We start from the raw sequence: 119,116 nt of genomic DNA on the forward strand, positions 1-119,116 counted from the left end.
TCGACTTCTGATATCCTTTCTTCTGCTTGATCAATTTGACTCTTTAAACTTGTGCATGCTTTGCGAAGTTCTCGTGTTGTGTTTTTCAGCTCCATCAATTCACTTATATTCTTCTCTATCTTGTCCATTCTCGTTAACATTTCGTCAAACCTTTTTTCAAGGTTCTTAGTTTCTTTGCATTGGGTTAGAACAAGTTCTTTTAATTCGCAGAAGTTTCTTATCACCCACGTTTTGAAGCCTGCTTCTGTTATTGGAACACACGTGTAATCTATTAAGCCTTGTTCCGTTACTGATGGGGAATTGCAATCCCCTGTAGAGGGAGAGGCATTCTGATTTTGAGTGTTCTCTACCTTTTTACGCTGGTTTCTTCCCTTCATTATATATTTATCCGTCTGTCGTCTTTGTAATTGCCGACTTTCTAACTAGGTCTCTGACGTCCAACTTGTTGATTCCCAGCGCCGAAATCTGAGCAGTCCACCGTGCCGGCCAAAACAGCGGTGTTAAGATTGATGGTGCTTTTCTGTCCGGGAATCCCCGGACTCTGCACCTAGAGTTGGCGCACTGAGGCACCAGCAAAACCGCCACGCTGGCCACAAGAGTCGCCCTGGCGACCCGTGGGGCTCCTCCACTGGGAATCTCCTGGTCCGTGAGCAACAAATATTCGTCTGAAAGTGTGACGTCCTCTCGTTCTTTGTGCTTTCACTGGGAGGTACGTGCCCGAGCTGCTGGTCATCGGCCATCTTGGATCTCTCCCCCCAAAGGCTGCATTCTTGAGAGAAGCCTAGAAATGCAATGAGTGTGGAAGAGGCTTCAAACATCACACTTGATTGATCACCAAAGAATACACACTGGAGAGAAAACTTACATGTGTGTTATATGTGGGAGAGGCTTTATTCAGATGTCACACTTGATTCATCACCACAGAACACATTTCTGTAGAGAAGCCACATGCATGTAGTGAATGTGGGAAATGGTTCAACCAGAGCTCAACCCTTATTAGACATTAGGTTATTCACACTATGGATACCAAGTATAAGTTAAAGGAATCTGGGCAGGCTTTCATTGTGAGCTAGCTTCTCAGTCACTATCACAAATCCTACTCGAGAGGAACCCCTCAATTCATACAGGAGGGAAAAGCGTCCAAGAATGCAACAGAGGTGGGAAGCCTTTCATTGTAACTCATTATACAATGTCTGGAAGTTCCTATTGGAGAAAACCCCCATGGATGTAATGAATGTTGAAAAAGCATTTATTTGGAACTCACATTATTTACAATGAGATGATTCATACAGGATATAATGGATATAAGCGAGGCTTTGGTGTACTATGGGAAGTAAGTGGAAATGTGGGTTCCTGCTGTTGCCAGCTGCTCCCTTTTGAATAAAGTGCCCTAGCAGGTGCTTGCCTCAGGGTGGCCATGCTCTGTAGGGAATCTTGCTTTGTACCAGGATTGTGAGATGGAGACAAAGACAGCATTATTCCTGGCAGGGAATGTCATTGGAAATGCTAGTGGAGGTCAGTGGTCCATGTTGTGGTCTGATCCCAAATATGCAGAAGCCAGAAGCAGAGACCAGACCCAGAGAGAAGTAGATAAATGCAATCCCCAAAGTGAATGCACAGGAAAATGGAAAACTCCAAGAGTTAGTTTGGGTCCCAGAGCTGCCTTTTTATCCTGAACAATGAGCAATGACTCAAGGTCTTCGTGAAACCAGAGAATAGCTGAGGCAGCTTCCTAAACCTCTGCACTGTTTCTTAAATCTGAAAGCAAGTAGAAGGGGTGTCAGCTGCACCAACATGTAGGATCTGTATTTTCATCAGAAGGCAATCTAGTGTGGCTACTGGCTATAGTGAAAACTTCATTCTAAAGGATTTTAACATAAGCTGCTGAAGGCTTATGTTGAAATAATTTTTAAAATGAAATCAAGGCTGGACACGGTGGCTAATGCTTGTAATCTCAGCACTTTGGGAGGCTAAGATGGATCACTTGAGGCCAGGAGTTTGAGATCAGCTTGGCAAAATGGTGAGACCCCCATCTCTAAAAAGAAAATTAGCCAAGCATGGTGGTGGGCACCTGCCATCCCAGCTACTTGGGAGGCTGAGGTGGGAGGATCATTTGAACCTAGGAGGTTGAGGCTGGAGTAAGCCATGATTGTGTGACTATACTCTGTCCTGGGCAACAGAGTGAGACTCTGTCCCAAAAATATGTGTGTTAAAACATTGCTTAAGTCTAGTTCATACCTCCTAAAGGTAATTTGAATTAAAATAATGATGCATACAATAAGGTCATTAAAATAGAAAAAAAGTAAAGGATTATAAAGCCATTGATGGTAAGAACAATTGATTTTGTGAACTTCAAATCACAGGTATAACCGAATAGTTCATTGTTTATACAAAATAGCTGATGAAAAGTTTCTGACTGGGCACCGTGGCTTATGCCTGTTATCCCAGCACTTTTGGAGGCCAAGGCAGGCAGATCACTTGAGAACAGCCTAGCCAACATGGAGAAACCCTATCTCTACTCAAAATACAAAAATTTGCCAGGCGTGGTGGTGCATGCCTGTAATCCCAGCTACTCCAGTGAGGCAAGAGAATCGCTTGAGCCCAGGAGACAGAGGTTGCAGTAAGCTGAGATCAAACCACTGCACTCCAGCCTGGGTGATGGAGTAAAACTGTTTTCTCAAAAAAAAATTTTTTTTTTCCCTCTAGAGATGGGGTTTCACTGTGTTGGCCAGGCAGGGCTCAAACTCTTGAATTCATGATCCACCCACCTCGACCTCCCAAAGTGCTGGGATTACAGGCGTGAGCCCCCGTGCCTGGCCTCCTTCACATGAGATTTTATGGTAAAAACCCACCCAGGTCGTGGCTGAATGCTCTGGTCAAGGGCCTGGGCTATAACACACTTGTATTGGGGAGGTGAACAGGGAGGTTACTGAGAGGCAAACTCACCTGCCCAGAGTCTGGTCAGTGGCTCTGCAGGCTCTGATAACCCAATTCTTGCCTCATGCTGAGATGACCCCTACACTCCCGGAAGTGGACATAGAAGACCAGAAAGCCAGGGCACAAATTGAGCCGTGCTAGAGGCTGGATTCTTAATATGTGCCTGAAAGTCGTCAGCAACCCTGGTGTTGCCACTGGGATTGTACCCATTTGTGCATAGATCTTGAGGGAAGCTGGAGGAACAGGAACCAGAACATGGGGAGTGGACAATGCCTGGATAGGATCTGTATGTCTTTCCATTTTCTTTCCTGTAAGGCTTAGAGTCCAAGCTGATTGTTAGTTTTCTCTGTTTCTCTAATGAATGATTGTTTCTGCTTACAAAATTAAAATCTCATTCTATGCCCTTTGGGACAATAAATTTAGAGTTGATGGAAGTTTAGAATGACTCCAAATTATTCAGTAACACTTTTTTTTTTTTTTTTTTGAGACAGAGTTTCGCTCTTGTTACCCAGGCTGGAGTGCAATGGCGCGATCTCGGCTCACCGCAACCTCCGCCTCCTGGGTTCAGGCAGTTCTCCTGCCTCAGCCTCCTGAGTAGCTGGGATTACAGGCACGCACCACGGTGCCCAGCTAATTTTTTGTATTAGTAGAGACGGGGTTTCACCATGTTGACCAGAATGGTCTCGATCTCTTGACCTCGTGATCCACCCACTTCAGCCTCCCAAAGTGCTGGGATTACAGGCTTGAGCCACCGCGCCCGGCCCCTCAGTAACACATTTAAAGACAGTCTCTTGTCTGTCCCTACGATGGCCAACGACATCGAAAGTGAGAGTCTGGAGGGATTAGAGGAAGGGTTTTGAGCGCGAGGTGCGGTGGCTCACGCCTGTAATCCCAGCACTTTAGGAGGCCAAGGTAGGTGGATCACGAGATCAGGTGTTTTGAGACCAGCCTGACCAACATGGTGAAACCCCATCTCTACTAAAGATACAAAAATTAGCCGGGCGTGTTGGTGTGCGACTGTAATCCCAGCTGGGCTCCTGCTGTGGATATCATCAACCACAGCCACCTAGAAGCACTCCCAATATATCTATTTTTCCTATAGAGAAGTCAGATTCTTTTTCCTACCTTCAGTCCTTAATTCTCATTCTGCAAGGTACTTCCAACAGTCCTTTCCGCGATGGTGGCGGCGTGTGGCGGGGCCGTGCCCAGAAGCGCTGTCTCTCCCAGAAGGGGAGGCCGCCCCGCCCCGCCCCGGAGTCTGGGCGTTTGCTTTGCTGCCTCGTGGGCGAAGCGCGCCCGAGGGGGTTGTTAGCACGAAAGTGTGGGGAGGGGCCACGTCCCGGCTGCCCCAGCCATGCGTTTCTTGCCTCGCCTGGCCGTTCCTGTGCAGCGGAAACGCGAGGCGCCCGCAGGGGATGCCGCTTCTGAGTCCGCGGGGCACGCTGAGAATGAATGGCTCGAGGGGTCCCCGCAGGAGTCCCCGGCGCGCACCTCTTCCAGTGTTTTCCACCTCAGTTCTGGCCCGGTGCCTCGAATGCGTAGAGGGCGAGAAATCCTTGCATCCCCTAAATGGGTCGGAAAGATAAAAGATTTTCTGAGGGAAAGCCTGGCGCCATAGCGTCAGCCACATTTTCAGAGGGCGCGTTTTCCGCGGGGTGGGAGCTGCCGTCTGACCACAGGTTTCTCGAGGCCCTGGATTCTTCCACGCCTTAAACCTCGGGTTCTGGGACCTTTAGCGCCGCTTTCAGTCCGCCAGAAGCGCCTGCCACCTGGAGGTCGAACTCGGCTCTGACCCGCGGGACGTCCTTCTGTGGACGTTGAAGCCGGGTTTGTTGCAACGCCGACCAGGCGCGTCGGGGTAGCATCCCCAGACCCCGAGGTGAGGCTTCCTGTCATCTTGGTTTATTGGGAGGCGCAGGCTCGGCCGGTGAGGACTGGGAAGAGGCCGCCGCGGGGGGACGGGGACTCGAGCCCGCTTGAATCGGACCTCACCGCCGTCCTCGCGGGGTCGAGGGAGCTGGGCCTTTTCCGCCTCGGCGCTTTGGCTTTGCCCCGGGAAGATGTGGACAGCGGCAGCCCTCGACCCAGAGAGGCAGGGGCCGCAGGAACTGGGTGCGGGAAGGCGCTGAAGGGCCCGAAGGGTGCGCGCATGGCGGCCTCAAAAAGTGGCAGAAGAAAGCCTTAGTCTGAATTTGAGGTTTTCTCTAGATTTAACTTCTTGTGGGGGAGCTAAACTTTTCCAAAGCAGCTGCCCCATTGTCCATTCCCATTCTGCGTCCGTTCGTCCATACCGCGATACACGAGGGATTCAGTTTCTTCATATCCTCATCAACAGCTATCGGCCTTTTTCTTTTCTTATAGCCATAGCTGGTGGGTGTGAAGTGGTGTTGCTTTGTGGTTTTATTTGTATTTCCTTGATAACTAATGATGTTAAGCATAATCTCACATGCTTAATGGCCATTTATCTTTGAAGAAATACCTATTGAAATCTTTTGCCCATTTTAAAATTGTCTTTTTATTGAGTTGTAAGAGTCGTTTCTCTGTTCTGGATACAAGTTGTTCAGCAGATAGATGGTTTGTAGATATTTTCACCTGCCGTGGGTTGTCTTTTCAGTTGTTTGTTTGAGATGGAGTCTCCTCTGTTACCCAGGCTGGAGTGCAGTGGCGTGATCTCGGCTCACTGCAACCTCTGCTTCCCTGGTTCAAGTGATTCGCCTGCTCGGCTTCCCGAAGTAGCCGGGATTACAGACGCAAGCCACCGCGCCTGGATAGTTTTTGTACTTTTTTTTTTTTGACAAGCGTCTTGCTCTGTGGCCTAGAGTGCAGTGGTGCGATCGCGGCTCACCACAACCTCCGCCTCCCAGGTTTAAGCGATTCTCCTGCCTCAGCCTCCCAAGTAGCTGGGACTACAGGCCCATGCCACCACATCTGGCTAATTTTTGTATTTTTAGTAGAGACGGGGTTTCACCATGTTGGTCACGCTAGTCTTGAACTCCTGACCTCGTGATCTCCCCACCTCGGCCTCTCAAAGTGCTGGGATTACAGGCGTGAGCCACCAGGCCCAACTTTTGTCTTTTCACTTTTTTTATTTTTTGAGTCAGAGTCTCCCTCTGTCACCCGGGCTGGAGTGCAATGGCGTGGTCTCGGCTCACTGCAACCTCCGCCTCCCTCGGATTCAAGCAGTTCTCCTGCCTCAGCCTCCTGAGTAGCCAGAATTACAGGTACCCGCCACCACCCACAGCTAATTTTTGTATTTTTAATAGAGACAGGTTCACTATATTGGCCAGGCTGGTCTGGGACTCCTGACCTCATGATTTACCCGCCTCAGTCTCCCCAGGTGCTGGGATTACAGGCGTGAGCCACCACACCCGGCTCACTTTCTTGATGGTATTTGCAGCACCAAAGTTCTGAATTTTCGTGTGGTCAGTATTTTTATTTTGTCACTTGTGTTTTTGGTATCTCTTTCAAATAATCTGCTTTTGGTTTTCTTCATCCACTTTATTGTTTCCTTTTTTAAAAATTTCATTTTCTTCTTTATGTTTAATATTTTTTAACATCTTAAATTGAACATTTAACTACTTAACATATTATTATTATTTTTGTTTAGAGCAGGGTCTTGCTTAGTCACCTGGGTAGGAGTGCAGTGGTACAATCACAGCTCACTGCAGCCTCAGACTTCTGGGCTCAAGTAATCATTTCACCTCAGGCTCCAAGTAGCCAGGACCACAGGCTCAAGCCACCATGCCTGAGCAAGTTTTATGGTATTTATAGGGACAGAGTTTCAGTATGTTGCCCAGACTGGTCTGGAACTCCTGGCTTCAAGAAGTCCTGCCTCAGCCTCCCAATGTGCTGGGATTACATGTAGGTGTAAGCCACTATGTCCAGCCTAATTTTTGATTTGTAATTATGAAAGGGCAATAGATTATTTGGCAAAAGTTTATAAATTAATGAAGACTGGCCCTACTAATAGACGACTGATTTTTTTGTTTTTCAGACGGAGTCTCACTCTGTTGCCAGGCTGGAGTGCAGTGGCACAATCTCAGCTCACTGCAGCCTCTGTCTCCCGGGTTCAAGCGACTCTCCTGCCTCAGCCTCCCGAGTAGCTGGGACTATAGGTTCTCACCACCATGCTCAGCTAATTTTTGTATTTTTAGTAGAGACGGGGTTTCACCCTCGATCTCTTGACATCGTGATCCGCCTGCCTCAGCTTCCCAAAGTGCTGGGATTACAGGCATGAGCCACTGTGCCCCGCCAATAGGCTGATTTTTAAAGCTCTGAGTAACAGAAGTTGAAGGACAGTATTTTTAGTAGAGATGGGGTTTTGCAGTATTGGCCAGGCTAGTCTTTCCTGACCTCAGGTGATCTGCCTGCCTTAGCCTCCCAAAGTGCTGAGATTACAGGCATAAGCCACCATGCCCGACCTTAAGCTTAGAGTCTCCTGGCCTTAAGCTTTCTTAAACTTTAAATTTTTATTTAATTTTGAAACCAACAAAAGGAGGATGTATTTGGCTGGATGTGGTGGCTGTAATCCCTGAACTTTGGGAGGCCGAGGAGGGCGGATCACGAGGTCAGGAGATCAAGACCATCCCAGCTAACACGGTGAAACTCCATCTCTACTAAAAATACGAAAAAAATTAGCCAGGCCTGGTGGCAGGCGCCTGTAGTCCCAACTACTGGGGAGGCTGAGGCAGGAGAATTGCTTGAACTCGGGAGGCAGAGGTTGCAGTGAGCTGAGATTACGCCACTGCATTTCAGCCTGACAACAGAGCGAGACTCCATCTCAAAGTAAAAAAGGTATATATTTATTGTGTACAACATGTTTTGAAATATGTATACATTGTGAAATGGCTAAATTGATCTAATTAGCATATGCATACCTGACATACCTTTTTTTGTGGTGAGAAAAAAACCTACTCTAGGCAGTTTTCCAGAGTACAATACATTGTTATTAACGATAGTCACAAGTTGTACAATGGAGTTCTTGAACTTAGTCCTCCTATAACTTCCTCCAAAGGACACAAAGGAGATTTGGTTTCCTTTGACCAACATTTCCCTGAGCTTTTTACTTTGAAATAATTTCAAACTTAAAAGTTGCAATAATGCCAAGAACTCCCAAATAACCTTAACTCAGACTCATCAGTTCTTAACCCTTGCTATATTTATTATTTGTTTCATTTTTTTCTGAACCATGTAGAACTAGGCCTGAAAGAGTTGTTTTGTCTATAATTTCCTACCTATGTTCCATAGCTTCCTGTATTTCTTCCTGTTTCTTTTTGGGGGTGCAGAATGTAGGATGAGACACTTTTTTTAGTTTTAAAATATCTGATTCTAGATGTTTTTAGTATCTCCAGATACTTGCTTGAGGATATTTACTTCTGTTGTGTTACAGTTTTCTTCTGCTCCTTTGAATTCTAGTCACGTTGGGTCGGGCTCCCAGGACTCCAACTCCATCTCCTAAATTTATGGAGACGGCCCAGCATGTCCGTATGTGCAGGTGGATGTTTTTCTAGTCTATCTTTACACAGGGGTTTCAGCCCTTTGGGGCTCCAGCTTTAAACAGGGGCCGAGGTTCCAACCATCACCCTCCAGCCACCCAGGCCTCATTGTCTTCATTGGGGCTATAAACGGGTCCCAGAGCTGCCCTAGCATCAGTTTCCAGGTGTGAAGATCTGACTTTCATTTCTGTCTTCATTTTTAGCGCCTGAGGTGTTCCCTCACTCTCTTAGTGCTTAACCATGAATTTCCCTACTAACATCCTCAGTCCCAAGGTCCACAGCAAGTAAAAGGCAAATGTCAAAACAGCTGTTAGAGCCACGCACAAGCCCTCCCATGCCCCCATGCTTCCTTCCATTCTACATAAGCGTGAGACCTGTGGGTCTCTCAAGAGAGGCATCATTGTGGGACCCTCCAGTAGATCAGAGGAGAAAAACAGTTGTAATTTACCCAGTGTGCTCATGAGCAAAGCATAAGCACAGGTTCACATTTACACAAAGCACATTCTTGGCACTGTTTCCTCTCTCCCTCCTTCACCTCTCTTCCAAGAGCATCTTAAGCGCCTGTTCCATATCATGTGCTAGAGATAAAAAGGTGCATAAGACAACATCTCTGGCAGCAGAGAGTTCTCTGTAGAATGTGGGGGAACGTGGTAGAGTTGAAATGGTGGGGATATGAATGTTGTGCCATGTGATACAACAGTAGGAGACTTCTTTTTTTGGAAGTGGGAGAGGTGTTTTCTCCCCCACTTTAGAGATGGAGAAAAAGAGACCCAAGAAGATTCAGTGTTTTGCCTGAAGTGAGAGTGAATCCATTGTAGAGGGAGACAGGACCCTCCAGGCAAGCCTGTGCTATCCGCTCCCTCTTGTGTGGACCTTTCCACGTGGACCATACTGAGGCTGGCAATTCCCACACTTGCAAGAGGTTCTGCAATAAGAGTTTTAATAATAAAGTAGGGGAGACAGAACCTGAGCAGGGTAAATAGGCAGAGCAAATCACAGAATAGATATTAAATATAGCAGTGACCCCAAATTCCCTAAGAAAACAGGAGGACCAGGTGCTGTGGCTCAAGCTTGTAATCCCTGTTCTTTGGGAGGTCAAGGTAGGTGGATCTCTTGAACCCAAGAGTTCAAGACTAGCCTGGGCAACTTGGTGTCACACCATCTTTACAAAAAATAAAAAAATTATCTGGGTGTGGTGGTGTGTCCCTGTAGTCCCAGCTACTTGGGAGCTGAAGTCGGAGGATTGCTTGAGCCCAGGAAGTCAAGGTTGCAGTGGCCTGCGATCGCTTCATTGCAGCCTCGGTGACCTAGTGTGACACTGTCTCAAAAGAAAAAAAGAAAACAAAGATGGAATGAGACATTAACTAAGGAAGGCTCCTTGAAGGGGGGTAATATTTCAGTTAGACCTGGAGAGAATGAAGAGTAGATTTGAAAAAAGATTCTTGTAGGTAGAGTCTCAGAATTGAAAATCAGAATTTCAGAGGGTATCACATCCTGAGAGATTCACTACTGTAGCGTTATTCAAACTTCCCAGTGAAACTCTTTAAATAGATACTTATTGGTCAAAGCATGGTCAGTAGAGGAATACAAACTAAAACCATGGATGCTACTGTATCTCCACTAAAATGGCTAAAATATTTAAAAAGGGACAATACCAAGATCTGGTGAGGTTTCAAAGTAACTAAACTCACACTTCATCAGGGGAGATGTATAGCTGACTTTGTAAAACAGTTTGGCAGTTTCTTAAAACATTAACATAAGCTTACCAAGTGACCCAGCAGTCGCACTCCTGTTTACCCAACATAACTGAAAAGTTAGAGTCACAAAACAGCCTGTAGTTGATCCACAGTTATAGCAGGTTTGATCATAGTTGCCTGGCCAGGCACAGTGGCTCATGCCTGTAATCCCAGCACTTTGGGAGGCTGAGGCGGGCGGATCACCTGAGGTTGGGAGTTCGAGACCAGCTTGACCAACATGGAGAAACCCCATCTCTACTAAAAATACAAAATTAGCCAGGTGTGGTGGCAGGTGCCTGTACTCCCAGCTACTTGGGAGGCTGAGGCAGGAGAATCTCTTGAACCCGGGAAGTAGAGGTTGTGGTGAGCCAAAATCACGCCACTGCCCTCCGGCCTGGGTGACAAGATCGAAACTCACCTCAAAAAAATAAAAGAGACCAAATAATCATAGTTGCCCATACTGAAAATGTCCAAATACCCTTCCATGAGTGAATGGATAAACAACTGGTTCCATCCATACAATGGAATGCTACTCGGAGTAAAAAAGCACTCTACACAGGCAGTATGGATGACTCCAACACATCACGTTCAGTTAAAGAAGCCACATGCAAACAAGCTGCACACTGTAATTCTGGAAATGATCAGGCAGCGGAAGAAAACAAACCAGTGGTTTCCACGGACGGGTTGAGGAGGGGCTGACCACAAGAGTGCACAAAGGAATTCTGCTGGTGATGAAGATGTTCAATATCTGGAATGTGATGGTGGCACAATTGTATGTTTTTGTCAAAGCCCACAGAACTATATACTAAAAAGAGTAACTTTTATTGTTTATAAATTATGCTTCAACAAACCTGCCTTTTAACAAATTTTATCAGTAATTATAGTTGTCAAAAGTAGAGATGCTTGGCAGACAGCTACTTTATTGACCTCTAAGGCCCCTCTCTCTGCTAAACTGCAGCGCTCCTTAGGACCAAAACCAAACCAACTTTCATTTTACAAATGCAAAAACTGGGACTCCAAGCAAGAAGGAAACATCTACCTGCAGTTCCTCTGGGGGCTGGTGGGAAAGATGGTGGAGAGAATAAGGCTGAGTCCCCACAACAGGCCCAAGTTCTCTGTACCACATCTGGAGGCAGGTGTATGGGACTGAAAGTGGATGTTCTCAGCCACAAGCCTGGGCCTGGATAGGAAACAAGGGTAAGTCTGGAAGGATGTCAGGTAGGGTAGACCCAGAGAACCAGCTAGGCTCACTTCTCACACCCTCCATCCATTCATGATGAGCATCCAGATACGGAACCACACGGTTCAACTTCTGAGCATGGCAGTAACCTTTACAGTCTGATTTCCCAGAGTGAACTCTCTTGTGTTTATTTTCAGATTTAATGACTTTAATAGTCATCTGAACTATTTATGTTACTTTGCCAGTAATATTTAGACCTTATTTATCTTTCATTATGCCATCCTATCTAATGCAAAATGAACAGTTGCTAAATTGTCTTCTGCATTTGGTGAATGAGGCTGGAACTTTGAGTGAAGGCCTTCCCACAGTGACTGCATTCATGGGGCTTCTCTCCAGTGTGAATTCTCTGACGCTGAGTTAACTGGGGGCTCTGGCTAAAGGCCCTTCCACATTAAAATTAAAAGTGTCTTTCTTGGAAAATCTTTTTGATATGAATAAAGTATCTTTTAGATCCGTCATTTAAAGTAGGTTTCTCTCCAACATGAGTCTGCTGATGTGGCGTGAGTTGTGAACTCTGGCTGAAGGCTTTCCCACACATACTGCAATGACATGGTTTCCCACCAGTGTGAGTTGCCTGATACTGAATATGGGTTGAATTCCCACTGAAGGCTTTTCTACATTCTTGACATTTATAGGGCTTTTCCCCAGTATGCATTTTCTGATCTTCAGTGGGTTGTGAGGTGGGACTGAAAGCTTTTCCACATTCATTATATCCAAAGGATTTCTCACCAGTGTGAATTGTCCAGCGTAGAATGAGATTTGCACCATGATTAAAGGCTCTGCTCTGTTTCTCTCCAGTGGGAATCTGTCCATTTGGTGTAAGGCTGGAACCATGAACAAAGGCTGGACCACGTTTTCTGCACTTGCGAGTCTCTCCACTGTGAATTTTCTGATGCTGAGTGAGGGTTGACCTCCGGCTGAAGGCCTTCCCACAGGCACCACATTCATAGGGTTTCTCTCCAGTGTGAACTCGCTGGTGTAGGGTGAGTTGGGAGCTTTGGCTGAAAGCTTTCCCACATTCAATGCATTGGTAGGGCTTCTCCCCAGTGTGAACTCTTCGATGCTGAACAAGAGTGGAACTCCGACTAAAGGCTTTGCCACACTCATTACAAACATAGGGTTTTTCTCCTGTGTGAATCCTTACATGTTCAGTAAGGTGAGAGTTAAAACCAAAGGCTCTACCGCATTCATTACATACATAGGGTTTCTCTCCAGTATGAACCCTATGATGGAGAAAAAGGCTTGAGCTTTGACTGAAGGCCTTCCCACACTGATTGCATTTATGGGGCTTCTCTCCAGTGTGAATTCTCTCATGCTGAATAAGGCTGGAACTTCGACTGAAGGCCTTCCCACAGTGACTGCATTCATGGGGCTTCTCTCCAGTGTGAATTCTCTGATGCTGAGTTAACTGAGGGCTCTGGCTAAAGGCCCTTCCACATTCATTACATTTGTAGGGTTTCTCTCCGGTGTGAATTATCCGATGTTGAATAAGAGTTGAGCTTCGACTGAAAGCCTTCCCACACTCACCACACCCAAAGGGTTTTTCTCCAGTGTGAATTCTCCGATGAAGACGGAGGTGAGAATTGAGTCCAAACGTTTTCCCACATTCGTCACATTTAAATGGTTTATCTCCAGTGTGAATGTGATGGTGCAGAACAAGGTTTGAGCTGTGAGTAAAGGCTCGCCCACATCGGCCACATTCGTATGGCTTCTCCCCTGTGTGACTTCTCTGATGTCTGCTTAGGTCAGAATTATATTTGAAAGTTTTGCTGCATATATCACATTTAAAGACCCTCTCTCTTGTTTTATTTCTTTTAAGTCTAACAACATTTTGGTTCAGATTCAAGTTTCTATCAAATGCACTACACTCTTGGGTTCTTTCTCCCAAAGATCTTTCCCCATCCACGGTAGATTCTGTTAAAACTCCCTTGTGAATACTGGGTTTGTTCAAACTCTGCCAGGCAGAATTTCCCAGGTTGTCTTCCAGTTTGTCCCCAGGGCCCCATACTTCCTGACATTCAGCTGCCTGTGCATTATTCCTTAAGAGTCTTCCTGATACAAATTCTGGGGTTTTTACTTCTTCAGAAAATTTTTGGTTGAAAATAGATAGTTCCTTCTTGGTCCCAACCTCGGAATCTGTTAAAGAAAAACACAAAGAGTTACTTGAGAAAACCCTCCATCAGGGATAATGTCCATGACATGTTAGAAGCTCCTATCAACCATCATGCAGAAGGCAGATGCTCTGATAGGAAAACGTGAAAGGCAGAATTCAAAAGTAAAGATGGCCAATCAACAGAATAAAAATATTCAAGTTCATTAGTTATCAAAGTAGTCAAATCAAAACAAATTATGATTTTTCACCCATCAAATTGGCAAATTAATCTATTCAACAAATATTTAGAAGACCAGGCATGTTCTAGGTAAGGAATATACAGGAAGATAAATATAGTTTCTGATCTCATGAAGTTTATGTTCTACTCAGGTAGACAGCAAGTAAGTTCTTAAAAAATAACGATAAACTGGTCGGGTGCGGTGGCTCACGCCTGTAATCCCAGCACTTTGGGAGGCCGAGGCAGGTGGATCACGAGGTCAAGAGATCAAGACCATCCTGGTCAACATGGTAAAACCCCGTCTCTACTAAAAATACAAAAAATTAGCTGGGCATGGTGGCGCGTGCCTGTAATCCCAGCTACTCAGGAGGCTGAGGCAGGAGAATTGCCTGAACCCAGGAGGCGGAGGTTGTGGTGAGCTGAGATCACTCCATCGCACTCCAGCCTGGGTAACAAAAGCGAAACTCCGTCTCAAAAAAAAAAAAAAAAAACGATAAACCATATGATAGAAACTGTGTAAATGTGTTATTGGCCCCAACCCAGTCTACATGGTCAGAAAGAATTCCAGGAGTGAGGTTCAAGCTGAAACCTGACAAAGGAAATAAGTTAGCAGTGTCAGACAGGAAGGCCTGGGCCTGGTTGTGATGCACAAAAATATCAATCAAGCTCCTGATTTAAAGAATCTGGGCCAGACGCAGTGGCTCACATCTGTAATCTCAGTTGGGTGGGGCCAAGGCAGGAGGACTGCTTGAAGCCAGGAGTTCAAGACCAGCCTGGGCAACATAAGGAGACACTATCTCTACAAAAAGAAAAAAAACTTTTAATTAGCTGGGTATGGTGGTGCATGCCTATGTTCCCAGCTATTCAGAAGACTTGAGGTGTAAGGATTGCTTGAGCCTAGGAGGTCAAGGCTGTGGTGAGCCATGATGGTGCTACTGCACTCCAGTCTGGGCAACAGAATGATACCCTGTCTCAAAAAAAAAAAAAAAAAAAAAAAAAGAACCTACCTCACTGCTGAGTGCACTGGCTCACAACTATAATTTCAGCACTTTGGGAGTCTGAGGCGGAAGAGCGACTAAGGCCAGGAGTTCGAGACTGCAGTGAGCTAGAATTACGCCACTGTTCTCCAGCCTGGGTGACAGCATTAAACTGTCTCTATTTTTTTTTTAATCTCACCATGGCTAGAGCTAGAAGTATGAGGTAAGAGTGGGGCAAGATGAGGCAGGGTAAAGACACAGGAGGCAATGCAAAGAGGTTGAGAAGTTTGGGCTTTATGATACAGACTTAAAAAAAATGCTGAGCATTGGTAAGAATTAAAGCAACAAGCATGCCACTTACTGTTGGTGGGACTGTATCTAAACAACTTTTTTGAGACAGGGTCTTGCTCTGTTGCCCAGGTTGGAGTGCAGCACAGTTCACTGCAGCCTTGACTTCCCTGGCTCAAGCAATCTTCCTGCCTTAGTCTCCCAAGTAGCTGGGATTAGCCGTGCAAGCCACTGTGCCTGGCCAAAATATAACTTTTTTTAAAAGTTGGCAGTATTGAGCCAAAAAACTGGTATTTCACACACCCTTTGTCCTCCAAACTACTCCCCTAGGATTTATCCTAAGTGGACTGCCATATGTGTGTGGAAATGACTGACTGCAATGATGCTCACTGCATTTTGTAATTATGGGGAAACAAGGAAGCCCCCCAAATGTCCAAAAACAGGGGGCTTTTTTTTTTTTGAGATGGAGTCTCGCTCTGTCACCCAGGCTGGAGTGCAATGGCACAATCTCGGCTCACTGCAACCTCTGCCTCCTGGGTTCAAGTGATTGTCCTCAGTCTCCTGAGTAGCTGGGATTACAGGTGCTCACCACCATGCCAGGCTAATTTTTTGTATTTTTAGTGCAGATGGGGTTTCACCATGTTGATCAGGCTGGTCTTGAACTCCTGACCTTGTGATCCGCCCTCTTTGGCCTCCAAAAGTGATGGGATTACAGGCGTGAGCCACTGCACCCAGCCTGGGGGGCTGTTTAAACCAATTAAAGACCATTCACATAATGGAATAACATTCTACCATTATTATAATAGAAAGATATAATTAAATAAAAAGCTTGTATTACAAAGTGAAGAATCAGGTTCTAAAATTATATAAACAGCATAAACGAACTTTTATTAAACATATATATGTAAGATAGTTGCTATTTCTTCCTTTTTTTTTTTTTTCTTTTTTGAGACGGAGTTTCGCTCTTGTTACCCAGGCTGGAGTGCAATGGCGCGATCTCGGCTCACCGCAACCTCCGCCTCCTGGGTTCAGGCAATTCTCCTGCCTCAGCCTCCTGAGTAGCTGGGATTACAGGCACGCGCCACCACGCCCAGCTAATTTTTGTATTTTTTTAGTAGAGACGGGGTTTCACCTTGTTGACCTGGATGGTCTTGATCTCTTGACCTTGTGATCCACCTGCCTCGGCCTCCCAAAGTGCTGGGATTACAGGCGTGAGCCACCGCGCCCATCCCCCTATTTCTTCCTTAAGTGTTTAGTATAAGTTGATGAAGCCATCTGGGCTTCTCATTTTCTCTGAGGAAGGGTTTTAAATTATGAGTCAATGTATTAGCACTTAAAGAATTATGTATTAACCTTTTCTTCGTCAGTTTTGATAAATTTATTTTTCTAGGGTATTTATACATTTTATCTCAATGTTCAAAATATTTGGCATAATTGTGCTCAAAATATCTTCACCCCACCATTTTTCCTTATTTTGTTTATTTATTTTTCTTCTTAGGTCGGCATGTATTTTCTTTCTTTTTTTAAAAGACAGGGCTTGCTCTGTTGCCATGGTGGAGTACAGTGGTGTGATCATAGCTCACTGCAGCCTTGAACTCTTGAGACCAAGTGCTCCTCCCACTTCAGGCTCCCAAGTAGCTGGGACTACAGGTGTGCATCATTAGGAATGGCCCAGATCACTCCTAATTTTTTTTGTAGAGACAGGGTCTCACTATGTTGCCAGGCTTGTCTTCAACTCCTGATCTCAAGCAATCCTCCTGCTTCGGCCTCCCAAAGTACTGGGATTACAGGTGTAAGTCACTGCACCTGGCCCAAAATATCTTTTTATTATACTCTGAAGTATCTAGGTGGTGGCACCTTTTTCATTTTGGTTATTTGTTCACTCTCTGTTTTATTCTTCATCAGTTACATCCAGAAAACAGAAAGAGATGATACATGTTCCAACAGTGTATGTGAGGTTAATTCATCTTTGATACCAAAATTTGACAACAGTATGAGAAAACAAAATTGAAGGCTAACCTCACCCACAATTATGGATGTGAAATCCCTAAACAAAACATTAAGAAGCCAAATCTAGTAATATATGTAACGAGGATAACACATCATGAACAAGTAGGTTTATTCCAAGAATGCAAAGTTAGGCTGGGCATGGTGGCTCACACCTGTAATCCCAACACTTTGGGAAGCCGAGGTGGTCAGCTCTCTTGAGGCCAGGAGCTCGAGACCAGCCTGGCCAACATGGTGAAACTCCATCTCTACTTAAAAAAAAAAAAAAAAAGCCAGGTGTGGTGGCACGCTCCTGCAATCCCAGCTACTCAGAGGCTGAGGCAGGAAAATCGCTTGAACTGGGAGGTGGAGGTTGCAGTGAGCCAAGACTGGTTACTACACTCCACCCTGGGCAACAGACTCTGTCTCAATAATAATAATAATAAAGACTATTAAAAAACTTAGCCAGGGCCAGGCGCGGTGGCTCACACCTGTAATCCCAGCTCTTTGGGAGGCCGAGGTGGGTGGATCACGAGGTAAAGAGATCGAGACCATCCTGGTCAACATGGTGAAACCCTGCCTCTACTAAGACAAAAAATTAGCTGGGCATGGTGGTGCGTGCCTGTAATCCCAGCTACTCAGGAGGCTGAGGCAGGAGAATTGCCTGAGCCCAGGAGGCGGAGGTTGTGGTGAGCCGAGATCACGCCATTGCACTCCAGCCTGGGTAACAAGAGTGAAACTCCATCTCAAAAAAAAAAAAACTTAGCCAGGCATGGTGGTCACACCTGCCCATATACTCAGGAGGCTGAGGTGGGAGGATTACTTGATCCCCAGAGTTTGACATTCCAGTGAGCTATGATTGTGCCACTGCACTCTAGTATGGGCAATAGAGTGAGACCCTGCCTCTTAAAAAAATTATTTTTTTTAATGAAAGAGCCCAAACATAGAGTATATGCTGTAAAATTCTATTTATAAAAAGTTCAAAACGGAGAGAGATCCAAGATGGCTGATCACTAGCAGCTCGGGATTGTAGCTCCCAGTGAAAGTGCAGAGAACGAGAGGACGCCACACTTTCAGATGAATTTTTGTTGCTCACGGACCAGGAGATTCCCAGCAGAGGAGCCCCACGGGTCGCCAGCGTGACTCTTGTGGCCGGCGTGGCAGTTTTGCTTGTGCCTCAGTGTGGCAGTTCTTGGTGCAGAGTGAGCGGGACTGGGTCCCCTTTTGGCTGACGTTTGGAGCTCCGGGAAGACAGAGTCGCCTATTCAGCTAATTGAAGGACAGACTCAAGGAGGGAGCTAGACCGGAGATTCCCGGGCAGAAAAACACCATCAATCTTAACACCTCTGTTTTGGCCGGCGCAGTGGATTGCTCAGATTTCGGCGCTGGGAATCAACAAGTTGGACGTCTGCTCAGAGACCTAATTTGAAAGTCGGTAATCACAAAGACGACAGGTGGATAAATTTACAATGATGGGAAGAAACCAGCATAAAAAGGCTGAGAATACCCAAAGTCAGAATGCTTCTCCCTCTACAGGGGATCACAGTTCCTCATCAGCAACGGAACAAGCCCTGATGGAGAACGAGTGCATTCCATTAACAGAATTAGGCTTCAGAAGGTGGATGATAAGAAACTTCTGTGAATTAAAAGAACTTGTTCTAACCCAATGCAAAGAAACTAAGAACTTTGAAAAAAGGTTTGACGAAATGCTAAGGAGAATAGACAATTTAGAGAGGAATATAAGTGAATTAATGGAGCTGAAAAACAACACGAGAACTTTGCGAAGTATGCACAAGTTTTAACAGTCGAATTGATCAAGCAGAAGAAAGGATATCAGAGGTCGAAGACAAACTTAATGAAATAAAATCAGAAGTCAAGATTAGAGAAAAAAGGATAAAAAGAAATGAGCAAAGTCTCCAAGAAATATGGGACTACGTGAAAAGACCTAATCTACGTTTGATAGGTGTACCTGAATGTGACGAAGAGAATGAATCCAAGTTGGAAAATACTCTTCAGGATATTATTCAGGAAAACTTTCCCAACCTAGTAAGGCAGGACAATATTCAACTCTAGGTAATACAGAGAACACCACAAAGATATTCCTCAAGTAGAGCAACTCCAAGACACATAATCATCAGATTTATTAGGGTTGAAATGAAGGAGAAAATACTAAGAGTAGCCAGAGAGAAAGGCCAGGTTACCCACAAAGGGAAGCCTATCAGACTTACAGCAGATCTCTCAGCAGAAACCCTACAAGCCAGAAAAGAGTGGGGGCCAATATTCAACATCCTTAAAAGAACTTTCAACCCAGAATTTCATATCCAGCCAAACTAAGCTTCACAAGCGAAGGAAAAATAAAATCTTTTGCAAACAAGCAAGTACTTAGAGATTTCACCATCACCAGGCCTGCTTTACAAGAGCTTCTGAAAGAAGCAGTATACATATAAAAGAACAACCAGTATCAGCCTTTCCAAAAATATATCAAAAAGTAAAGACCATTAACATAATGAGGAACTTACATCAACTAATGAGCAAAACAGCCAGCTAGCATCAAATGGCAGTATTAAACTCATATATATTATTAACTGGATAAAAAGCCAAAACCCATCGGTATGCTGTATCCAGACCCATCTCACATGCAACAATACACAAAGACTCAAAACAAAGGGACGGAGGAAGATTTACCAACCAAACGGAGAGCAAAAATAAATAAATAAATAAAAAGCAGGAGCTGCAATTCTTACCTCTGATAAAATAGACTTTAAAGCAACAAAGATCAAAAGAGGCAAAGAAGGACATCACATAATGGTAAAAGGATCAATGCAACAAGAAGAGCTAACGATCCTATATATACACGTACCCAATACTGGAGCACCCAGATACATAAGACAAGTTCTTAATGACTTATAAAGAGACTTAGCCTCCCACACAATAATAGTGGGAGACTGTAACATCACATTGTCAATATTAGACAGATCAACGAGATAGAAAATTAACAAGGACATCCAGGACTTGAACTCAGACCCGGAACAAGTAAACTTAATAAACATTTATAGAACTCTCCACTTCAAATACACAAAACACACATTCTTATCAGTACTATATCACACCTATTCCAAAAGTGACTACATAATTGGAGGTAGGTCACTCCTCAATAATTGCATAGCATTTCATAGGTCTAGATGAGATGCTGCTTGGCTGCTTCTTTGTTATTTTCTTCCCTTATTCCTTCCTGTCTCCACTGTTGAGCACAACTATTGGCATGGAGGAGGTTTTCGGTTCACATTTTTAGACTGCATTCTCGCCTGGGCAATAGAGCAATACTCCCGTTCTCTCTCCCTCTTTCTCTTCCTTTTTCTTCCTCTTCTTCATTGTTTTTTTTTTTTCTTTCTCTCTTTCTTCTTTTTTTTTTTCTTCTTAAAAAAAAAAAAGTTCAACACTCAGTGATTATCCCCGGGGCAGTAGTGCCTTGGAGACACCCCGCCGGGCTTCTGTAGAGCTGATACTGTTTTGTTTCCTAATCTGTGCTGGCTACATGGCTGGGTCTGATTTGTGAACATTCAGTAAGCAACACAATTTGTGTGCATAGTCCCTAACAAGACAGGCACTGCCTGCTCCTCTCTAGCTATGGAAGTCCTAGCGGGCATCTTCTTGCAATAGAAGACGGATTGTCTACACTGAAAATCTATTACCAGTGCAGCCACCTTCATCAGTCACCGTAGCTGGTTCTGGACAACTTGCTGCAGCTTCTCCATCAGCAGCTGCTGCTTCACCTTGTACTTTCGTTATAGAGACGGTTTCTTTCGTTAACCCTGAATCGACCTCTGCCAGCTTCAAGGTTTTCTTCGGCAGTTTCCTTTTCCCCTCAGCTTTCGCAGAATTGAAGAGTTAGGGCCTTGCTCTAGAGGGGAAGCTTTGGCTTAAAGGAATGTGTCTGGTTTGATCTTCTAGCCAGACAGTTTGAGGGGGACTGAAACTGTCTCCATATCAGCAAGAAAGCTGCTGTACTTTCTTGTCATTCATGAGTTCACCAGAATAGCACTTGAAATTTCCTTCAAGAACTTTTCTTTTTTCTGAGATGATGTCTCGCTCTGTTGCCCAGGCTGGAGTGCAGTGATGCGATCTCGGCTCACTGCAACCTCCGCCTCCTGGGTTCAAGCAATTCTCCTGCCTCGGCCTCCCAAGTAACTGAGACTACGGGTGCGTGCCACCATGCCTGGCTGATTTTTTGTATTTTTAGTAAAGATGGGGTTTCACCATATTAGCCAGGATGGTCTCGATCTCCTAACCTCGTGATCTGTCTGCCTTGACCTCCCAAAGTGCTGGGATTAACAGGCGTGAGCCACTGCGCCTAGCCTAAGAACTTTTCTTTTTATTGTTAGTATCTTCTTGAGACAGGGTATCACTCTGTCACCCAGGCTGGAGTGCAGTGGTGTGATCATAGCTCATTGCAGCCTCTAAATTTCTGGGGTCAAGTGATTCTCCTGTCTCAGCCTTCTGAGCAGCTGAGACTACAGGCATGAGCCACCACACCAGAACTTTTGCTTTGTACTCACAACTTAGCTAACAGATGCAAGAGGCCTGGCTTTTGGCCTGTCTCAGCTTTCATCATGCCTTTCCACTAAGCTTGATAATTTCTAGCATTTGCAATAAAGCAAGAGATGTGTGACTCTTCCTTTCATTTGAATGCTTACAGGTCATTGCAGGGTTATTAATTGGCCTAGTTACAATATTGCTGAGTCTCAGGGAATACGGAGGCCCTTGGAGAGGGGGAGAGGGAGGGAATGGCTGCTTAGTGGGTCAGGACACTCAGCATTCGATTAAGTTCACTATCTCATGCGGGCAGGGTTCATGGTGCCCTTAAACAATTACAACAGCAACATTAAAGATCACTGATCATTGTAACAGATATAATAACAAGGTTTGAAATACTGCAAGAATCACTAGAATGTGACACAGAGACAGAAGTGAGCACATGCTATTCAAAATGGCACTGACAGACTTGCTCAACACAAGATTCACAAACCTTCAATTTGTAAAAAATGTTGGCTGGTTGCACTGGCTCACACCTGTAATCCCAGCACTTTGGGAGGCGGAGGTGGGCAGATCACCTGAGATCAGAAGTTTGAGACCAGCGTGACCAACATGGTGAAACCCTGTCTCTACTGAAAATACAAAATTAGCCGGGCATGGTGGTGTACGCCTATAATCTCAGCTACTTGGGAGGCCGAGGCAGGAGAATTACTTGAACCTGGGAGGCAGAGGGTGCACTGAGCTGTTATCATGCCATTGCACTCCAGCCTGGGTGACAAGAGTGAAACGCCATCTTAACAGAAAATGCAGTATCTGCAAAGTACAACAAAGCGAAGTGTGCCTGACCCGTATTCAAATTTAACATTAAAAATAAGAGTTTACTCCTAAAGCTCCTGGTTATAAAAGTTAAAAAAAAATTGGGGAAAAAATTTATTTAATACTGTTTTCACCACACATAGTGCCCTTTCAGCAAGCATATAAGATTCCTCTTAAATGCCAGGGTCCTCCCTGATGCCTCCTGTCAATGCAACTGCTCACTTAAAAACAGATCTCTTGGGCTGGGTGTGGTGGCTCGTGCCTGTAATCCTAGCACTTTGGGAGGCTGAATTGGGAGGAGAACTTATGCCCAGGAGGTGGAGGCTGCAGTGAGCTGAGATTGCACCTCTGCACTCCGGCCTGGGCAACAGAGTGAGACCCTGTCTCTGAAACCAAAACCAAAACAGATCTCTCATCATGCTATCAACATGTTACATGTGTTCTCTGTGACTGCTCGGATTAAAATGTCCAACTGTAACAGTTTCTCAACATTGCAGGCAGGGCTGAGCCCAACCAGGGCTGCCAGTGTGCTCGAGGCCGCTCACTCACTGTGCAGCTGTATGGCGGGCCCAGCGATGCCTCTTCCTTCGTACATCACCAGAATCGGCTGAAAAGGGCCAAAACAGAACTCAGAAAACAACTAAGTGGAGAGGCCATGTTTTATCCACCTGGCCTAAATGACCCTCCAGACGCTGAGCCCAGAGCACCAACCCCTGGACGGGAAGAGCAGCACAAGTGGGCTCTGCTGCCACCCAGAGGCCTCCCGTGGTAAGACAGCCACGGAGAGAGAGCACGTGATGCTGTGACGAGGCATCGCAGGGGTAGCGCCCTGACAAGAGACCCCCAACAAACACGACTGCAACTCAGCCTGGATACAAAGTCCCCATGGAGACACCGCCAGGAGCGCCTGCAGGGCCAGGTCAGACACTGCGGTGGGGAGGACGGGCATGGAGCCTCTGGCTCCCGGGGGCCCATCTCTAACCTCCCTGGGCACTCCCGACACACACTCGGAACTTTTAAGCAGGGCCCCTGTGCTCACCACTGCCCCTTCAAAGGCGAATCAGTAAAAACAGAATCACCTATTCCCATCTGGCTGACAAGACCTTACAGCCAGTGACCGTAGGGGAGACAGCAGTGCCTCGGGCACTGTGTCGTGTAGCCACAGGGGATTAAGACCAAGGACGTGCTCTCCGCCACCTGCCCCAAACGACCTAAATGCTTCAAGATGACGGCTCCTCCGGAGCTCCGAGGAAGCCCCACGATGTTAGTGGTTCACTACACTGACATCATCCGTGGGATGTCTGGGCCACAGAGCTAAGGCCACCTTGCTTCCTGGTCTAAGTGTGGCACTAATCACACACAGAAGCCTCGTTCCCCTGCGAGTTTAGACTATCCCAATCAACACTTTAGTCAAAATGACCACAAACAGCTGCTATCAGAAGCACAGTTTCACGAAACTACACAGTTCGTCTTCCTGCGGCTACAAAAATGTGTGTTCCCTTAATGTGTCCTGCGTACCAACGCAGCGTTCAGGGCAACAATAACATTCTGTATCTTGATGGAGGTTTGGTTTACACAAGTGTGTCTATTTGTTAAAGCTCAGCAAATTCACACAAGATTTGTGTATTCTATTTATGTAATTTTCACCTCGAAAGAAAAAACCATAAACAAACTCTGATCTCCAATTAATGACACATGTGTTTAAAGAAGTGTCCTGTTAGTGCTGCTACACGGTTATTTTATATTTATTCATTTATTTATTTAGAGACAGAGTCTCACTCTGTCGCCTAGGCTGGAGTGCAGTGGCTCAATTTCTGCTTATCATAACTTCTGCCTCCCAGGTTCAAGGTATTCTCCCGCCTCAGCCTCCTGAGTAGCCAGGATTACAGGTGTTAGCCATCACACCCTGCTAATTTGTGTGTGTGTGTGTGTGTATAGTTTTAAGACGGAGTCTCACTCTGTTGCACTCCCAGGCTGGAGTGCAATGGTGCAGTTTCAGCTCACTGCAACCACCGCCTCCTGGTTTCAAGTGATTCTCCTGCCTCAATCTCCCAAGTAGCTGGCATTACAGGCGCGTGCCACTACAGCCAGCTAATTTTTGTATTTTTAGTAGAGAAGAGGTTTTAGTTGGCCAGCCTGGTCTCAAACTCCTGATCTCATGACCTGCCCACTTCAGCCTCCAAAAATGCTGGGATTACAGGTGTGAGTCACTGTGCCCAGCAATTTTTGTATTTTTAGTAGAGACAGGATTTCACCATTTTGGCCAGACAGGTCTCAAACTTCTGACCTCAGGTGATCCGCCCACCTTGGCCTCCCAAAGTGCTGGGATTACAGGCTGAGTCACCATGCCTGGCCCAATAATTTTATTTTTAAAGTAAAAATTAAATTAAATTCAATAAAGGACGTGTCTTCACAGTTGCAACTGTTTTTTTGTTTTTTTTCTGAGTCTTTCTCTGTTGCCCAGGCTGGAGTGCAATGATGCGATCTCAACTCACTGCAACCTTTGCCTCCCAGGTTCAAGTGATTCTCCTGCCCCAGTATCCCGAGTAGCTGGGACTACAGGCATATGCCAACATGCCCAGCTAATTTTTGTATTTTTTAGTAGAGATGGGGTTTCACCATGTTGGCCAGGCTTGTGTCAAACTCTGGCCTCAAGTGATCCGCCCGCCTCAGCTTCCCAAAGTGTTGGGATTACAGGTGTGAGCCACTGTGCCCAGCCCTGCAATTTACTTTAAAAGCAAAAACAAAGTAGATGATGGGTCTAGTAGAGGGATGGTGGGATGGAAAAACATGATAAAATGTTAACACAGAACCTCGGTGGTGGGTGTATGAGTCTTCACTATAAAGTTCTTCCAAATTTGATGTATGTCTGGAATCTTCCATAAACGTGGGGGACAATGGCTGTACAGCAATTCTAGATCATCCAAAATCTATGCATGACTGACAGGCCGTAATAAAAAGACAAGTTGGCCAATTACATTAGACTGAGCGTTGGAACCTATCAGACTTCAAAAGCAAACCACAGCAGGTAACTTAATACTAGCAGTAGTCATAATTTGCTTGCATGTAATAAATTGTTGATAAAGGCTGGCTGCAGTGGCTCACGCCTGTAATCCCAGCACTTTGGGAGGCCAAGGCGGGTGGACTACCTAAGGTCAGGAGTTCAAGAGCAGCCTGGCCAACATGGTAAAACCCCTTCTCTACTAAAAAATAGACAAATTAGCCAGGCGTGGCGGCACGTGCCTGTAATCCCAGCTACTCGGGAGGCTGAGGCAGGAGAATTGCTTCAACCCGGGAGGTGGGGATTGTAGTGAGCTGAGTGAGACTGTGCCACTGCACTCTAGCCTGGGCAACAGAGTGAGACTCTGTCTCAAAACAAAACAAACTAAACGAAAACGTTGATAAAATATTACTTAAGGCCAGGAGTGATGGCTCACGCCTGTAATCCCAGCACTTTGGGAGGCCAAGGCAGATGGATCATGAGGTCAGGATATCGAGACCATCCTGGCCATGGAGAAACCCCATCTCTATTAAAATACAAAAAATCAGCTGGGCGTGATGATGCGTGCCTGTAGTCTCAGCTACTCAGGAGGCTGAGGCAGGGGAATCGCTTGAATCCAGGAGACGGAGGTTGCAGTGAGCCGAGATACTGCCACTGCACTCCAGCCTGGCAAAAGAGCAAGACTCTGTCTAAATAAAGTTATACATATATATATATATATAACTTAAGTCATGTGGTGGCTCATGCCTGTAATCCTAGCACTTTGAGAGGCTGAGGTGGGAGGATCGCTTGAGGCGAAGAGTTTGAGACCTGTCTACACAAGACGTTGAGACCCCACCTCTAAAAAAGACCACAGCGCAGCGAGCTTGTTTCTGAGCTGCCTCTGCACGCGCTTTGCTTTTCGACATGAGCTCTGGCTGCCACGAGGCCTCTGAAGCAGCCCAGCCTGAGTTCCCAACCCCTCCCTCTTAGTCCTTGCAGGTCAGAGGCCACCGCTCCAAGCCTACCCGCACCCAGCTGCTTGTCTGGACGCAAACCTGGACCGAAGGCAGAGCAAGAGCCCTCCTTGTGTGTGTTTGCTTCAAACCCTGCAATCCCTCTTCTCCCAGTCTGGGCTCCCACCCACACCCTGGACCCCAAGAAAGGCAGATGCCCCAAATCCTGGCCGTCCATCCTCTCTTCTCATGCCGACCTCCTTGTGGCCTTCAAGCATGCCGTGTACCCCTAAGACCTATGAGTAAGAAGATCTTTATTTTCCATCTTGTGCCTAATCACTGAAGAGGTTTTCACCGTAAGATAAAGAAAAGGAAAAAAGAAAAAACCCTGGAACAGCTGACATAGTTGCTGGGACGGAACACACCCATGCTTAGCGTGAGATGCCTTTCAGCTGCGCCTGCCTGACTAAAATCACTGCCAGTGGGGCCCACTGCATCTGGGAAGGCAGAGCTCCTGCTGGGGTCTACCCAGCAGCTGGTAAAGTTTTAGCCTGGATGCGCCAGATGCGTAAACTGTGCACCCTAAGCGGCTGTTGGGCAGGTAAGGGTGGCTCTGTGTCTCTGAAATCCTGACCGAGGAGATGCCCACTCAGACCAAGGTCCCGTGGTTGGGGACCTGCCCATGCCACACCTGCCTGGTGGTTTCCTTTATCCCGGTGCTGCGAGGAGAGCTCCTGGCTATAGGGAAACTTCCCATGGCATTCACAGGTATCCAGGTCTACTGCAGACCCCAGACCGTGGGTAATCCCCGCAGAGGCTGGCCATGACCCCTTGCAAATGTCCATGCTTTGTCCCTGTGGCTGTCGGCCCTGTCCCCCAACTCCAGGGGGTGTCATGGGTCTAATCTCTGGCAGGAAGTGAGTACAGCTGGTGGGCAAAAGCAGACGCCTGAGCACCCAGTCCCTGCCCCAGCAGATGCCGGGGGCCTCCACCCAGCTCTCAGAGGAGTGCAAGGCTCACAGCGACGGCATCAACTTTACTTGGTGCTGCTGCCACCAGCACGCCGAGCTCTGGCCCTGTGGCCCCGGGGCCGGGGGCCAACCCTGACACCAGAAAATGATGGCGCTGAAGGGTGCTGACCCTGGTCTCCCAGAGGCCACTGGGACACCCTGGAGAGGGAAGCGCTGCCTGTGAGGTGGGGACACACAGAGGTCACCCTCAGATTCTTCTGGTAATAATCCAAAAGGTCAAAACTGCAGGGACGGGGGAATTAGAACTGGAGATGAATGCCAGGCGCGGTGGCTCACGCCTGTAATCCCAGCACTTTGGGAGGCCGAGGCAGGCGGATCACGAGGTCAAGAGATCGAGACCATCCTGGTCAACAAGGTGAAACCCCGTCTCTACTAAAAATACAAAAATTAGCCAGGCATGGTGGCATGCAACTGTAGTCCCAGCTACTTGGGAGGCTGAGGCAGGAAAATCGCTTGAACCTGGGAGGTGGAGGTTGCTGTGAGCCAACATGGTGCCACTGCACTACAGCCTGGTGACAGAGCAAGACTCCATCTCAATGAAAAAAAAAAAAAACTGGCCAGAGCAATCAGGAAAGAAAAAGAAATAAAGGGTATTCAATTAGGAAAGGAGGAAGTCAAATTGTCTCTATTTGCAGACGACATGATTGTATATTTAGAAGACCCCATTGTCTCAGCCCAAAATCTCCTGAAACTGATAAGCAACTTCAGCAAAGTCTCAGGATACAAAATCAATGTGCAGAAATCACAAGCATTCCTATATACCAATAACAGACTTAGAGAGAGCCAAATCAAGAACGAACTGCCATTCACAATTGCTACAAAGAGAATAAAATACCTAGGAATACAACTAACAAGGAACGTAAAGGACCTCTTCAAGGAGAACTACAAACCACTGCTCAACGAAATAAGAGAGGACACAAACAGATGGAGAAACATTCCATGTTCATGGTTAGGAAGAATTAATATCGTGAAAATGGCCATACTGCCCAAAGCAATTTACAGATTCAATGTTATCCCCATCAAGCTACCAATGACCTTCTTCACAGAACTGGAAAAAACCACCTTAAACTTCATATGGAACCAAAAGAGAGCCTGCATAGCCAAGTCAATTCTAAGCAAAAAGAACAAAGCAGGAGGCATCACACTACTGGACATCAAACTATACTACAAGGCTACAGTAATCAAAACAGCATGGTACTGGTACCAAAACAGAGATATAGACCAATGGAACAGAACAGAGGCCTCGGAGACAAGACCACACATCTACAACCAATCCGATCTTTGACAAACCTGACAAAAACAAGCAATAGGGAAAGGATTCTCTGTTTAATAAATGGTGTTGGGAAAACTGGCTAGCCATGTGCAGAAAGCAGAAACTGGGCCCCTTCCTGACACCTTACACTAAAATTAACTCCAGTTGGATTAAAGACTTAGACATAAGACCTAACACCATAAAAACCCTAGAAGAATTTCTAGGCAAAACCATTCAGGACATAGGCATAGGCAAGGACTTCATCACCAAAACACCAAAAGCATTGGCAACAAAAGCCAAAATAGACATATGGGACCTAATCAAACGCCACAGCTTCTGCACAGCAAAAGAAACAGTCATTAGAGTGAATCGGCAACCAACAGAATGGGAAAAAATTTTTGCAGTCTACCTATCTAACAAAGGGCTGATATCCAGAATCTACAAAGAACTAAAACAGATTTACAAGAAAAAAACAAACAAGCCCATTCAAAAGTGGGCAAAGGATATGAACAGATACTTTACAAAAGAAGACATACATGAGGCCAACAAACATATGAAAAAATGCTCGGCCGGGCGCGGTGGCTCAAGCCTGTAATCCCAGCACTTTGGGAGGCCGAGGCGGGTGGATCACGAGGTCAAGAGATCGAGACCATCCTGGTCAACATTGTGAAACCCCGTCTCTACTAATACAAAAAAAATTAGCTGGGCACGGTGGCACGTGCCTGTAATCCCAGCTACTCAGGAGGCTGAGGCAGGAGAATTGCCTGAACCCAGGAGGCGGAGGTTGCGGTGAGCCGAGATCGCGCCATTGCACTCCAGCCTGGGTAACAAGAGCGAGACTCCGTCTCAAAAAAAAAAAAAAAAAAAAAAAAAATGCTTATCATCACTGGTCATTAGAGAAATGCAAATCAAAACTACATTGAGATACCATCTCACGCCAGTTAGAATGGCCATCATTAAAAAATCTGGAGACAACAGATGCTGGAGAGGATGTGGAGAAATAGGAACACTTTTACACTGTTGGTGGGAGTGTAAGTTAGTTCAACCATTGTGGAAGACAGTGTGGCAATTCCTCAAGGACCTAGAAATAGAAATTCCATTTGACCCAGCAATCCCATTACTGGGCATATATCCAAAGGATTATAAATCATTCTACTATAAGGACACATGCACATGAATGTTCATAGCCGCACTGTTTACAATAGCAAAGACCTGGAACCAACCCAAATGCCCATCGATGATAGACTGGACAGGGAAAATGTGGCACATATACACCATGGAATATTATTCAGCCATCAAAAACGATGAGTTTGCGTCCTTTGTAGGGACATGGATGAACCTGGAAACCATCATTCTCAGCAAACTGACACAAGAACACAAAATCAAACACCGCATGTTCTCACTCATAGGCGGGTGTTGAACAATGAGAACACATGGACACAGGGAGGGGAGCACTACACACTGGGGTCTGTTGGGGGAAACAGGGGAGGGACAGTGGGGGGTGGGGAGTTTGGGAGAGATAGCATGGGGAGAAATGCCAGATATAGGTGATGGGGAGGAAGGCAGCAAATCACACTGCCACATATGCACCTATGCAACAATCTTACATGTTCTTCACATGTACCCCAAAACCTAAAATGCAATTAAAAAAAAAAGAACTGGAGACCAAATTCCTGTATGGTAGAAATTCAAATTTTTCTTAAGAGATTTTGCAGGCTGGGCATGGTGGCTCACACCTGTAATTCCAGCACTCTGGGAGGCTGAGGTGGGCAGATCACAAGGTCAGGAGATCCAGACCATCCAGGCCAACATGGTGAAACCCGTCTCTACTAAAAATACAAAAATCAGCTTGCATGCCTGTAATCCCCACTACTGGTAAGGCTAAAGCAGGAGAATCGCTTGAACCATGGAGGCAGAGGTTGCAGTGAGCTGAGATCACGCCACTGCACTCCAGCCTATTGACAGAGCAAGACTCCGTCTCAAAAAAAACAAACAAACAAAAAAAAGATTTTTGCACTGGCCAGGCGCAGTAATCCCCGTATTCAGGGTGGGCCATCTGAGGTCAGGAGTTCAAGACCTCTTGACCAGCCTGGCCAACATGGTAAAACCCCATCTCTACTGAAAATACAAAAATCAGCAGGCCAGTAGTGGTGCACGCCTGTAATCCCAGCTACTTTACTTGGGAGGCTGACGCAGGAGAATCACTTGAGCCTGGGAGGCAGAGGTTGAGGTGAGCCAAGATCATGCCACTGCACTCCAGCCTGGGCAAGACAGTGAGACCCTGTCTCAAAAAAAAAAAAAAAGGCTAAGCATGGTGGCTCACACCTACAATCCTAGCACTTTGGGAGACTGAGGCGGGCAGATCATCTGAGGTCAGGAGTTCAAGACCAGCCTGGCGAACATGGTGAAACCTCATCTCTATAAAAATACAAAAATTACCCAGGCATGATGGCAGGTGCCTGTAATCCCAACTACTCAAGAGGCTAAGGAGGGCTGAACCCGGGAGGCAGAGGTGGTGGTGAGCCGAGATCACGCCATTGCACTCCAGCCTGGATGACAAAGTGAAATTCCATCACAAAAAAAAAAAAAAAAAAGATGCCAGGTGCAGTGACTCACCTCTGTAATCCCAGCGCTTTGGGAGGCAGAGGCAGGAGAATCACAAGGTCAAGGGATTGAGACCATCCTGGCCAACATGGTGAAACCCTATCTCTACCAAAAGCACAAAGATTAGCTGGGTGTGGTGGCGACTGCCTGTACTCCCAGCTACTTGGGAGGCTGAGGCAGGAGGATCACTTGAACCAGGGAGTCGGAGGTTGCAGTGAGCCGAGATCGCACCACTGCACTTCAGTCTGGTGACAGAGCGAGACTCCATCTCAAAAAAAAAGAGATTGTGCATTGCTGGAGTGAAAAGGGGGCTGACCAGCTACTCAGGGTGTTCAGTATCGGGCCAGAGATAGCGCTCACACCCACAGAAATGTGCACTAAATTCTTCCAGGACACTGGCCCAGATCCCCCACATCTGTCCCTAAATGTGGCCAATCCCGTGCCCACAAGTCAGAAAAACCTCTGTGAGGTCATGGAAACCTCACTGGGTGGGGAGGACCAGCGCAATAGGAGGCTCCCTGCCGTGGATGCTCAAGGCGTGGCTGGGACTCACCACCCACCACAGTGACAATAGCCAGCGCTCACTGTGGCTCCTGGAGACCACACCCACCCCCTGCTCACCATGGAGGGCCCTGGAGACCACACCCACCCCCTGCTCACCATGGAGGGCCCTGGAGACCACACCCACCTCCTGCTCACCATGGAGGGTCTTGGAGACCACACCCACCTCCTGCTCACCATGGAGGGTCTTGGAGACCACACCCACCCCCTGCTCACCATGGAGGGTCCCGGAGACCACACCCACCCCCTGCTCACCATGGAGGGTCTTGAAGACCACACCCACCTCCTGCTCACCATGGAGGGTCCTGGAGACCACACCCACCTCCTGCTCACCATGGAGGGCCTTCGGGACCACACCCACCCCCTGCTCACCATGGAGGGTCCTGGAGACCACACCCACCTCCTGCTCACCATGGAGGGCCCTGGAGACCACACCCACCTCCTGCTCACCATGGAGGGCCTTCGGGACCACACTCACCCCCTGCTCACCATGGAGGGTCCTGGAGACCACACCCACCTCCTGCTCACCATGGAGGACCCTGGAGACCACACCCACCCCCTGCTCACCATGGAGGGTCCCGGAGACCACACCCACCCCCTGCTTACCATGGAGGGCCCTGGGGACCACACCTACCCCCTGCTCACCATGGAGGGCCCTGGGGACCACACACCCCCTCTCCCGGAGACCACACCCACCTCCTGCTGAGTGATGGCAGAAGGTGCCAGGGGTCCGACGTCTCTTTGAACATCACTGCTGGGGAACCCTGGGACTATCTCCAATGCTGAAGAGCCTCCCCTCCATCACACGGCAGCTCTGGACAGGACATGTGCAAAGGTGAGACACGGGCAGCTGCTCCCTGGTACTTCGCAGTCGCCTGCTGAGGACCCTACCCAGCCTGACCTCAGCCGACCCTGGCTTTCCACAGTGGGACCCAGGCCTCACCATTATTTTCCATGAGCACCTGGAAACTTTCCCCAAATCCCCATGAGATGGGGGATGACATTGCTCCAACTTCAACACTGAGAACGTGGACCCTCAGAACTGGAACCTCATGGGCCCCCATGCTGGGTGGGTGTGCCCAACGCCCTCATCACAGGGCAACCAGAAAGCAAACTGGCTGCCGCAAACAACTGGGCTCAGGCAGTCACATTTCTGAAGGCCGAGGACCCTCGACAGCCTGTTCTCACAGAACACGAATACTCTCCCTCCTTTCCTGACTTGAGAGAATGGTGGCCTCCTTGTCCCTTAGCCTGGGGACTTGGTGGTCACCCAGGGACTGTCCACTTCGAGGGGACAACTGCCCTTTTACTACTCTATTAACTGGGACAAGAAAAACTTTCAGTATTTACAAGGGGGCCCAAGTCACAGTAGTTCCTGAGGAGCCTACAAAATTGAAAAAGGGAAGGCCTTTAAAATAAAGGGAATGGGAACAAACTCTTGGGAACTCACTTTCCTTTACTTCGTTTTCTTTTAAGAGTCTTGTTCCGTCCCCCAACTGGAGTGCAGTGGCTCAATCTTGGCTCACTGCAGCCTTGACCTTCCAGGCTCAAGCAATCCTCCCACCCCAGCCTCCTAAGCAGCTGGGATTATAGGTGCCCACCACCACACCGGGCTAATTTTTGTATTTTCAGTAGAGTCAGGATTTTACCATGTTGGCCAGGCTGGTCTTGAACTCCTGGTCTCAAGTGATCTGTCCACGTTGGCCTCTTAAAGTGCTGGGATTACAGGCATGAGCGACTGCACCTGGCTCCTCGAGACCCTTCAGATGTCTCCACTGGCACTACTTTTATTAAACATCGGCTGCCCACCAGCTCTCTCTTCTTCCATCATAGGAGTGGGTGCCCTCATGCTCCTGAAACAAACCTGTCACCAGCCTTTCTGGCTGGAGCTGCCCACTGGGAACCCGTCCACTTGCCACTTCCAGTAAAGACGGTGCGCACGCCTCAATATCCCTTAAAACAAGGTGCTGCTGGCCTGTGCCTGCCATTAAAAACATGCTAAAGGCCCAGGTTCCAAAACGACAGTCTCCTCCTTTTTTTTTTTTTTTTGAGACGGAGTTTCGCTCTTGTTACCCAGGCTGGAGTGCAATGGCGTGATCTCGGCTCACCGCAACCTCCGCCTCCTGGGTTCAGGCAATTCTCCTGCCTCAGCCTCCTGAGTAGCTGGGATTACATGCACGCGCCACCGTGCCCAGCTAATTTTTTGTATTTTTAGTAGAGACGGGGTTTCACCGTGTTGACCAGGATGGTCTTGATCTCTTGACCTCGTGATCCACCCACCTCGGCCTCCCAAAGTGCTGGGATTACAGGCGTGAGCCACCGCGCCCGGCCAGTCTCCCCCTTTAGTAGCAGAGTGTAGCCTGTGCTCCAACTTAGTTCCAAAGAGTGGCGCTTCATTAATCACTGAAACTTAAAAGCCCAAGTTTCTCCAACAAAGGCCCCTCTAACCAACATAATAGAAATGACTGGAGATATTCCAGTGGTCCCAGGTGCACTTTGTGGTCCTTGGTTTGGCCAATATGCTTTATTCTCTACCTATTACTGAGGAGTCTCCACCGCAATTTGCCTTCATTTTCAAAGGAACACATTATTCCTTTACTCAGCCTCCAGTGGGGTCCCTCAGTAGCCCAGCCAGTACCCAAAATCTGCAGACAAGACCTGCACCTCTTATACACTGTCATTTATGCCATCGTATCGATGATCTCCTGTTAAAAGGCCCCTCTGAAGAAGCCATTCACATTTACATACCACCATAGCCCAGCTGAAAAATCAGGGTTACGCTATCGCCCCACATAAAATACCAGGGCCACAGCCTTCAGTAAAATTCTGGGGTACTATGCGGTCAGGTGCAGCAGATCCTATTAACTGTTAAACAAAAACCACTGACACTGATACCGCCCACAGCTCTTTGACAGGCATATTTATTTGGATTCTTCATGTTTTGGAGACAAGAGTTTCCATATCTTACGCTAATACCCAGACCCTTTTTTTTTTTTTTTTTTTTCTAGACGGAGTTTCACTCTTGTTACCCAGGCTGGAGTGCAATGGCACGATCTCAGCTCACCGCAACCTCCGTCTCCTGGGTTCAGGCAATTCTCCTGCCTCAGCCTCCTGAGTAGCTGGGATTACAGGCATGCGCCACCATGCCCAGCTAATTTTTTGTATTAGTAGAGACGGGGTTTCACCATGTTGACCAGGATGGTCTCGATCTCTTGACCTCGTGATCCACCCGCCTCGGCCTCCCAAAGTGCTGGGATTACAGGCTTGAGCCACCGCGCCCGGCCCAATACCCAGACCCTTTTATGCCATAACCTATAGAGTCTCCAGCAGGCAGCCCAGCACGCCATGCCTCCGGTGGCCCTAGGTGTCACTCTTGTGTGGAAGCTCTGGTGACACCCACTCTGCCTCGTGGAGTCTGTGGGGAAAACATGGTCCAGCTGGTTGCCCATGGGGTTCTGAACTAAACGAGCCCCAAAGAGCAGCTGAATATGCCCCCTAAAAAGGCAAACTCTGTCCACCTATTGGGTGCTATTAGAAACTGATGGTCCCACGCTGACTGGAGTCCACCCCTGTGGACTCGAATCCCCACCACACCACAGCTCGGGACACCGCCCACTCAGCACAGCCAGGTGCCCCTCGCTACATGGAAATGGTGCCTGTGGGACCAGGCTGACCCGACACACAGGGTCTTCCCAAACTCCGGGAGGCTGTGGCTTGCCTTGTACCTGGTCCGTGGCTCACGGCGTTGGAGGACCTGGCCCATTCAGCTAAATTGGCAGTCCAGTGATGCAACGTGCCTACAAGTCCAAACTGCCTTCTGCCCACAGATTTACACTCAGTCAGGCAAGCAGACACAGGACGGTTTTCTTGTTCAGGGCAAGGCCTCGCGGGGAACACCTGCTTGGGAATCAGTTGCCTCCCAAGGCTTCCTCACCTTAGTCTGTGAGGGATCACAATACATGCAGGGTGACACTTGAAATGGCACCAGAGATGCACAGAGCAGGCCTCCCGGACAGGGAAAGCCAGCTGGGGGAACACCATCCATCCACCTACATCGCCCCAACTTCAACACGAGAGCACAGATCCTCCCCCTACAGACTCCCATCATGACTCCACCCCCCCAAACTAGGATCACAAGGGTTGCCTCTGCCCCAACTATGGAATTGCAACTAGACTCCAACCTACAGGGCTCTCTACAAAATACAGACCCCAGGGACCCTATGAACCTTATTTTGCTGAAATAGCCTATGCTTGATATATGAACTACACGGCAACGAAGATGCCCAAAGTGCTGGGATTACAGGCCTGGCCACTGCACCTGGCATCCTCATGTATTTTGATGCTGTGATCCCAGCACTTTGGGAGGCCAAGGCAGGTGGACTGCTTGAGCCCAGGAGTTTGAGACCAGCCTGGCCAACATGCTGAAACCCTGTGTCTATTAAAAATACAAAAATGATCTGGGCAAGGTGGAGCGCACCTGTAGTCTCACTCAGGAGGCTGAGGTGGGAGGATCACTTGAACCTAGGAGGGTGAGGACGCAGTAAGCTGAGATCACGCCATGGCACTCCAGCAGAGTGAGGCCACGTTTAAAAAAAACACCACAAGTGAGAACAAAGTTTAGCTCTGAATCTTCTCATGTTTTCAGGAAACCATAAAAATAACAACAGAAAAATACAAACAAGCAAAATGAAGTCTTTTTTAAAACTACATTTTCGGGCCAGGCATGGTGGCTTACACCTGTAATCCCAGCACTTTGGGAGGCCGAGGCAGGTGGATCACCTGAGGTCAGGAGTTTGAGACCAGCCTGGCCAACATGGTGAAATCCTGTCTCTACTAAGAATATAAAAATTAGCCAGGTATGATGGTGGGCGCCTGTAATCCCAGCTACTTGGGAGGCTCAGGCAGGAGAATCGGTTGAACCTGGGACTCAGAGGTTGCACTGAGCCAAGATGGCACCACTGCACTCCAGCCTGGGCAACAGAGCAAGACTTCATCTCAAAAAAATAAAAATAAAAATAATAGGCCGGGTGTGGTGGCTCATGCCTGTAATCCCAGCACTTTGGGAGGCCGAGGCAGGTGGATCATGAGGTCAGGAGATAGAGACCATCTTGGCCAACATGGTGAAACCCCGTCTCTACTAAAAGTACAAAAATTAGCTGGGCGTGGTGGTGCACACCTGTAGTGCCAGCTACTCGGGAGGCTGAGGCAGGAGAATCACTTGAACCCAAGAGGCAGAGACTGCACTGAGCCAAGATCATGCCACTGCACTCCAGCCTGGCGACAGAGAGAGACTTCATCTCAGAATAATAATACAAATAATAAAATATTACTGCACTTTCAGGGACAACAGGAGGCAGGGGAGCCGGAGGCTGAGTGCTGCGGAAGTGCTGCCAAAGGCAGTGCCAAAAGGGACAGTCCCCGTAGCTGGAAGGTGCCACAGAAAGGCAGGGCTGCAGACGGGCCTGAGGTGGAGCTCAGACGTGCCCGGCAAGCACTCCTGTCCATAAGGAGCTGGCTCAACCCAGGAAAGAACATCTACGAGCGGGGCCAGTACTGGCGATGGCAGAGCCTTGGGGCAGGCCCACACATGAGCCTCAGAAGGCCGAGTGCCCAGGGCGCAGCCACGACAGCTCGGGTGCCAGCAAAACAGAACTTGTACACGTATATGCCTGTGACCAGCTGCACAGAGGTACTCACACTGACATGCATAAACGTGTACACACACACACAGATGCAGATACATATACCCATACATAATCTACAACCTCTACTCCCAAATTAGCAAATACATAAAGAACCAAGAAAATAGAGCACGTTTCCACGAGGAAAGAAAATCAACCATCTGACCTTGAAATGAATCAGATGTTGAAACTAACAGACAAGGATTTAAAAACAGGTATTATAATTATCCTCAGTGAAGTAAAACATGAAAATCTCAGGGAGTGAGAAGTCTCAGCAGAGACACAATAAAAAAGAGTAAAATAGTCATTCTGGAACCGAGAAACACAATTTCTGAAATAAAGCATTAATTGACGGACTAACAGCCGAATGGCACAATGAAGGGAATCGTAAGTGAACTTGAATCGAGATGAACAGAAATTATCTTGAAAATACAGATAAAAAGATGTTTAAAACAACAAACAGCCTTAGAAATGTGTTAGATGATTCAAAGGGTCACTAATAATTGGTATTTCAGGAGACCAGAGAGAGAATGGTACAGAAAGAAATTTGAAGAAATAATGGTCCAAAATTTCCCAAATTTGATGAAAGACAGAAATCTGTAAGACGGAGATGCCACATGAACACCAAGCAGAGGAAAAACAAAGAAGCCGGTGCTGCAGCACCTCAGAGTCCACCTGCTGAGAACCAAACCCACAAAGGGCTCATCCTGGAAGCAGGAGGCTGACCTACTACGCCACGAGCCAGCGAGTCCGTGAATGGCTGACTCCTCATCGAAAACCACGGGGGCCAGAAAAGAGTAAAATAGCATCTTTAAAGTGCTGAATGGCAAAAGGAAAAAAAAAAAAGCAAAATAAAGGTGGCTTCATACATGAGAAAACAAAGAGCTGGGGCAGCAGACTCACACAACAAGAGATGTAAAGTCCTTTAAGGCTGAAGGGAAATGATGCCAGCTAGAAACTCAGAGAATCAGAAAGGGATGCAGCGCACCAGAGATGGAAAATCTGGGGAAACACGAGACTTTTTAAAAATTAATACTTTATTTTTAAGAGTGTTTCACAACAATATTAAGCAGAAAACACAGTTCCTCCATAGCCCACCGCACCACACACAACCTCCCCCACTACTTACCTCCCACAACACAGTGATGCAGCATCGCAGTGCATCAACCCACAGGGATACACCATTATCTACAATCTCAGTTTAGGGCTCACTCTTGTGTCGAACGATCTGTGGGTTTTGACACACATAGTGGTATCACCCACCACTGCAGTACCTCACAGACCAGTCGCTGCCCTAAGCATCCTCTGGCTCCGCCCTGCTCCTCTACTCCTTGGCACCACTGACTTTTCTGATCTCTCCGTAGTTTTGCCTTATCCAGAATGTCATGTAGTTGGAATCATATGGCACAGCTGTCCCTTGGCATACAAAGGGGACTGGGTCTGAGACCCCCCACTACACCCAAATCCGTGCATACTCAGGTTCCACAGCTGGTCTTTCAGAACTTACTTTTATGAAGTCAGCCATCTGTACATGTGGGTTTCACATGTGTTTGGTTGAAAAAAATCCACATATAAGTGGACCTGGCAAGTTCAAACTCATGTTGTTCAAAGGTCAACTGTATAATCTTTCCAGACTGGCTTTTTTCACTTGGTATTTAAGGTTTAAGGTTCTTCTATGTTTTTTCATAGCTTGTAGCTAATTTATTTCTATTTATTTATTTATTTAGAGAGGGAGTCTTGCTCTGTTGCCCAGGCAGATCATGCAGTGGCATTATCTCAGCTTTCTGCAACCTCCACCTCCTGGGCTCAAGCAATTCTCCTGCCTCAGCCTCCTGAGTAGCTGGGATTACAGGTGCGTGCCACTACACACAGCTAATTTTTGTATTTTTAGTAGAGACAGAGTTTCACCATATTGGCCAGGCTGGTCTCGAACCCCTGACCTCAAGTAATCCACCTGCCTCAGCTTCTCAAAGTGCTGGGATTACAGGCACGAACCACTGCACCTGGCCGATCATTTTTTTTTAGCTTTGAATAGAATTCCATTGTCTGGATGTACCACTGGTTTATTTATCCGCTCATCTACTGAAGAACATCTTGGTAGCTTCCAAGTTTTGGTAATGATGAATAGAGCTGCTATAAACATCTGTGTGCAGGATTTTGTGTGAACACACATTTTCAATTCATTTGGGTAAATACAAAGGGACAAAATTGCTGGACTATATGGTAAAGGCATGTTTAGTTTTGTAAGACTGTCGAACTGTTCATTCCCACCTGCAATGAATGAGTTCTGTTCCACATCCGGGTCAGCACTAGGCGTTTTCAGGTTGGGAATTTGGCCATTCTAACAGGCATGCAGTGGTATCTCACTGTTTTAACGTGCTCAATGACATATTACACTGATCTTCTCAAAATGCCCACTTCTCATCTGGATATCTTCTTCCATTCAGAGTCTACTCAAGCCTTACATTTATTTTCTAAATCAGGCTGCTCATTTTCTTGAGTTTTTTGCATATTTTGGATAATGGTCATTTATATGTACCTTTTACAAATATTTTCTCCCAACCTATGAACTGCCTTCTCCTTCTCTTGAAGTTGTCTTTTACAGAACAGAAGTTTTTAATTTTAATGAAGTCCACCTTGTCAATTATTTCTTCTATGAATTGTGCCTTTGCTGTTGCACCTAAAAACTCATTGTCAAACCTAGGTCACCTATTTTTTTCCTATATCATCATCTATAAGTGTCATGGTTTTGTGGTTTACATTTAGGTTTATGATCCATTTTTCTATGGAATGAAATGTGTCCTGCTCACCCAAAATTCACATGGTGAAACCCCAAGCCTCAATGTGATGACGTTTGGAGATGGGGCTTTTGAGAGATAATTAGAGTCAGATGAGGTAACGAGGGTCATCATGATAGGATTAGTGCTCTTGTAAGAAGAAATATTGCCGGGCACGGTGGCTCACGCCTGTAATCCCAGCACTTTGGGAGGCCGAGGCGGGTGGATCACGAGGTCAAGAGATCGAGACCATCCTGGTTAACATGGTGAAACCCCGTCTCTACTAAAAATACAAAAAGTTAGCTGGGCACGGTGGCGCGTGCCTGTAATCCCAGCTACTCCGGAGGCTGAGGCAGGAGAATTGCCTGAACCCAGGAGGCGGAGGTTGCGGTGAGCTGAGATCGCGCCATTGCACTCCAGCCTGGGTAACAAGAGCGAAACTCCGTCTCAAAAAAAAAAAAAAAAGAAGAAATACCGGAGAATTTGATCTCTCTTTCTCTCTCTGCCATGTGAGGACACAGTGAGAAGGCAGTCATCTGTAAACTAGAAAGAGACCCCTCACCAGAAACCGACCATGCTAACACACTGATCTCGGACTTCTAGCCTCCAGAACTGGAAGAAAATAAGGCTGGGCACAGTGGCTCACACCTGTAATCCCAGCACTTTGGGAAGCTAAGGCGGGTGGATCAACTGACGTCCAGCCTGGAGTTCGAGACCAGCCTGGCCAACATGGCAAAACCCTGTCTCTACTAAAAGTACAAAAGTTAGCCAGGCATGGTGGCAGGTGCCTGTAATCCCAGCTACTCAGGAGGCTAAGCCAGGGGAATCACTGAACCTGAGAGGTGGAGGTTGCAGTGAGCCAAGATCATGCCACTGCACTCCAGCCTGGGCAACAAGAGTGAGAGTCCATCTCAAAAAAAAAAAAAAGAAAAGAAAGGAAAAGAAAAAGAAAGAAAAGTTTGTGGCTTAAGCATTCAGCTTGCGGCATCAAGTCTGAGCAGAATAAGATATATATATATTTTTAGACGGAGTTTTGCTCATTGCCCAGGTATGAATGCAATGACGTGATCTCGCTTGGTGACAACCTCTGCCTCCTGGGTTCAAGTGATTCTCCTACCTCAGCCTCCCGAGTAGCTGGGATTACAGGCATGTACCACCATGCCCAGCTAATTTTGTATTTTTAGTAGAGAAGGGGTTTCTCCATGTTGGTCAGGCTGGTCTCAAACTCCTGACCTCAGGTGATCCACCCACCTTGGCCTCCCAGAGTGTTAGGATTACAGGAGTGAGCCACCGCACCCAGCCCAAGATACATTGTAAGTTAATTTTTTGTGAAGGGTGTCTAGATTATTTTTCTTTTTTCTTTTGCATGTGGATTTTCAGTTATTCCAGCACCATTTGTTGAAAAGATTATCCTTTGTACTTGGAAGTGTGTGTGTTCCCTTCTCAAAGATCAGTTGCCTATATGTATGCAGGTTTTTATCTGGGCTCACTGTTCTGTTTCATTGATCTTTTTTTTTTTTTTTTTTGACCAATACCACACTGCCTTGATTACTGTAGCTTTATAGTAAGTATTGAAATTGGGTAGTATGGAGCCAGGTGCAGTGGCTCACACCTATAATCCCAGCACTTTGGGAGGCTGAGGTGGGTGGATTCCCTGAGCTCAGGATTTCGAGACCAGCCTGAGCAACATGGTGAAACCACATCTCAAAAACAAACAAACAAAAAAGGAACTGGGTAGTATCGGTCTTCCAAACTTCTCTTCTCCTTCAGTACTGGGTTAACTATTCTGAGTCTTTTACCTCTCCATGTAAGCATTAGAATCAGTTTGCTGAGATCCACAAAATAACCTGCCAGGCTTTTTTTTTTTTTTTAAAGACAGAGTCTTGCTCTGTCAGCCAGGCTGGAATATAGTGGCATGATCATAACTCACTGAAACCTCAAAATCCTGACCTCAAGCAGTCCTCCCACCTCAGCCTCCCAAACAGCTGGGAATATAGGCACATGCCACCATGCCTAGCTAACTTAAAATTTTTTTTTTGGAGGCCGGGTGCAGTGGGTCACGCCTGTAATCCCAGCACTCTGGGAGGCCAAGGCAGGTAGATCATGAGGTCAAGAGTTCAAGACCAGTCTGGCCAATATGGTGAAACCCCATTTCTACTAAAAAATATAATAATTAGCAGGGTGTGGTGGTGGGCACCTGTAGTCCCAGCTAGTTGAGAGGCTGAGGCAGGAGAATCACTGGAACCTGGGAGGCGGAGGTTGCAGAGAGCTGAGATTCAGGCCACTGCACTCCAGCCTGGGCCACAGAGTTAGACTCAGTCTCAAAAAAAAAAAAAAAAAAAAAAAAATTATTCACCGTCTTGCTACATTGCCTAGGTGGGTCTTAAACTCCTGGGCTTAAGCAATCCTCCTGCCTTGGCCTCCCAAAGTGCTGGATTATAGGTATAAACCACCAGAGCTGGCCCCTGAGATTTTTTTTTTTTTTTTTTTTGAGTCAGATTCTTGCTCTGTTGCCCAGGCTGGAGTCCAGTGGCATGATCTCGGCTCACTGTAACCTCTGCCTCCTGGGTTCAAGTGATTCTCCTGCCTCAGCCTCCCAAGTAGCTGGGACTACAGGCGCATGTCACCATGCCCAGCTAATTTTTTGTATTTTTAGTAGAGACGGGGTTTCACTGTGCTAACCAGGATGGTCTTGGTCTCCTGACCTTGTGATCTGCCCACCTCAGCCTCCCAAAGTGCTGGGATTTCTGGCATGAGCCACCGCGCCCAGCCACCCCTGAGATTTTGATTGGGATTGTGTTGAATCTATAAATCAATCTGAGGAGAACTGACATCATGGTAATATTGAGTTTTCCTATCCAGGAACATAGAATATCTCTTAATTTATTTAGCTCTTCTTTGATATATTTTTATCAGTCTAGTATTTTTCCTCATAGATTTTGCACGTATTTTGTTAAGACTTAAACCTAAGCATTTAATCTTTGGTGGTGCTAATGTAAATATTGTGTTTTTAACTTCAAGTTCCACTTCTTCATTGCTAGTATAAAGGAAAAGTATTGATGTTTATATACTAACCTTGTATCCTGCAACCTGGCTATAATCACTTACTAGTTTCAGGAGTCTCTGTTGACTCACTGAGATTTTCCACACAGATGCTCACCATTTGCAAACAGTTTCATATCTTCCTTCCCAACATGTGTACCTTTTGTTTCCTTTTTTGTCTTATTGCATTAATTAGGACTTCTAGTACAACACAGCAGTGGTGAAAGGGGACATCCTTGCCTTGTTCCTAATCTTACTGAGAAAGCTTTGAGGTTTCTTTTCCCCATTAAGTACAATGTTAGCTGTTGGTTTTCTGTAGATGTTCTTTATCAAGTTGAGGAAGTTCCTCTCTATTCCTAGTTTGTTGAACAATTTTTTTTTTGATACGGCGTCTCACTCTGTCACCTGGGCTGGAGTGCAGTGGCACAATCTTGGCTCACTGCAACCTCTGCCTCCTGATTCTCCTGCCTCCCGAGTAGCTGGGATTACAGGCATACACCACTACGCCCAGCTAATTTTTTATATTTTAGTAGACCGGGTTTCACCATGTTGGCCAGGCTGGTCTCAAACTCCTGACCTCATGAATCGCCCACCTCAGCCTCCCAAAGTAATGGGATTACAGGTGTGAGCCACCACGCCCAGCTGTTTGTTGAACTTTTAATCATGAATCTAGGTTGGATTTTGTCAAATGCTTTCTCTGCATCTACTGATATGACCATGTGATATTTCTTCAGCCTGCTGATGTGGTATATTACATTCCATTAATTTATTTCCTCAGGTAGGACCAGCCTTGTAAACCTGGGACAAATCCCACTTGGTCATGGTATGTAATTCTTTTTATACACTGTTGGATTTGATCTGCTATTTTGTTGGGATTTTTGTATTTATGTTCATAAGATGTTTGTCTGTAGTCTCCCTTCTTGTAATGTCTGTTTGGTTTTGGCATTTGGGTGGGTAATGCTGGCCTCATACAATGAGTTGGAAGTATTCCTTCTGTTTCTATCTTCTGGAAAAGACAGTAGAGAACTGGCATAATTTCTTCCTTAAATGTTTGGTAGAACTCATAAATGAACCCATCTGAGCCCAGTGGATTCTATTTTGGAGGGTAATTAACTGTTTATTTGACTTATTTAATAGACATAGTCCTATTCAGATTGTCTATTTCTTCCTGTGTGTGGGAGACTGTAACCTTCAAGAAATTGGTTCGTTTCATTTAAATTACCAAATTTGGGCGGAGCTGTTCATTTTTTATTGCCTTTTAAAAGTCTCTGGAACATCTCTGTAGTCATGTCCCCTTTCATTTCTGTTATTAGTATTTCGTGTCCTCTCTTTTTCTTGGTCTGGCTACAGGTTTACTGATTTTATTCTTTTTTCAAAAAACCAAAAACCATCTTCTGGTTTTGTTGATTTTCTTTATTGATTTCCTGTTTTCAATTTCATTGATTTCTGCTTGAATTTTTATTTCTGCTTACTCTGGATTTAATCTGCTCTTCTTTTTCCAGTTTCCTAGGGTGGAAGCTTACATTATTGATTTTAGATCTTTCCCATTTTCTTTGTTTTTTTTTTAAAGATAGGGTTTCACCATGATGGCCAGGCTGGTCTTGAACTCCTCACCTCAGGTGATCCACCCACCTCAGCCTACCAAAGTGCTAGGATTACAGGCGTGAGCCACTGTGCCCGGCCTCCCATTTTCGAATATTTCCAGTCAATGCTCTAAATTTCTCTCTAAGCACTGCATTCACAGCATTCCACAAATTTGGTAAGTTTTATTTTCATTTTCACTTAATTCAAAATATTTTAAAATTTCTTGAGAGCTCTTATTTGACTCACATGTTATTTAGAAGTATGTTGTTTACTTATTTACTAAGTTGTTTATTTATTTACTAAGTACTTCAGGATTTTCCAGCTATCTTTCTGGTTTCCTTTCAGTTTAATGTCATTGTGGTTTGAGAATAGACATTGTATGATTTCTACTCTTTTAAGTATGTTAAAGTGTGTTTTGTGGTCCAGAATATGGTCTATCTTAGTGAATGTTTCAGGAGCTTGGCAGGAATGTGCATTCTGCTATTGCTGCATGGAGCAGCCTATAGATGTAAATCATTCCCAGCTGAGGTGACGGTGCTGTTAAATTCAACTACATCCTTGCTGACTTTCTACCTGCTGGATCTGTCCATTTACAATAGAGGCTGCTGGAGTCTCCAACTGCAGACCGTGAATTCGTCTATTTCCCCTTGTAGTTCTATCAGTTTTTGGCTCACATAATTGTTGTTGTTTTTGCTTTGTTTTGAGACAGAGTTTCACTCTTGTTGCCCAGGCTGGAGTGCAATGACACAATCTCGGCTCACTGCAACCTCCAGGTTCAAGCGATTCTCCTGCCTCAGCCTCCCGAGTAGCTGAGATTACAGGGACATGCCACCACACCAGTCGAATTTTGAATTTTTAGTAGAAATGGGGTTTCTCTATGTTGGTCATGCTGGTCTCCAACTCCTGACCTCAGGTGATCTGACCACCTCCACCTCTCAAAGTGCCGGGATTACAAGGGTGAGCCACTGTGCCCAGCTGTTTTTGTTTTTAGAGATAGGGTCTCACTCAGGTCACCCAGCCTGGAGTGCAGTGACATGATCATAGCTCACTGCAGCTTCAATCTCCTAGGCTCAAGTGATCTGCCCACCTTTGCTTCCCAAAGTGCTGGGATTACAGGCATGATTATCGTACCTGGCAACCTTTTTTTTTTCTTGAGATGGCGTATCACTCTGTTGCCCAGGATGCAGTGCAGTGGTGCAATGTTGGCTCACTGCAAGCTCCACCTCCCAGATTCAAGCGATTCTCCTGCCTTAGCCTCAAGTAGCTGGGACTACAGGCGCACGCCACCATGCCTGGCTAATTTTTGTATTTTTAGTAGAAACAGGGTTTTATCATGTTGGCCAGGCTGGTCTCAACCTCCTGACCTCAAGTGATCTGCTCTCCTTGGCCTCCCAAAGTGCTGGGATTACAGGTGTGAGCCACGGTTCCTGTCCAGTCTCACATATTGGGATGCTGCTGTTAGGCAGATACACCTTAAGAACTGTTGTTTTCCTAGCAAATCAACTCCTTTATCATCATGTAATGCCCTTCTTCACCCCAGTAACTTTTCTTTCTCCGAAATCTGCTGTGTCTAAAAATAGTAAGGTATTTCTGCCTTGATTACTGTCAGCATCTCTCTCCATCCCTTTACTTTTTTTTTTTTTTTTTTTCTTTTTAGGCGGAGTTTCGCTCTTGATACCCAGGCTGGAGTGCAATGGCGCGATCTCGGCTCACCGCAACCTCCGCCTCCTGGGTTCAGGCAATTCTCCTGCCTCAGCCTCCTGAGTAGCTGGGATTACAGGCACGCGCCACCGTGCCCAGCTAATTTTTTGTATTAGTAGAGACGGGGTTTCACCATGTTGACCAGGATGGTCTCGATCTCTTGACCTCGTGATCCACCCGCCTCGGCCTCCCAAAGTGCTGGGATTACAGGCTTGAGCCACCGCGCCCGGCCTACTTTTAATATATATGAGTTTTTATATTTAAAGTGCGTGTTTCTTTTTTCTGTTCATGGCAAGATCTTGTCATGACACAGCAGGTTTCTTTTTTCTTTGCAATGGGGGCTCTGTTCCAGGCTGGAGTGCAGCGGTGTGATCACAGCTCACTACAACCTCAATCTCCCAGGCTAAAGTAATCCTCTCACATCAGCCTCTTGAGTAGCTGAGACTTATAGGTACACACCATCACACCAAGCTAATTTTTTTTAACTTCTTGATGAGATGAGTTTCTCACTATGTTGCTTAGGCTGGTCTCAAACTCCGAGGCTCAAGGGATCCTCCTGCCTCGGCCTTCCAAAGTGCCGGAATTTTAGGTGTGAGCCATCATGCCTCGCTGAAGTTGATTCCTTTTAGAAAACACAGCTGGGGCAGGCACTGAGGCCTGCAATCCCAGTGCTTTAGGAAGCCAAGGCAGGAGGATTGCTTGAGGCTCAAGAGTTTGAGACTGACCTGGGCAAAACAGTAGACCTCATCTCTACAAAACTAAAACAACAACTGGATGTGGTGACATGCACCTGCAGTGCCAGCTGCCTGGGAGGCTGACGGAGGAAGGTTGCTTGAGTGAGCCCAGTAGGTTAAGGCTGTCGTGAGTCATGATCAAGCTACTGCACTGCAGTCTGAGCAACAGAATGAGACCCCATCTCTAAAAAAATAAAAAACTTTTGAAAAGGGGGATTATTGGCTGGGTGTGGGGCTCATCCCTGTAATCCCAGCACTTTGGGAGGCTAAGGTGGGTGGATCTCTTGAGACTAGGAGGTTGAGATCAGCCTGGGCAATATGGTGAAGCCCTGTCTCTACGAAATACAAAAATTAGCCAGGTGTGGTAGTGCATGCCTGTAGTCCCAGCTACTCAGGAAGCTGAGGTAGAAGGATCACTTGAGCCTGGGAGGTCAAAGCTTTCAATAAACCGTGACTGTGCCACTGCACTCCACCCTGGGGGACAGCATGAGACGCTCTCTCAAAAAAAAAAAAAAAAATTTAAAAAGGTGATTATTGATGTTGCTAAATTAACACCTACCGTATTTGTTACCATTTTCTACTTCTGCCCTTGTTCTTCATTCCTATTTTTGTTTTCTATGTTTTTTCTGCCTTTTGTGGGTTTACATGAGCATTCTATTATATGTAATTCCATTTTGAATCCTTTTTTAGAATATCAACTATACTTCTTAACTTTTTAAATTGGTTTGCAATCTGCATTTACAGCTAATCCAAGTCCACTTTCAACTAATACTCTCTGGGAAGTCCTGTCCCTTTTACTAATGAACCTATCAAAAAGGCATTCTTCATTTCAGTTACAATGTTTTTGCTCTCTAGCATTTAAAAAATTCTAAAATTTATTTTTCTTCTTTTTTTTTTTTTTTTAAGAAAGACAATCTCACCATGTTGCCTAGACTGGCCTTGAACTCCTGGGCTCAAGCAACCCTGCTAAACTGAGTAGTTGCAAACACAGGTGTGTACCACCAAATCCAGCTTCTTAAAATTTCAATCTCTCTGCTTACATTATCAATCTGTTTTTGCATTCTGTCTACTTTTCTGGTTAAAGCCCTTAGCATGTTAATCATAGTTTTAAAAAAATTCCTGGTCTGATTACTCCAACACTGCTGCCACATCTGACTCTGGTTCTAATGCTTGTTCAGTCTCTTCAAACTGTATTTTCTCCCTTTTAGTACGCTTTGTAATTTTCTGTTGATAGGTAGGCATGATATACTGGGTAAAAGGAATTGTAGTAAATAGGGCTTTAATGTTTTCAGGTGTTGGGTGGGAAAGTGTTCTTTCACGCTATGAGTAGGTCTTAGTCTTGCTGAACTTGTGTCCCTGGACTATGAACTTCCCAAGTGCTTTTCCGTTTCCCCTCACCCACCATTCTGTGAGACAGAATATCTAGAAGCAGCTAGTGTTAGGTATTTCCCTTCTCCCAGGAAGGTTAAGTTCTGATAAAAGCACCAGCAGGTTAGGCTCTGGTGAAAGTTTCTCCTGAGGGCAGGTCTTGTTAAGAACAGAATGCTCTGGTGCATTCCAAAGTGGTTCCTTTTCCTTTCCTCCTGCCAGAAGCACAAGGAGATTTTTCTCTGATATTCAGTGTGGGTACCTGGTAGAGCTCCTGGGGGTAAAACTCACAAAAGCATGGGGTCCTCCCATGACAGGGTTCCCCTGGGTTTTTTTTTTTTCCAGAGTTGTCCACACTGAGCCTCTCGCAATTTGCCAATTACATTTTAGGCTTACCCATCTGGCCACTGGTTCCCTAGGAGATTCCTGTTCATAAGTTTTGATTCTTTGTATCTGCCTGTTTACTTCTCCCCCTTTTTTTTTTGAGACAGAGTCTCGCTGTCACCCAGGCTGGAGCACAGTGGTACGAGAGTTCCAACAATTCTACTTCGGCCCCTTAAGTAGCTGGGATTATAGGAACCTACCACCAAGCCCAGATAACTTTGTGTTTTTAGTGGAGACAAAGTTTCACCATGTTGGCCAGGCTGGTCTTGAACTCCCGGCCTCAAGTGATTCACCTGCCTTGGCCTCCCAAAGTGCTGGGATTACAGGTATGAGCCACCATACCTGGACATACCTCTCCAATTTTGAGAGCAGATATTTGTCGTCTGACCTCACAACTCTTTGATGGAGCTAAGATTTGTTGATTTTTCAGTTTGTTCAGCTTTTTACTTTTTAGGACACAGTGATGACTTCTAAGTTCCTTACGTGCTAGAACAGCCAAAAGACTATTTTTTTGGCCTTTTTCCTTTTAATTTTTTATAAATTATGTAACTGTTTATAACATTGTCTGAAATTATAACATTGTGTTTCTGAGTTTAAAATGTATGTAGATGTATTACATATAACAACTGAAACAAAAAGGATGGGAGAGATGGTTACAAGATTTCTGGATTTATGTGAAGTAACACATAAATGAACAGTAGGTAAACTGTGAAAACTTAAGTATATATACTGTAAACCCTAGGAAATCACTGTAAAAAATAATGCAAAAAGATTACATAAAAAGCAAATAAAATTTAAATGGAATTCTAAAAAGTATTCAAATAACTCAAACAAAAGCAGAAAAGAGGAATTTAAAAAATAGAAAAGGTAAGTGTAAATAAAAAATAAAATATTATCCACAAGTGCCTTCTGAACCATATCAACAATTACATTAAACATTAACAGACTAAACACTACAGTTAAAAGACAAGGATTGTTAGGATGAAGAAAAAACAAGACCCAGCTGTATGATATCTGCAAGAGAGTCACTTTAAGTATAAAGACACAGGTTGAAATTAAATGGATGAAAGAAGATATACTATGCTAACAGTAAGTATAAGAAAGATGGAGTTGCTATGCTAGCATTAGATAAAATTTATTTCAAAACAAAATGTATTACTAAAGATAAAGAGGGATTCTCTTATCTCTCATACTGATAGTCATAAGTGCAAATGAACCTCATAATACAGCTTTAAGATACATGAAGCCAACACTACAAAAATTAAAGGGAAGAAAAGACAATTCCATGATCATACTTCAGGTATTTTAACACCTCCCTCAGCAACTGAAAGATTAACTAGACAAAAAAAAAAAAAAAATCAGCAAAGATACAGAAGACCTGAACAATATCATCAACCATCTTGACTTAACTGATATTTATCCAACCCCCAAATGGCAGAATACCCATTCTTCTTCAGTACACACGGTGCTTGTACCAAGAGAGACCACATTTGGGGTCATAAAACAAGAAGCAACAAATATAAAAAGAATGAAATAATACAGAGTATGTTCTCTGACCATATTGGAATTAAATGACAAATTAATAACAAGATAACTAGGAAAACACCAACTATTTGGAAATTAATGCATGTCCAAATAATCACTGGGTCAAAAAAGAAACCACAAGAAAAACTAGATAACATTTTGAACTAAATGTTAATGAAAATGCAACATACTAAAATTTTGTGAGATGCACCTAAAGCTGCACTTTGAGAAAACTATATAACTTTACAATAATCTTAGCTCTTAAATGTGGAAACCAAAGGCTTTATTCAACCAATTTTGAATGTGCACAAATATGGGGTATATTTGTCACAAGTCTAGAAGACAAGCTCCAGTCAACCAAGCGATGGGGAAATTTTTGGTAAAATGACCAGAGGTAAACAATTATTAATAACATACTTCACTGCAGATATAAGACAGTAACAAAACTGCGGATATGAGTGGTAAAGTGTTATATGTTCTGACAATGGAGAAACAATATAACCAACAAAAATTGGGAAAGGAATGAGGGAAAAAAGAACAAGCCTATTGACTGTCTCAGTAGCTGGGAGTCAAAGATAATACTTAGAGCTGACATGTCAAGTAGTAGACTTATATACAACAGAACAAAGGTAAACTTTTTTTTTTTTTTTTTTGAGACGGAGTTTCGCTCTTGTTACCCAGGCTGGAGTGCAATGGCGCGATCTCGGCTCACCGCAACCTCCGCCTCGTGGGTTCGGGCAATTCTCCTCCCTCAGCCTCCTGAGTAGCTGGGATTACAGGCACATGCCACCGCGCCCAGCTAATTTTTTGTGTTTTTAGTAGAGATGGGGTTTCACCATGTTGACCAGGATGGTCTCGACCTCTTGACCTTGTGATCCGCCCTCCTCGGCCTCCCAAAGTGCTGGGATTACAGGCGTGAGCCACCGCGCCCGGCCCCAGAGGTAAACATTAATAAAAGAATACTACCGGACAGGTGCAGGGGCTCACACCTATCATCTCAGCACTTTGGGTCACTTGAGTTCAGGAGTTTGAGACCAGTTTGGACAACATGGCGAAACCCTGTCTCTACAGAAGTGTAAAAACTAGCCAGCCATGGTGGCATGTCCCTGTAGTTCCAGCTACTGGGAGGCTGAGGTGGGAGGACTGCTTGAGCCTGGGAGGTGAAGGTTGTAGTGAGCTGAGATTACACCACTGTACTCCAGCATGGGTAATAAGAGTAAGACACTTTCTCAAAAAAAAAAAAGACTAATACTGACTAAAATTGGCGAATGAAGGACAGAATGGGGTGAAGAATAAAAAAGAGAACCAACACCTATTGCCAAAAGGAAAGAAATGTATTATTAAAGAAGAGAATGAAAATGTTATCAAGGTAATCACCAAAACAAAAATATGATCAGTATATATATATACATATATATGTCTTTAAAGCAAAGAGACCAGCAATATAAAACTTTCAAAGCATGTGCACATGCTCACATTTGTAGAAGGGGCTCTATCTGTGAAACTGCCCCTGGAGGAGGCCATTAACATGAACACCAACCCCCAGCTGTCCCTCACTTGGAGCCTCTGAAGGCAGGATTGGGAGGCTGTGTCTAGGATTAGCATCCCATCCACTCTCACCTTTCTGGCAGCTTTTCAAGATCTCTGGTTCCTCGGCTCCCAGAAGATTCAGGACCCAAAGTTCCTTCCCTTGCTCCAGCTGGGAGATCAATTCGGGCTTAGGGACAGGGAATCCTGTTGAGGGTGAGGACACTGGTGAGTTGGCATGGCCTGGGGAGCTGGGCCAGGACACTGCCCACTGGGTCTTCCAGGCCAGGTGAGGAGAGATATGCCCTGCGTGCACGTGTGTACGTCTGCATGTGCGTTGGTCAGAGAGCCCATGGGCTGAGTAAGTAAGAAGGAGAATCCACTCATTAGCTCTCCTGCTGCTGGAGGGACACCAGTAGGGCCACTGGCAACAGGGAGTGAAGTCCCTAGAAGTGGGGAGCAAGGCAGGCTTTTCCCACGGGGAATTTTCCTTCTGTTGAGATCAGACTGATACCTGGGGACAAGGGGCAGGACCCTCTTCTTTGGGATCCAAAGAGCCAAAGCAGCCTCCCAAGCTCCTTAGAAGCCCCCACTGCGAACCAGGCCCAGTGCAGAGAGCCTCACCCAGAGAGGCCACGTTCCCATAGTTCTCCAGCATCACATCCCTGTAGAGAGCCCGCTGCTGGGGGCCCAGCTGCTGCCCCTCCGCCTGAGAGAAGTACACGGCCACATCCTGGAAGGTCAGCGGCATCTCCTGCAACAACACATCACCGCTGCCCGGGCCATGCCCACTGGGCAGTAGCCTGCGCTAAAAGGGCCCTGGCCTGGTGGAGCCCCATCACCCAGAGCCCTGCTGTGGTCAGTACTGTGTATCAGCAGGTCCCTGATAGGGCAGCTGAGAGCACTGAGGACCAGCCAACTACAGCCACATGGGGACCCAGCTGAGCCCAGACCCCTCTCCCCGCGGGAGGACGAGTCTGCAACTGACTCGGAACCCTTTCTTCAGGGTTGCTAGGAGCCCCCGGCCGGCCTTACCAGTGGCCGGGCTCATGGCACCGCAGGAGAGCAGCTTCTGACTGGGATGGGGATGAAAATGTTGAAGACGCAGAAGAGGAAGGAAGGTTAACTCACCTGGTGCCCTGGAAGCTGGAGAGTGGCTGCCATTCTGTGCGCATGGGCTGCTGCGGTGTCCAAAGGAAGACAGGAGACTGCCCCGGCCTGAAGTCTCCCCCGACTTACCTCCAGTGGGGAGAACGCAGGCGCAGCCCCATTCCACCACGGGTGTGGAAGGACGGCCAGGAGGCAGAAGCTGACTCCCGGTGCGGCCTCCTGGGTCGTGGGAGGCAGGTCGCCAAGCAGCATGGGCCGAAGCGCCCTGCCGCTCAATCACGCCTAAAATCCCAGACCGGCCGGAGCCAGAGTCCGGGGTGGGGCGGGGTCCAGGGACGCCCGCTCACGGTGAAAGCCGGCAGTTCCCGAGGTCCAGACCTGCCGACGGCCCCGAAAACGGGGCGCAGGGGCGTTCGACCTGCCCGGGCAGCCTGGAGCAGACTCCACGTGAGGGTGCAGCCCCCCCGGGGCTGAGGACGGGAGCGGCGGGAGCCGGAAGCCAGCTGTGGTCCCCGGCCCGGCCTCTGCAGCCCGTCGGCGGCTCCCGCGGCACCCAGAACGACCCCTCCCGGACTGGCCGCCGCCTGCCCACCCGCCCGACGCTCCTTCCCGGTCTGGCACCGCCCCACCTGTTCGCTCGGCCCGGGACGGCCACCTAGGCCGCGCCGAGGGGCTGCGTGGCCGCGCCGGGCCAGAAGCGAACCCGCCCACAGCACCTGGGCCGGGGCCGGAGCGGGGGCAGGACCAGGCAGAAGCGCGCGGCCCGGGCCGAGCTGCGCAGGCTGCCCCGCCCCCTGAGGGCCTAGGTGCGCCTCAGAGAGCGCCGGGAACCGGAAGCAAGCCGCGGTCCCGCCCGCCTCCTTCCGGGGCCGCTCTGGGATGACAGGAGGCCCGCGCCGTCTATGGTCCGCGGGCTCCGAGGGCGAGTCTCGGGCCGCGTCTCCCCAGCCCGGACACTGAACCCTAACCCGAACCCTAACCCCGCTGGGCTCCCGGCTCCCCCGTCGGTCACCACACAGCGTGTGTCCCGATTCACCATAACACCAAAAAGTCGCTTATGAAGATGGTCCAATTACTGGGGCTCAGAACACACGCCCCAAAACGAAGGCCGGGGAGGCAGAGCTTTCCCGCGACCTTCCCGGCCTCAGTTGTTCTCCCGCTGGGCTCCTCGCGGAGTGAATCCTTTTCCCTAAGGCGGGTCTCAGGGACCAGAACCCCCAAAGGCAGCCGTGAAACCTAACGAGTGGCTGCCGTTGCCTGCGCCTTCCGTGTGGACGCCGGCGGTGAAGGCGGCGCGGGTCCGGAGCCCCCGCTTCTCGGGGGACTGAGGCCGGAGAACCGCGCGAACCCAGGAGCGGAGGCTGCGCTGCCGAGATGGCGCCACCTCACTCCAGCCTGGGGGACGGAGCGAGACTCCGCCCCGAAAATGAATGAATAAGAATAAGTCCATTTGTTTGTCTTTTCTTCAAAAATCCGCCTTTTGTGAGTTGGTTTTCCATGAAGCTTCGGTCCCTCCGCAGTAAAGCATGGTTTAAAAAGCAGCACTTGGCTAGTCTTTGCCTTTTAAAAGAAATTATGTGGGCCGGGCGCGGTGGCTCACGTCTGTAATCCCAGCACTTTGGGAGGCCGAGGCGGGTGGATCACGAGGTGAAGAGATCGAGACCATCCTGGTCAACACGGTGAAACCCCGTCTCTACTAAAAATACAAAAAATTAGCCGGGCATGGTGGCGCGTGCCTGTAATCCCAGCTACTCAGGAGGCTGAGGCAGGAGAATTGCCCGAACCCAGGAGGCGGAGGTTGCGGTGAGCCGAGATCGTGCCATTGCACTCCAGCCTGGGTAACAAGAGCGAAACTCCATCTAAAAAAAAAAAAGAAAAAAAAAGGCAAAGACTGTGGTTGTTGATCCTAGCCTAAAAAAAAAAAAAAAAAAAAAAACTTTACTGGACATTTTGGGAACACTGGGAAAATCTGAATGTGGACTGGCTATTAAATTAGATTACAGAATTACTGTTAATGTTCTTAGGTGTGGCTATGTGGAGTGATGGTCTCATTCTTTTTTTTTTTTTTTTTTTTGAGAGGAATTCTCGCGCTGTCACCAGGCTGGAGTGCAATGGCATGATCTCAGCTCACTGCAATCTCCACCTCCCAGGTTGAAGAGATTGTCCTGCCTCAGCCTCCTGAGTAGTTAAGATTACAATTATAGGTGTGAGCCACCACCCCCGGCTAATTTTTGTATTTTTAGTAGAGATGGGGTTTCACCATGTTGGCCAAGATGGTCTCGATCTCCTGATCTCATGATGTGCCCGCCTCGGCCTCCCAGAGTGCTGGGATTACAGGCGTGAGCCACTGTGCCTGGCCTTATAGTCTCATTCTGCGACATTTGGGGAGATGTGTCAACAGCTGCAAATTACTTCCAAATGGTTCAGCCAGAAATACAACATGTAGAGAGCATTTCAGAGAACAGGACAACATAGCAGCCGCTGTTGAATTCAGGTAGACACAGAAGTAATGTTGTAATATTCTCCACGTTGGAAGTTTCTCGTAATGGAAAGTTGGGAGGAAAACAAGATAGGAAGCAACGTGAACCCTGCAGAGGCCGAGGTCGTTAGGTGGACCGGGCGGCCAACCGAGAGGAGCAAGGTGGACCCTGCACAGGCCGACATCGTTAGGTGGACCGGGCGGCCAACCGAGAGGAGCAAGGTGGACCCTGCAGAGGCCGATGTCGTTAGGTGGACCGGGCGGCCAACCAAGAGGAGCAAGGTGGACCCTGCAGAGGCCGATGTCGTTAGGTGGACCGGGCGGCCAACCGAGAGCTGAGCAGCAGCAACGGTGGTTTGATACCTGACATTCCAGTAGAACGCGCAAAAGCCTTTACTGAAAGGGCAAGAAGTCCCACAGCTTTCTCTAGAAAGAACACACTCCTGTTCCACTGGCCCTTCACGTGTGAGCTGGGATGGGAGCTTCTGGGTATAGCAGGTTGCTCCTAGGCCTCTTCCCAAGTTCCAGGTTTACAGGGGAGGCCTCAGGGCCACCTGTCCCATCACCAGGGCCTAAAACCTGATTTCTCTTTCTGTGGTTTGGGGCATTGTGGGGCTGAGTGCTGTGGTTCTTCTGTCGAAGCTGGGGGGACTGAACCACCCTGATTTGGGTGGTACAGAGTCAGGGAACACCAGATTTGTTTCTTCTAACTAGGGCCTGCAGAAGCAAAAAGTGAGTCCAGAAGATTAGCAATAAAACCATAACTATATTTATTCGCCTCCAGTAATTTTTATTACTCTGCTTGATCCCAGCTACATTTTAAACTTCTACCACTTACTGAGGGCAGTCAATTTCATGTATTTTTTCTGTAACTTAAAAGCTTTTTTTTTTTTTTTTTTTTTTTTTGAGACGGAGTTCCGCTCTTGTTACCCAGGCTGGAGTGCAATGGCGCGATCTCGGCTCACCGCAACCTCCGCCTCCTGGGTTCAGGCAATTCTCCTGCCTCAGCCTCCTGAGTAGCTGGGATTACAGGCACGCGCCACCGTGCCCAGCTAATTTTTTGTATTTTTAGTAGAGACGGGGTTTCGCCTTGTTGACCAGGATGGTCTCGATCTCTTGACCTCGTGATCCACCCGCCTCGGCCTCCCAAAGTGCTGGAAAAGCTTTTTTTTTTTTAAGAGACGGGGTTTCTCCATGTTGATCAGCCTGGTCTCAAACTCCCGACCTCAGGTGATCTGCCCACCTCGGCCTCCCAAAGTGCTGGGATTAAAAGTGTGAGCCACCACGCCCAGCCAACTTAAAAGTATTTTTATCTGATCTTAAATTGATGTCCAGCAGCGCCTTTTCCCACACCCACGTATTATTTCACGGGTCAGTGACATTTGACGATGTGGCTGCATATTTCACAAGGAGGGAACGGATGCATCTAGCTCTGCACCAAGTGCAGCGATGCTGGAGAATTGTAGGAACTTGACCTGGCTGGGTAGGCACTGCCCTCTCCCCTGCCCCACTTCCGGACTCTCCAAGTACTTCAGTTGTTCAGATGAAGTACTGAACAACTGATGGCAATTCCACATCCTGAACCCTTTCTCCAGGTGATAGACCTGAGCTCCACAAGGAGAAAAGAGGCGGGGTTGAGGTAGCCCCTCTCTCCAAGTTCCCTGTAGATGTTGCAGCACGGAATCCCACTCATGCTTGGCAGGAGTTCCCTGTCTCCCCAGTACAATTTGGTATAGTCCTGATGTATCTGAATTTTTTTTCTTTTTTTGAGACAGGATCTCACTCTGTCACCCAGGCTGGAGTGCAGTGGCACAATCATGGCTCATTGCAGCCTTGACCTCCCAGGCTCAAGCAACCCTCCCACCTCTGCCTCCCATGTAGCTGGGACTACAGGCATGAGCCACCACACCTGGCTAATATTTTGGTTCTTTGTAGAAATGAGGTCTCACTCTGTTGCCCAGGCTGGTCTTGAACTCCTGGCTCAAGCCTGCCTCAGCCTCCCAAAGTGCTGGGATTACAGGCATGAGCCGTTGCACCCAGCCAGAGTCTCAACCTCTTAATCATCTTGCACTCTTCTCCTTTCTCCCTCAGCCCTGACTCACCCCCATCCATCCCCACTCTGGACACGGTTTTATCTTTAGAGCTCCTACCCATTCCACCATCCTGGACCTATCTTGGGCCTTCGCCTGGTCCAGCTGAACCTCTCTGCCTGCTGTCCACAGACCGTAGGCTTTGGTTCTCAGCAGAAATGCACCTGTTGTGTTTCCTTCTCCTCCAGCAGAATTTCCAGCCCTCAAACCTGACCTGATCTTCTAGCTGGAGAGAGAGGAAGAGCCATGGCTGCCAGATGTTCCAAAGACTGAAAATACACCACAGAGATGCTCCTTCTCAGGTGATAAGAGGGAGGCCAGTTCTGGAGAAGGCAGTAGTGGAATACATTAGGAGGAGACATAACTTGAAAAACCAGAGCCAGGCCGGGCACAGTGGCTCATGCCTGTAATCCCAGCACTTTGGGAGGCCGAGGAGGGCGGATCACCTGAGGTCAGGAGTTCGAGACCAGCCTGGTCAACATGGTGAAACCTTGTCTTTACTAAAAAATACAAAAATTAGCTGGGTGTGGTGGCACACACCTGTAATCTCAGCTACTCGGGAGGCTACGGCGGGAGAATAGCTGGAACTTCAGAGGCAGAGATTGCAGTGAGACAAGATCATGCCATTGCACTCCAGCCCGGGCTGACAACAGCGAGACTCCATCTAAAAAAAAAAAAATAGAGTCAAGTGAGAGAACAGACAGATTGTAGAGAGAACAAGGGAAGGGAAGAAATCCAGGGTTGCAAGAGCGAGGCCTACATAGAACACAGAGTCCCAGGGCAGGTGAGAAGCCAGAGCTGTGCCTCTGAGGGGGCTAGGTGAAGTCTGAGATCGCTGTGCCATGGCCAGGTGACAACCAGAGGGTGAGTGCTTTCTGGAGAGGTCCTGCCCAGGAGTGAGGGTGGAAGGCAGGTCCTTGTGTTTTCAGAGTCATGTGGGTGGGTTGAGTGATGGTCCAGAGGAAGCCCTCTGCGGTTGGGATCACTCCTCCACACCTTAGCCGGTCTCAGCCTTGATTCTTCTTCTTTTCTCCTTCATTCTCCTTGTCCCTTTTACTTTCCTTCCTTCCTACCTTCCTTCTTTCCTTCCAGCCAGAGTCTCACTCTTGTCACCCAGGCTAGAGTGCAGTGGCACGATCTTGTCTCACTGCAACCTCTGCCTCCCGGGCTCAAGTGATTCTCTGCCTCAGCCAACCAAGTGGCTGGGACTACAGGCACCCGCCACCACGCCCAGCTAATTTTTTTTGTATATTTAGTAGAGACAGGGTTTGACCATGGTGGCCAGGCTGGTCTTGAACTCCTGACCTCAGGTGATCCAGCTGCCTCAGCCTCCCAAAGGGCTGGGATTACAGGTGTGAACAATTGTGCCCAGCCTATTTATTTATTTATTTTTGAGATGGGGTCCTGCTCTGTCACCCAGGTTGGAGTGCAGTGGCACGATCTCGGCTCAACCTCTGCCTCCTGAGTTCAAGCGATTCTCTGCCTCAGCCTCCCCAGTAGCTGGGATTACAGGCATGCACCACCACACGTGGCTAATTTTGTATTTTTAGTAGACGGGGTTTCACCATGTTGGTCAGGAGGGTCTTGATCTCTTGACCTCATGATGCCTCCTCCTTGACTTCCCAAAGTCCTGGGATTACAGGTGTGAGCCACCATGTCCTGCCCATATTTGCATTTTCTATTCCTTTTTTTCCTTCCAGATTCCTTAATGGGGATCCAGAATAAACAATTCTTCAACAAAGAAATTTCTAACATACCCAAATGTGGAATATTAGAAATGCTCCTTCAGCATTTCCCACCAACATCTGAGGAAGATGACAATGAGTCAGACAACTGTCAGGAAAATGCTTTGAGGAGATCGCTAACTTGGGAGAAAGTTGTTTGTGAAATGACCATATCCCACAAGGAACTTCTCACATGGAAGAGTGACCAGGAATATGATGAATGTGGAGAAAGCTTCAGTTGGAACTCATATCTTTTTATAAGCCACAAACATTCTACAGAAGACAAAGCTCATAGATATGATAAATGTGGCAAAAGCTTAAAATATAATGCAGATTTTTTTTTTTTTTTTTGAGATGGAGTCTCCCTCTGTCATCTAGGCTGGAGTGCAGTGGCACAATCTTGGCTTACTGTAACCTCTGCCTCCTGGGTTCAAGCTATTCTCCTACTTCAGTGTCCTGAGTGGCCAGGATTACAGGTGCCTGCCACCACAGCTAATTTTTGTATTTTTAGTAGAGATGGTGTTTCACCATGTTGGCCAGGCTTGTCTTGAACTCCTGACCTAAAGGGATCTGCCCACTTCGGCTCCCAAAGTGCTGAGATTACAGGCATGAGCGACTGCACCTGGCCCAAATAGTCTACATCAGCAAATTCATGTTGGAAAAAAGCCTCACAGATGTCATAAATGTGGAAAGAGTTTAGTTGAATTGCAAATCTTAGAGGACATCAACATTTTTCACACTGTAGAAAAACCATATAAATATAATAAATGTTTGAAAGCCTTCAGTTGTATGTAGCTCATGCCTTATTCAACATCATGTAATTCATAGTGGAGAGAAACATGGGTGTAATGAATGAGGAAAACTCTTCAGTCTTAACTCACAAATTAATCAACACCAGAAAACTCACATTACAAAGAAACTGCTTAAGTGTGAAGAAGTGGGAAATCATTTAGTCAAAAGACACACCTGATTCAGCATCAGAGAATTCGTGCAGGAGAAAAACCATAATTATGGCTGTTAACAAATGTCAAAAAACCTTCAGTCAGAAATCACAACTTATTCTACATCAAAGAGTTCATATCAGAGAGAAACTCCATGGATGCAATGAATGTGGAAAAGCTTTTAATCAGAGCTCACTCTTTTTTTTTTTTTGAGATGGGGTTTCCCCATGTTGGCCAGGCTGGTCTTGAACTCCTGGCCTTAAGTGATCCTCCCACCTCAGTCTCCCAAAGTGCTGGGACTACAGACACCTGGCCCAAAGGCTTTATCTTGCTGCAGAATCGTCAAAATGTCGGGAAAATCTCAAGAAAAGTTAATTTTTACACTTAGAGAATTTAAAAAAGAGTGTAATTATGTTTACATACGTTTTGTCCTGTTGAAACTCTATGGAGATTCAATTTAAACATGTCTAACACACCAGCTCTAGATACAACTTGGAAATGGATGTGAGTTGGACATCTTAACCTATGACCCAAACACTGATTGATAGCTGCCAATAGGAAAGCAAGCTGGGCTGGGCACAGTGGTTCACACCTGTAATCCCAGCACTTTGGGTGGCTAAGGCAGGAGGATGGCTTGAGCTCAGGAGTTCAAGACCAGCCTGTGCAACACAGTGAGACTTGCTACAAAAAATACAAAAATTAGCTGTGTGGTGGTGCATGTCTGTAGTCCCAGCTACTTGAGAGGCTGAGCTGGGAGGATCACTTGAGTGGGGAGGTTGAGGCTGCAGTGAGCCATGATCACACCACTGTCCTGCCTCCAAATGCTTTTGTCCTTTCTGACACTCAGGCTCATGTCTGTGGATGAGACTAATACCATCTGTGTCACAGGGTTACTGTGGGAATTAAATGGAATGGAATTCCAGACCAGTGCCCAGTACATGGTAACTCAGGGCTTCCTACACCCTCATCTGTGTCCTAGTGCACTATGCACCCTTAGTCCCTGGGTGGGCGAAATGTGGCTGAGGCATTGGCAGAATGAAGGGATTCTCCCTGCCATGTGCCAGTAACCCCAGCACAGCTGCCTTCTGCACACAGCCCCACCTACCCTGAGGTGGTCAGCCTGTTCTCAGTCATTTCACAATGAACAGCTTGTTGTTAAGTCCGGGAATTAATTTGATCCACTTATAATCTAAGATCCACTTATAATCTAAGATCCACTTATAAGGCTTGCTGTGTTTTATGGATACTGGCAGAAGACAGAAAACTCCTGGATCAGAGACAAAAAACTACTACTCATAGCATGGCAAGCAGCTTAAGCAACAGCGTATTTGTGAGTTCCCCTTCCCCCCATCCACAGAAGGAAAAAAATCAGGCTTTTAAAGAATTAAAGTTAGTTTTATTCAGAAGTCTTACTGAGGACTATAGACTGAGAACTACAGTGTGGGAGGAGTCTTTCAGAGGTCTTTCAGACTGCTCTGATAGTGTTTTAGCTCACAGCTTATATAGGGTTGTGAAGGTTTAAGTATGTGAACAATCATGTCAAATTTTGGGTGCAAGAGTACAAAGTATAACCACTAACCCTGTCAGATGTTATCATGCATAAGAAAAGGCAAAGACTAGGGTAACTTATCTTTCAAGGAATACAAGGCAAGAGACTTTGGGCTACGTGCTCTATCTTTTTTTGTCTTCAAAGCATTTTTTTTCAGAGTTATATGTTGTCACAGAATCAGGGACTTTGTGAAATTACGCTGAGAACAGAAATGAGCGAACATGGCTTATGTTTGCTACTTTACGTCATCAAGTCCCACAAAAGTGATGCAGTATAGCTCAGGAAGATGCTGGGCTTGCTGCGGGTCTTCAGCATAGCTAAGGAACACTGAACATGGGGAAGCCACCTGTTTTATTTTATTTCATTTTTATTTTTTTGAGAGAGTCTCACTCTGTAGCCCAGGCTAAAGTGTAATGGCATGATCTCAGCTCACTGCAACCTCTGCCTCCTGGGTTCAAGCGATTCTCCTGCCTCAGCCTCCCAAGTAGCTGGGACTACAGGCATGTGACACCACGCCCAGCTAATTTTGTATTTTTAGTAGGGACGGGGTTTCTCCATGTTGGTCAGGTTGTGATCCGCCCACCTTGGCCTCCCAAAGTGCTGGGATTACAGGCATAAACCACTCTGCCCAGCCCAAATCCACCTGTTTTATAGCCAACAGTGAGCAAACCTGCTCTTTGTCCCTGAGGAAACGTTACCTTATTCAAGATTGTTGGCTGCAAACAACACAACCCTGAGAAATGGCCCAAGTAAAGAGTAGGCGTGGCATACCCTGCAAGAATGTGCAGAGACACTCGTGACTACGGCAGATCAACTCTCCCACATTGGATATTTCACCCACAGCTCTCCCCCATGCCTGACTCCTTATCTCACTCTGTGGTTGAAAGGAGACTGGTCCTTTCTGGCTCTGGAACCTGTGTTTCTACTGCTGGGACCCATTACTGGGCAAGTATCTTCTGGCATTTACTCATGACACCGTGTTTTTGTTTTGTTTTGTTTGGAGGCAGAATCTCACGCTGTTGCCCAGGCTGGAGTGCAGTGGTGCAATCTCGGCTCACTGCAACCTCCGCCTCCTGGGTTCAAGCGATTCTCCTACCTTGGCCTTCTGAGTAACTGGGATTACAGGTATGCACCACCACACCTGGCTAACTTTTGTATTTAGTAGTGACGGAGTTTCACCAAATTGACCAGGCTGGTCTTGAACACCTGACCTCAGTGATCCACCCACCTTGGCCTCCCAAGGTACTGGGATTACAGGTGTGAGCCACCATGCCCAGCCTCCGTCACCCCGATCTTGGTAAAAAGTGTTCCTTACCCTTCCCTGGACTAACCTGGGGGGCTGGGGGCAGAAGGTGATGCTGAGAGAGGATAGGCAAACTGTCTTGGTTTCCATGAGCTGTAATGGACACAGGAATGGGCAGGCATAAAGACAGCCCAGCCGTGGCTGGTGTCCAGGGAGGGTTCCCAAGATAAGAAAATGGTAAGTGCAGGAATCCAGGGTGGGAAAGAGCCTTGTAGATCCTCACTGTCAAAAGTTCAGGTGCTGGGCACCTGAGTTTCCACCAGGCTGGACAGGGCCTGGGCCTGAGGGCCAAGTTGTGCATGAGCTTCACCCCCAATGCCTGAGGAGTCAGGAGGGACAAAGAGAGGCAGGGTCAGACTTTGTTCAGGAAGATGCCCTGACTGTGGGATGACAGCCAGCAGTGTAGAGAAGACCCCCAGGCACCACCCCAGGCTGTGCGAGGATCTCAGGGATAAGGGGCTGGGTGGTGGCAGAGGCAGAGCCACAGTACAGTCAAGGAGGGAGGAAGAGAGGTAGCAGGAGGTGGCCAGCCTGCCAGACCAAGCCCCTGTGCCCACAGCAACTGGCCCCCAGTTCTGCACCACCCAGGCTGCTCTGGAGGCAGGGTTGAGCCCAGGACATCCAAGCACAGGACACGAGGAGTGTCCAGGCTCCACAAACTCCACTGCCTCTCAGCCACACTGTTGTCCACACAGGGCCAAGGAAAGGCCCAGGCTCCACACCCCCATAGCCTAGCCTACCCAATCCTCCCAGGTGTGCAGGGGCCTGGGAACCCAGTCTGAGAAGCGGCACACAGCAGGCGCCAGTGGGGAAGTGAGCGCAGGATCAAACTGTGAAGGTTTTTACCTGCCTGAAGGCAGATGAGTTTCAGGAAATCACAAAAGGAAACTAGGATAGGAATAAGCATGAAATCAGAAACAAGCCCAGCAGGTGGTGCACCTACGGTCCTAGCTACTTTGGAGGCCTAGATGGGGGGACTACTTGAGCCTGGGAGGTCAAGGCTGCAGTGAGCAGTGATTGCACCACTGCACTCCAACCTGGGTAACAGAGTGAAACCCCGTCTTAAAAGAAAGAAAAGGAAGAAAGGAAAGAAGAAACAGAGGACAAAAGGAAGGAAGGGAGAAAGGGAGGGGAAAACTCTCCAGAGGGATTCAACTGATGATATGACAAGCAAGCAGAAGAAAGGATCAGCAAACTGGAAGATAACTGAAATTATCCAGTCTGAGGAGCAGAAAGAAAAGTGAATGAAGGAAAATAAATCCTGAGAGAACTATGGGACACCATCAAACATACCAACATACACATTATAGGATCCTCAAAAGAAAGTGAAGGGGGCAGAAAAGATATTTGACAGAATAATGGCCCCAAATTTCTGAAATACAGGAAAGATATTAATATACATGTCCAAGAAACTAAACAAACTCCAAACAGGATAACCTCAAAGAGTTCCACAATGAAATGCATTGTTGTCAAATTGTTGAAACCCAAACATGGAATTAGCTAGGCATGGTGGCATGTGCCTGTAATCCCAGCTACGCTGGAGTATGTGGCAGAAGAATCAATTGAACCCAGGAGGCAGAGGTTGCAGTGAGCCAAGATTGTGCCACTGCACTCCAGCCTGGGTAACAGAGCAAAACTCCTTCTCAATGAATAAATAAACAAACAAACCCAAACATGGAGACAAAATTTTGAAACCAGCAACAGAGAAATAATACATCACATACAAGGGAACTTCAATTAGATTAACAGCAGATTTATTCTTGGAAACTATGAAGGCCAGAAGGGAGTGGGATGACATGTTTACAAGACTAAAAGGAAAAAATCTGTCAACCAAGAATTCATTATCCAACAAAACCGTCCTTTAAGACATATTCCAATAAAAAGCTGAGAGTTCATTACTAGTATAACTGCTTTGCATGAAATACTGAAGGAAGTCCTTCAGGCTGAAATGAAAGACCATTAGACAGTGACCCAAAGTCATAAGAAAAATAAAGAACACTGGTAAAAGTAACTACATAGGTAAATATGAAAGCCAGTATTACTGTACTTTTGGTATGGTTTGTAATTTCTTTTTTTCCTATATGATTTAGTAGGCAAATGCATCAAACAATACCATAAATCTATGTAACTGGGCATGCAATGTATAAAGATGTGACCTGTGATAACAACAATATAAAGGGTAAGGGGTAGAGATATATAGAAGTAGAGTGTTGACTGGGCAAAGTGGCTCATACCTGTAATCCCAGCACTTTGGGAGACTGAGGCAGGTGGATGACTTGAGGTCAGGAGTTTAAGACTAGACTGGCCAACATGGTGAAACCCCATCTCTACTAAAAATACAAAAATTAGCCAGACATGGTGGCAAGCACCTGTAATTCCAGCTACTCAGGAGGCAGAGGCATGAGAATAACTTGAACCCAGGAGGTGGAAGTTGCAGTGAGCCGAGATCGAACCACTGCACTTCAGCCTGGGCCACAGAGCAAGACAGTCTCAAAAAAAAAAAAAAAAAAATTAGCTAGGGTAGTAGTGCATACCTGTAATCCCAGCTACTAGGGAGGCTGAGGTGGGAGAATCACTTGGGCCCAGGAGGTTGAGCCTGCAGTGGGGCCATGAGCATGTCACTGCACCACACCCTGGACAACTGAGTGAGACCTTGTCTTGAAAAAAAGAAAAATAACTAAAAAAAGAAAATAACTAAAAAAGGCCGGGCGCAGTGGCTTATGCCTGTAATCCCAGCACTTTGGGAGGCCAAGGTGGGCAGATCACCTGAGGTCAGGAGTTCAAGACCTTCCTGGCCAACATGGTGAAACCCTGTCTTAAATAAATAAATAAAAAGAAAAAAAGAAAATAACTAAAAGATATGCAGCAAAAAAAAAAAAAAAAAAAAAAAAAAGGATACTTTGGGAGGCTGAGGCAGTTGGATCACTTGAGGTCAGGAGTTCAAGACCAGCCTGGCCAACATGGTGAAACCCTGTCTCTACTAAATATACAAAAACAAATAGCTAGGTGAGGTGGCACATCGCTGTAATCCCAGCTACTCAGGAGGCTGAGGCATGAGACTCACTTGAACCCAGGAGGCAGAGGCCACAGTGAGCCAAGCTTGTACCACACTGTACTCCAGCTTGGGCAAGAGAGAGATGATTCTGGCTCAAAAAAAAAAAAAAAAAAAAAAGAAGGAAATTAAAATGATATATTATGAGAAAAATCAACTAAATACCCAATAAATGCAGCAAGGGACAAATTGAGGAACGAAAACCATATAAGACATACAGAAAACAAACAGAAGTAAATACTTCATGAATAATCACATTCAATGTAAATGTATTAAACTATACTGTTGAAAGACCAATATTGGCAGCTTGGATTTAATCAGAATCTGGCCATGCCTGGTGGCTCACACTTCAAATAACAGCACTTTGGGAGGCCAAAGCAGGTGGATCACTTGAGCCCAGGAGTTTGAGACCTGCCTGGGCAACATGGCAAAACCTTGTCTCTACAAAAAATAAACCAAAATTAGCTGGGTGTGGTGGTGCACACCCGTAGTCCCAGCTACACAGGAGGCTAAGGTTCGAGGATCACTTGAGACCAGGGAGGTGGAGGCTGCAGTGAGCTGTGATCATATGACTACACTCCAGTCTGGGTGTCAGAATTAGACCCTGTCTCAAAAAAAAACAGGATCCAACTACATGTTTGTCAATGACAGACTCACTTTTTAGATGTAAGAACACAAAGAGTTGAAAGTAAAAGGATGGAAAAATATATTTATGCAAATAGAAACCAAAAGAGAGCTAGGCTGGCTACATTATTATCAGACATAACAGATATTAAAACAAAAAGGTTACAAAAGACAAAGAGGATGTTATGTGTTACAAAAGATTCAACACAGCAAGAAGATATAACAATTATAAACATATACAACCCTAACAACAAAGCCCCAAAATATACAAAGCACCAATGAAGAGACGAATGGACAGTTCTACAATAATGGTTGGAGACTTCAATAGTTCCCCTTCAATAATAGATAGAACAACCGGATAAGAAATCACTAATAGAAGACTTGAATAACAGTATAAAACAATTATATTTAGACATATACAGAACACTCCACCCAATAACAGCAGAATACACACAAATATACAAGAAACAGTCTCCAGATTAGACCATATGTTAAGCCACAAAACAACTCATAATAACTTTAAAAATATTTAAAATGGCTGGGCGTGGTGTCTCTCACATGCAATCCCAGCACTTTGGGAGGCCGAGGCGGGTGGATCACAAGGTCAAGAGATTGAGACCATCCTGGCCAACATGGTGAAACCCTATCTCTTCTAAAAATCCAAAAATTAGCTGGGTATGGGTGCACACCTGTAATCTCAATACTTAGGGAAGCCAAGGCAGGAGGATTGCTTGATCCCAGGAGTTCAAGACTAGCCTGGGGAAACCCTGTCTGTATATATATATAAAAAAATAATATTTAAATCAAAGTATTCTTTCTGATCACAATGGGATAAAACTAGAAATCAATAATAGAAAGACAACTAGAAAATCAAAACATTCTCTTGACCAACAAATGAGTCAAATAGGAAATTACAAGGGATTAAGTAGAAAATACCTGGTGAGAAATGAAAATGAAAACACAACATACTAAAACTTATAAAATGCAGTGAAAGCAATGCTTAGAGGGAAATTTATGGCTACAAACACATACTTTAAGAAAGAAGAGATTAGCTGGGCACGGTGGTGCGTGCCTATAATCCCAGCTACTCAGGAGGCTGAGGCAGGAGAATTGCCTGAACCCAGGAGGTGGAGGTTGTGGTGAGCCGAGATCGCACCATTGCACTCCAGCCTGGGTAACAAGAGCGAAACTCCGTCTCAAAAAAAAAAAAGAAAGAAACAAGAGAGGTCTAAGATCAGTAACTAAACAATGTACCTTAAGGAACTAGAAAAAGAAAAGCAAATTAAACCTAAAGATAACAGAATAGGCCGGGCGCGGTGGCTCAAGCCTGTAATCCCAGCACTTTGGGAGGCCGAGGCGGGTGGATCACGAGGTCGAGAGATCGAGACCATCCTGGTCAACATTGTGAAACCCCGTCTCTACTAATACAAAAAAATTAGCTGGGCACGGTGGTGCGTGCCTGTAATCCCAGCTACTCAGGAGGCTGAGGCGGGAGAATTGCCTGAACCCAGGAGGCGGAGGTTGCGGTGAGCCGAGATCGCGCCATTGCACTCCAGCCTGGGTAACAAGAGCGAGACTCCGTCTCAAAAAAAAAAAAAAAAAAAAAAAAAAAGATAACAGAATAAAGGAAATAATAAAGATTAGAGTGAAGAAAAATAAAATAGAAAAGAAACAGAGAAAACTCACAAAATCAAAAACTGGTTCTTTGAAAAGATACATTGAAAAAATTTTGGCTAGATTGACTAAGAACAAAATGGAGAAGATTCATTGCTAAAATTTGAAATGAAAATAGGGACATTATTACCAACCTCATAGACATGGCTGGGCAAGGTAGCTCATGCCTGTAATTCCACCACTTTGGGAGGCCAAGGCAGGTGGATCATCTGAGATCTGGAATTTGAGACCAGCCTGGCCAACATGGTGAAACCCTGTCTCTACTAAAGCTACAAAAATTCGTTGGACATGGGGGCATGTGCCTGTAATCCCAGCTCCTTGGAAGGCCGAGGCAGGAGAATTGTTTGAACCTGTGAGGCGGAGGTTGCGGTGAGCCACGATTGTGCCACTGCACTCCAGCCTGGGTGACAGAGCAAGACTGCATCTCAAAGAAAAAAGGAAAGAGAAGAAAGAAAAAGGATTATAGTACTATAAATAAATGAACACCAACAAACTAGAGAACCTAGATGAAGTGGAAAAATTGCTAGAAACATACAATCTACCAACACTAACTCATGAAGAAATAGAAAATATGAATAGATGTAACTACTAAGGAGATTATATCAATAATCAAAAATCTCCCAACAAAGAAAACCCCTGGACCAGACGGCTTCACTGGTAAAGTCCACCGAATATTTAAAAAGAATACCAATCCTTCTAAAACTCTTCCAAAAAATTAAAGAGAAAGGAACATGTTGTAACTCATCCTATAAGGCCAGCATTACCCTGATGTTAAAGAGAAACAAAGACTCTGCAAGAATAGTAATGCAAAAATTCTCAGCAAAATACTAGCAAAACTAATTCAAAAGCATTAAAAGGACTGTACACCATGACTGAGTGGTATTTTATTTCCAGAATGCAAGGATGCACCACCCATCAAAATCAGTGTAGTACGTCACATTAACAGAAAAAAAACCCAGCCAGGCATGGTAGCTCACACTGGTAATCCCAACACTTTGGGAGGTGACAGCAGAAGGATCACTTAAAATCAGGAGTTTGAGACCAGCCTGGTCAACATAGCAAGACTCTTTCTCTACAAAATATTAATAGATAGATAGATAGATAGATAGATAGATAGATAGATACATACATACATACATACATACATACATAGACAGACAGACAGGCTGGGTGTGGTGTCATGCACCTGAAGTTTCAGCTACTCAGGAGGGTGAGGCAGGAGGACTGCTTGAGCCCAGGAGTTTCAGGTTGCAGTGAGCTATGATCACACCACTGCACTCCAATCTGGGAGACAGATTCTGTCTCGAAAGAAAAGAAGAAAAGAAAAGGAGCGGGGAAGGAGGGAGGAAGGGAGAAAGGTGGAAGGTAGGGAGGGAAGGAAGAAAGAAAAGGAAAGAGAGAAAAAAGAAAGGAAGGAAAGGAATGGAAAGGGAGAAAAAGAGAAACAAAGAAAATGAAAGAGAGAAAGAGAAAGAAAGAAATAAAGAGGAAAAAAAGGAAGGAAGGGGGCCAGGCATGATGGCTCACACCTGTAATCCCAGGACTTTGGGAGGTCGAGGCAGGTGGATCACCTGAGGTTGAGAGTTCGAGATCTGCCTGACCAACGTGGAGAAACCCCATCTGTACTAAAAATACAAAATTAGCTGGGCATGGTGGTGCATGCCTGTAATCCCAGCTACTTGGGAGGCTGAAGCAGGAGAACAGGAGAATTGCTTGATCCCAGGGGGCAACAAGAGTGAAACTCAAGAAAGAGAAAGAAAGAAAAAGAAAGAGAAAGAAAGAAAAGAAAACAAAAGAAGGAAAGAGAAAAAGAGAGAAGGAAAGAAGGAAGGAGAGAAAGAAAGAGGAAGAAAGGAAACAAAGGCAGGGGAGGGAGGGAGTCGGGAAAGAGGGAAAGAAGAAAAGAAAGCCTGTAATTCCAGTGCTTTGGAAGGCTGATGTGGGCGGATCACCTGAGGTGAAGAGTTTGAGACCAGCCTGGTCAACATGGAGAAAACCCATCTCTACTAAAAATACAAATTTAGCTGGGTGTCGTGCTGCACACCTGTAATCTCAGCATCTTGGGAGGCTGAGGCATGAGAATCACTTGAACCTGGGAGGCGGAGGTTGTAGTGAGCCAACATCATACCACTGCACTCCAGCCTGAGTGACAGAGCGAGACTCTGTCTCAAAAAAAAAAAAGCAAGCAAGAAGTCCAGTTGATCATCTCAACTGATGCAGAAAAAGCATTTGACAAAATACAACACTGTTCCGTGATTTAAAAAAATAATATTCAATAAACTTGGACTAGAAGGACACTTCCTCTAGGAAGGAGGAAGGGAGAAAGGTGGAAGGTAGGGAGGGAAGGAAGAAAGAAAAGGAAAGAGAGAAAAAAGAAAGGAAGGAAAGGAATGGAAAGGGAGAAAAAGAGAAACAAAGAAAATGAAAGAGAGAAAGAGAAAGAAAGAAATAAAGAAGAAAAAAAGGAAGGAAGGGGGCCAGGCATGATGGCTCACACCTGTAATCCCAGGACTTTGGGAGGTCGAGGCAGGTGGATCACCTGAGGTTGAGAGTTCGAGACCAGCCTGGTCAACATGGAGAAAACCCATGCAGCCTGAGTGACAGAGCGAGACTCTGTCTCAAAAAAAAAAAAGCAAGCAAGAAGTCCAGTTGATCATCTCAACTGATGCAGAAAAAGCATTTGACAAAATACAACACTGTTCCGTGATTTAAAAAAATAATATTCAATAAACTTGGACTAGAAGGACACTTCCTCAACATGATACAGGCTATATATGGAAAACCTAACATCATACACAATGGAGAAGGAATGAAAGCTTTAAGATCAGGAATGACGCCCCCTTTTGTGACTTCTATTCAACATATTAATGTAAATTCTAGCCAGAGCAGTTATGCATGAAAAGAAATACGAGGTATACAAATTGGAATAGAAGATTAACTCAGTTCACAGATGGTATATCTTATGTGTAGAAACCATTAAAGATTGGTCCAGACATGGTGGCTCACGCCTGAAATCCCAGCACTTTGGGAGGTCGAGGCAGGTGAATCACCTGAGTTCAGGAGTCCAAGACCAGCCTGGCCAACATGTTGAAAACTTGTCTCTACTAAAAATACAAAAATTAGCCGGGTATGGTCACGGACACCTGTAATCCCAGCTATTCTGGAAGCTGAGGCAAAAGAATCGCTTGAACTGGGGAGGCGGAGGTTGCAGTAAGCTGAGACTGCACCCTGGGCAACAAGAGTGAAACTGTCTAAAAAAAAAAAAAACTCAGTTGCATTTCCATATATTGCCACTGAGCAATGAAATTAAGAAAACAGGCTGGGCGCAGTGGCTCATGCCTGTAATCCCAGCACTTTGGGAGGCCGCGGCGGGTGGATTACTTTGAGGTCAAGAGTTTGAGACCAGCCTGGCCAACATGGTGAAATCCTGTCTCTGCTAAATGCACGCGTGCACACACACACACACACACACTAGCTAGGCATGGTGGTGTAAGCCTGTAATTGAGGGAGAGAATCGCTTGAACCTGGGAGGCAGAGGTTGCATTGAGCCACAATCACACAACTGCAGTACAGACTGGGTGACAGAGCAAGGCTCTATCTCAAAGAAAAAAAAACAAAAGAAATTAAAGAAAACAATGCCATTCACAAGAGCATTAAAAAGAATAAAATATTAAGGAATAAATCTAGCCAAGAGGCAAAAGCCTCATAAACTGAAAAACTACAGAAGATCACTGAAAGAAGTTAAAGAATACATAAACAAATGGAAATACACCTCCTGTTCATGGATTGGAAGACTTAATATCGTTAAGGTGACAATACTACCCAAAGTGATCTACAGATTGAATACCTATCAGAATCTTAATGGTGCTTTTTGTACATACAGAAAAACTCTTAACTGGGCATGGTGCCACACACCTGCAGTCCCAGATACTCAGGAGGCTGAGATGCAAGGGTGGGTCACTTGGGCCAATGAGGTCGAGGCTGCAGTGAGTTGAGTTTGTGCCATGGCACTCCAGCCTGGGCAACAGAGTGAGATCCTGCTTCAAAGAAAAAAAAAAAGAAAAAAAGAAAGACCTGTACTAAACTTCATATGGAACGGCAAGTGACCCCAAACAGCCAAAACAATCTTGAAAAAGAACAAAGTTGGGGGACTCACACTTTCTGATTTCAAAACTTAATACAAAGCTACAATAATAAAAAAAATGTGATATTGACATGATAAGCAATAAAATGTAATACAACAGAGTCTAGAAATAAACCCTTGTGTATATCGTCGATTTTCAGCAAGGATGCCTAAACCCTTTGTCACGTTTGTGTCCCACCAAAATTTGTATGTTGAAGCCCCAACCCCCAAAGTGACTATATTTGGAGAGTGGCTATGAGGTGATATAGGTTAAATGAGACCATAAGGGTGGGGCCCTAATGCAGTAAGGCTGGTGCCCCCAAAAGAGGAAGACATACCAGAGATCTGTCTCTCTCTACCATTAAGAACACAGCAAGCAAAAAAAAAAAGGAAAAAAATTAAAAAAAAAAGAAAAAGTAAAAAAAAAAGAAGAACACAGCAAGAAGGTGGCCATCTGCAAGCCAGGAAGAGAACACTCACTGGGAACTGAATAGGCTGGCACCTTACCTTAGACTTCCTAGCCTCTAGAACTGAGAAATAAATTTCTGTTGCTTATGCCAAGCCACCCAGTCTGTAGTATTTTGTTATAGCAGCCCAAGCTGACTAATACATCATTCAATTGGAAAAGGAAAGTCTATTCAATAGAAACTGGCTGGGCACAGTACCTCATGCCTGTATTCCCAGCATTGTGAGAGGCTGAGGTGGGCAGATCACTTGAGCCCAGGAGTTTAAAACCACCCTGGGAAACATGACAAAACCCTGTCTCTTTTTTTTTTTTTGAGATGGAGTTTCGCTTGTTACCCAGGCTGGAGTGCAATGGCGTGATCTCGGCTCACCACAACCTCCGCCTCCTGGGTTCAGGCAATTATCCTGCCTCAGCCTCCTGAGTAGCTGGGATTACAGGCACGCGCCACCATGCCCAGCTAATTTTTTGTATTTTTAGAAGAGACGGGGTTTCACCATGTTGACCAGGATGGTCTCGATCTCTTGACCTTGTGATCCATCCGCCTCGGCCTCCCAAAGTGCTGGGATTACAGGCGTGAGCCACCGCGTCCGGCCCCCCGACAAAACTCTGTCTCTACTAAAAATACACAAAAAAATAGCCAGGTATGTTGGCGTGCACCTGTGGTCCTAGCTACTCAGGAGACTGCGGTGGGAGGATCGCTTGAGACCAGAAGGTGGAGGCTGCAGTGAGCCGAGATAATGGCATTGCACTTCAGCCTAGGTGATGAGAATGAAACTTCGTCTCAAAAACTGAACCAAAACAAACAAACAAACAAAAACTGTAAAACTCTTTGAAGAAAATATAATGGAAAAGCTTCATGACCTTGGACTTGGCAGTGACTTTTTGCATATGACACCCAAAGCAAAAGCAACAAAAGAAAAAAAATAAATGAATTAAACTTTATCAAAATAAAAACTTTTGTGCACCAAAGGAAACTATCGAGAGAGAAAAGGCAACCCACAGAATGAAAGGAAATATTTGCAAATCATATATCTAATAAGGAATTAATATCTAAAATACATAAAGAACCCCTAAAACTCAACAAAACCAAACAGCCAAATTCAAAAATAGGCAAACTTGAATAGAGATTTCTGCAAAGAAAATACACAAATGGTTAAGCAACTGAAAAGACACTCAACATTAACAAGATGCGAATCCAAACCACAAAGAGATAATACTTCACACCCTTTAAGATGTCTATTATCAAAAAGGCAGAAGATGGCCGGGCGCGGTGGCTCAAGCCTGTAATCCCAGCACTTTGGGAGGCCGAGGCGGGTGGATCACGAGGTCAAGAGATCGAGACCATCCTGGTCAACATGGTGAAACCCCGTCTCTACTAATACAAAAAAAAAAAAAAAAAACTAGCTGGGCATGGTGGCACGTGCCTGTAATCCCAGCTACTCAGGAGGCTGAGGCAGGAGAATTGCCTGAACCCAGGAGGCGGAGGTTGCGGTGAGCCGAGATCGCGCCATTGCACTCCAGCCTGGGTAACGAGCGAAACTCCGTCTCAAAAAAAAAAAAAAAAAAGGCAGAAGATAACAAGTTGGCAAGGACGTAGAAAAACTGGAACCTTTGTGCTTTGCTGGTGGAAAGGTAAAACAGCACAGCCCCTGTGGAAAATAGTTTGACCGTTTCTCAATAAGTTAATTACCATACTTTTTTTTTTTGAGACGGAGTCTCACTCTGTCGCCCAGGCTGGAGTGCAATGGTGCGATCTCAGCTCACTGCAACCTCCACGTCCCGGGTTCAAGCAATTCTCTTGCCTCAGCCTCCCGAGTAGCTGGGATTACAAGCGCGTGCCACCGCGCCCAGCTAATTTTTGTATCTTTAGTAGAGACAGGGTTTCAATATCTTGGCCAGGCTGGTCTTGAACTCCTGACCTCGTGATCCACCCGCCTCGGCCTCCCAAAGTGCTGGGATTACAGGCGTAAGCCACCACGCCCGGCCTTTTTTTTTGTTTTTTGAGACAGAGTGTCACTGTCACCCAGGCTGGAGTGGAGCAGTCCAATCTTGGCTCACTGCAACCTCCACCTCCCAGGTTCAAGCTGTTCTCCTGCCTCAGCCTCCTGAGTAGCTGGGATTACAGGCGTGCACCACCATACCTGTCTAATTTTCCTATTTTTAGTAGAGACAGATTTCACCATGTTGGCCAGGCTGTTCTCGAACTCCTGACCTCAAATGATTCACCCATCTCAACGGCCAAAGTGCTACCACGGCCGGCCAAAACACTAAATTACCATATGATTCAGCCATTTCACTCCTAGGTATATAGCTAAATGTACTTAAAAGTGAGGAGCATCCTTCCCAAGGGGCTGAGCAGGTGCAGAGAGGGGTGGAGAGGGGCAGAGCGGTGCTGTCCCAGAGAGGGAGTGTCCTGCTCTGGAAAGTTTGCCGCCCCTGTCCCAGGAGGGCGCTGCAGGAGGTCTGACTGCTCCATGGATGGTATGGCGACCCCCATGAACCAGACTTCATCTCTGGAGGGCCTTCTGGAATTAGAAACCTGAAATGGCTGTAAGATCACGGAAAGAGGAAGAAATGATCAACCCGTTTTCGGCCTCAGCCTGCCTCCACCCAGATGAATAAACAGCCATGCTGCTCACACACACACACACACACACACACACAGTAGAGATTCAAAAACATATTTTTACACCAATGTTCATATCAGCATTACTCACAATAGGCAAAATGTAGGAACACCCAAATGTCCAACAACAAATAAATGGATAAACAAAATGTACCATATACATTCAATGGAATATTACTTGGTTGTAAAAAGTAATGGAGGCCAGGCACAGTGGGTCACGCCTGCAATCTCAGCACATTGGGAAGCCAAGGTGGGTGGATCACTTGAGGTCAGGAGTTTGAGACCAGCCGGGGCAATACAGTGAATCCTCAACTCTGCCAAAAAATACAAATATTAGGCGGGGCGCAGTAGCTCACACCTGTTAATCCCAGCACTTTGGGAGGCTGAGGCGGGTGAATCACCTGAGGTCAGGAGTTTGAGACCAGCCTGGTCGACATGGTGAAACCTCGTGTCTACTAAAAATATAAAAATTAGCCAGGTGTGGTGGAGGGCACCTGTAATCCCAGCTACTCAGGAGGCTGAGGCAGGAGAATCACTTGAATCCAGAAGGTGGAGGCTGCAGTGAGTCAAGACTGTGCCACTGCACTCCAGCCTGGGCAACAAGAGCAAAACTTCATCTCAAAAAAAAAAAAAAATCAGCCAGGTGCCGTGGTGTGCACCTGTGGTCCCAGATACCGGGGAGGGTGAGGTGAGAGAATTGTTTGAACCTGCGAGGGTGAGGGTGCAGAACCAAGATCACAACATTGCACTCCAGCCTGGGCAACAGAGTAAGACCCAGTCTCAAAAGAAAAAAAGAAAAGCAAAAAAAAGTAATGGAGTTCTGAAACAGGATACGACATGGAAAAATCTTGAAAAGATTATGCTAAATGAACTAAGCCAGACACAGAAAGAGACACAGATTACATGATTCCACACATATTTATGTTCCTAGAATAGACAAATTCAAAGAGACAGAAAATAGAACTGCGTTTACTAGCAGCGGGGAGAAGGGAGAAATAAAGAGTTATTGTTTCACAGAGTTTCTGTTTGGAATAATAAAACAGTTCTGGAAAAACATAGTGGTGATGGTTACACAACACTATGATTGTACTTAATGCCTCTGAATTGTACACTTAAAAATGGTTAAAATTGTAAATTTCACATATTTCACCACAACAAAAAAGGCAACTTCAACTCTATTTAAACATAAAAAGTATAAATGATATGATTGTTTTATTTATTTATTTTTTAAGAGAGTGTTTTGCTCTATCACCCAGGCTGGAGTGCAGTGGCACAATCTTGACTCACTGCAACCTCTGCCTTCCAGGTTCAAGCAATTTTCCTGCCTTAGCCTCCCAAGTAGCTAGGATTACAGGTGCCCGCCACCATGCTCGGCTGGTTTTTGTATTTTTAGTAGAGGCAGGGTTTCACCATATTGACCAGGCTGGTCTCAAACTCCTGACCTCTAGTGATCCACCCAACTTAGCCTCCCAAAATGCTAGGATTACAGACATGAGCCACCATGCCAGGCTGGTATGTTTTTAAATTTACAACATGTAAAAATGTCCCAACATGTGGTGTTATCTTCAGTGTGAATTTTCTGATATTGAGAAAATAGCAAAAGTGAAGATCCTAGGTGCTGCAGTGACAAGCATTACAGTATTTTCTTTTTAAAATGCTCTCTGGCCGGGCGCGGTGGCTCAAGCCTGTAATCCCAGCACTTTGGGAGACTGAGGCAGGTGGATCACGAGTTCAAGAGATCGAGACCATCCTGGTCAACATGGTGAAACCCTATCTCTACTAAAAATACAAAAAATTAGCCGGGCATAGTGGCGCATGCCTGTAATCCCAGCTACTCAGGAGGCTGAGGCAGGAGAATTGCCTGAACCCAGGAGGCGGAGGTTGCGGTGAGCCAAGATCGCGCCATTGCACTCCAGCCTGGGTAACAAGAGCGAAACTCCATCTCAAAAAAAATAAAAATAAAAATAATAAAATAAAATAAAATGCTCTCCAGTATGACTGAAAGAAAACGTTCTAAATCAGCAGCAATTAATTTTTTTTTCTAAGTGGGAGAGATTACAGGAGCTTCTTTTTTGCTCACTTTTCTCTCTCAATTTCTCTAAAATGAACATGCACTGCTTTTGATTTAAGAAAAGGCGTTTCTTTAATTAGAAATGCTCTTTCACCCTCTGAAAACATTGTGTCAATAATCAGAAAGGGCAGAGTCAGGTGCTGGGGGCGCATGCAGGAAGTACTCAACTGGACTCTGCCCTCAAACACTGCTCCGGTTACACGGAGAAGTCCTCCCGGAGGTGAATCCTCTGATGCTGACACATGTTGGAACTGTGCCGGAAGGCCTTCCCACACTCACTGCACTTGTAGGGTTTCTCTCCCGTGTGGATCCTCCGGTGCTGAATCAAGTAAGTACTCTGGCTAAAGGCTTTCTTGCAATCACTGCATTTGTAAGGTTTCTCTCCATGGTGTGACCTTTGGTGGTGAATGAGTCTGGAACTGTTGTGGAAGGCCTTCCCACACTCGCTGCACTTGTAGGGCTTCTCTCCTGTGTGGATTCTCTGATGTTGGATCAGGTGTGTGCTCTGGCTGAAAACTTTGCCACAGTCATTACATTCATAGGGCTTCTCGCCAGTGTGGCTTCTCTGATGTTCAACAAGTTTGGTTTTTTGAATGAAAGCTTTCTCACATTCATTACATTTATAAGGTTTCTCTCCAGTGTGAATTCTCTGATGTTGGATGAGGTTAGAGCTTTGGGTAAAGCCTTTGCCACATTCCTTACACTCAAATGGCTTCTCTCCAGTGTGAGTCCGACGATGCCGGATGAGGATTGAGCCATCGCTGAAGGCTTTCCCACAGTCATTACATTTATAGGGTTTCTCTCCAGTGTGGATTCTCTGGTGATAAATAAGGGAAGAGTAGGCGCTGAAGTGTTTCCCACACTCACCACACTTGTAGGGTTTCTCCCCGGTGTGAATCCTTTGATGCTTCATGAGGTTGGGCCTCCGATTGAACGTCTTCCCACATTCATCACACCGGTAGGGAATCTCTCCTGAGTGCATCCTTCGGTGATTGATGAACTCACAGCTCTGGCTGAAGGCTTTTCCACACTCGTCACATTTGTAGGGCTTCTCTTCACTGTGAAGCCGCTGATGCTTGACAAGGTTGGCACTGTACCTGAATGTTTTCCCACAGTAACTACAATAATGCAATTTTTTCCCAGTAGGAATTTTCTGATCTTCTTTAACAAAGTTTGCACTGAAGATTTCCCCAGAATCACGAATTGTATTTGTTTTTTTTGACCTGTGTACACGCTTATGGTTGTTGAGATATGATCTCTGTTCAAAACTTTGCTCACATATATCACATTTGTGGGGTCTCTGGTCGGGAACAGGTCTTGACACCAACCTGAGGCTTTCCCCAGACTCCCTGCTGCTCTCCCCTTTGGTCAGTGTGACTGGCCTGCTTTGCTCCACTAGCTTTTCCAGGCTCCCCTCTGGCTTCCCGGCATGATTAGAGGCATCTACGGGCTCAGATCCCCGGGGAAAAATCCCCCTCAGTCGGCCCAGTTCTTCCTCGTCAAATGTCTCCCGTGAAGTCAACTCCTTGTACTCAGTGCTGGTCCCAAGAGCTGAAACAAAAAACAACATCTAAGGGTCACCTGCTCTGACTCTGGAAGGCAGGCATGAGGTGTTGCTGGCCACATCTGATCATCTCCAAAGTCACAACAGCCTTGCAAAGACGACAGTCTGTAGCTCAGAGCCTTACACAGCTTACTCAAGGTCACAGTCATACAGCCCTTCAAACATCCACTCCTTTTTTCCTTGATTTGACACTCACACAACAAACTCCTCCTGGGTGGCCACTCCCCAAGAATGGAGAGTGACAAGTACCCAAGTGGGGTCCTGCCACATGGCCCCTCAGAGACTGACACCAGCAGCCACACTCATGAATCATGAGTCCTGGCCCCTACTTGCCAGCTAAGTCACCTGAGGCAATAACTCACCTACCTTTCTGAGCCTTGGTTTCTCCATCTGCGACCACATGGCACTGTCATGAGAACAAAATAGAGTAACACAACAGACTGACCATGAAGCACTCAGCCCAGTGCCCAGCACAGCGAGTTCCAGGTACAAGCAGCTCATGACTGCCACTTTCTTTTCTTTCTTTTTTTTTTTTTTTTGAGATGGAGTCTTGCTCTGTCTACAGGCTGGAGTGCAGTGGCATGATGTCAGCTCACTGCAACCTCCGCCTCCCAAGTGATTCTCCTGCCTCAGCCTCCCAAGTAGCTGGGATTGTAGACGCGTGCCACCACGCAAGGCTAATTTTTGCATTTTTAGTAGAGACGGGGTTTCACCATGTTGGCCAGCCTGGTCTTCAACTCCTGACTTCATGATCCGCCCGCCTTGGCCTCCCAAAGTGCTGAGATTCCAGGCGTGAGCCACCACGCCCAGCTGACTGCCACTTTCATCACTGCTCCCTTCCCAGTCTCAAGGGGTCTATCCTTCCACCCCTTGCTTGGCTCTGCACTGCACATGACCAGGTGCTGATCACCAATATATGCCAAGATGTGCAGCAGATAATGTTCACATACTGCTACAGGAGCCGATGCTGGAGCTGCTGCTTTGGAGGACGGTTTGGCAACCTTGTCTAAAGCTAATCTATGAACATGCTGACCCAGCGACTCTGCTCCCAGGTACGCATCCACCAGAAATGTTGCATGCACAGGAACGGCCACAGCAGTTCCTCTACAACCCCAAACTGGGGACAACTGAATGTCCTCCACAAGTAGAAGGGAACATAAATTGTGGTATGTTCATATAATAGAACAATGGCAACCAAACAGTCCACACTGCTGCTCCATGAAACATAATGTTCAGCAAAAGATGCACTGTGTGAGTGAAGACAGAAAAATCTGAAGGGTTAAGAGGCCTCTTGCGACAGGAGACAGAAAGAAGGCCCCGTGGGGAGCAGTGGGAAATGACAGGAAAGCCAGGAAGCTCCTGGGGAGCTGAAAACATTCTGTATTTTAATCTGAAGGATGATTTTTGTTATAAAAATTCACTGAGTTATAAACTTAGGGTTTGTCCTATTTCTATAGATATTTACATCCAAATAAGCAAATTTACAAAATAAGAAGTCCTTTGAGCCAGCAGTTCCTTCCTAGGACATCATCAGACACATGCAAAAAGGTGACCATCAGAGCTATCCAGAGTAAAATTAGACAACAACCTTCTGACCGGCACTTCCACTGAAGACGCAATTGAGACTCATGCGCACAGAAATGGAAACACATTCCGTGTACATTTCTGCACAGCAGAACGCACTGTTGTTCCTGTTAAGAAGCAGTGTCGGCTGCGCGTGGCGGCTCACGCCTGTAATCCCAGCACTTTGGGAGGCCAAGGTGGAAGGATTGCTTGAGCCCAGGAGTTTGAGACCAGCCTGGGCAATACAGTGAAACCCCATCTGTATTAAAAATATAAAAATTAGCTGGGCGTGGTGGCGGACGCCTAGTCCCAACTACTTGGGAGGCTAAGGCAGTCTTGAACCCAGAAGATGGAGGTTGCAGCAAGCTGAGATTGCGCCACTGCACTGCAGCCTGAGCAACATAGCAAGACTCCGTCTCCAAAAAAATAAATAAATAAATAAAGCAGCAGTGTCTGGGCCAGGTGCAGTCACTCACACCTGTAATCCCAGCACTTTGGAAGGCCAAGGCGAGAGAATTGCTTGAGCCCAGGAGTTCAAGACCAGCCTGGGCAACAGAGTGAAACCTTGGGTCTGCAAAAAATAAAAAAATTAGCTGGGTGTGGTGACACATCCCTGTGGTCCCATCTACTTAGGAGGCTGAGGTGGGAGGATCGCTTGAGTGCAAAAGGTCAAGGCTGCAGTGAACCATGATCACACCCCTGCACGCCAGCCTGGGTGACAGAAGGCAACCCTGTCTCAAGAAAACAAAACCAAAATATGCAGTGTCCTTACATAACACTGGAAAGGCCAGTGCTAGAAAAGGAATCATAGAAATATACTAGAACACAACTCTGTCTGGGTAGGGAGATTCAGGGTGATGTGTATTCTCTTCCTTTTCCGTAGTGTATTAATTTAGAAGAGAGGGGAATGAAGTGATACTCTCCATCACTAGGCTCTCAGTGTCTGCCTTAAGTTCTGGAGGGCAGGGTTCTGTGGGATTCCGCAGACCCTAACCTCCCCTTACAGTGCTCCTGGTCTGCACCTACTCACTCCTCTCTACCCGGGACCTGCCTGGAATGCCCATTCCTATTTTCCACAGAAATGCTGCCCTGGCCATACCTTCCTAGAAGATTCTGCTCAAGAATCTCCCCAACAAGGTACCCAGACTGAGAGAGGTGACCTGGGGTTCTGCAGAAGCCACTGTCAGGCCTCCTGTGCTAGCCCCAATGCATCTTCCCCACAAACTCCTGAGTCATTAACCAGACACCTTGGACCCCAACAAATGCTCGTTCAGCAACTTGAGTTGGGGAGCAGATCCCCTCACGCACCTGGGCTGTTGACTCTCAGGTACTCTCTCCCAGAAGTGCCCTGCACATCCAGGACCCAGGGCTCATCCCCTCGCTCCAACTGTGAGATCACTCCAGGCTTGGGGCCTGCAGGTCCTACTCCTGGGAAGGAGACAGGGCCTGGGGTTGGTACCAAGGACACCGGGCAGTACCTAGTGCTGTCTCACCCTGGGGCTGCAGGGGAAGGGAGGCACAGGTAGAGGGGTGATGGAAGCCTAGACACCCTCTGGAGGGCACTGACATTGGGCTGGGGCAGTCCTGAAGACGAAGGTCTGAGCAGAGGGGAACAAGAATTCAGGGGTTCCCTCTACTAGGAAGTGTGCAACTCTAATGCCCCAGTCTCGCCCCCCGCCAGGGAGGGGTCTGCCTGGGACCTGTGGCGAGAGGGAAGGGAAGGGCTGACTCAGGAAGTCCCAGCACCATGCCTCCCCTCATCTTCTCAGATCAGATGCCTGCCTGGGATAAAGGTCATTACCTACCTCTGCACCCAGGGGATGAGGCCCACAGCCCAGCCTCCTTAGCCCCCAGGGCTGTTCCCAGAGCTGAGTCCTGGTGAGGGCCTTACCCAGTGAGACTAAGTTCCCGTAGGTCTCCAGCATCACATCCCTGTAGAGGCCCCTTTGAGCAGGGCCCAGGCGGCCCCATTCCTCCCGGGAGAGGAGCACAGCCACGTCCTCGAAGGTCACCTCGGCCTGGAATGACAGGGACTGCTGCAGCCCAGGTGTGGTCCAGAGTGGGCTGGTAGGGGCAGGGGGGAGCAAAAGCACGCTAAAGGCAGCAGCACGTGGGTAGCCTGACCCACCTGCCACTAAGCCAGCTAATACAACCCAAGAGGTGGCTGCATGGGGTTCCCAGGGCCACCCCTACCATGTCAGCACCCCAAACCAGAGATACCTGACAGTGTTTGTCAAGGAAAGCCCTGGGTAAAGACTTCACAACTCCCAGGAGGACAGATACTCACCTGCGGTGGGGCAGACAAGAACAAGGCTGCCATTGCCTGAGTCTTGGGCTTTCCAGGGCAGTGGGCAAGACCTGGGCACTCAGGTGCTGAGGGAAGAGAACAGAACAAGTGGAGGCCCAGTCTGGCCACTTCTTCCACAGGTCAAGTGACTCGGTGCTGCCATAAACAGCCCTGCCTGCCTCACTGGCTCACCCCCGCTCATCCCAGTGCGGGTACTGCTGGACACTCAGGCACAGACTTTGCTCTTTGCCTGGGGCTGCCCTCTCCAGCACTACTTTTTTTTTTTTTTTGAGACAGAGTTTCTCTTAGTTGCCCAGGCTGGAGGACAGCGGCGTGATCTCACCTCAGTGGCGTGATCACTGCAGCCTTGATCTCCCGAATGCAAGTAACTCTCTCATCTCAGCCTCCTGAGTAGCTAGGACTACAGGCTCATACCACCACAACCAGTTAATTTTTGTATTTTTTTATACAGATGGGTTTCACTGTTTTGCCCAGGTTGGTCTTGAACTCTTAAGTTCAAGCAATCCTCCTGCCTTGGCCTCCCAATGTGCTGGGATTACAGGTGTGCACCAAAGTGCCCAAGCCTCCAGTCTCACCTGTATTGCTTGCTGCCCTTGGGCTGTCTACCCCCCTCCTCCTCTCTGGCATGCTAAGCTGTGTCATTCAGGAGGAGAGTGACAATACTCATTCACCTCACCCGGAAGAATGAAGACAAAATGTTAAGGGCTAAGGAAGAAAAGACAATTAAAAACAACAGCAGGGGCCAGCCTTGGTGGCTCACACCTGCAATCCTAGCGCTTTGGAGGCTGAGGTGGGAGGACGGCTTGAGCCCAAGAATTTGAGATAAGCCTGGGCAACATACGGAGACCTCAATGCTATAAAGAAAAATTAGTGGGCTGTGATGGCACACATTTGTAGTCCCAGTTACTTGGGAGACTGAGATGGGACACTTGGCCCACGAAGTGGAGGCTGCAGTGAGCCATGATCGCACCACTGCACTCCAGCCTGGGTGACGGAGCGAGACTCCATCCCAAAAGAAAAAGAGAGAGAGCAGGGCACCAAGATGTGCAGCAAGTACTTCCCATGCCTGGAACACGGTGGCCCTAAGAGCTGGAAGCGAGCCCAGGACAGCCCAGCACTCCTGTGCCAGGTGTTGCCCAAGGTCTGCTGCTGCACAGAGTAAAACCTCTACACAGCTAAGCAAAACCCTGTCTCAAAATACATAAATAAAATAAGACTGACTCACTTACCAGAAGCACGAGACTCTCGGATTAGACACACATGATGCACCTATTTGGCCTAAAATAAAATAACACAGAAAGGCGAAATATTAGTAAATGTTAGATCAAACACTAGTTAAAATAAAGCTGTGGTAGCTACATATCTTTTCTGTATCTTTAAAGCTTTTTGTTGAAGTATATGTATATTTAAAAAGTTGACAAATCCTGAGTACATAGTTCAGTGGACCATCACAAACTGCACAAACCCACGGCACCAGCACCAGGGTCAAGAAAGAACAGAACTAGGCAACATACGGAGGCAGGGCATGGTGGCTCACGCATGTAATCCCAGCACTTTGGGAGGCCGAGGCGAGCAGATCATTTGAGGTCAAGACTTCAAGACCTGCATGGCCAACAAGGCAAAACCCTATCTCTACCAAAAATACAAAACTAGCCGGGCGTGGTGGTGTGCACTTGTAATCCCAACTACTTGGGAGGCTGAGTCAGGAGAATCACTTGAACCCGGGAGGTGGAGCTTGCAGTAAACCAAGAGAATGCGCCACTGCACTCCAGCATGGGTGACAGAGCAAGACTCCATCTCAAAAAAAAAAAACAAAGCAAAAAAAGAAAGAGCAGGACCTAGTCCCGATCGTCCTCCTGTCCCTGCAGTCACAGCTTCCAAAACCAACCTCTGAAAAGGTAAACCTCTATCCTGACTTTCTACACCACAGATCTGTTATGATGTTGGCTTCTTCCCAGTAATGTGGTGTTTGTGAGCTTAATATATCTTGGTGCATCTGGTTCAGCTATATTCACACCAATCAAAACAGAACTGAAGCCGGGCATGGTGACTCACACCTGTAACCCCAGCACTTTGGTAGGCCGAGGTGGGTGGATCACTCGAAGCCAGGAATTCAAGACCAGTCTGGCCAACATGGCCAGTCTCTACATGGCCTGTTTCTACTAAAAATACAGAACAATAGGCTGGGCAAGGTGGCTCATGCCTGTAATCTCAGCACTTTGGGAGACCAAGGCAGGCGGATCACCTGAGGTCAGAAGTTTGAGACCAGTCTGGTCAACATGGTAAAACCCTGTCTCTACTAAAAAAATTAAATATTAGCTGGGTATGCTAGCATGTGCCTGTAGTCCCGGCTACTTGAGAGACTGAGGCAGGAGAATTTCTTGAACCTGGGAGGCAGAGGTTGCAGTGAGCCCAAATCATGCCACTGAACTCCAGCCTGAGCAACAGAGCGAGACTCCATCTCAAAACAAACAAAACAGAAAACAAAAACAGTACTGAAAGCAAAAATTACTAATAGGAATTAAAAACTACTGCATATTTGTAAAAGTCCACCAAAAAGCTGTAATAATTATAAATAGGTCTAGATCTACCAAGGAAGAACTGGTAAATCCTCCTCTGGAATGAGATTTTTAACACACTTCCCTCAGAAACAAGTGGGTCAAGTAGAGAACCCCACGCTTAAAACATAGAGAACACACGTTATTTTCAACATACTGAACATCACCAAAAAAAAAGCAACAGAGACAATTTTAACAAATCCCAAAGGGATATATCATTTGGCAAAACAATTTCTACCCATATTGTTGTTACGTTAGAAATATAAGATGAAAAGTTACCCTCTCTCCAAAAAAATATAGAAATAGAAATTAAAGTAGAAATAGAACCAAGCCTATCTAAAGAAAATTGTGTATCCTTAATACACTCATTTTAACAGGAAAGACTGAAATAAATAATCTAAGTATTCAACAAGAAATCAGACGCAGGCTGTGGCTCAATCCCAGCACTTTGGGAGGACGAGGTGGGCAGATCACTTGAGGTCAGGAGTTCGAGACCACACTGGCCAACATGGTGAAACCCTGTCTCTCCTAAAAATACAAAAATTAGCCAGGCATGGTGGTGGGTGCCTGTAATCTCAGCTACTCGGGAGGTTGGGGCAGGAGAATTGCTTGAACCCAGGAGGCAGAGACTGCAGTGAGCTGAGATCATGCCACTGCACTCCAGCCAGAGGAATAAGAACAAGACTCCATCTTAATAACAATAATAATAATAATAATAATAGTGGGAGACTTTAACACCCCATTGTCAATATTAGACAGATCAACGAGACAGAAAATTTTAACAAGGATATCCAGGACTTGAACTCAGACCTGGACCAAGCAAACCTAATAGACATTTACAGAACACTCTACCCCAAATCCACAGAATATACATTCTTCTCAGCACCACATCACACCTACTCTAAAATTGATCACATAATTGGAAGTAAATCACTCCTCAGCAAATGCAAAAGAATGGAAATCATAACAAACAGTCTCTCAGACCACAGTGCAATCAAGTTAGAACTCAGAATTCAGAAACTACAGTGCAATCAAGTTACAACTCAGAATTCAGAAACCAACTCAGAACCGCACACCTTCATGGAAACTGAACAACTGGCTCTTGAATGTTGACTGGATAAACAATGAAATGAAGGCAGAAATAAAGATGTTCTTCAAAACCAATGAGAACGAAGATACAACATACCAGAATCTCTGGGACACATTTAAAGCAGTGTCTAGAGGAAAATATATAGCAATAAATGCCCACATAAGAAGCAAGAAAAGATCTACCTGACATACGAAGAGGAGCTGGTACCACTCCTTCTGAAACTATTCCAAACAATCCAAAAAGAGGGAATCCTTCCCAAATCATTTTATGAGACCAACATCACCCTGATACCAAAACCCAGCAGAGACTCAACAAGAAAAGAAAACTTCAGGCCAATATCCATGATGAACACAGATGCAAAAATCTTCCATAAAATACTGGAAAACCGATTGCAACAGCACATCAAAAAGCTTATCCACCATGATCAAGTAGGATTCATCCGGGGGATGCAAGGCTGGTTCAACATACACAAGTCTATAAACGTAATTCACCACATAAACAGAACCAAAGACAAAAATCACATGATTACCTCAATTAATGCAGAGAAGGCCTTTGACAAAATTCAACAGCCCTTTATGCTAAAAATTCTCAATAAACTAGGTATCGATGGAACGTATCTCAAAATAATAAAAGCTATTTATGACAAACCAACAGCGAGTATCATACTGAATGGGCAAAAACTGGAAGCATTCCCTTTGAAATCTGGCACTACACAAGGATGTCCCCTCTCACTACTCCTATTCAATATAGTATTGGAAGTTCTAGCCAGAGCAATCAGGCAAGAAAAAGAAATAAAGAGTATTCAAATAGGAAAGGAGGAAGTCAAACTGTCTCTATCTGCAGACGACATGATTATCTATTTAGAAGACCCCATTGTCTCAGCCCAAAATCTCCTGAAACTGATAAGCAACTTCAGCAAAGTCTCAGGATACAAAATCAATGTATAAAAATCACAAGCATTCCTATACACCAATAACAGATTTAAAGAGAGCCAAATCAAGAACAAACTGCCATTCACAATTGCTACAAAGAGAATAAAATACCTAGGAATACAACTAACAAGGAACGTAAAGGACCTCTTCAAGGAAAACTACAAACCACTGCTCAACGAAATAAGAGAGGACACAAACAGATGGAGAAACATTCCATGTTCATGGTTAGGAAGAATCAATATCGTGAAAATGGCCATACTGCCCAAAGCAATTTACAGATTCAATGCTATCCCCATCAAGCTACCAATGACCTTCTTCACAGAACTGGAAAAAACCACCTTAAACTTCATATGGAACCAAAAGAGAGCCCACATAGCCAAGACAATTCTAAGCAAAAAGAACCAGGCCGGGGGCGGTGGCTAACGCCTGTAATCCCAGCACTTTGGGAGGCCGAGGCGGGTGGATCATGAGGTCAAGAGATCGAGACCATCCTGGTCAACATGGTGAAACCCCGTCTCTACTAAAAATACAAAAAATTAGCTGGGCATGGTGGCACGTGCCTGTAATCCCAGTTATTCAGAAGGCTGAGGCAGGAGAATTGCCTGAACCCAGGAGATGGAGGTTGCGGTGAGCCGAGATCACGCCATTGCACTCCAGCCTGGGTAACAAGAGCGAAACTCCGTCTCAAAAAAAAAAAAAAAAAAAAAAAAAGAACCAAGCTGGAGGCATCACACTACCGGACTTCAAACTATACTAAAAGGCCACAGTAATCAAAACAGCATGGTATTGGTACCAAAACAGAGATATAGACCAATGGAACAGAACAGAAGTCTCAGCGGCAACACCACACAACTACAACCATCTGATCTTTGACAAACCTGACAAAAACAAGCAATGGGGAAAGGATTCCCTGTTTAATAAATGGTGTTGGGAAAACTGGCTAGCCATGTGCAGAAAGCAGAAACTGGACCCCTTCCTGACACCTTACACTAAAATTAACTCCAGATGGATTAAAGACTTAAACATAAGACCTAACACCATAAAAACCCTAGAAGAAAATCTAGGCAAAACCATTTAGGACATAGGCATAGGGAAGGACTTCATGACCAACACCAAAAGCATTGGCAACAAAAGCCAAAATAGACAAATGGGACCTAATCAAACTCCACAGCTTCTGCACAGCAAAAGAAACAGTCATTAGAGTGAATTGGCAACCAACAGAATGGGAAAAAATGTTTGCCATCTACCCATCTGACAAAGGGCTGATATCCAGAACCTACAAAGAACTAAAAGAGATTTACAAGAAAAAAACAAATAAGCCCATTCAAAAGTGGGCAAAGGATATGAACAGACACTTAGATGTACATAATGCCAACAAACATATGAAAAAATGCTCATCATCACTGGTCATTAGAGAACGCAAATCAAAACTACACTGAGATACCAACTCATGCCAGTTACAACGGCGATCATTAAAAAATCTGGAGACAACAGATGCTGGAGAGGATGTGGAGAAATAGAAACACTTTTATACTGTTGGTGGGAGTGTAAATTGGTTCAACCATTGTGGAAGACAGTGTGGCGATTCCTCAAGGACCTAAAAATAGAAATTCCATTTGACCCAGCAATCCCATTACTGGGTATATATCCAAAGGAGCATAAAACGTTCTACTACAAGGACACATGCACACAAATATTCACTGCAGCACTGTTTACAATAGCAAAGACCTGGAACCAACCCAAATGTCCATCAATGATAGACTGGACAGGGAAAATGTGGCACATATACACCATGGAATACTATGCAGTCATAAAAAACAATGAGTTCGTGTCCTTTGTGGGCACATGGATGAACCTGGAAACCATCATTCTCAGCAAACTGACACAACAACAGAAAATCAAACACCGCATGTTCTCACTCATAGGTGGGTGTTGAACAATGAGAACACATGGACACAGGGAGGGGAGCATCACACACTGGGGTCTGTCGGGGGGAAATAAGGGACAGCGGGTGGTGGGGAGTTGGGGAGAGAGAGCATGGGGAGAAATGCCAGATATAGGTGATGAGGAGGAAGGCAGCAAATCACACTGCCACGTGTGTACCTATGCAACAATTTTTCTTCACATGTACCCCAAAACCTAAAACGCAATAAAATAAAATTAAATTTAAAAAAAAGTTGCATGCGGTGGCTCACACCTGTAATCTCAGCACTTTGGGAGGCTGAGGTGGGCGGATCGCCTGAGGTAGGGAGTTCGAGACCGGCCTGATCAACATGGAGAAACGCTGTCTTTACTAAAAATACAAAAAATTAGCTGGGCATGGTGGTGCATGCCTGTAATCCCAGCTACTTGGGACGCTAAAGCAGGAGAATAGCTTGAATCTGGGAGGTGGTGGTTGCAGTAAGCAGAGATCATGCCACTGTGCTCCAGCCTGGGCAACAAGAGCAAAACACCGTCTCAAAAAAAACAACTTAGCTGGGCATGGTGGCATGAACCTGTAATCCCAGCAACCGGGGAGGCTGAGGCAGGAGGACTGCTTGAATCAGGGAGGTGGAGGTTGCAGTGAGTTGAGATTGTGCAACTGCACTCCAGTCTGGGTCTGGGCAACAGTGTGAGACTTTGTCTCAAAAAAAAAAAAAGAAAGTAATTCAAAGAAACAGTATGAAAGAAAATAAAACACAATTTAAAGAAACAGAAAACAATCTCTACAATAATTCTTTGAAAATGCTAATAAAGTACACAAACGCCTGAGAAATCCAATAAAGGGAAGGAAAAAAGATGGAAAGGGGGCTGTGCACGGTGGCTCACACCTGTAATCTCAGCAGTCTGAAAGCCCAAGATGGGTGGATCTCTTGAGCCCAGGAGTTCAAGACCAGCCTGCGCAATATGGCAAAACCCCATCTCTACAAAAAATTCAAAAATTAGCCAGGCACGTAGTGGTAGTCTCAGCTACTTGAGAGGGTGAAGTGGGAGAACTGCTTGCGCCTAGGAAGCAGAGGCTGTAGTGAGTCTAGATCATACCATTGCACACCAGCTGGGGTGACAGAGCCAGAGCCAGATCCTATCACAAAAATAACAACAACAAAAAGAAAATAGATGGAAAGGTAGAAAAGGAAATGCTACTAAGAAGCAAAAAAGGAAGGAGTGTATATTTAGCGCAACCTGAATCTATGCTCCTAGGCTAAAACAAAAAAATCATTTTAAATAGATTTAAAAAAAAAAAAAAAAGAACAAAAGGCCAGGCGTGGCTGGCTCATGCCTGTAATCCCCATACTTTGGGAGGCCAAGGCAGGAAGATTGCTTGAGCCCAGGAGTTTAAGCTTAGTCTGGCCAATATAGTGAGACTCTATCTCTATAAAAAATAACAAAATATAGCAGGCCTTGGTGGCACATGCCTGTAGCCCCGGCTGCTTGGGAGGCTGGGGTGGGAGGATCACTTGACCCCAGGAGGCACAGCAATAGTTCTCAGAGTGTAGTCCAGGGACTCTGGGGTTCCATGCATTCAAGTCTGTGTTCACAACACTAAGAGGACACATAGAAGCACTTGTAGTAGAGTCAGTGACAAGAGAGGAATGCTCCCTTTCCCTGCTGCTATTCAAGATCCTAGCCAACGCAATAAGTCACAGAAAAAGAAATATAAGCTATATGGATCAGAAGAAAAAAGACAAAATTGTCATTCTTTGAGGATGATAAAAATATTTTACACAAAATTCAAGAATATCAATCCACTGTTGGAATGACAGTGTTCAACAGCATTGCCATATACAAGGTCAATACAGAATAAATATCATTCCTATTTGTTAGCAATTAGCAACCGAAAACTGACCATTCACAATAGCTACAAAAACTATACAGTACATTAAAAGTCTTAAAAAAAGGTATGCATGTAATAGACATTATAAAACTATTGAAGGGCCTTAGAAAGATCTATGGAGAAACAGACAACATTTCTAAATAGGAGGCTCAATAACATAAAGATGTCAATTCTCCCCAAGCTAATTCATTCTGTGCAATTATAATAAACACTTCAACAGGACATGACATATGACCAAAATGATTCCAAATATCCCATGAAATAGTAATGATCTAAGATTAGCCAAAGCAGGCAAGGGTGTGCCCTACTAGATATCAAGACTTAGGCTATGGTAATGGAAAGTGAAGTTTAAGTATAAGAAGAAAGATAATGGAAGACATCTATGCATATGTTAAGATACCTGCAATATTAATGACAATGAAGAAAGACAATAAACGGTATTGACAAAACTGGTTTTCCATTGGAAAACAAAATTATTTCCCTGCCTTCTATATGATACACAAATATATTTCAGGCAGGTTGAAGACCTAAATGTTAAAAAAAAAAAAAAAAGTCTCAGAGCCATGTCAGAATTATAGAATTTAAAATTTCTTTCTGTTTGTTGTTTTTTTCTTTTTGAGACAGAGTTTCGCTCTTGTTACCCAGGCTGTACTGCAATGGCACGATCTCGGCTCACCGCAACCTCCGCTTCCTGGGTTCAGGCAATTCTCCTGCCTCAGCCTCCTGAGTAGCTGGGATTACAGGCACGTGCCACTATGTAAAATTTCTAAAAAAAAAAAAAAAAAAATGAAGAAAAAGATTGTTTGATTCCATCAAAAACGAGAAAAAAGGCCAGGTATGGTGGCTTATGCCTGTAATCTAAACGCTTTGGGAGGCCAAGATGGGCAGATTGCTTGAGCTCAGGAGTAGGAAACCAGCCTAGGTAACATGGTGAAACCCCAGCTCTACACGAATTAGCCAGACATGGTGGTGTGGGCCTGTAGTCCCAGGGAAAATCTCAGTCGGCTAAGGCAGGAAGATCGTTTGAGAGTGGGAGACTCTTGCTGATGCACACAAGAAGAAACACAAGAATGTTACCATGTGCCTGGGTGTAGAAGAAAAAACTTTATCGTCCATCAGCAAAGTCACAGTGGTGGAAAGTAATGAACCACATCAATGTCATGGAGATAGAACACAGTTATAAGGCTGAGAAAAACTGTCAGATATAGAATATCCACAATATAGGACATATATAAATTTTAAAGAGACGAAAACAATATTAGGTATGCAGAGATATAAGAAAACAAAGCCGAGCACGGTGGCTCACGCCTGTAATCCCAGCACTTTGAGAGGCCGAGGAGGGCAGATCACTTGAGGTCCGGAGTTTGAGACCAGCCTGGCCAAATGGTTAAACCCTGTATCTACTAAAAATACAGTAACTGGCCGGGTGTGGTGGCACGCGCCTGTAATCCCAGCTACTCAGGAGGTCGAGGAGAACCGCCTGAACCCGGGAGGCAGAGGTTGCATTGAGCTGAGATCGCGCCATTGTACTCCATCCTGGGCGACAGAGCGAGACTAGGTCTCAGGAAAAAAAAAAAAGAGAGAAAAGAAAAAAGAGAAAGGAAGAAGAGGAAAGGAAAGGAAAAGAAGGAAAAAATGAGAAACAAAAATCTGGCTGCCTGGCGCGGGGAGAAAAGCCTTGGCGCGCCAGAAGCGAGGAGGGTGGGGTTGAGCGAAGCACGCGCAGAGGGAGGAGCACTGGAGGAGCTCGGCGGCTAAAGGAAGGGGCGGCATCCGCAGACCGCAGGGAGGACCGAGAGACGCGCGAGCCCCGCCCCTGCAAAGTTGACAGGAGAGGGGCGTGGGAGCCAGCCGAGCTGAGAGGCCTCGGGCCGCTGGGAGGAAGGGGTCCGGAGCGCCCCAGGACGCGGAAGCCGCCATGTGCGGCCGGAGTCCAGGCGGCCCCGCGTGGGGTTGGGAGCTGTGAGGGGCCGGAGAGCTGAAGGAGGCCCGTGAGGAGCGACCCCGGGGCTGGGAAGGGCGGCGAGGCGCAGTCCGTGCTCGGGGCCTTGTCCGGGGGGAGGGGTCCCTGAAACAGGAAGTGCCACTGATGGCGGGACCGACCCCGGCCTGGAGCACCGCGAGAAGACCGGGCACGGGGCAGCGCGCAGGGGAGGGTCTGCGCCCTGCGCCCCCGCCCCCGCCGGGCTCACACTCACCTCACCGCCGCCGAGCAGCTCGGCAGCCCAACCTGGCCCGTTCGGCCCTCCCTCCCCGCCAATGGGAACCGATCCGGAAGTGACGTCAGCCGACCGTCCGGGTCTGAGGGGCCGTCCGGGCTGCTCTAGGAAGCTAGGAGTCCGCGTCTCGGCTGCACGTCTTCCTGGCTCGCTGTAAGTCTCCGGGGACCGGCGAAAGGCGAAGCCATATAGCGGAAACGCTGCCACCGCGTGGTACCTCAGAACTGGGGCGATGGTCAAAGTCGCAAACAGATTAGTTTTTCCTTTTTCTGAGACATCGTCTCTCTAATGAGGCACGAAAGGCGCCGCAAACAAGTAGGCCCTTTGCTTTACAGAGAAAGGAACGGGAACCGCACCCTTCCTTTGGGCCAAGAGAGGGTGCTTACTGGCCAAAGAAGCCGCCTTGGGTTTAGCCCATTGCCCCTCATCCTAACCCCTGTAAATGGGGCCCAGTGTCCACTGTAGAGTTTTTCGGTGCCTGAGCTGCTTCTGGAGCAAACTTGCCCTGATGGCCGGTCCCTCAGCCAAGGCCTGCATTCACTTTGCCCAGAAGGGAGTAAACCAGTGGCCGCTTATGGCCAAGGTAAGCATCTAGCGCTTCCCCTAAACCTTTCCAGACGCCCCTCCATGCTTCAGGAGGAAACAGCACCCTCCTGGATTCTTTCTCGACATGTAACTTGGGACCCTGGCGCCGGCCCCGCGAATGACAAGGGATCAAAACCAGGTGCATTAGCTACTGGCGAGAGCAAGAGAAGCTGAAATGGAAGGACCACATGAGACCAGGGGCTTGAGACCAGCCTGGCAACAGCAAGAGCCTGTCTAAAACAAGCCCAGCTGGTCGGGTGTGGTGGGCGCCCAAAGGCAGGTGGGGCCATACCAGCAGGATGAGGAAAGCAAGATCGTGAAACGGCGGGGGTGCGGGGGAGGGGGGGAAGGTTCACTCTAGAGACGGTGGTGAACCATGACAGCCAAGAGCCGCCGCGAAGCCAGTGAGGACTTGTCATCCAGGAGTGACCCACACAAGCCTAAGATGTCCTGTTCTCACCTGCCTCTCCAACCAAGTCTACAGGGAGAGCACTGTGCCTCATCCTGCCCACTCCAGTTCGTTCCGGAGTATTGCTGGGGGCAGTGATCGGCAGCTCCTGCATTCGCTGCTGGCACTTCCTTGTGTGAAAGTGCTAATAGGCTTCCATCTGATGCTGTCCTGGGAACCCCTCATTCGCTCATGGTTAAGGGACAAGATGCCATGGGCTATGGCCAAACAGGAAGCCCCTCTACTCTGCCTTGTAATGGAAACCAGTTTACTTACACTCCCACCGCATGGGGGCTTCCCTGATACTTCTTTTTTTTTTTTTTTTTTTTTGAGACGGAGTCTCGCTCTTGTTACCCAGGCTGGAGTGCAATGGCGCGATCTCGGCTCACCGCAACCTCCGCCTCCTGGGTTCAGGCAATTCTCCTGCCTCAGCCTCCTGAGTAGCTGGGATTACAGGCACACACCACCGTGCCCAGCTAATTTTTTTGTATTAGTAGAGACGGGGTTTCACAATGTTGACCAGGATGGTCTCGATCTCTCGACCTCGTGATCCACCCGCCTCGGCCTCCCAAAGTGCTGGGATTACAGGCTTGAGCCACCGCGCCCGGCCTTCCCTGATACTTCTAACCCGATTCCACTCAGAATCACCACCTCAGCCTCGTCACTACCAAAGCTAGATGGAAGGTTATGTGCCATAATACCAGCAGGGAAAGGCCATGTGCTCAGAACAAGGTAATCGGTGCAGGTTTGGGGGCTGTTCCTGGTGAGTTTCTCTGCCCCAGGGAAGAGGGGGCAACATGCCCTGTGAAGCTGTGGCATTCCAGGACTCAAGGAGCCAACTGTCCTACAGCTGATGCCAGCTCCAGTCCAGTGTAGGGCTCTAGGTAGGCGGGTGAATGGACTCTCGGGTGGTCTGGGATCCCCATACATGCACTGCTCGCATTCATCCCTTTGTTCAGCAATCCCAGCAGGGACCTGGGACCCCACTGAGAATCACCACCTTCAACTTCACCTGTCACTATCAGGCTGGTATGAGGGAAGGCATGAAGCCCCATTCAGGAAAAAATACCCAGAACCCTCCAGTCAGTAACCACTCCCCACCATGGCGGGGTAAGAATGCATGCAGGGTGCTCCCAGTGGTCTGCAGAACAGAATGAAAGGCTGGGCTAGGAATGACCTTCCTGGATGTGGACAGGGTGTCTGTCCCATGTTCCTCTAGGGGCCATCCCAAGTTCTCCGTGCAAAGACACCTGACAAGCCAGGTATCCCCAGAAGTGACTTTGCAAAAACACACTGACATCAGCAGGGCTGTACCCAGTTTGGAGGGGAAGGGTGTGGCCAAAAGACCCTGGGTTAGGTGCTGGCAGAGTGAGGGTGTGGTCCAGAACACCAGGCTCACAATTGTGTCCTGTTTCCCATTTCTCAGTTTCTTCATATGTGAAATGAGCGCTTACATCCAAGCACTGCAGTCCATGGGACTGAGTCACCCACCTGTGTCAGGTCCTGGGAGCCACATTCTTGGTCCCCTCTGTGGGGAAGCAAGGGTCTTGCCCAGGGTACCCGTACCTTGTTTCTAGTCGTAGACTTTCCCTTCACCACTCACTGGTGGTCTACTCCAGTAGTCTACCTTGCTCCCTGTACCAACCAGGGGAATCCCACATAAGTCCTATCAGCAGAGTACCCTCCCGTTGAAACCATGGGGGTGGCACAGCCTGGTGGCATAAAGACAAGCTTTATTGAGCCCCTCAGCACTAGTTCTCTTTCTCCTGCACAGTCTTGGTTCCCCGGAGACGTCCAGTCCGACGGGCAGCAATGAGACCCACTTTGCGGCCAGCAGGGGCATCTCTGCGGATGGTGGAGGGCTTGCCGATGTGCTGGTGGTTGCCACCACCAAAAGGATGCTCCACAGGCTGCAGGCAGAGGATGGCTTTAGAATGAGGGTGAGCCAACCTCCTTCAGGAGGGCTTGGGCAGGATCAAAAGTGCTGTGACTACAAACCATGACCCACTGTGCCTCCCACTGCAGATCCCGCTCCTGCAGGGACACCTGTGGATGCAACTTGTCTACCCAGCTGTGTGGCCACTGTACCTTGAATACTGAATCCTGTATTTCTGGGTTACTTACATTCATGGCCACACCCCGTACTCGTGGCCAGCAGTTCCTCTTTGCCTTGTATTTGTGGTAGGCCCGGCCAGCCTTCAAGATGGGTTTGTCAATTCGGCCACCTCCAGCCACCACACCTGTAGGAGAGATCAGGTACTTCAGGGACCCTCCAGTCAGAGCACCCTCTGCCGGGTCTTTTCCAGCATCCCCACCTCCCCTCAATCTCCTGTCATGCACCTGCACAACACTGCATCCAACTACCCAGCAAAAAGCCCACTTGTCTCCATAGCCCCTTGCACCTTGTGAGCTGACATCCAGATTCTTCAATCCACTTTGAGCAGGCAAACCAAGGCCTTCACCTGCATCACCTAGAACACTGGCTGATCTCCAAGCACAGGGAAGCACCCCTCTCACCATGTTTAAGACATCAGGCAGGTCACTCAACCTGACACAGGACATTTGATCCAGCCTGTTCCATCTCAGCTTTGCTTATTCCTGCAACACACCCTCAAAGCCTCCCATGTGAGGCTGAGTTCATCACAAAGATTCCGAGATGTTCCCAAACTGGAGTGAGTTAACCTAGACTCAAATCCTTTTTCACTTACTCAGTAGGTGTCGTTGAGAAAGTCACAAATCTCTCCCTGCCTTCTCTGAAAAGGCTGTTAACCAACCGTATGCAAGTACAGCAATCAGGAAGCCTAGGTTATGCCAGAGTTGAATTCAAGCCCCAGGTGACTTAATCCCAATCTCATTCAACTCCACAATAGCAGTAAAGCAGGTACTGTTGTGCCCACTTTAGTTATGACAACTGAGACTACAGGATGAGCTCAAACTTACAAAACCCGAGTTTTAGAACAATGGATAATCGAATTCCAGGGACCGGGTCTAGCCACTGGCTGTCCACAGGCACTCACAGTCTGTTCATTCACAGCCCTCAGCATCCATCCGCTGCCTGGTACTCACCAACCACAGCTCTGTTGGCTGAGGAGATAACCTTCTTGGAGCCAGAGGGCAGCTTCACACGGGTCTTCTTGGTCTCAGGGTTGTGGGAGATAACGGTGGCATAGTTCCCCGATGCCCGGGCCAGCTTGCCACGGTCTCCAGGCTTCTCCTCCAGGCAGCACACGATCGTACCCTCAGGCATGGTGCCCACAGGGAGCACATTGCCGATGTTGAGCTGGGCTGCAAGGGGAAGCGGCATCAGGCGGTCAGCTGAGTAAGAGGCAATGCGAACCCGCTCGCTCTAGGCAGCCCGCTAAGTGGCGAGCACAGCATTCAACATCTAGCCTCCCGGTACAGCTCTCTGGGCCTTCGCCAGGTACGGGCCACGCGGATGTCCCCGCCTGAAGCTCTTGCCTGGGAGGTTCCTACACAAGCTTAGGGCTTTAACTCCTCAAACGCCTCCTTTTGTCCCCACCCCGACCTTCCGTCCCCGCCGCGATGCTAACCCTTCTTGCCACAATACACAAACTGGCCCGTATGAATGCCCTCGGCGGCAATGAACAGCTCCGTCCGCTTCTTAAACCGGTACGGATCCCGGAAGACCACCTTGGCGAGGGGCGCGCCGCGGCCCGGGTCGTGGATGATGTCCTGTGGGCCGAGGCGGCGTGAGTGTGGCGTCGAGGCCGGGTGTCCCGTCCCCTCCCGCCCCGCCCCGCCCGGCGCTCCGCACCTTCACGATGCCCTTGATGTAGCCGTGCCGCTCGGCGAAATCCACGGCGCGCAGGCGCGCGGCGCCCTTACGGTGCTTCACGTGCGCGCGGAACACAGACCCGGCACCCTTCCTCTGTCCACGGATCACGCGGCCCATGGCGACGGGTCCTGGGGGCGGCTCAGTTAGCGTGTCCGGGCGGCCCGGGCACCCCTGCCAGCCCGGCTTTCCGGGACCCCGCCCCCGAGGCCGCCGCGCCCGCCACCCGCTATCCTCTCCGCGGGCGCGCGCGTTGGCATCCTCCCAGGAACACCGGCCTGCGTCTCCGCGCGCCTCAGAGAGGAGGATGGCGGCGGATAGTGCCGATACCGCAGGGCCGCAAGCACTACCTACCTGCTCACGAGCGTGGCCGAAAGAGGAAACACGGCGTTGGCGAGCCGCCTTATCTTCCGGGGCGGGGCCCAGAACCGCGACACCTTCCGGGCGCGCCACGGCCAGCCGAGCGCGGTGCACGCCGGGGCTTGTAGTCACCAGCGGCCACAGGCCCCGCCTACTTCGCCACCTGGGCCCACGACCAGGCGCAACGCGGAGTCCTGGTGTGCGTGGCCCCAGAAGGAGGGCGAAGGAATGCTAGGTCTTCACAGGGGTCTGTAGAAGGACAAGTGTTCTCTGAGTGGCCGAGGAGGCGCCAAGTGGTTGAGTGACCTGTCTAGGGTGTCACAGAGCGACGCACTCCGGGCTACGGGGTCTGGTGAGGGGCTTCCGTGTAGGCGGACGGGGTTCTTGCTGGTGCAGAGCAGGAGATGGGCAGGGGAGGCGCGCGGACCCACTCGTGGAACGTCGTGGTTTGCAGGTGGCAAATGTCCGTCTCCCTGGTGAACGGGCGCTCCTGCACGCGGGGACCTTGTCCACTGTAGGCCCTTGGAGAGGTCGAACGTCGAGGAGAGGAGCCCGGGGATCCTTCCCAAAAGTGGGGAGGCCAAGCCGTGGGGTCCCAAGGGCGAGGAAGAACGGGCGGGACTGGGTCACCTGCTGCGGAGAGGACGGATACTGGGAGAGGTGGCTGGAGGGGCTGTGGGGGCCTCCACAGCTGGAAAGAGCCTGGCTGGAGGTGTCCAGCGGCAAATGCTGTGGAGAGGAGCTTCGCAGAATCGGGCCCCTAACGGGTGAGACCCCGAGGCCGGGGCGGGGAAGAGGTTGTTCAGGAGAGAGTCCTTGGCTAAGTGAGCACTGTGGAGCACAGGGTGCCGTGGATCGGGAGGCAGCAAGGAGGTGAGGGCACGGGCCCAGTGGGCAGGAGAGAGACAGGAGACGGTGGAAGGGGTGTCCTGTCGCCGCTGCTGCTCACAGGGGACAGGAGGGGCTACTGCAGGAAGCCCTCCCTAGGGTCGGCAGGGGGACCGAGGAGGAGCTAGCTGCCAGGTAGGGACTGAGGGGCAGGACTGGACCTCGGCGGTAGGGTGAGGGGTCCTGGGGTCAGCCCAAAATTGGCCCACGGGCTCAGCCTGTGCCTCACTCCTGAACAAATCTGCTTTTACTCCAGAGGAGCACGAGAGTTGGTGTGGGATAGAGGTGAGAAGAGTGCTCGGACACAGAGGCTGTCTCATGGGTCTCTGTGATGAGATGCAACTACCAGGACCCTAGGTGCAGCCAGGAAGCTGACCAGGACGCCTTAAGGCTCGAAGAGACATGGCCCTGCCAGCATCCACCCCAGTCCTAAGGACTATATGACTGGGCTTTATTTTTCACGTGAGGCCACCCAGCCTGGCATACAGCAAGGCTCTGCAGTTCTGGGTCACTTGATAGCCACTCCGGGCAAGGCAGCAAGCACTGGACATGGGGTTTTCCAGCCTTCTGGGGTGGAGCCATCTTTCTTGGGCCAGGATTAGGCCCTCCCCGACACAGTGCCTCTGCTTGTTCTGGAGGCCTGGCGTCTTGGGCCATCTGAAGTCACCCCTAACCTGCTTTTCAAACTTTATTCTTAGAAATTCTTTATTTCCTTTTGAAATTGTTCTTCAGATATTTATTGTCACATACATGCAGGAGTAATTTGGTATAAACATGAAAAACCGTGATCCTCTGTCTTGCTCAGCTTGGCTCCCCTCCCCCACCAGCATTATCTGCCTGCACCCTCAACCCCCACAACTGATGTGTCCTTCTCTGCCTGCCCCACCAGGAAGAAAAATGATGGTTCCTGGTCTGTCTTGTGCTCAAATCTGACCCTGCTCCCAACCAACTATAGCTCTGGACGAGTCCCTTACCTTCTTTAGGCCTCATAGCTTCTCCCAGGGTTGGGTTGCAATTCAGAGGATCTGAAAACCTAAAGAGTTTGTGAAACCATCTCTATAGAGGTGAGTGGACATTTTTCAGCACACAGGGTTTCTTGAACTGTTTCTCCCACTTGCATGATGGTTTCACAACACAGTTTAGTGGCTAAAGAATATGTGACTTGAAAAAAATTAAATTATTCAATTAAAAAGAATGAGTGTGATTTGAAGCCAGGTCTGTGGGCTGGATCCCAGCTCTGTTAATTAAGAGATGAGACCTTGGCCAGGCGCAGTGGCTCATGCCTGGAATCCTAAAGTGCTGGGATTACAGGTGGGCGGATCACCTGATGTCAGGAGTTCCAGACCAGCGTGACCATGGAGAAACCCTATCTCTAGCTTGAGATCTGAGGCAAGAGATTGAACCATCGTACTCCAGCCTGGTCAACAAGAGCAAAACTCCGTCTCAAAAAAAAAAAAAAAAAAAGGAAAGGAAAGGAGAACTTGGTAAATAACAGGGACACTATGCTCTCCTCATTTTAGTATGGGAACAGTAGTATTTTGATAGGATTATCATGAATTAAATTAGTAAATACAAAGGGCACACAAATGTGTTTACAAAAATCACAGGGCTGTTAGAAGTCACAGAATGGGCACCCTTGGGTTCAGACAGGAGAGGTGGTCTGAGAGTGATCAGAGGGAGCAGCAGAGACACTTCAAGATTCCAGAAACTGGCCAGGTGAGGTGGCTCACGCCTGTAATCCCAGCACTTTGGGAGGCAGAGGCGGTGGATCACCCGAGGTCAGGAGTTCAAGACCAGCCTGGCCAACAGGGTGAAACCCCGTCCCTACTAAAAACACAAAAATTAGCCGGCGTGGTGGCGGACGCCTGTAATCCCAGCTACTCGGGAGGCTGAGGCAGGAGAATCTAGCCGAGATCACCCCACTGCACTCCAGCCTGGGCGACAGAGCGAGATTCCATCTGAAAAAAAAAAAAAAAAAAAAAGTCATGTCAAACAATGTCATACATTTATAAGAGACCGGTCCCGGCCCGATGCCCCCGCTCCGCCGTTACTGCGGGTCCAGGAGTCGATCCCACGCCCTGCTCCCCAACCCGCGCAGCCCACCCAGGTTCGGGGGGAAACGGAGCGCCGAGAACGCCTCCGCCCTTCCGCGCCCCTCGGGCCTGGGGCTGAGACCCGGTCTCGCCCGGAACCCCCCACGCGCGCCCCGAGCTGCAGCTAGAAGGCGTCTAAACTCGAGCGCCATCGAGGCGCGCGGTCCTCCAGGCCTCCCAGAGCGGCGCAGCGGCCGTTTCCGGGGGCGGGGCCGGAACCGGAGCCTGAGCGCCCTGAGCCCTGCGCTCTTCCTCGCGCTGTCCCGGCGACTCAGGGTGAGGCGGCCCCTGCTGCGGGGCGGGGACTGAAGGGTTGTGTGGTGTCCTCGGAGCCCGGCCCGGCAGAGGCTGTGGCCCCCGCAGGGCCTGAGCGGAGCTCGGCAGGGAGCGGACCCGCAGCCGGCACTGCCGCCTCCGCTCGCCGTGGGTCCTGAACCCTCCCTAGGGCGACCGTGCCGGCTGTGGTCTGGGGCGTGCGGCGGGGTCCCCCAGACCCGCTTCGCCGACCCGGACTGTTGCGCGGAGAGGAGGCTGCAAGCGGGAGTCCCGGTGAGGTGGGGCTGCTCCGGGGAGCACCAGGCTCTGCCGCGAGGCCTCCTGCCGCCGGCGGGCTCCTCCCCGCAGCCTTCGTTCACCCTCCGCGGTTTTGCTCTCCACGGGTTGGGGCATGAATTGTAATAGAGGTGAGACGTTAGTGTAACAGGCAGTAACTTCGGCGGTCAGGGCGGCTCAGTGAAGAGTTAACAAACTGAAATCTGCGACATAGTGAGCGGGGTGACCCAGGTCCCTGAGGAGCAGCGTTTATTGTACGTATGGAGGGAGGTGACCCCTCCTAGTCGTCCAGACCCCAGTTAAATATTACTTCCCCCGGTAACATTTCTTGTGGTCCTCCGTCTAAATGAGCACCCTCCTCCCCTTGACATTTTCTCTCTCAGCACTTAAAGCAACAACTTGATCTGTTGTCATATCACTGTGCGATTACCAGTGCTGTTTAATCTGACTGAAGATTCATTTCCTAATTCCAAAGATAGAACTAAAAGCAGGTTTTTTTACCCTCTAACTAGGACATGCACTCCCCAGACGTGAACAAAGAAAAAACAACAGTGGTAACTTACCCCCTGCTAGTCCTAGACCAACCCTAGTCCCAGGTTGCGGTTCCTACCACAGTGGAGGGTGGTGTGTTGAGGAGTCAGAGGGTCAAGTCTTCTGGCAGCCTCGTACCCTGAGATACTCTGGTTGCCTTGGTGGGGGGAGGACAACATGTGGCAATCGCACTCACCCAGGTAGGTCCTGCCACAGACCGCCCTGGACAGACGTCGAGTGTGGGCTCTGTTTTTCCATGCGTTTGCAGTCCGAGCTCTTTGTTCATGGGTGACTCACGAGTCTGTCTGACCTTCCCCCATCACCCTTCATACCCTAACATGCCAAAAGGACTCTGCTGCCAAATATCACTTAACAGCGTTGTGACTAAGCAGCCGTCCTGCTTCTAAACGCACACTTTATTTATTATTGTTATTATTTATTTTGGGAGAGACCCTCACTCTATCACCCAGGCTGGAGTGTAGTGGCACAATCTTGGATCAATGCAGCCTCTGTCTCCTGGGTTCAAGCAGTTCTCCTGCCTCAGCCTCTCAAGTAGCTGGGATTACAGGCATGTACCAGCACACCTGGCTAATTTCTGTATATTTAGTAGAGAAGGTGTTTCCCCATGTTGGCCAGGCTGGTCTCGAACTCCTGACTTCAAATGATCTGCCCTTCTCATTCTAAAGTGCTGGAATTACAGGCATTAGCCACCATGCCTAGCCTCTAAACACACACTTTTTGTCAACTGATGCCTAATGGGAAACGTCTCCTTACAAAGTGGCAGCTACTTAAAGGGCTCCAGCTCTACAGAAAAGGAGACCCCGGAGACTTTCACTCAAACACAGGAGCTCAAGTGTCTGTTGAAGGGAAGAGTGAGGAGACCAGGGGCTCATGCCTACTCTGTATACGTCTGGTTAGAGCAAAATTACTGTTTTGTTTTGTTTTGTTTTGTTTTGTTTTGTTTTGTTTGAGACAGGGTCTTGCTCTGTCGCCCAGACTGGAGTGTGGTGGCACGATCTCAGTTCACTGCCAACCTCTGCCTCCTGGGCTTAAGGGATCCTCCTATGATGGCCGAGGTCACACCATTGCACTCCAGTCTGGGCAACAAGAGGGAGATTCAGTCTCAAAAAACAAAACAAAACTTAAGTTAGAAAAACAGAGGCCAGATGCGGTAGCTCACACCTGTAATCTCAGAACTTTGGGAGACCGAGGCAGGAGGATCACTTGAGTCCAGGAATTCAAGACCAGCCTGGGCAACATAGTGAGACCTCATCTCTAATAAAACTTAAAAAAAATTAGCTGGGCCGTTCCAAAGCATATGTGAGCCTGCAGAGTAGCCATGATGAGCAAAGCTCACTCTCCCGAGTTGAAAAAATTTATGGACAAGAAGTTATTGAAATTAAATGGTGGCAGACATGTCCAAGGAGTATTGCGGGGATTTGATCCCTTTATGAATCTTGTGATAGATGAATGTGTGGAGATGGTGACTGGTGGGCAACAGAACAACATTGGAATGGTGGTAATACGAGGAAATAGTACCATCACTTTAAGCCTTGGAACCAGTATAAATAATGGCTGTTCAGAGAAACCCATGTACTCTCCCCATAGGGCCTGTTTTACTATGATGTGAAAATTAGGTCATGTACATTTCATACTAGACTTTTTTTTATAAGACTGGGTTTTACCATGTCAGGCTGGTCTTGAACTCCCAACCTTAGGTGATCCTCCCGCCTTGACATCCAAAGTGCTTGGATTACAGGCGTGAGCCACTACGCCCGGCCTAGACTTTTTGTTAAATAAACTTTTGTAATAGTCAAAAAAAAAAAAAGTAGCTGGGTGTGGTGGCATGCACCTGTAGTTCCAGCTACTCAGGAAGCTGAGGTAGGGGAATTGCTTGAGCCCAGGAAGTTAAGGCTGCAGTGAGCTGAGATCACACCACTGCACTCCAGCGAGACCCTGTCAAAAAAAGAAAAATAGGAGAAAAACAGGAACCACCAGTAATTCTATGATCCAGAGAGAACTAGGGTTTTATGCTACCAGGTTTATTTTTCTGGTTAGTCTGCGTGTTTCATGTAGCAAAATGCAAGAATGTTTTCTGATGTTCCCACAACATGGTTTTATTGGTTGCAGATCTCTGTTGTCAGAGATCCCTTTGTTCATTTCATAAATCCTTTCTGAGCACTCGCTGTGTGCCACACCCATCCTCAGGCCCTAGAGGTACAGACCAGAGGCCTTGTCTAATTGGAAAAGGCAGATAAGGAGCAAAGAATTTAGCTTGTCATGTCAGATGGCATAGTGCTATGGAGAAAAATAAAACACGGAGTGAGGATGAGTAATTACCAGGCAGTAGGGGAGGTGGCAGTTTTAAAAAGGGTGGTCACAGACGGCCTCTCTGGAAGGTGACAGCCAGCAAACAAAGGAGTGGGTGGGCAGGTCTTGGGTGCAGCTTCTCCTCGAGACATAAAGGAGGTGACTGGTGTAGTTGCCGCAGCGTCTCGCCCTCTCCTGCTCCCTTCTGGATCTGGAGGGGCCTTTTGGGGGCAGTAGGGCCTTAGGCCTGGACTCCTTCCACTTACAGCTGTATGTTCCCTCAGCATGCAGTCTCTGGCACCTGCTCCTCCACAGAGGGTACCCTGGAATAGTGATGGCACTTCCGATGCCTGGACCCCAGATGAGCACCCCCTCTGAGCCTGTCTGCTGCCCCAGGACACTGCTTCACCCCAGCCTCAGCTTTTCAGCTCTGAGAACCTTCCAGGGAGCCTCACACCCACCCACATCACAAGATGGAGTCTGCAAGCCAAGGACGGCCTCCTTCCTCTATGGCCAGGCCTCACACATGGCTCTTCTGAATGCTTCCTGGCTTTGGGCAGAAGTGGGCTTCCTGGGGCCCCTGAGCTTCTGTGCTCAGCCACTGAGGGCAGGGTCTCTGTCCTTTCCCAGTGCCGGTCTCCTTCCTGGTGTGAATAGTCAGCCCATCCCCCCTCTCCTGATGCTGACTTTCTGCTGGTGTTGGAAATTGAGACCCAGAGGGTGGGGATGCCCCCACCAGTGCAGGCGCTCCTTCCCCAAATCCCTGATAGCCCATGGAGAGGGGTGAGGCCAAGGTTGGGACCTCTTTGCTGGTAACTCTCTCTCCCTCCCCCAAATTCAGTTTTCCCCTCTTCCTCTCTGGGGTTTCTGCTGAGGACGAGGCCGCTCATTCGGGGGTGTTGGGCTGCACTGTCTCTGCTGGGCCCTGTGGATGCAGCAGTGTCCAGCAAGGAGAGGCCTCTAGCAGATCACCCAAATGTTCCTCATCTGCTGGGTTCTCGCTGAGCCCTGGACTGTCTGAATAGCAGAGTATGTGGTTGCAGGAGGCTGTTGTGTTCGAGGATGTGGCTGTGTACTTCACGAGGATAGAGTGGAGTTGCCTGGCCCCCGAGCAGCAGGTGCTCTACAGGGACGTGATGCTGGAGAACTATAGGAACTTGGCCTCGCTAGGTGAGGGCTTCTGCCTTTGGTCCTGGGGCCGGGAGGTGCTTCTATGTTAGGTTCAAAGGGAAGTTGGTTCCATTTCAGATTCGCAGTCTGACACATTTTTGAGAGGAAGCTGGAGGCTCCCCAAGGAGTCCCTCTCTACTCCCTGCTGGGCACCTACTGCCCAGCCTTAGTTCTGTCCTGGGGCAGGCCCCCCCACCTCCTGTCGGCCACCTAGCTGCCCCCTTACGGGACAGTGGATGTTCCTGCACCCACTCCAAGCCCTTGTGCTCCCAGTGGCCTCCCGGCGTCCTGTATCCACTCCAAGCCCTGTGTGCTCCCAAGACCTTTCCCTCTCTGAGCTTAGGCTTTCTTGTTGCCAAACCAGCACTGATCTCCCTCTTGGAGCAAGGAGAGGAGCCAGGAGCCTTGATTCTGCAGGTGGCTGAACAGAGAGGGGCCAAAACCAGCCTGTGCAGAGGTGAGTCCAAGGCCCTGGAAGGCCTGGGCTGCTGCCACACTGCAGGGCATGTTGTGTGGCTGCCAGTGCGGCCTGGCCTCTGTGCAGGTCCCCTCTGACGTGGGAGCTGTGTGTGTTTAGCTCCTCACTGCAGGGCCAGGTTTACTACTAAATGCTTTGCTTGTAGTTCTTTTTTTTTTTTTTTTTTTTTTTTTGAGACGGAGTTTCGCTCTTGATACCCAGGCTGGAGTGCAATGGCGCGATCTCGGCTCACCGCAACCTCCGCCTCCTGGGTTCAGGCAATTCTCCTGCCTCAGCCTCCTGAGTAGCTGGGATTACAGGCACGCGCCACCGTGCTCAGCTAATTTTTTTTGTATTAGTAGAGACAGGGTTTCACCATGTTGACCAGGATGGTCTCGATCTCTTGACCTCGTGATCCACCCGCCTCGGCCTCCCAAAGTGCTGGGATTACAGGCTTGAGCCACCGCGCCCGGCCCTGCCTTGCTTGTAGTTCTAAGGTCAAAAGTAACTTAAGCATGAAGACCCAAGGTGTCAGGGGCCCGGTCTGTGCACACAGTGGGCACTACCCTTGGGTTGCTTTGATTTTCTCAGTTCCTCATGACCCACGTGCCAGGGACTGAGCTCAGGGCAGTGGAGGCTGTAGAAAGAACCTTGAGCTGGGGAGGAGTCCCCCAGTCCTAGAGATCTGTGTAGGCACCTGCTGTAGGCACCTGCCCAGACATGTTTGCTAAGTGAATGAACCCTGGGTGAACTCTGAGGCTGTGCGATGTGGTGCAGCCTGCACCTCCTGCCTGGCCTCTCTTCCCTGTCAGCACTGGGGCCTCTCCTGTGGGCTCCCCCGAGCCAGCCTGCCACAGTGCTGCAACCATTATTAGCCTTTTTGTTCCCTTCTCACCTGAACTCTGATTTTATTTTTATTCAATTATTTTGAGATGGAGTTTTGCTCTTGTTGCCCAGGCTGGCATGCAATGGCGCGGTTTCGGCTCACTGCGACCTCTGCCTCTCAGGTTCATGTGATTTTCCTGCCTCAGCCTCCCAAGTAGCTGGGATTATAGGCGCCCACCACCACGCCTGGCTAATTTTCATATTTTTAATAGAGATGGGTTTTGACCGTGTTGGCCAGGCTAGTCTCTAACTCCTGACCTCAGGTGATCCGCCCGCCTCAGCCTCCCGAAGTGCTGGGATTACAGGCGTGAGCCACTGTGCCCAGCCTAAACCTCCCTACACCTCTAAGAAAGACTGTCTTCACTTGATTGTGGTATCATTTCAGTGTAGATATTTATTGAATCATGATGTACAACAAAAGTATATGCAAGTTTTGTTTTTTTGTTTTTTTGTTTTGTTTTTTTGAGACGGAGTCTCACTCTGTCACCCAGGCCGGAGTGCAGTGGCGCAATCTCGGATCACTGCAACCTCTGTCTCCTGGGTTCAAGTGATTCTCCTGCCTCAGCATCCTGAGTGGCTGGGACCACAGACACACGCCATCACACCTGGCTAATTTTTGTAATTTTTTAGTAGAGATGGGGTTTCACCGTATTGGTCAGGCTGGTCTTGAATTCCTGACCTCAGTTGATGGACCTGCCTCAGCCTCCCAAAGTGCTGGGGTAACAGGCGTGAGCCACCAGGCATGGCCTAGGGTTTTTGTTTTGTTTTGTTTTGTTTTGTTTTTTGAGACAGAGTCTCACTGTTTCGCCCAGGCTGGAGTACAGTAGCTCGATCTCAGCTCACTGCAGCCTCAGGCTCCCGGGTTCAAGCAATTCTGCTGCGTCAGCCTCCTGTATACAAGTTTTATTTGTCATTTATACCTCAGTAAACCTGGGTGTGGGGGGAAGACTTGGCAATAAAAAGTTTCTGTCTTCAAGCAGTAAGTTCGTTTGTGAGTATAGAGGCTGGATCGTCCTTCCATTTTCTGTTCCTTCTCTCAGATTCCAGGATGGAGGCTGGGATCATGGAGTCTCCTCTGCAGAGAAAGCTCTCCAGGCAGGCAGGACCCTCAGGCACGGTGTGGGGGTGCCTCCCTGAGGAGGACCCCGCACCATCCCACCCGCATAGTGGTCCTGAGGACGGGTCAGAGAAGCAAACCCCCAGCCCCGGGGCTCCGGAGCGCAGCGCCTCCCCAGGGGTTCTGCAAGAAGAGCTGGGCCGGCCCATAGGGAGCTCAGCTCCGCGCTACAGGTGCGCGTGCGGCAAAGCGTTCAGATACAACTCCCTGCTGCTCAGGCAGCAGATCGTCCACACTGGCGCCAAGCCCTTCCAGTGCCCGGAGTGCGGGAAGGCCTTCAGGTGGAGCTCCATCCTGCTGCGGCACCAGCTGACCCACACCGAGGAGAAGCCGTTCCAGTGCGGCGAGTGCGGCAAGGCCTTCCGGCAGAGCACGCAGCTGGCCGCGCACCACCGCGTCCACACCCACGAGCGGCCTCACGCGTGCAGCGAGTGCGGCAAGACCTTCAGCCGCAGCTCCCGGCTGCTGCGGCACCGGAAGTTCCACGCCGGGGAGAAGGCCTACAAGTGCAGCGAGCGCGGCAAGACCTTCTGCCGCAGGTTCGCCCTCAGCGAGCACGGCCGTGTCCACAGCGGGGAGCGGCCCTACCGGTGCCTGCGGTGCGGGCGGCGCTTCACCCGGGGGTCCTTGCTCCTGAAGCATCACTGGCTGCACGCCGAGGAGGGCCTCCAGGACGGCGGCGTGGGGCAGGGCGCCCTGCTCGGAGTGGCGCGGAGGCCACAGGCGGGGGCCGGCCCCACGAGTGCCCGGTGTGCGGGAAGCCGTTCCGACACCGCTCCCTGCCGCTGCTGCACCTGCGCCTGCACACGGGCGAGAAGCCGTTCGCGTGCGCGGAGTGCGGCAAGGCCTTCCGCAGGAGCTACTCGCTGAACGAGCACTACCGGCTCCGCAGCGGCGAGAGGCCGTACCGGTGCTGCTCCTGCGGGAGGGCCTGCGGCCGCCTGTCCGCCCTCATCCAGCACCAGAAGGTGCACGGCCGCGAGCGCCGAGGGGACATGGAGGGCAGGCGGGCGCCGCGCTGGGCTTCCTGACGTCGGGAACGACGGTCCGAGGATTCACACGGGAAGCCTGCACAGGCGGGCGCGGCCGCAGCGCAGAAATTCGAATGCCACGTCTTGAAGGTGCAGCAGAGTCTTGATAAAGAGCCAGCTCTCACCTGGAGCGCTCGGCCTCTTGCTCCAGCTGGGCAGCGGGGAGGGAAAGGGCACCCAGTGGCCCATGGTGTGGCCTCAGGAATCAGCATCAGCCACCATTTCCTGGGACCTTTGGGAAATGGCCCGGAGCTGGCAGAAGGGAGGGAGGGGGGGCAGCTATGCTCAATCCCCAAAGAGCAGAGCAAAGGGGATGCCGTAGACACACATGCAGCCTGGCACAGCCAGGTCTCAGCACCAGGCACTGCGTGGTGGTGAGTTTCAGGTGGTGTAAAGCTGACTCGGGATAGAAGATGCCTTAGGCTGCCATGTCTCCTGCCTGTAATCTCATCACTTTGCGAGGCCAAGGCAGGAGGTTTGCTTGAGACCAGCCTGGGCAACATGGTGAAACTTCTCTACAAAAAATTAAAAAATTAGCCAGGCATGGTGGCATGTGTTGCTAGGTTGTAGTCCCAGCTACTCAGGAGGCTGAGGTGGGAGGATGGGTTGAGCCTGGGAGGTCAGGGCTGCAGTGAGCTATGACAGCACCACTGCACTCCAGCCTGGGTGACAGAGTGAGACCCTGTTTTTTTTAAAGAAAGAAAAGACTCAGTGGCTGGTGGAGCATTCATTCATTTATTTATTTTATTTATTTATTTTTATTTATTTGAGACAGGATCTCTCTCAGCCAGCCAGCCTGGAGTGCAGTGGTGCAGTCATGGCTTACTGCAGCCTTGCACTCCCAGGCTCAAGAGTTTCTCCCACCTCAGCCTCCTGAATAGCTAGGACTAAGGTACACACCACTGCATCTGGCAGCTGGTGAAGCATTGTTTCTGAGTGTGTGAGGAAGTTTTGTTGGACTCAGTGAAGATCTGCCCTCAGTGTGGCCAAGCACATCCAGTTGGTTGGGGGCCCAGATGGAACACAAAGAGAAGAGCGAATTATCTCTTACCTGGAGGGAGACACCCATCTTCCCCTGTCCTTGGACATCAGGACTCCAGGTTCTTCAGCCTTTGGACTCAAGACTTGCCACAGAGGCCTCCCAGGGCTCCAGCAGTCAGCCTCAGAATGCGAGTTAAACCACGGGCTTCCTTGGTTCTCCCACCTTCCTACCTGGACTGAGCCACACTAATGGCTTCTCTGGGTCTCCAGCTTGCAGACAGCCCGTGGGAGAATTTTTCAGCCTCCATAAGTGTGTGGGCCAGTTCCCCTAATAAACACTCTTCTGGCTGGGCTCGGGGGCTCAAGCCTGTAATCCCAGCATTTGGGGAGGCAGAGGTGGGCAGATCACCTGAGGACAGGAGTTCGAGACCAGCCTGGGTGAAACCCTGTCTCTACTAAAAATACAAATATTATCCGGGCATGGTGGTGGCTGCCTGTAATTCTAGCTACTTGGGAGGCTGAGGCAGGAGAATCGCTTGAACCTGGGAAGTGGAGGCTCAGTGAGCCAAGATTGCACCACTGCACTCCAACGTGGGTGACAGAGCAAGACACTGTCTCCAAAAAATTAAAAATAAAAGAAATCCCGCTGGGTGCAGTGGCTCACGCCTGTAATCCCAGCACTTTGGGAGGCCGAGGTGGGTGGATCACGAGGTCAAGAGATCGAGACCATCCTGGTCAACATGGTGAAACCCTGTCTCTACTAAAAATACAAAAAATTAGCCGGGCATGGTGGCGCATGCCTGTAATCCCAGCTACTCAGGAGGCTGAGGCAGGAGAATTGCCTGAACCCAAGAGGCGGAGGTTGCGGTGAGCCGAGATTGCGCCATTGCACTCCAGCCTGGGTAACGAGCGAAACTCCGTCTCAAAAAAAAAAGAAATCCCCTCTCTTAAACTCCATTATTGGTTCTATCTCTCTAGAGAACCATGCTACACTCTGCCCTGCAGAGGCCAGGAAGAAAGCCCTGCCAGCTCAGAATGTGGCCCAAGAGAGAAGGGGTGTGGCCAGAGGGAGAGCTGGTTGAGGTGCTGCATTCTCTTGGCCACACTGGGAGCACCTTGTCACCCCTAACGTGAAGAGAACGTGAGGGAGGATTGAGTTGCTGGTCCACTGGTGTGTCAGACTCCATGGTGGCGGTGGGAACATGCAGGCCTGGCCCCTCCAAGGCCCAGTGCTCCCTTGGCTGTGCACCCACCGCCTGTGCCTGGGCCGCAGAAGGAGCCAGGGGAAGCCTGGCCCTGGCAGGGCACCAAGACGGGGAGGGCTGGATCCACCTCTCCAGAGAACAAGAACCTTGGGCAGTGGCAGGGACGTGGTGGGGGAGGCTGAAGGCTTGTCCCTCAGCATCCCCGACATGGAGCTTGTAAGTCTCCACCATGGGCAGAAAAGCATGAAGGTCAGGGCCAGCCTGGGAAACCAGGAGCTGTGCCAAGATCCCTTTCACCTGGGGCAGCTGCCCACATGCCCATCACTGGGTCCCATTGCCTGAAACTCCCAGCAGGTGCCTCTCCGAGTCTTTGCCCCATGCTGGAAACGGATGTGCAGCACGCACCCTTCACACCCACATCACAAACAGCAGGAATAACACCTCCTTTGGGGATCCGGGGTTGCGTTTTTCAGGTGTCAGCATGTTCCCCTCATCCAGGCATCAGCACCCAAGGTGGAAGCAGGTCATAGCACGCCTGGCCGAGCCGCAGGCTGAGTGCAGATCCTGTGGCAAGTGTGGGATTCAGCCCAAAGCACAAGCCAAGCACGGTCCGCCAGGTCGAGTGGGCAGGGGCGTTGCCAGCCGTGGAGGTGTCTGGCTGCCAAAGTGGCACCGAAAGAGTCCTGCGACCTAGCTGGACTCACTCGCAGCTTCTGTCGCTCTCCCTAGCTATTTGCAAAGCATCTAGGATAGGTCCATCTCTTAGGATGTTCTAATGACATCCATTTACTCTGGATCCTGTTCACAGAGCCTGGACTCCTGCTCACCTTCCCAGACCCCTTATTGCTGGGTCATGTTCACAAGTTTCTCTGTCTCTTTGTTCCCGCTCCCTGTACCAGCTCAGGTCCCCTCAGCTTCTGAACCTCTATTGTGCAGCACCTGAGACAAGGTGGGGAGAGACCACTGACAGTAAGCTCAGCCAGGTGCGGACTGGACGCAGAGGCAGTGCCACCCTCTTTCGCGGCATTTCTGGTCACTCCACCCTGCTGGGAGGGTTTCGTGTCTCACTGGGAGACTCAGGCATAGACCTGGTTAGATGGATTCCCTCCGCCATGACCCAGACCCAACACCTCAGCCTTCTCAAAGCTGCACTGCAGCAGTTTTAGCCAGAGCAACTGGGTGGGCTAGAAATAAAGGACATCCAAATACTTACTTCCAAATGAGGAAGACAAATTGTCCCTGTTTGCATTCAACAACATTTTATATATGGAAAACCCTAAAACCTTTATCAAAACATTCTTTAGAATAAACAAAGTTGCAGGATACAAAATTAACATGTCAAAACCAGTAACATTTCTACATACCAACCACAAACTACCAAAAAAAGAAACCAAGAAAGCAATTCCATTTATAATAGCTAACAAAAACAAAACCTGGGAATGAATTTAACCAATGACTTAAAGTATAAAACACCGACGAAAGAGATTAAATAGGTCACACACACACAAAATGGAACGTCATCCCACGTTCGTGGATTGGAAGAATTAATCTGGTGAAAATGACAATACTACCAAAAGTAATTTACCGATTAAATGCAATTACAGCAATAGGGGTAAAAATCCTGAAATTCATATAAAACCACAGAAGACGCTGAACAGCCCAAATCAATCCTGAGCAAAAAGAACAAAACTAGGCTGGGCTAGTTACAAGTGTGGCTCACACTTGTAATCTCAGCACTTTGGGAGGTCGAGGTGGGCGGATCACCTGAGGTCGGGAGTTTGAGACCAGCCTGACCAACATGGTGAAACCTCATCTTTACTAAAAATACAAAATTAGCCAGGCATGGTGGTACATGCCTGTAATCCCAGCTACTCAGAGGCGAGGAAGGAGAATTGCTTGAACCCAGGAGGTAGAGGTTACGGTGAACTGAGATCATGCCATTGCACTCCAGCCTGTGCAACAAAAGCAAAATTCCATCTTGAAAAAAAAAAAAAAGCCGAAGGCATCACACTACTTAACTTCAAAATATAATACAAACTTGGCCGGGTGCAGTGGCTCATGCCTGTAATCCCAGCACTCTGGGAGGCTGAGGTGGGCAGATCACAAGGTCAAGAGATCAAGACCATCCTGGCCAACATGATGAAACCCTGTCTCTACTAAAAAATAAAAAAATTAGCTGGGTGTGGTGGCGCATGCCTGTAGTCTCAGCTACTTAGGAGGCTGAGGAAGGAGAATTGCTTGAACTTGGGAGGCGGAGGCTGCTGTGAGCCGAGACCAGGCCACTGCACTCCAGCCTGGCGACAGAGCGAGACTCGGTCTCAAAAAAAAAAAAAAAGGGCCGGACGCAGTGGCTCATGCCTGTAATCCCAGCACTTTGAGAGGCCAAGGCGGGTGGATCACGAGGTCAAGAGATCGAGACCATCCTTGTCAACATGGTGAAACCCCGTCTCTACTAAAAATACAAAAAATTAGCTGGGCACGGTGGTGCGTGCCTATAATCCCAGCTACTCAGGAGGCTGAGGCAGGAGAATTGCCTGAACCCAGGAGGCGGAGGTTGCGGTGAGCCGAGATCGTGCCATTGCACTCCAGCCTGGGTAACAAGAGCAAAACTCCGTCTCAAAAATAATAATAATAATAATAATAAAATAAAATAAAATAAAATAAATAAATATATATATATATATATTACAAAGCTATAATAAAACAGCATGGACCAGGCACAGTGGCTCATGCCTGTAATCCCAGGACTTTGGGAGGCCAAGGCGGGCAGATCACATGAGGCCAGGAGTTCAAGACTAGCCTGGCCAACACAGCAAAACAACATTTCTACTAAAAATGCAAAAATCAGCCTGGCGTAGTGGTGCACACCTGTAATCCCAGCTACTTGGAAGGCTGAGTTGGGAGGATGTCTTGAACCCAGGGGCAGAGTTTGCAGTGAGCCAAGGTCATGCCACTGTACTCCAGCCTGGGAAACAGCGAGATCCTGTCTTGAAAAAAAACCCCACCCCCAAAACAAACAAAAACCCAGCATGTTACTAACATAAAAATAGACACATAGACCAATGGAATAAAATAGAGAACCCAGAAATAATTCCATATATTAGTCAACTGAGTTTTCAACAAAGGTGCCAAGAATATTCACTGGGGAAAGGGCAGTGAATGGTGCTGGAAAAACTGGAAATACATTTTGAGGATATGCAGAAAAATGAAACTAGAGCCCTATCATGTCTGGGCACAGTGGCTCACGCCTGTAATCCCAGCACTTTAGGAGGCCAAGCTGGGCAGATCTCTGAGGTCAGGAGTTTGAGACAAGCCTAGCTAACATGGTGAAACACCACCTCTACTAAAAATACAAAAATTAGCCCCGTGTGGTGGCACACGCCTGTAACCCCAGTTACTCAGGAGGACAAGACAGGAGAATCGCTTGAACCTGGGAGGTGGAGGTTGCAGTGAACCGAGATCATGCCACCACACTCCAGCCTGGGCAACAGAGCTAGATACTGTCTTAAAACAAACAGGCCGGGCGCAGTGGCCAGTGGCTCACACCTGTAATCCTAGCACTTTGGGAGGCCGAGGCGGATGGATCGCCTGAGGTCAGGAGTTTGAGAGCAGCCTGACTAACATGGCAAAACCCTGTCTCCACTAAAAATACAAAAATTAGCTGGGCGTGGTGCCATGCGCCTGTAATCCCAGCTACTTGGGAGGCTAAGGCAGGAGAATTGCTTGAACCTAGGGGTGGGTGGAGGTTGCAGTGAGCTGAGATCGTGCCACTTCACTCCAGTCTAAGTGAAAGAGTGAGACTCTAAAAAAAAAAAAACCAAAAAACCTCTCTCTCACCATATACAGAAATCAAATCAAAATGGATTAAAGATTAAAGACATAAATGTAAGACCCGAAAGTATGAAACGACTAGAAGAAAACATTGGGGAAATGCTTCAGGACATTGGTCTGGGCAAAGATTTTTTGGGTAAGATCTCAAAAGCACAGGCAACAGCCGGGCGCGGTGGCTCAATGTCTGTAATCTCAGCACTTTGGGAGGCCGAGATGGGCGGATCACAAGGTCAGGAGTTCAAGACCAGCCTGGCCAACATGGTGAAACCCTATCTCATAAAAGAAAAAAAAAAGCACAGGCAACAAAAGCTAAAATAGATAAATGGGATTACATCAAGCTAAAAACCCGGCTGGGCACCGTGGCTCACGCCTGTAATCCCAGCACTTTGGGAGCCCAAGGTGGGTGGATCACGAGGTCAAGAGATGGAGACTATCCTGGCCAACATGGTGAAAACCCGTCTCTACTAAATATACAAAAATTAGCAGGGCGTGGTGGTGCATGCCTGTAGTCCCAGCTACTCGAGAGGCTGAGGCAGGAGAATTGCTTGCCTTAAAAAAAAGAGAAAAAGAATAACCAGAATATATAAGAAACTCACACAACTCAATAGCAAAAAAGTAATAATAGTAATGATCTGACTTTAAAATGGGCAAGTGATCTGAATAGACATTTTATAAAAGATGCACAAATGGCCAACAGGGGCCAGGCGTGGTGTCTCCCGCCTGTAATCCCAGCACTTTGGGAGGGGGAGGCGGGTGGATCACTTGTAGCCAGGAGTTCGAGACCAGCCTGGCCAACATGATGAAAACCTGTCTCTACTAAAAATACAAAAATTAGCTGGGTGTGGCAGTTTGTGCTACAGCAGAGCCTCCATCTCCAGGACCTCTGTGCCAGCCCTCCTCCGTGTGTGCCCAGCAGCCATCACTGCGGTTCCTGAAACCCCAGTCCCGTGGTTGCTCTGGCACTCATGGGTCTCTGTATGACATGGTGCCCAGGTGCAGCCGGCTGTCGGCCCCAGCCCTCTGTGAGGTAGGTGCCGTGGCTCTTAGAGGCTCCTGGCTCCTAGTTCTCTGTCTTCTCAACCTTCTGAGCTCCCAGGCCCACTCCAAGTTGTGGTCTGGCCTATGGCAGAGGGGCTGTGGCCCCCCTGTTCACACCCACCCACCTCCGCTAGGGTCCCTTGGGAGCATTCTCCCCCATTTCTGGCTGGGTGAGCGTCCAGGACACCTTCCCTCATTCCAGCAGGGAGATCAGCTCAGGTGGGGGGCTAGGAATCCTGCTTGAGGAAGACAGTCCAGAGGCCTGGAGTGAGCCTGGGGTGGCACAGCAGGCAGAGCCTGAACCAGGGGACCCTGTCACACCCAGCTAGCCAGGCGGGCTGCCCACAGGACACTTGAAGGGTGGGAAGAAGCTGCCAAGATCTCATTCCTGGAGATGCACAATTGTGGCACAAGCCTCCAGCCTCTCTCGATTTAGCTGCTAGAGCAAAGCAAATTCTGCTTGTGGTTGTCATCATGCAGTCCTAAACAGATCACTACGGGGAGAAGTGATGTCCTCTGTACTATGGTGGGTGTGGTATGGGTGAGGACTGTCCAAAGGGCCCAGGGCACCTTCAGGGAACACCCACAGCACCCTCCCCATGATGCTCACCTCACCCTTTCCCACAGGAGCCCAGTGCCCTCCTGGCAGTGTCCTTTCCTCCTCAGCTCTCCCGTTGGGCACCGTTCCTCCCTAGGTGCCCTTTCCACTGCACAGAGGCTTGGACCTGGCAGTAAGTGAAGTAAAACCTGACCTCACTAAGACATTTTGAAACCATGCACCAGGGAGTGTGTGCATAGATTGAAGAAACTTTTGTTTGTGGGGCTCCATCCCTGCTCTCCAGGGTTGCCCAAGCATTTGGGGCCTTGATCCTGGAGAGGATGCTCCCTGCAGGGCTAGCTAATTCCCAGAGACAGCGAACAAACACTCCCCTTCCAGTGCCCTTCTTCTTCTTCTTCTTTTTTTTTGAGACAGAGTCTCACTCTGTCGCCCAGGATGGAGTGCAATGGTGCAATCTGGGCTCATTGCAGCCTCTGCCTCCTGGGTTCAGGGAATTCTCCCACCACAGCTTCCCGAGTAGCTGGGACTACATGAGTACACCACCACATGTGCCTAATTTTTTTGTATTTTTAGTAGAGATGAGGTTCTACCATATTGGCCAGGCTGGTCTTGAACTCCTGACCTCAGGTGATCCTCCCACCTCAGCCTCCCAAAGTGCTGGGATTACAGCCGTGAGCCACCGCGCCCAGCCCTAGTGCATCTTTAAGACACAAACCAACCAATCCAGAGTCTACAATTATCTATCTCCCTTATCACACCATCACTCACTAAGCCAGTATTTCCCCTGCCCTAAGTTACCCGGGGCAGGTACTGGACAAGAAGGGACCACCCGTCACCCAGAGCCTGCCACAATTGTTCAAACAGTCCAATCCTGAGTTCACTCCACACACCTACCCTGCCTGTCTCTTCCAGAGAAAAGAAAGACTCTGCCTGAACTTGGCCCTCTCCCCCTTTATGCCTCCTGACCAGCCCTGGTCCTTCTCACGTGGCCCTGTGTGCCCTGCCCCATTTCCAGGGACCCATGACCATAATGTCTTCTGTCTTGACAATCATTCTCATGTCTGCGTATCTTACCACACCTGATTAAAACAAATCCAAGGCATATTTGAACTCACTTTGAGACGTGGGTGTCTACAGATGGCAAGGGACCTGCAGACAGAGCCTGTTGGAAGCACCATTGCTCTGAGCCGCCCACTTGGATTCTGAGAGTGCTGCTGGAAATGCAGCGCCTCCTTGAAAGTGGCTTTGTGGTTGAGTTTTTTTCCTGGGAACATTTACAGCTTGGAATTGTTCTATCTGGCCAAGTATGAGGAGACTAGAGTTGTCCCAAAAATGGCAGCAAGGGAGTTGCCTCAAAG

At 48.0% G+C, this 119,116-nt stretch overlaps 4 protein-coding genes across 10 annotated transcripts; 1 reads left to right on the forward strand and 3 right to left on the reverse strand.

Annotated features, from left to right (window-relative positions):
• Positions 1-598: 598 nt before the first annotated feature.
• ZNF251 (zinc finger protein 251) lies at positions 599-53,495 on the reverse strand. Of its 6 annotated transcripts, XM_064384734.1 has the most exons (6): positions 53,176-53,495; positions 52,669-52,798; positions 52,138-52,251; positions 11,208-13,544; positions 10,833-10,916; positions 9,356-9,750 (listed from the first exon to the last, which is right to left on the reverse strand). In XM_064384734.1, the coding sequence occupies exons 1-4, from the start codon at positions 53,404-53,406 to the stop codon at positions 11,806-11,808; spliced, it is 2,214 nt and encodes a 737-aa protein (XP_064240804.1). In that variant the 5' UTR covers positions 53,407-53,495; the 3' UTR covers positions 9,356-9,750; positions 10,833-10,916; positions 11,208-11,805. The 6 variants fall into 6 exon arrangements, with proteins under 6 accessions (XP_064240805.1, XP_064240804.1, XP_064240802.1 ...); XM_064384735.1 differs by lacking the exons at positions 9,356-9,750; positions 10,833-10,916 and adding an exon at positions 599-781; XM_064384732.1 differs by lacking the exon at positions 10,833-10,916.
• Positions 53,496-77,146: 23,651 nt separating this feature from the next.
• On the reverse strand, positions 77,147-93,969 carry ZNF34 (zinc finger protein 34). Of its 2 annotated transcripts, none has more exons than XM_012473277.2 (6): positions 93,904-93,969; positions 84,541-84,589; positions 83,291-83,376; positions 82,895-83,021; positions 82,312-82,431; positions 77,147-79,427 (listed from the first exon to the last, which is right to left on the reverse strand). In XM_012473277.2, exons 3-6 carry the CDS (start codon positions 83,321-83,323, stop codon positions 78,073-78,075), a joined length of 1,635 nt encoding a protein of 544 aa, XP_012328700.2. In that variant the 5' UTR covers positions 83,324-83,376; positions 84,541-84,589; positions 93,904-93,969; the 3' UTR covers positions 77,147-78,072. The 2 variants fall into 2 exon arrangements, with proteins under 2 accessions (XP_012328700.2, XP_064240810.1); XM_064384740.1 differs by lacking the exon at positions 93,904-93,969 and adding an exon at positions 90,089-90,606.
• Positions 93,970-96,673: 2,704 nt separating this feature from the next.
• Positions 96,674-98,881, reverse strand: RPL8 (ribosomal protein L8). Its single transcript, XM_012473276.3, has 5 exons — positions 98,733-98,881; positions 98,509-98,650; positions 98,024-98,242; positions 97,082-97,197; positions 96,674-96,867 (listed from the first exon to the last, which is right to left on the reverse strand). The coding sequence occupies exons 1-5, from the start codon at positions 98,868-98,870 to the stop codon at positions 96,709-96,711; spliced, it is 774 nt and encodes a 257-aa protein (XP_012328699.1). The 5' UTR covers positions 98,871-98,881; the 3' UTR covers positions 96,674-96,708.
• A 3,423-nt stretch (positions 98,882-102,304) lies between these two features.
• ZNF517 (zinc finger protein 517) lies at positions 102,305-110,144 on the forward strand. The gene is given in 5 exon segments (XM_064384738.1): positions 102,305-102,367; positions 105,769-106,654; positions 106,998-107,111; positions 109,037-109,840; positions 109,843-110,144. Coding segments are annotated over 4 exon segments (1,359 nt in total). The 5' UTR covers positions 102,305-102,367; positions 105,769-106,515.
• The last annotated feature ends 8,972 nt before the right edge of the window (positions 110,145-119,116 follow it).

The sequence above is a fragment of the Aotus nancymaae genome, unplaced genomic scaffold (assembly GCF_030222135.1).
Source record: "Aotus nancymaae isolate 86718 unplaced genomic scaffold, 86718_ANA_hifiasm-v0.15.2.pri h1tg000036l, whole genome shotgun sequence".
NCBI lineage: Eukaryota > Metazoa > Chordata > Mammalia > Primates > Aotidae > Aotus > Aotus nancymaae.

Bases quoted from the DNA above. Each gene is read 5' to 3' on its own strand.
- ZNF251 (XM_064384735.1), bottom strand. From the start codon at position 53,406: ATGCTGCTTGGCGACCTGCCTCCCACGACCCAGGAGGCCGCACCGGGA. The intron at 52,799-53,175 runs GTGAGTTAACCT...GTGTTGTTGCAG, and splicing joins TCCAGCTTCCAGGGCACCAG to GAGATGCCGCTGACCTTCCA. The intron at 13,545-52,137 runs GTGAGAGTGGAT...TTTCTTTAACAG, and splicing joins CTTGAAAAGCTGCCAGAAAG to ATTCCGAGGTTGGGACCAAG.
- ZNF34 (XM_012473277.2), bottom strand. From the start codon at position 83,323: ATGGCAGCCTTGTTCTTGTCTGCCCCACCGCAG. The intron at 83,022-83,290 runs GTGAGTATCTGT...CTGTCATTCCAG, and splicing joins TCTTGTCTGCCCCACCGCAG to GCCGAGGTGACCTTCGAGGA. The intron at 79,428-82,311 runs GTGCGTGAGGGG...TTTTTGTTTCAG, and splicing joins CCTGAGAGTCAACAGCCCAG to CTCTTGGGACCAGCACTGAG.
- RPL8 (XM_012473276.3), bottom strand. From the start codon at position 98,870: ATGGGCCGCGTGATCCGTGGACAGAGGAAGGGTGCCGGGTCTGTGTTC. The intron at 98,651-98,732 runs GTGCGGAGCGCC...CTCGGCCCACAG, and splicing joins ACATCAAGGGCATCGTGAAG to GACATCATCCACGACCCGGG. The intron at 96,868-97,081 runs GTAAGTAACCCA...CTCTGCCTGCAG, and splicing joins TACGGGGTGTGGCCATGAAT to CCTGTGGAGCATCCTTTTGG.